Source organism: Ranitomeya variabilis, chromosome 4 (assembly GCF_051348905.1).
Source record: "Ranitomeya variabilis isolate aRanVar5 chromosome 4, aRanVar5.hap1, whole genome shotgun sequence".
NCBI lineage: Eukaryota > Metazoa > Chordata > Amphibia > Anura > Dendrobatidae > Ranitomeya > Ranitomeya variabilis.
Window position 1 is genome coordinate 667,963,386 of NC_135235.1, and position 144,179 is coordinate 668,107,564.

At 46.5% G+C, this 144,179-nt stretch overlaps 1 protein-coding gene across 1 annotated transcript; it reads right to left on the reverse strand.

Annotated features, from left to right (window-relative positions):
• Nucleotides 1-35,556: 35,556 nt before the first annotated feature.
• Nucleotides 35,557-100,901, reverse strand: LOC143768194 (formyl peptide receptor 2-like). The gene is made up of 2 exons (XM_077256885.1): nt 100,843-100,901; nt 35,557-36,553 (listed from the first exon to the last, which is right to left on the reverse strand). The coding sequence occupies exons 1-2, from the start codon at nt 100,899-100,901 to the stop codon at nt 35,557-35,559; spliced, it is 1,056 nt and encodes a 351-aa protein (XP_077113000.1).
• Nucleotides 100,902-144,179: the final 43,278 nt, after the last annotated feature.

Consider the following 144,179-nt stretch of genomic DNA (forward strand, 5'->3'; position numbering starts at 1 on the left):
GTGATAATCTATACAGGGTCTCAGAGAACCATCCTTCTTGGCCACAAAAAAAGAATCCCGCACCCAAAGGGGGCGAGGACAGGCGAATATGCCCTTTCTCCAAAGACTCCTTTATATAACTCCGCATAGCGGTATGTTCTGGTACAGACAAGTTAAAAAGTCGTCCCTTAGGGAACTTACTACCAGGAATTAAATTTATAGCACAATCACATTCCCTATGAGGGGGTAGGGCACTGGATTTGGGCTCATCAAATACATCCTGGTAGTCAGACAAAAACTCAGGGACTTCAGAAGGAGTAGAGGAAGCAATTGAAACCAAAGGAGCATCGCCATGAATTCCCTGGCAACCCCAACTTAACACAGACATTGCTTTCCAATCCAGGACTGGGTTATGAGCCTGCAGCCATGGCAGACCCAACACGACAATGTCATGCAAATTATGTAACACAAGGAAGCAAATCACCTCCTGATGTTCAGGAGTCATACACATAGTCACTTGAGTCCAGTACTGAGGTTTATTCTTGGCCAATGGCGTAGCATCAATTCCCCTCAATGGAATAGGGAACTGCAAAGGCTCCAAGACAAAACCACAACGCCTGGCAAACGACAAATCCATCAGATTCAGGACAGCACCCGAATCCACAAAAGCCACAACTGGGTAGGACGACAGAGAGCAAATCAAAGTAACAGACAAAATGAATTTAGGCTGTACAGTACCAATGGTGACAGATTTAGCAAACTTTTTTGTACGCTTAGAGCATGCTGAGATAACGAGCAGAATCACCACAGTAAAAGCACAACCCATTCTGACGTCTATGATTTTGTCGTTCAATTCTGGTCAGAATCCTGTCACATTGCATAGACTCAGGCTTCTGTTCAGAGAATACCGCCAGATGGTGCACAGGTTTGCGCTCCCGCAAACGCCGATCAATCTGAATGGCCAAGGCCATTGACTCATTCAGACTCGCAGGCGTGGGGAACCCCACCATAACATTCTTAAGGGCTTCAGAAAGACCCTTTCTGAAAATCGCTGCAAGGGCACACTCATTCCATTGAGTAAGCACAGACCATTTCCTAAACTTCTGACAATAAACCTCTGCTTCATCCTGACCCTGAGAGAGAGCCAGCAAAACCTTTTCTGCCTGGTCTACAAGATTAGGTTCTTCATAAAGCAATCCAAGCGCCAGAAAAAACGCATCCACATTAAGCAATGCAGGATCTCCTGGCGCCAAGGAGAAGGCCCAATCTTGAGGGTCACCACGTAACAATGAAATAATTATTTTAACTTGCTGAGCAGGATCACCAGAGGAACGAGGTCTCAAAGAAAGGAATAACTTGCAATTATTCTTAAAATTCAAAAACCTAGACCTATCTCCAGAAAACAACTCAGGAATAGGAATCTTAGGTTCTGACATAGGACTGTGAATGACATAATCCTGAATGCTTTGTACCCTTGCAGTAAGATGATCCATACTAGAAGTCAGACTCTGAATATCCATGTCAGCAGCTGAGTTCAGAGCCACCCAGAGATTAAGGGGAGGAGAGAAGCTGGACAAACTGCAGAGAAGAAAAAAAAATGCACTCAGGGCTTCTCTTATCCCGCTTCGGCGATGCATTAACACTTTGTTGGCCTGCTGTACTGTTATGATCCTTAGTGGCATAGGATCACAGAACTGACCAGCTAAGTAACAAAATACAAGACCAGCTCTGGGGATGTGGGAACTGGACTGACCGCAAACCTGATCCTAACCGCACACACTATAGGCAGCCGTGGAACGTTACCTAAAATCCTAGAAGTCTCTTCACAGCCTGAGAAACTGGCTACCCCTAGAGAGAAAGCAAAGCCTCACTTGCCTCAGAGAAATAAAACCCCAAAGCCATAGACAGCCCCCCCACAAATAATAACGGTGAGTTAAGGAGAAAATACAAACGCAGGGATGAAAACAGATTCAGCAAAGGAGGCCCGCTAATCACTAGATACACAGAGGATAGCAAGAGTCTGTGCGGTCAGTATAAAACCCTAACAAAATATCCACGCAGAGAATGCAAGAACCCCCGCACCAACTAACGATGCGAGGGGAGCAACTCTGCACCCCAGAGCTACCAGCAAGCAGAAAATCACATATTAGCAAGCTGGACAAAACTCATCATATACAGAGAAACATTATCAATTTAAGATGAGCAAAAATAAACTAGCAAAAATTTAGCTTCTCTAGAAGAGACTGGACACTAGTGAAGTCAGGAGAGTTCAGAACAGCACTGAATACAACGACAGCAGGCAAGGAGTAACGGTCCAGGTGAGTTAAATAGAAAACCTGAATAGCAGATGACGAGGCAGCTGATCCCAGCCACAGAGATGCAGTATAACAAAAGGGCCACCAGAGGGAGACCAAATACAGAACTCACACAGTACCACTCATGACCACAGGAGGGAGTTCGAAAACAGTGTTCTCAACAGGCTCCCTCCTGTGGTTGTGAATGGTACTTTGGTGAGTTCTGTCCTTGGACTCCCTCTGGTGGTTTTGAGTGGAATGGCTGGTTTTTGAGGTTGGTTTTCTCAGCTGCCCTCGTTTATTGCTATGCTGGCTTCCCTATTTAACTCCACTCAGATCGTTACTTCATGCCGGCTGTCAATGTCTCAGTACTGGTTCAGATCTCTCTTGGACTTCTCTTGTGACCTGTTACTCCAGCAGAAGCTAAGTCCCTGCTAAGTTCATTTGTTGTTCATTGCTTTCTGAATACATGTTAAGTTTTTTAGTCCAGCTTGCTATCATGTTATTTCCTTGCTAGCTGGAAGCTCTGGGGGTGCAGAGTTGCACCTCCACACCGTGAGTCGGTGTGGAGGTCTTTTTGCACACTCTGCGTGGTTTTTGTCATTTTTTGTACTGACCGCATAGTTCCCTTTGCTATCCTCTGACTATCTAGTAAGACTGGCCTCCTTTGCTAAAACCTGTTTCATTCCTGTGTTTGTGACTTTCCTCTTAACTCACAGTCAATATTTGTGGGGGGCTGCCTTTTCCTTTGGGGAATTTCTCTGAGGCAAGGTAAGGCTTTATTTTCTATCTCTAGGGGTAGTTAGCTCTTAGGCTGTGAAGAGGCGTCTAGGGAGAGTTAGGTATGCTCCACGGCTATCTCTAGTGTGTGTGATAGGATCAGGGTTGCGGTCAGTAAAGTTCCCACTTCCCCAGAGCTTGTCCGTGATTTCCAGTTTAACCATCAGGTCGGTCCGGGTGCTCCTAACCACCAGGTCCATAACAGGTATGTAAACTTTTGAGCAGAACTATATATATATATATATATATATATATATATATATATATATATATATATATATACACACCGCAGATATACACAATCATTCTATATACTGTATATATGCACACACATACTATATACACATACACACACTGTGCACACATGCACACAGATACACATTTATACAGTATGTATGCTTACCAGGTCCTGCTGATTCACTTGTGCATATCCCAGGACAGTGGTTTAAGAGCAGCCATGATGAGTAGGAGGGGACACAAACAGGGCTGCAGACATCTTCCTGACTCCCGCGCCATCTAAACTGTGCTGTGCGACGGCCCCTCCCCCTCACTCTCACATTCTAACCTGACACTGCCGGCTATTAAAGTGAAATGAATACTCACTGCTCTCTACGCCCATGAGTTCATTTATCTTTAGCAGTGTTAGCAGCGGGTTAATCAGCGTGATGTCCACAATGAGCAACAGAGAATGTTCATTTATTGAGAACTAAGAACATTCAGCATACAACATGAGAACAGGATCAATCTGGTTTCTGAGAGAGATATTCTGTGACTTTCAGTTTCAGTTGCACACACCAGAATGTGCTCACAGGGAGAGAGGGAGGAGCAACATCCTGTCTGCAAATGAGGACTTTTTTTTTTTTTAACTTTGTTGACATGTGAACAATATGCATGCAGACATAAAAATCACATCATATTAAACAAGCAATAGTTGTTGCAATACATACAGGTCAATATGCATTAGGCCAACACCCCCACTCAACAACTACTTATTCTGTCAGTCCCATAGTGATTCTCAATAGGGTTGAGCGACTTTCATTTTTTTAAGATCGAGTCGGGTTTTGTGAAACCCGACTTTGTCCAGAGTCGAGTCGAGTGCAGTCGGCCGATTATCGCTAAAAGTCGGGGATCGACCGAAACGCGAAACCCAATGCAAGTCAATGGGGAAGCATAGTCGGCAGTGAGTGGAGGCCAGGAAAACACCTACAGTGCCCATTTTAATGCCAAAAACATCCATTCTTGTTTCTGAAGCTTGTCAATCTTAATTAACTTTATAATAATAGTTGGGCATAGGAAATTGGGGGTCATTTGGCAAAAGTTGTGGGGGGAGTAGGGCTGGCTCAAGTTTTTCGTGGGCCCAGGAAATGCGGACTACGTTACGGCGGTGTTGCAGGGAGAGGTAAGTATTTCAACGTTGCAAGTGCTGTGATCCTGAGCAAGCAGGGGGGGCCCACTCGTTCGCATTGGCACTGGCACAGGGCCCCTCAAAGTACGGCGGTGTGTTTGCATGGTGGGGGCGCCTCCCACCAGCAGCGACACTTTTGCGTACTCTGAGGGGCCCTGTGCCAGTGACGTCGCCAACGAGTATGCCCCCCCACCTGATGAAGGAACCTGCACTTTCATCTGCACCTTCCTCTTTGTCCCTGTGTAAGGTGGTATAACATGCGGGAAGGGGAACCTTACTTTCAGCAGGGTCAGATTCTGGCTGTGTAGAGTACAAGGGGAATGTAGTGGTCTAGGTCAATGTACCAGCAGACTCATCTAGCAGTGGCTGGGCAATGGGTAGGATGAGGAGGAAACAGATATAGGGCCAAAGAATAAAGTAGGCTAAATGCAGTTCAAAATTGGTAACAGGACTAAACAGGCGGCATTGCTTTGTTCAGTGGAGTAGCAAACCCAAGAGCAGCAGACACTGTTTCAAGGGCCTAACCACACTAGTAGGCCAAATGCAGTTTAATATCTGATAGTATAGGCCGAAAGCCAGAATGTGGAAGCTCAGCTCTGTTCAGTTGAGGACAACACCAGGCAGGGGCAGACACCTTTAGTAGGCCGGAACAGCCAATTTTTTAAAATAACAGCAGTTAATAAGAGGCAGAAGGTAGAAGCTCAGCTTTATTCAGTTGAGGACAACACCAGGCAGGGGCAGACACCTTTAGTAGGCCGGAACAGCCAATTTCATTTTTAAAAATCGTAATTTGGAACAGAAGGTTGAAGCACAGCTTTATTCAGTTGAGGACAACACCAGGCAGGGGCAGACACCTTTAGTAGGCCGGAACAGCCAATTTCATTTTTAAAAATCGTAATTTGGAACAGAAGGTTGAAGCACAGCTTTATTCAGTTGAGGACAACACCAGGCAGGGGCAGACACCTTTAGTAGGCCGGAACAGCCAATTTCATTTTTAAAAATCGTAACTTGGAACAGAAGGTTGAAGCTCAGCTTTATTCAGTTGAGGACAACACCAGGCAGGGGCAGACACCTTTAGTAGGCCGGAACAGCCAATTTTTAAAAAAAACAGCAGTTAATAAGAGGCCGAAGGTAGAAGCTCAGCTTTATTCAGTTGAGGACAACACCAGGCAGGGGCAGACACCTTTAGTAGGCCGGAACAGCCAATTTCATTTTTAAAAATCGTAATTTGGAACAGAAGGTTGAAGCACAGCTTTATTCAGTTGAGGACAACACCAGGCAGGGGCTGACACCTTTAGTAGGCCGGAACAGCCAATTTCATTTTTAAAAATCGTAATTTGGAACAGAAGGTTGAAGCACAGCTTTATTCAGTTGAGGACAACACCAGGCAGGGGCAGACACCTTTAGTAGGCCGGAACAGCCAATTTCATTTTTTGAAAATCGTAATTTGGAACAGAAGGTTGAAGCACAGCTTTATTCAGTTGAGGACAACACCAGGCAGGGGCAGACACCTTTAGTAGGCCGGAACAGCCAATTTTTTAAAAAAACAGCAGTTAATAAGAGGCCGAAGGTAGAAGCTCAGCTTTATTCAGTTGCAGCTTCTTGGCAATAATATAAAGAAGACGCGACAGGACAACACTCGGTGGATGCCATATCTGTGTTTTCAATGGAAAAAAACCTTTCAGTTAACTACTTGCAGGAGAAAGTTTTTGTAGCTGGTGGCCATTTTTTTTTTAAAAAAGCAGTTAATAAGAGGCAGAAGGTAGAAGCTCAGCTTTATTCAGTTGCAGCTTCTTGGCAATAATATAAAGAAGACACAACAGGACAACACTCGGTGGATGCCATATCTGTGTTTTCAATGGAAAAAAACCTTTCAGTTAACTACTTGCAGGAGAAAGTTTTTGTAGCTGGTGGCCAATTTTTTTAAAAAAAAGCAGTTAATAAGAGGCAGAAGGTAGAAGCTCAGCTTTATTCAGTTGCAGCTTCTTGGCAATAATATAAAGAAGACGCGACAGGACAACACTCGGTGGATGCCATATCTGTGTTTTCAATGGAAAAAAAGCTTTCAGTTAACTACTTGCAGGAGAAAGTTTTTGTAGCTGGTGGCCAATTTTTTTTAAAAAAAAGCAGTTAATAAGAGGCAGAAGGTAGAAGCTCAGCTTTATTCAGTTGCAGCTTCTTGGCAATAATATAAAGAAGACGCGACAGGACAACACTCGGTGGATGCCATATCTGTGTTTTCAATGGAAAAAAACCTTTCAGTTAACTACTTGCAGGAGAAAGTTTTTGTAGCTGGTGGCCAATTTTTTTTTTTAAAAAGCAGTTAATAAGAGGCAGAAGGTAGAAGCTCAGCTTTATTCAGTTGCAGCTTCTTGGCAATAATATAAAGAAGACGCGACAGGACAACACTCGGTGGATGCCATATCTGTGTTTTCAATGGAAAAAAACCTTTCAGTTAACTACTTGCAGGAGAAAGTTTTTGTAGCTGGTGGCCAATTTTTTTTTAAAAAAAGCAGTTAATAAGAGGCAGAAGGTAGAATCTCAGCTTTATTCAGTTGCAGCTTCTTGGCAATAATATAAAGAAGACGCGACAGGACAACACTCGGTGGATGCCATATCTGTGTTTTCAATGGAAAAAAACCTTTCAGTTAACTATTTGCAGGAGAAAGTTTTTGTAGCTGGTGGCCAATTTTTTTTTAAAAAAGCAGTTAATAAGAGGCAGAAGGTAGAAGCTCAGCTTTATTCAGTTGCAGCTTCTTGGCAATAATATAAAGAAGACGCGACAGGACAACACTCGGTGGATGCCATATCTGTGTTTTCAATGGAAAAAAACCTTTCAGTTAACTACTTGCAGGAGAAAGTTTTTGTAGCTGGTGGCCAATTTTTTTTTAAAAAAAGCAGTTAATAAGAGGCAGAAGGTAGAAGCTCAGCTTTATTCAGTTGCAGCTTCTTGGCAATAATATAAAGAAGACGCGACAGGACAACACTCGGTGGATGCCATATCTGTGTTTTCAATGGAAAAAAACCTTTCAGTTAACTACTTGCAGGAGAAAGTTTTTGTAGCTGGTGGCCAATTTTTTTTTAAAAAAGCAGTTAATAAGAGGCAGAAGGTAGAAGCTCAGCTTTATTCAGTTGCAGCTTCTTGGCAATAATATAAAGAAGACGCGACAGGACAACACTCGGTGGATGCCATATCTGTGTTTTCAATGGAAAAAAACCTTTCAGTTAACTACTTGCAGGAGAAAGTTTTTGTAGCTGGTGGCCAATTTTTGTACTGTACCAGTTTTTTGTTGTATGTGTTTTTGTTTTTAATGTTAAAATGTCTGCATTTGATATCTCTCCAGTATTTTCTTTTTTATAAGCAAAATACTGCAGTTTTACATCGGTTACATGGATACACAGGCAGCTTGGTGGTCAGTGGAGGAGTATTTAAAGTAGGGACCGCAGACAGGCTATCAAAGGCCTAAAATAACAAACAATAGGCTCATGGCAGTTTTACATCGGTTACATGGATACACGGGCAGGCAGCTTGGTGGTCAGTGGAGGACTATTTAAAGTAGGGACCGCAGACAGGCTATCAAAGGCCTAAAATAACAAACAATAGGCTCATGGCAGTTTTACATCGGTTACATGGATACACAGGCAGCTTGGTGGTCAGTGGAGGAGTATTGCAAGGAGTGTCTGTCCCAGTACTCCCAAAATATAAATAGATGTTAATGTCTCGCAAAACAACCAAAAAAAAAAAAAGGTGGCATACTTAGGTACAGGGGTGGGCTCATCTGCTGAGTTTCTGACATAGTAATTTGGCAGTAACTATTTAATGGTGCCAATATAGGACACAGACAGACTACTTTAAGTTGCATCATAGATGTCTACAAATTTGTATTGTCAGTGCCAGACATTGAATGATGTAAGCGAATAAACTAAAGATTGGTGGAGCTGTGCGACATAATTTTGCACGTGGTAGAGCACAGTTTGAGCTGGGGGAGGGGGGAACTCTCTTGAGGCCGGCGGGACCGCCCCAGGGCCCCTCATGTTACAACGGTGTGTCTGACGTTGGGTGCGCACCACCACCGCCAGAGACACTACATTGTACTATGAGGGACCCAGTGGCAGTGCCGTCGACCAAAAGCGGCCACACCCACCTCTTCAGACAAACAGCAGTCTCACGGGTGCTTGCGCCAAGTCGCGATACCACGGCCCCGTGTGGGGAGTTTGGCCATTTAGGGAGGTGTAAACATGTCGTATGCTGGACAATCAGCTGCAGCAAATTATACATTAGAAAAGTAATTCACAGTAGTCCACAGGCAAGAGCTTTTCATAGGAAAGCTAGGTGTCGGCCGGGCAAGGTGGGGCAAAAGATTTCGAAATCCAGTTGTGGTTCATTTTAATGAATGTTAGATCGTCAACATTTTGGGTAGCCAGACGAGTCCTTTTTTCGGTTAATATTGAACCTGCAGCACTGAATACTCTTTCTGATAGGACACTTGCTGCCGGGCAAGCAAGCTCCTGCAATGCATATTCTGCCAATTCTGGCCAGGTGTCTAATTTTGATGCCCAGTAATCAAATGGGAATGACGGTTGAGGGATAACATCGATAAGGGATGAAAAATAGTTAGTAACCATACTGGACAAATGTTGTCGCCTGTCACTTTCAATTGATGCAGCAGTACCTGTCCTGTCTGCGGTCATAGCAAAATCACTCCACAACCTGGTCAGAAAACCCCTCTGTCCAACGCCACTTCTGATGTGTGCACCCCTAACACTCCTAGTCTGCTGCCCCCTGGAGCTCTTGTGAGAACGATCACGTGCGCTGTGTGCTGGGAATGCCTGAAGCAAACGGTCAACAAGAGTTGATTGTTTGGTTGCTAATATTAGTTCCAAGTTCTCATGTGGCATAATATTTTGCAATTTGCCTTTATAGCGTGGATCAAGGAGGCAGGCCAACCAGTAATCGTCATCGTTCATCATTTTTGTAATGCGTGTGTCCCTTTTTAGGATACGTAAGGCATAATCCGCCATGTGGGCCAAAGTTCCAGTTGTCAAATCTCCGGTTGTGATTGGTTGAGGGGCAGTTTCAGGCAAATCTACGTCACTTGTGTCCCTCAAAAAACCAGAACCCGGCCTTGCCACGCAACCAATTTCCAGTGCCCCCGGGAAAGCTTCCGCATTAAAAATATACTCATCCCCATCATCCTCCTCGTCCTCCACCTCCTCTTCGCCCGCTACCTCGTCCTGTACACTGCCCTGACCAGACAATGGCTGACTGTCATCAAGGCTTTCCTCTTCCTCTGGTGCAGACGCCTGATCCTTTATGTGCGTCAAACTTTGCATCAGCAGACGCATTAGGGGGATGCTCATGCTTATTATGGCGTTGTCTGCACTAACCAGCCGTGTGCATTCCTCAAAACACTGAAGGACTTGACACATGTCTTGTATCTTGGACCACTGCACACCTGACAACTCCATGTCTGCCATCCTACTGCCTGCCCGTGTATGTGTATCCTCCCACAAAAACATAACAGCCCGCCTCTGTTGGCACAGTCTCTGAAGCATGTGCAGTGTTGAGTTCCACCTTGTTGCAACGTCTATGATTAGGCGATGCTGGGGAAGGTTCAAAGACCGCTGATAGGTCTGCATATGGCTGGCGTGTACAGGCGAACGTCGGATATGTGAGCAAAGTCCACGCACTTTGAGGAGCAGGCCGGAGAACTCAGGATAAGTTTTCAATAAGCACTGCACCACCAGGTTTAAGGTGTGAGCCAGGCAAGGAATGTGTTTCAGTTGGGAAAGGGAGATGGCAGCCATGAAATTCCTTCCGTTATCACTCACTACCTTGCCTGCCTCAAGATCTACTGTGCCCAGCCACGACTGCGTTTCTTGTTGCAAAAACTCGGACAGAACTTCCGCGGTGTGTCTGTTGTCGCCCAAACACTTCATAGCCAATACAGCCTGCTGACGCTTGCCAGTAGCTGGCCCATAATGGGACAACTGGTGTGCAACAGTGTCACCTGCCAATGGAGTGGTTGGCCGACTGCGGTCTGTGGAAGAGCTGTAGCTTCTGCAGGAGGACGAGGAGGAGGAGGGGGTGCGAACGCCTACAGCCAACTGTTTCCTAGACCGTGGGCTAGGCACAACTGTCCCGAAATTGATGTCCCCTGTGGACCCTGCATCCACCACATTCACCCAGTGTGCCGTGATGGACACATAACGTCCCTGGCCATGCCTACTGGTCCATGCATCTGTAGTCAGGTGCACCTTTGTACTCACAGATTACCTGAGTGCATGGACGATGCGCTGTTTAACGTGCTGGTGCAGGGCTGGGATGGCTTTTCTTGAAAAAAAGTGTCGACTGGGTAGCTCGTATCGTGGTTCAGCGTACTCCATCAGGGCTTTGAAAGCTTCGCTTTCAACTAACCGGTAGGGCATCATCTCTAACGAGATTAGTCTAGCTATGTGGGCGTTAAAACCCTGTGTACGCGGATGCGAGGATAAGTACTTCCTTTTTCTAACCAGAGTCTCATGTAGTGTGAGCTGAACTGGAGAGATGGAGATAGTGGAACTTGCGGGTGTGCCGGTGGACCTGGCAGACTGAGAGACGGTTGGAGACGGTATTGTTTCCGCCGGTGCCCTAGATGCAATATTTCCTCCTACAAAACTGGTGATTCCCTGACCCTGACTGCTTTTGGCTGTCAAAGAAACCTGCACAGATACTGCCGGTGGTGCGGAAAATGGTGGCCTTACAGTGACGGAAGGGATGTTGCGTTGCTGACTAGCTTCATTGGCCGAGGGTGCTACAACCTTAAGGGACGTTTGGTAGTTAGTCCAGGCTTGAAAATGCATGGTGGTTAAGTGTCTATGCATGCAACTAGTATTTAGACTTTTCAGATTCTGACCTCTGCTTAAGCTAGTTGAACATTTTTGACAGATGACTTTGCGCTGATCAATTGGATGTTGTTTAAAAAAATGCCAGACTGCACTCTTCCTAGCATCGGATCCCTTTTCAGGGATTGCAGACTGAGCTTTAACCGGATGGCCACGCTGTCCTCCAACAGGTTTTGGCTTTGACATGCGTTTTGGGCCAGATACGGGCCCGGCAGATGGAACCTGTTGCGATGTTGATGCCTGCTGCGGCCCCTCCTCCACCTCCGCTTCTGAACTACTGCCGCCTGCACCCTGTTCCCCCAATGGCTGCCAATCGGGGTCAACAACTGGGTCATCTATTACCTCCTCTTCGAGCTCGTGTGCAACTTCGTCTGTGTCACTGTGACGGTCGGTGGTATAGCGTTCGTGGCGGGGCAACATAGTCTCATCAGGGTCTGATTGCGGATCAGTACCCTGAGAGGGCAATGTTGTGGTCTCAGTCAAAGGAGCAGCATAGTACTCTGGCTGTGGCTGTGCATCAGTGCACTCCATGTCAGAATCTACTTGTAATGGGCATGGCCTGTTAAATGTTTCACTTTCTAAGCCAGGGACGGTATGTGTAAAGAGCTCCATGGAGTAACCCGTTGTGTCGCCTGCTGCATCCTTCTCTCTTGTTGTTGTTTTTGCTGAGGAGGACAAGGAAGCGACTTGTCCCTGACCGTGAACATCCACAAGCGACGCGCTGCTTTTACATTTACCAGTTTCAGAAGAGGAGGCAAAAGAGCTAGAGGCTGAGTCTGCAATGTAAGCCAAAACTTGCTGTTGCTGCTCCGGCTTTAAAAGCGGTTTTCCTACTCCCAGAAAAGAAAGCTTTCGAGGCCTTGTGTAGCCAGACGACGAAACAGCCTCCACAGCTCCAGACTTAGGTGGAATATTTTTATCCCCACGACCACCTGATGCTCCACTACCACTACCATCATTACCAGCTGACAATGAACGCCCACGGCCACGACCTCTTGCACCAGACTTCCTCATTGTTTGAAAAACTTAATCAAATTAACTTTATTTGTTGCTGTCAAACAACTTACACGGTGAGCTATAACTTCAGTATGATTTCAATATCCCTTAACAGGTTGGTGAGACCACAAGGAAAATCAGGCACAATGTTACACACTCTGTTTTCTGTGGCACCAAATCACAGAGATGACACACACGCAGGACTGTCACTCAAGCACAAATGTCAATATTAATCTCCCACCTATTTTTTTTTTTTCTCAGGGAGACTTTAGAAACCAAATAAGATAAAATGTTTTTTTCAGGGACAATTTAGAAACCAAATAATAAAATAAAAAATAAAAAAAGGCTTTCTATTGCCCACTGAATGAGAGATGGCACACACAGGAGTGGCACACAAGCCCTGACTGAGGCCAATATTTTTCTCCCACTGATTGATGTGGTGTTTTTTTGTTAAGGTAGATTTTCGAACCCAAATCAAGGAAAAAAAATAAATAGGCTTTCTATGGCCCACTGAGTGAGAGATGGCACACACAGGAGTGGCACACAAGCCCTGACTGAGGCCAATATTTTTCTCCCACTGATTGATGTAGTGTTTATTTGTTAAGGTAGATTTTCAAACCCAAATCAAGCAAAAAAATAAATAGGCTTTCTATGGCCCACTGAGTGAGAGATGGCACACACAGGAGTGGCACACAAGCCCTGACTGAGGCCAATATTTTTCTCCCACTGATTGATGTAGTGTTTTTTTGTTAAGGTAGATTTTCGAACCCAAATCAAGGAAAAAAATAAATAGGCTTTCTATGGCCCACTGAGTGAGAGATGGCACACACAGGAGTGGCACACAAGCCCTGACTGAGGCCAATATTTTTCTCCCACTGATTGATGTAGTGTTTTTTTGTTAAGGTAGATTTTCGAACCCAAATCAAGCAAAAAAATAAATAGGCTTTCTATGGCCCACTGAGTGAGAGATGGCACACACAGGAGTGGCACACAAGCCCTAACTGAGGCCAATATTTTTCTCCCACTGATTGATGTAGTTTTTTTTTGTTAAGGTAGATTTTCGAACCCAAATCAAGGAAAAAAATAAATAGGCTTTCTATGGCCCACTGAGTGAGAGATGGCACACACAGGAGTGGCACACAAGCCCTGACTGAGGCCAATATTTTTCTCCCACTGATTGATGTAGTGTTTTTTTGTTAAGGTAGATTTTCGAACCCAAATCAAGGAAAAAAATAAATAGGCTTTCTATGGCCCACTGAGTGAGAGATGGCACACACAGGAGTGGCACACAAGCCCTGACTGAGGCCAATATTTTTCTCCCACTGATTGATGTAGTGTTTTTTTTTAAGGTAGATTTTCGAACCCAAATCAAGCAAAAAAATAAATAGGCTTTCTATGGCCCACTGAGTGAGAGATGGCACACACAGGAGTGGCACACAAGCCCTGACAGAGGCCAATATTTTTCTCCCACTGATTGATGTAGTGTTTTTTTGTTAAGGTAGATTTTCGAACCCAAATCAAGGAAAAAAATAAATAGGCTTTCTATGGCCCACAATTTGAGAGAGAGAGGTGGCACACCCAGGAGTCAAGACTGGCACACAAGCTGAAAGGGCAATATTAATCTCCCAGTTTTTTGTTTTTTTTTTCAGGGAGACTAGAAACCAAATAATAAAAAAAAAAAAAAAAAAAAAAGGCTTTCTATGGCCCACTGAATGAGAGATGGCACACACAGGAGTGGCACACAAGCCCTGACTGAGGCCAATATTTTTCTCCCACTGATTGATGTAGTGTTTTTTTGTTAAGGTTGATTTTCGAACCCAAATCAAGGAAAAAAATAAATAGGCTTTCTATGGCCCACTGAGTGAGAGATGGCACACACAGGAGTTGCACACAAGCCCTGACTGAGGCCAATATTTTTCTCCCACTGATTGATGTAGTGTTTTTTTTAAGGTAGATTTTCGAACCCAAATCAAGGAAAAAAATAAATAGGCTTTCTATGGCCCACAATTTGAGAGAGAGAGGTGGCACACCCAGGAGTCAAGACTGGCACACAAGCTGAAAGGGCAATATTAATCTCCCAGTTTTTTGTTTTTTTTTCAGGGAGACTTTAGAAACCAAATAATAATAATAATAAAAAAAAAGGCTTTCTATGGCCCACTGAATGAGAGATGACACACACAGGAGTGGCACACAAGCCCTGACTGAGGCCAATATTTTTCTCCCACTGATTGATGTAGTGTTTTTTTGTTAAGGTAGATTTTCGAACCCAAATCAAGGAAAAAAATAAATAGGCTTTCTATGGCCCACTGAGTGAGAGATGGCACACACAGGAGTGGCACACAAGCCCTGACTGAGGCCAATATTTTTCTCCCACTGATTGATGTAGTGTTTTTTTGTTAAGGTAGATTTTCGAACCCAAATCAAGGAAAAAAATAAATAGGCTTTCTATGGCCCACTGAGTGAGAGATGGCACACACAGGAGTGGCACACAAGCCCTGACTGAGGCCAATATTTTTCTCCCACTGATTGATGTAGTGTTTTTTTGTTAAGGTAGATTTTCGAACCCAAATCAAGGAAAAAATTAAATAGGCTTTCTATGGCCCACTGAGTGAGAGATGGCACACACAGGAGTGGCACACAAGCCCTGACTGAGGCCAATATTTTTCTCCCACTGATTGATGTAGTGTTTTTTTGTTAAGGTAGATTTTCGAACCCAAATCAAGGAAAAAAATAAATAGGCTTTCTATGGCCCACTGAGTGAGAGATGGCACACACAGGAGTGGCACACAAGCCCTGACTGAGGCCAATATTTTTCTCCCACTGATTGATGTAGTGTTTTTTTGTTAAGGTAGATTTTCGAACCCAAATCAAGGAAAAAAATAAATAGGCTTTCTATGGCCCACTGAGTGAGAGATGGCACACACAGGAGTGGCACACAAGCCCTGACTGAGGCCAATATTTTTCTCCCACTGATTGATGTAGTGTTTTTTTTTAAGGTAGATTTTCGAACCCAAATCAAGGAAAAAAATAAATAGGCTTTCTATGGCCCACAATTTGAGAGAGAGAGGTGGCACACCCAGGAGTCAAGACTGGCACACAAGCTGAAAGGGCAATATTAATCTCCCAGGTTTTTTTTTTTTGTTTTTTTTTCAGGGAGACTTTAGAAACCAAATACTAATAATAAAAAAAAAAAAAAAGGCTTTCTATGGCCCACTGAATGAGAGATGGCACACACAGGAGTGGCACACAAGCCCTGACTGAGGCCAATATTTTTCTCCCACTGATTGATGTAGTGTTTTTTTGTTAAGGTAGATTTTCGAACCCAAATCAAGGAAAAAAATAAATAGGCTTTCTATGGCCCACTGAGTGAGAGATGGCACACACAGGAGTGGCACACAAGCCCTGACTGAGGCCAATATTTTTCTCCCACTGATTGATGTAGTGTTTTTTTTTAAGGTAGATTTTAGAACCCAAATCAAGCAAAAAAATAAATAGGCTTTCTATGGCCCACTGAGTGAGAGATGGCACACACAGGAGTGACACACAAGCCCTGACTGAGGCCAATATTTTTCTCCCACTGATTGATGGAGTTTTTTTTTTTTAAGGTAGATTTTCGAACCCAAATCAAGGAAAAAAATAAATAGGCTTTCTATGGCCCACAATTTGAGAGAGAGAGGTGGCACACCCAGGAGTCAAGACTGGCACACAAGCTGAAAGGGCAATATTAATCTCCCACTGTTTTTTTTTTATTTTTATTTTTTTCAGGGAGACTTTAGAAACCAAATAATAAAATTAAAAAAAAAAAGGCTTTCTATGGCCCACTGAATGAGAGATGGCACACACAGGAGTGGCACACAAGCCCTGACTGAGGCCAATATTTTTCTCCCACTGATTGATGTAGTGTTTTTTTGTTAAGGTAGATTTTAAAACCCAAATCAAGGAAAAAAATAAATAGGCTTTCTATGGCCCACTCAGTGAGAGATGGCACACACAGGGATGGCACTCTAGCAGAAATGCCAATCTTAATCTCCCACAAAAAAAAAACAAAAAAAACAGGGACTGTCCTACAATTACTATCTCCCTGCAGTAATCTCAGCCAGGTATGGCAGGCAGCAATAGGAGTGGACTGATGCACAAATTAAATAAAAAGTGTGGACAAACAAAAAAGATAGCTGTGCAGAAAGGAAGGAACAAGAGGATATGTGCTTTGAAAAAAGCAGTTGGTTTCCACAGTGGCGTACACACAGCAATACAGCTATCAGGGAGCCTTCTAGGGCAGCCCAATGAGCTACAGCGCTGAGAGAAAAAAAAAAAAATTTAGCTTCCACTGTCCCTGCACACCGAAGGTGGTGTTGGACAGTGGAAATCGCTACAGCACAAGCGGTTTGGTGGTTTATGGACCCTGCCTAACGCTCTCCCTGCTTGTGACGAAGCGGCAGCAACCTCTCCCTAAGCTCAGATCAGCAGCAGTGAGATGGCGGTCGGCGGGAACGCCCCTTTATAGCCCCTGTGACGCCGCAGACAGCAAGCCAATCACTGCAATGCCCTTCTCTAAGATGGTGGGGACCAGGACCTATGTCATCACGCTGCCCACACTCTGCGTTCACCTTCATTGGCTGAGAAATGGCGCTTTTCGCGTCATTGAAACGCGACTTTGGCGCGAAAGTCGCGTACCGCATGGCCGATGCAACGCTGGGATCGGCTCGGTTTCATGAGACGTCGACTTTGCCAAAAGTCGGCGACTTTTGAAAATGAACGACCCGTTTCGCTCAACCCTAGTTCTCATTTCTTGGAACCTAGGTCGCGGCAATGGCTTGGTCAAAATATCAGCTAACATTTTATCAGTTTCACAACAAACAAACTGAATTACGCCACGATCTATTAAATCACGTAGATGATGACATCTGACATCGATGTGCTTAGTTCTAGCAGTGATCTTTTCACTGCATGCAAGTTTAATGCATCCTTGGTTGTCTGTTGTGGATTCTGTTTGTGGGCTCCCTCTGGTGGTTACTGCTGGTACTGGGTGACTTTGGTGGGTTGCGGCCTTTGGTTTCCACCTGTCCATCAGAGGCTGGGTGTTTCCTATTTTACCTGGCCTTTCTGTCATTCCCTTGCCGGCTATCAATGTATTCAGATGTGCTCTGTTTGGTTCCTGCCTACCTGCTCCCAGATCTTTCAGGATAAGCTAAGTGCTGATTTTCAGTTGTTTGTTTTTTTTGTCCAGCTTGCTTATTATGTCTCTATGCTAGCTGGTAGCTCTAGTGGACTGAGGTTCTCCCCATGTGCCATGAGTTGGCACATGGGTTCTTGTAATCTCAGGATGGTTTTTTGATTAGGGTTTTTTGCTGACCGCTCAGACCCCTTTTGTATCGTTCTGCTTTCTAGTTTACAGCGGGCCTCAATTTGCTAAACCTATATATATCATCTCTATGTGTGTGCCTTCCTCTCATTTCACCGTCAATACATGTGGGGGGCAACTATACCTTTTGGGGTTCATCCCTCTGGAGGCAAGTGAGGTCTTTATTTTCTCTGCAGTACTAGTTAGCTCTTAGGCTGGTGCGTGGCGTCTAGAACCAACGTAGGCACGCTCCCTGGCTATCTCTAGTTGCGTTTGTCAGGCGTAGGGCAGCGGTCAGCCCAGGTTCCATCACCCTAGAGCTCATCCGTTATTTATTTGTACCTTGCTTGTCCTGTGCTATCCCTAGCCATTGGGGATTCATGACAGTATAGCCGGCCCACAAAGTGTTAATTGTTTGGGCTGAAGCAGGAGAAAAAGAAGTGTTTAAGGGAAAAAAATTTTTTTTTTTTCCCTTCAGAGTTTTGCTGCCTAGCCCTTAATTGCTGTCTAGCTGCTTCTTACCTCCTCTTAACCCTTGAATGGCTCTGATCTTAGCTGTTTAACATGGATGTCCAGAGTTTGGCTTCCAGCCTGAGTAATCTCGCGGCAAAAGTTCAAAACATACAGGATTTTGTTGTTCACACTCCCATGTCTGAACCTAGAATTCCTATTCCAGAGTTCTTCTCTGGAGATAGATCTACCTTCCTGAATTTCAGGAACAATTGTAAATTGTTTCTTTCTTTAAAATCTCGCTCCTCTGGAGACCCTGCTCAACAGGTCAGGATTGTAATATCTTTCCTGCAGGGCGACCCTCAGAATTGGGCATTTGCATTGGCACCAGGGGATCCTGCATTGCTCAGTGTGGATGCGTTTTTTCTGGCATTGGGATTGCTCTATGAGGAACCCAACCTGGAGATTCAGGCTGAAAAGGCTTTGTTAGCCCTCTCTCAGGGGCATGATGAAGCGGAAATATATTGTCAAAAATTTCGGAAATGGTCGGTGCTTACTCAGTGGAATGAGTGCGCCCTGGCTGCAAACTTCAGAAATGGTCTTTCTGAGGCCATTAAGGATATTATGGTGGGGTTCCCTACGCCTACAGGTCTGAATGAGTCTATGGCTATGGCCATTCAGATTGATCGGCGTTTACGGGAGCGCAAACCCATGCACCAGTTGGCGGTGTCTTCTGAACAGGCACCTGAGACTATGCAATGTGATAGAATTCAGTCCAGAAGTGAACGGCAAAATTATAGGCGGAAAAATGGATTGTGTTTTTATTGTGGTGATTCAGCTCATGTTATATCAGCATGCTCTAAACGCACAAAAAAGCTTGATAAATCTTTTGCCATTGGTACTCTGCAGCCTAAGTTCATTTTGTCTGTGACTCTGATTTTTTCACTGTCTTCCATTTCCGTTGATGCCTATGTGGATTCGGGCGCTGCCCTGAGTCTTATGGATTGGTCATTTGCTAAACGCTGCGGTTTTAGTCTGGAGCCTCTGGAAGTTCCTATTCCTCTGAAGGGAATTGACTCTACACCATTGGCTATGAATAAACCGCAGTATTGGACACAAGTGACCATGCGCATGACTCCCGTTCATCAGGAGGTGATTCGCTTCCTTGTACTGTATAATTTACATGATGTACTAGTGCTGGGTCTGCCATGGTTACAAACTCATAATCCTGTCCTGGACTGGAAAACAATGTCTGTGTTAAGCTGGGGATGTCAGGGGGTTCATGATGATGCACCTCCGATTTCAATCGCTTCATCTACTCCTTCTGAGATCCCTGAGTTTTTGTCTGACTATAGGGATGTTTTTGAGGAGCCTAAGCTCAATTCGCTCCCTCCTCATAGAGATTGTGACTGTGCTATAGAATTGATTCCTGGCAGTAAGTTCCCTAAGGGTCGTTTATTTAATCTGTCACTGCCAGAGCATACTGCTATGCGGAATTATATTAAGGAGTCCTTGGAAAAGGGACATATTCGTCCATCTTCGTCCCCTCTGGGAGCAGGTTTTTTTTTCGTGGCAAAAAAAATGGTTCCCTGAGGCCTTGTATAGATTATCGCCTTCTGAATAAGATTACAGTCAAATATCAGTATCCATTGCCATTATTGACTGATTTGTTTGCTCGCATTAAGGGGGCTAGGTGGTTCACTAAGATAGATCTTCGCGGTGCGTATAATCTGGTGCGGATAAAACAGGGTGATGAGTGGAAAACCGCATTTAATACGCCTGAGGGCCATTTTGAGTATTTGGTAATGCCTTTTGGACTCTCCAATGCTCCGTCAGTCTTTCAGTCCTTTATGCACAATATTTTCCGTGAATATCTGGATAAGTTTATGATTGTGTATTTGGATGATATTTTGGTGTTTTCTGATGACTGGGAGTCTCATGTTCTACAGGTCAGGAAGGTGTTTCAGGTTCTGCGGGCCAATTCTCTGTTTGTGAAGGGCTCAAAGTGTCTCTTCGGAGTCCAGAAGATTTCTTTTTTGGGGTACATTTTTTCTCCTTCTACTATTGAGATGGATCCCGTCAAGGTTCAGGCAATTTGTGACTGGACACAACCTACATCTGTTAAGAGCCTACAGAAGTTCTTGGGGTTTGCTAATTTTTATCGTCGGTTCATTGCTAATTTTTCCAGTATTGTTAAACCTTTGACTGATTTGACTAAAAAGGGTGCCGATGTTGCTGATTGGTCTCCTGCGGCCGTGGGGGCCTTTCAGGAACTTAAGCGCCGGTTTTCTTCTGCTCCTGTGTTGTGTCAACCAGATGTTTCACTTCCTTTCCAGGTTGAGGTTGATGCTTCCGAGATTGGAGCGGGGGCGGTTTTGTCACAGAGAAGTTCTAATGGCTCGGTGATGAAGCCATGTGCATTCTTCTCTAGAAAATTCTCGCCCGCCGAGCGCAATTATGATGTGGGTAATCGGGAGCTTTTGGCCATGAAGTGGGCATTTGAGGAGTGGCGTCATTGGCTTGAGGGTGCTAAACATCGTGTGGTGGTCTTGACTGATCACAAGAATCTCATTTACCTTGAGTCTGCCAGGCGTTTGCATCCTAGACAGGCTCGTTGGTCGTTGTTTTTTTCTCGTTTCAATTTCGTGGTTTCATACCTGCCAGGTTCAAAGAATGTGAAGGCAGATGCTCTTTCCAGGAGTTTTGTGCCTGACTCTCCTGGAGACTCTGGGCCTACTGGTATCCTTAGGGATGGGGTAATATTGTCCGCCGTATCCCCAGACTTGCGACGTGCATTGCAGGAGTTTCAGGTGGATAAACCGGATCGTTGTCCACCAGAAAGACTGTTTGTTCCGGATGATTGGACCAGTAGAGTCATCTCCGAGGTCCATTCTTCTGTGTTGGCTGGTCATCCTGGAATATTTGGTACTAGAGACTTGGTGGCCAGGTCTTTTTGGTGGCCTTCCTTGTCTAGGGATGTGCGTACCTTTGTGCAGTCTTGTGAAGTATGTGCTCGAGCTAAGCCTTGCTGTTCTCGGGCCAGTGGGTTGTTGTTATCCTTGCCCATCCCGAAGAGGCCTTGGACGCACATTTCCATGGATTTTATTTCTGATCTCCCGGTTTCACAGAAAATGTCCGTTATCTGGGTTGTGTGTGACCGCTTTTCTAAGATGGTTCATTTGGTGCCCTTGCCTAAGTTGCCTTCCTCCTCTGAGTTGGTCCCTTTATTTTTTCAGAACGTGGTTCGTTTGCATGGGATTCCGGAGAATATCGTTTCTGACAGGGGATCCCAGTTTGTGTCTAGATTTTGGCGGACGTTTTGTGCCAAGATGGGCATTGATTTGTCTTTCTCGTCTGCATTCCATCCTCAGACGAATGGCCAGACAGAGCGAACTAATCAGACCTTGGAAACTTATTTGAGGTGTTTTGTTTCTGCTGATCAAGATGACTGTGTTGCTTTTTTGCCACTGGCCGAATTTGCTCTTAATAATCGGGCTAGTTCTGCCACGTTGGTCTCTCCTTTTTTTTGTAATTCGGGGTTTCATCCTCGTTTTTCCTCTGGTCAGGTGGAGTCTTCGGATTGTCCTGGAGTGGACGTGGTGGTGGACAGGCTACATCAGATTTGGAATCAGGTGGTGGACAATTTGAAGTTATCTCAGGAGAAGACTCAGCAGTTTGCTAATCGCCGTCGCCGCGTGGGTCCCCGACTTCTTGCTGGGGATTTGGTGTGGTTGTCTTCTCGTTTTGTCCCTATGAAGGTCTCTTCTCCTAAGTTCAAGCCTCGGTTCATCGGTCCTTATAGGATCTCGGAGATTCTTAACCCTGTATCTTTTCGTTTGGATCTCCCAGCATCGTTTGCTATTCATAATGTGTTCCATCGGTCGTTGTTGCGGAGGTATGAGGTGCCCGTTGTTCCTTCGGTTGAGCCTCCTGCTCCGGTGCTGGTGGAGGGAGAATTGGAGTATGTTGTTGAGAAGATCTTGGATTCTCGTGTTTCCAGACGCAAACTCCAGTATTTGGTTAAGTGGAAGGGTTATGGTCAGGAGGATAATTCCTGGGTGGTCGCCTCCGATGTTCATGCTACTGATTTGGTCCGCGCCTTCCATAGAGCTCACCCTGATCGCCCTGGGGGTTCTCGTGAGGGTTCGGTGACCCCTCCTCAAGGGGGGGGGTACTGTTGTGGATTCTGTTTGTGGGCTCCCTCTGGTGGTTACTGCTGGTACTGGGTGACTTTGGTGGGTTGCGGCCTTTGGTTTCCACCTGTCCATCAGAGGCTGGGTGTTTCCTATTTTACCTGGCCTTTCTGTCATTCCCTTGCCGGCTATCAATGTATTCAGATGTGCTCTGTTTGGTTCCTGCCTACCTGCTCCCAGATCTTTCAGGATAAGCTAAGTGCTGATTTTCAGTTGTTTGGTTTTTTGTCCAGCTTGCTTATTATGTCTCTATGCTAGCTGGTAGCTCTAGTGGACTGAGGTTCTCCCCATGTGCCATGAGTTGGCACATGGGTTCTTGTAATCTCAGGATGGTTTTTTGATTAGGGTTTTTTGCTGACCGCTCAGACCCCTTTTGTATCGTTCTGCTTTCTAGTTTACAGCGGGCCTCAATTTGCTAAACCTATATATATCATCTCTATGTGTGTGCCTTCCTCTCATTTCACCGTCAATACATGTGGGGGGCAACTATACCTTTTGGGGTTCATCCCTCTGGAGGCAAGTGAGGTCTTTATTTTCTCTGCAGTACTAGTTAGCTCTTAGGCTGGTGCGTGGCGTCTAGAACCAACGTAGGCACGCTCCCTGGCTATCTCTAGTTGCGTTTGTCAGGTGTAGGGCAGCGGTCAGCCCAGGTTCCATCACCCTAGAGCTCGTCCGTTATTTATTTGTACCTTGCTTGTCCTGTGCTATCCCTAGCCATTGGGGATTCATGACAGTTGTCCTCATATATCACCGTTGGCTGAGTTAACGGTTTACCAAGATCATCCATCAGTTGTCTTAGCCAAATGATCTCCTGACTTGCATAGGCTGCGGATACATACTCAGCTTCTGTAGATGACAAAGCAACAGACACTTGTTTTCTACTAGACCAGGAGATTGAGCTTTCTCCAAGTTTAAATACGTATCCGCTTGTGGATTTACGATCTTGTGAATCACCAGCCCAATCTGAGTCAACATAGCCGGTGAGTTTAAGATTTCCTGCTGCAGATATTTTTAAATTTACACCTTGTGTCCCTTTTAAATATTGGAGAACTCTTTTAACGGCATTCCAGTCTTTTTGGCGCGGTTTCTCCACATATCTGCACAATATTCCAACTGCTGTTGTAATATCCGGTCGAGTCATAGTTGATATATATAGAAGTGCCCCCACTGCCTGTCGATATTTCGCATTGTTAGGCAACAGGTCACCTTCTTCCAGTTTCAGGTAGGATGATTCCATTGGCGTTGATACACCTTTGGCCTCCGACATTCCGAACTGATCCAAAATTGAATTAATCTTTGCACTTTGATTTAAAAGAAAACTTCCATCTTCCTCTCTCTGGATGTGGATTCCTAGATAATATGTCACATTTCCTAGGTCTTTCGTTTCAAAATGCTGGTTCAAAATTTTAGTAATTTTCCCAATTTCAGCTTCTTCTTGATGAACTACAATTACATCGTCCACATATAAGAGAATATACATACATTTTCCATCTGTATATCTCGTGTACAGGCATGGATCCGCTTGACCTCTTTTAAATCCTTCTTCTAACAAAACTTTGTTCATTTTAGTATTCCATGCTCTCGCTGATTGCTTAAGACCATAAAGAGATTTTTGTAGTTTGCAAACAAGATTCTGTTCACCTTCCTTTATATAACCTTCAGGTTGAGTCATGTATAAGTCCTCCTCAATGTCACCATTTAAAAATGCGGTTTTGATATCCAAATGTCTGACAAACATCCTTTGTACTGCAGCTACCGCCAACAATGCTCTAAATGTTGTCTGCTTAGCGACCGGGGAAAAAGTAGCATCATAGTCTTCGCCATATTTTTGAGAATATCCTTTTGCGACCAATCTCGCTTTAAATCTGTGGACTTTACCTTCAGAATCATATTTGGTTTTAAATACCCACTTGCACTTAATTGCCTTTTTACCTTGTGGTAACTCAGTGAGTTTCCAAGTTTGAAGTTGATGAAGTGAGTTCATTTCTTCATTCGCGGCATTGATCCACTTTGTTCTTTCATGGGTGGGTAGTTTCTGCATTTCATCCCATGACTGTGGTTCTGACTCAGGTAGTGTCTTCACAACGTAGGATAAACGTTTAGCTGGTATTCCTTTGTTTAATCTTGACGACCTTCTGATTTCAGGTTCACTTAGGCCTTTTGTTGTTCCTTCAGTGGTTGAAGAGTCTAGCCAGACTTCTACATTCTTTTCTTTGTTGTCTTGTAATTGTGATTGAGATTGTTGTTGTTGCTTCATCTGGACTACTGGCATAATGTCATAAAACTTGGGTGACACAAAGTTTTCATCAAACACTACATCATTACTTGTTGTGACCTTGTTTGTCTCTGGGTGTAGAATTCTATAACCTTTCTGGGTTTCACTGTAGCCTACCAGGATGCCTTCCTTGGCATGAGATTCCCACTTGGTTCGTTTTTCTTTGGGAACATGTGCAAATGCTTTACTTCTGAAAATCCTTATGTGTTGAAGTTTTGGTTTTGTACCATTCCATTGCTCAAATGGAGTTTTCTCTGTCGCTTTACTTGGTAGTCTGTTCTGAAGATAACAAGCTGTCATAATAGCTTCGCCCCAATATACTGTAGGCAAATTTTCATCAAATAACATACTCCTTGCGCTTTCACAGAGAGTGCAGTTCCTTCTTTCTGCTATACCATTTTCCTCAGGGTTGTATGGTACAGTAGTTTGAAATATGATTCCATTTCTCTTTAAAATGCTCTGTGTTTCATTACTTGTATACTCAGTTCCATTATCTGCACATAAAGTTTTTGGCATTCTTCCAAACTTGTTATGTACTTCAGCTAGATATATTCCAAGTTTCTCCGGAACTTCATTTTTGCTGTGAAGTAAATGGACAACTGTATATCTTGAATTGTCATCAATAAATGTAAGAAAATATCTTTTCTTTCCAGGGGTCTGAGTACGCATTGGACCACAGATATCCATGTGTACTAAATCTAGTGGTTGTTCTGTTCTTGTAGTACTTTTCTTAGGAAAGGCCTTTCTGGACATTTTCCCTTTAACCCCTTCCCGACCTTTGACGCCACGTAGGCATCATGAAAGTCGGTGCCAATTCGACCCATGACGCCTATGTGGCATCATAGAATGATCGCGTCCCTGCAGATCGGGTGAAAGGGTTAACTCCAATTTCACCCGATCTGCAGGGACAGGGGGAGTGGTACTTCAGCCCAGGGGGGGTGGCTTCACCCCCCCATGGCTACGATCACTCTGATTGGCTGTTGAAAGTGAAACTGCCAATCAGAGCGATTCGTAATATTTCACCTAAAAAACTGGTGAAATATTACAATCCAGCCATGGCCGATGCTGCAATATCATCGGCCATGGCTGGAAACACTTATGTGAGCCCCCCCCACCCCACCGATCGCCCCCCCAAGCCACCGATCTGTCCCGTAGTCCCCTCCGTCCTGTGCTCTGCTCCCCCATCATCCTGTCCGCTCCCCCCGTGCTCCTATGTCACCCCCCCCGTGCTCCGACGCCCCCCGTGCCCCGATCTCCCCCCCTTATACTTACCGAGGCTCCCGGTGTCGGTTCGTTTTCTCCATGGGCGCCACCATCTTCCAAAATGGCGGGCGCATGCTCAGTGCGCCCGCCGAATCTGCCGGCCGGCAGATTCATTACAACTACATTTTGATCGCTGTGGTAGGTTCTATCACAGCGATCAAAATAAAAAAAATAATAAATAAACCCCCCCTTTATCACCCCCATAGGTAGGGACAATAATAAAATAAAGAAAATATTTTTTTTTCTTTTTCCACTAGGGTTAGGGTTTCAACTAGGGTTAGAACTAGGGGTAGGGTTAGGGTTAGGGTTACGGGTAGAGTTAGGGTTAGGGGTAGGGTTAGGGTTATGGCATGTGCACACAGTGCGGATTTGGCTGCAGATCCGCAGCGGATTGGCCGCGGATCCGCAGCGGATTGGCCGTGGATCCGCAGCGGATTGGCCGCGGATCTGCAGCGGATTGGCCGCTGCGAATTCGTAGCAGTTTTCCATCAGGTTTACAGTACCATGTACACCTATGGAAAACCAAATCCGCTGTGCCCATGGTGCGGAAAATTCCGTGCAGAAACGCTGCGTTGTATTTTCCGCAGCATGTCAATTCTTTGTGCGGATTCCGCAGCGTTTTACACCTGTTCCTCAATAGGAATCCGCAGGTGAAATCCGCACAAAAAAACACTGGAAATCTGCTGTAAATCCGCAGGTAAAACGCAGTGCCTTTTACCTGCAGATTTTTCAAAAATCGTGCGGAAAAATCTCACACGAATCCGCAACGTGGGCACATAGACTTAGGGTTAGGGTTGGAATTAGAGTTAGGGTTGGAATTAGGGCTAGGGTTGGAAATAGGGTTAAGATTAGGCTTGTGGTTAGGGTTACGGATAGGGTTAGGGGTGTGTTGGGGTTACAGTTGTGGTTAGGGTTGGGATTAGGATTAGGGTTAGGGTTGGAATTAGGGTTATGGGTGTGTTGGGGTTAGGGTTGTGGTTAGGGGTGTGTTGAGGTTAGGGTTGTGATTAGGGTTATGGCTACAGTTGGGATTAGGATTAGGGGTGTGTTGGGGTTAGTGTTGAAGTTAGAATTGAGGGGTTTCCACTGTTTAGGCACATCAGGGGTCTCCAAACGCAACATGGCGCCACCATTGATTCCAGCCAATCTTGCGTTCAAAAAGTCAAATGGTGCTCCCTCCCTTCCAAGCCCCGACGTGCGCCCAAACAGTGGTTTACCCCCACATTTGGGGTATCATCGTACTCAGGACAAACTGGGCAACAACTGTTGGTGTCCAATTTCTCCTGTTACCCTTGCAAAAATAAAAAATTACTTGCTAAAACATAATTTTTGAGGAAAGAACAATTATTTTTTATTTTCACGGCTCTGCGTTATAAACTTCTGTGAAGCACTTGGGGGTTGAAAGTGCTCACCACACATCTAGATAAGTTCCTTCGGGGGTCTAGTTTCCAAAATGGGGTCACTTGTGGGGTGTTTCTACTGTTTAGGCACATCAGGGGCTCTGCAAATGCGACGTGATGCCCACCGACCATTCCATCAAAGTCTGCATTTCAAATGTCACTACTTCCCTTCCGAGCCCTGACGTGCGCCCAAACAGTGGTTTACCCCAACATATGGGGTACCAGCACACTCACAACAAACTGGGCAACAAATATTGGGGCCCAATTTCTCCTGTTACCCTTGCAAAAATAAAAAATTGCTTGCTAAAACATCTTTTTTGAGGAAAGAAAAATGATTTTTTATTTTCACGGCTCTGCGTTGCAAACTTCTGTGAAGCACTTGGGGGTTGAACGTGCTCATCACACATCTAGATAAGTTCCTTCGGGGGTCTAGTTTCCAAAATGGGGTCACTTGTGGGGTGTTTCTACTGTTTAGGCACATCAGGGGCTCTGCAAATGCAATGTGACGCCCGCAGACCATTCCATCAAAGTCTGCATTTCAAATGTCACTACTTCCCTTCCGAGCCCTGACGTGTGCCCAAACAGTGGTTTACCCCCACATATGGGGTATCAGCGTACTCACAACAAACTGGGCAACAAATATTGGGGTCCAATTTCTCCTGTTACCCTTGTGAAAATAAAAAATTGCTTGCTAAAACATCTTTTTTGAGGAAAGAAAAATGATTTTTTATTTTCACGGCTCTGCGTTGTAAACTTCTGTGAAGCACTTGGGGGTTGAACGTGCTCACCACACATCTAGATAAGTTCTGTTATGACCCCAATGGCGAGGGTCTCAGAGGAACGTGGAAGTCTGCAGAATACAAAAATCCAGCTCATAGGGCAGTGGAAACTGGGTTGACCATATATCTACTCCTAACGCCAACACTAGAAGTAGCCGGGGATCATTCCTACGTTGATTCTAGATGACACGCGCCAGCCGGAGAATCTAGCTACCCCTAGTAGAGGAAAACAAAGACCTTTCTTGCCTCCAGAGAAGGGGACCCCAAAGCTGGATAGAAGCCCCCCACAAATAATGACGGTGAGGTAAGAGGAAATGACAAACACAGAAATGAACCAGGTTTAGCACAGAGAGGCCCGCTTACTGATAGCAGAATAAAGAAAGGTAACTTATATGGTCAACAAAAACCCTATCAAAATCCACACTGGAAATTCAAGAACCCCCGAACCGTCTAACGGTCCGGGGGGAGAACACCAGCCCCCTAGAGCTTCCAGCAAAGATCAGGATATAGATTTGGAACAAGCTGGACAAAAATACAAAACCAAAACAAATAGCAAAAAGCAAAAGGCAGACTTAGCTGATATAACTGGAACCAGGATCAGTAGACAAGAGCACAGCAGACTAGCTCTGATAACTAAGTTGCCAGGCATTGAACTGAAGGTCCAGGGAGCTTATATAGCAACACCCCTAACTAACGACCCAGGTGCGGATAAAAGGAATGACAGAAAAACCAGAGTCAAAAAACTAGTAACCACTAGAGGGAGCAAAAAGCAAATTCACAACAAAGTTCCTTGGGGGGTCTAGTTTCCAAAATGGGGTCACTTGTGGGGGGTTTCTACTGTTTAAGCATATCAGGGGCTCTGCAAACGTAACATGATGCCCGCAGACCATTCCATCAAAGTCTACATTCCAAAACGTCACTACTTCCCTTCCGAGCCCCGGCATGTGCCCAAACAGTGGTTTACCCCCACATATGGGGTATCAGCGTACTCAGGAGAAACTGGACAACAACTTTTGGGGTCCAATTTCTCCTTTTACCCTTGGGAAAATAAAAAATTGTGGGCTAAAAAATCATTTTTGAGAAAAGAAAAATTATTTTTTATTTTCATGGCTCTGCGTTATAAACTTCTGTGAAGCACTTGGGGGTTCAAAGTGCTCACCACACATCTAGATTAGTTCCTTGGGAGGTCTAGTTTCCAAAATGGGGTCACTTGTGGGGGAGCTCCAATGTTTAGGCACACAGGGGCTCTCCAAACGCGACATGGTGTCCGCTAACGATTGGAGCTAATTTTCCATTCAAAAAGTCAAATGGCACGCCTCCCCTTCCGAGCCTTGCCATGCACCCAAACAGTGGTTTACCCCCACATATGAGGTATCGGCGTACTCAGGAGAAATTGCCCAACAAATTTTAGGATCCATTTTATCCTGTTGCCCATGTGAAAATGAAAAAATTGAGGCTAAAATAAATTTTGTGTGAAAAAAAGTACTTTTTCATTTTTACGGATCAATTTGTGAAGCACCTGGGGGTTTAAAGTGCTCACTATGCTTCTAGATAAGTTCCTTGGGGGGTCTAGTTTCCAAAATGGGGTCACTTGTGGGGGAGCTCCAATGTTTAGGCACACGGGGGCTCTCCATACGCGACATGGTGTCCGCTAAAGATTGGAGCCAATTTTTCATTGAAAAAGTCAAATGGCGCTCCTTCCCTTCTGAGCCCTGTTGTTCGCCCAAACAGTAGTTTACCCCCACATATGAGGTATCAGCATACTCAGGACAAATTGGACAACAAAGTTCGTGGTCCAGTTTCTCCTTTTACCCTTAGAAAAATAAAAAAAATTGTTGCTAAAAGATAATTTTTGTGACTAAAAAGTTAAATGTTCATTTTTTACTTCCATGTTGCTTCTGCTGCTGTGAAACACCTGAAGGGTTAATAAACTTCTTGAATGTGGTTTTGAGCACCCTGAGGGGTGCAGTTTTTAGAATGGTGTCACTTTTGGGTATTTTCAGCCATATAGAACCCTCAAACTGACTTCAAATGTGAGGTGGTCCCTAAAAAAAATGGTTTTGTAAATTTTGTTGTAAAAATGAGAAATCACTGGTCAAATTTTAACCCTTATAACTTCCTAGCAAAAAAAAAATTTGTTTCCAAAATTGTGCTGATGTAAAGTAGACATGTGGGAAATGTTATTTATTAACTATTTTGTGTCACATAACTCTCTGGTTTAACAGAATAAAAATTCAAAATGTGAAAATTGGGAAATTTTCAAAATTTTTGCCAAATTTCCGTTTTTTTCACAAATAAACTCAGAAATTATCGACCTAAATTTACCACTAACATGAAGCCCAATATGTCACGAAAAAACAATCTCAGAATAGCTAGGATCCGTTGAAGCGTTCCTGAGTTATTACCTCATAAAAGGACACTGGTCAGAATTGCAAAAAACGGCAAGGTCATTAAGGCCAAAATAGGCTGGTCATGAAGGGGTTAATACAGCTGGAACACTTCATTGTCTGAGTACATGAATCAATTGTAATATTGTCAGCTAATTGTTCTTGAAATAACTTTCTTATTGCTTCTGGGTCTCTATGCGCAACCCGCCTGTGCCATACATGAATACAGTTCTTGTGCAGTTCTTGCTTAGCTGTGCATGCACACTCTGTACATTTCAACTGATACAGTTCATCTCTGATTTTTCCTTTTGCTAATGTGTGACCCTCTTTTGAGATGATGCAGCTATCTTCCTTAAATGTAACTTCATTACCTTGTTTTGTGAGCTTTTTCACAGATAATAGATTACTTTCAAGACTAGGCACATATAGTACATCTTTTACATGAATCCTTCTACTTTGTGTTGCAGAGATGTTACAATTAATATAACCGTCTCCTATGCCTTCTGAGTTCATATACTGACCGTTCGCCATTATCACTTTCTCTGACTTATTTAAGTCTGCAAACACAAAAACCAGCTCATAGGGCAGTGGTAACTGGGCTGACCATATATCTAATCCTAGCACCACAAATAACAGCAGCCGGGGAACGTGCCTACGTTGATTCTAGACGTCTCGCGCCAGCCGGAGAACTAACTAACCCTAGAAGGGAAAAGAAAGACCTTTCTTGCCTCCAGAGAAAAGACCCCAAAAGTTGGATACAAGCCCCCCACAAATAATAACGGTGAGGTAAGAGGAAAAGACAAACGTAAGAATGAGCTAGGTATTTAGCAAAGAGAGGCCCACTAGCTAATAGCAGAATATAGTAAGATAACTTATATGGTCAGCAAAAACCCTATCAAAAATATCCACGCTGGAAATTCAAGAACCCCCGAACCGTCTAACGGCCCGGGGGAGAACACCAGCCCCCTAGAGCTTCCAGCAAGGACAGGAATCACATTTAGTACAAGCTGGACAAAAATGAGAGCAAGCAAATAACTGAAAAAACAAAGAAGCAGGACTTAGCTTAATATTGCACGAACCAGGACCAGCAGATAGGAGCAAACAAAAAGGATCTGATTACAACTATGCCAGGCACTGGACTAAGGATCCAGGAGGTTTATATAGCAACACCCCTGGACTAACGACCCAGGTGGGTGCAAACTGAGGGAAGGAAATCCCAGAGTCATATCACTAGTAACCACAAGAGGGAGCCAAAAAGTCTAATTCACAACATAAGCTTAGTAAAGAAGTCTCTGTTATTGGTCATGTGGCTGGTTGCACCAGAATCTATACACCATGCATGCTTTGATTTAAATGCATTGACTGATGTGAATGCAGCTTCAGTATTTGCCGAATCATTGTTTTCAGATACAGCACTCTTAACTCTCTGTTGGCTGTTTTGCTTTTTCAGCTGATTCATTTTAGCTTTCCAGACTCTGCATTCAGCTTTTAAATGACCTGGCTTCTTGCATACAAAACATTCACGTGTCTCTTTAGGGTGGATTCTGCTGGTGGGCACATCATGTGTTTGTAAAGCAGTTTCCTTGTTACATATTTGGCTGCTCACATTTTCAGCCTTTCTCTTATATTCATCTACAAGCTTTCCTCTGACGTACTCCAATGTCAGCTCATCATCTGGGCGTGCATCTAATGCAGTTACAAGCGTATCATAGCTTTCTGGGAGACCACTAAGTAATAGTGCTGCTACATGGAAGTCCTTCATATCTTCCCCAATGCCCCGCAGGCACTCTACAGTCTCTAGAGTATTTCTAATGTAGTCCTGCATGTCCTGGTCATTGTGTAGCTTAAACTGATACAGCTTTCTCTTTAGATAGAGTTTATTACTTAAATTTATTCTCTCATGTACTTTCTGCAACTGCTCCCACATTTCCTTTGCAAATTCACACTTGCACACATGCACAATCTGATTATCCTCTATACTGAGTGATATGGTGCTGTGTGCTTTCTGATTCATTTCTAGCCATTCCTGTGGCACTGGGTCAGGCTTAGGGTCCTGAGTGTATTTCCACGTACCTTCTCTTATCAGCAGCATCTTCACCTTGAATTTCCAGGATTGGTAGTTCTGGTTATTCAGGCTTGGCACTGTAAACTTTGTTGAGTTGCTGCTGGCGGCCATTTTACTTCTTCTCAGTTTGCTGTTGTATTTCTATCTCTGTGCTCTGCAGGTTTGGAACTGCTTTGACTTCTGGGCCGATAACCTGTTAGCAGCAGGTTAATCAGCGTGATGTCCACAATGAGCAACAGAGAATGTTCATTTATTGAGAACTACGAACATTCAGCATACCGTATTTTTCGGACTATAAGACGCACTTTTTTTCCTCCAAATTTGGGAGGAAAGTGTGGGTGCATCTTATGGTCCGGATGTAGCATGTGGGGAGGGGGGCAGCAGTGAGTGGGACCGCACTGTTATCCCACTTCAGAATGTCCCCGCTGCCTGGAATCAGAGCTGGGAAACCACGTGGTCCCGATCATTAAGTGCAGTGAATATTTATGAGCGGCTCCCCGCCCACCGATCAGCTGAGCGGTGAGCCGGGAGCAGCAAACGAATACTGCACTTAAGCAGGAAAAAACATTGCTTCCTACAGCAGCTAGGGAGATTTGTGTGTCCTGGGGAGGAGGCAGCACCAGCAGCAAGGGCCAGAGCGGAGAGGAGATCGCTGGGTACCTGCCTGCCATGCTTGGACGCCGAGGGTTGTGCACAAACAGGACCTGTGATGATGTCAGAAGTGCGCGGGCTGGAGCATCACATGACAGAGCCCTCCCTCTTCCTGACATCATCACAGGTCCTTCAGACTCCCCACTAGAATCTGCAGCTTCCTCATAACCCGTGCTGTGGAAAGGCAACAAGAGGGAGGGCTCTGTGTGCAGTCATGGGATGCTTTTCCCTCACCACAGTGGCTGGCTGCCACAATTAAGAGGTTAGTCTACAACACACAATAAAGCACTCTGCCCCTCCTGTGGTGAACTATAACTCCCAGCATGTCATAGGATCTGCAGGACATGCTGGGAGTTATAGTTCTCCCATGGGATTTTAAAGCAGCACTCCAGTGCTATTTTGCAGTGCTGGAGTGGTGCTTTAAATATCAGCCCTGTGCCCCCATTCTTATACTCACCCTCCAGCGTCTTCATATAGTACTGTACAGACGCCACACTGGTCCCGCAGCTTCCAACATAATAACACACTATTATATATAATAACACCACATATAATAGTTAGTGTTGAGCATTCCGATACCGCAAGTATCGGGTATCGGCCGATACTTGCGGGTATCGGAATTTCGATACCGAGATCTGATACTTTTGTGGTATCGGGTATCGGTATCGAAACAACATTAATGTGTAAAAGAAAGAATTAAAATAAAAAATAGGGATATACTCACCTGTCCGGAGGCCCCTGGACTTTACCGCCGTAACCGGGAGCCTTCTTTGCTTAAAATGCGCGCGTTTAATGGCTTCCGTGACGTCACGGCTTCTGATTGGTCGCGTGCCGCCCATGTGACCGCGACGCGACCAATCACAGCAAGCCGTGACGTAATTTTCAGTTCCTGAATGCCTTATTCTAGGCATTCAGGATTTGAAAATTACGTCACGGCTTGTGATTGGTCGCGTCGCGGTCACATGGGCGACGCGACCAATCACAAGCCGTGGCGTCACGGGAGGCAGTAAACGCGCGCATTTTAAAATTACGTCCCGGCTTGTGATTGGTTGCGTGCCGAACATTTTACCGCGACGCGACCAATCACAGCAAGCCGTGACGTAATTTCAGGTCCTGAATGCCTAATCTAATACTTTCCGATACCGATACTTTCAAGTATCGGACGGTATCGCTCAACACTAATAATAGTATGTTATTTATGTTAATAAATATTTTACCACATTTTTTTGCTTTAAATATTTTTGTCCCCTATTTTCCACCTCTAAAACCTGGGTGCGCCTTATAGTCCGGTGCGTCTTATAGTCCGAAAAATACGGGTACATAATGAGAACAGGATCAATCTGGTTTCTGATAGAGATATTCTGTGACTTTCAGTTTCAGTTGCACACACCAGAATGTGCTCACAGGGAGAGAGGGAGGAGCAACATCCTGTCTGCAAATGAGGACTTTTTTTTTTTTTTCTTTTAACTTTGTTGACATGTGAACAATATGCATGCAGACATAAAAATCACATCATATTAAACAAACAATAGTTGTTGCAATACATATCAATATGCATTAGGCCAACAAGCAGAGGGCACAAGCTTTAGCCAGCAGCCGGCTCCTGCCTCCTGTCACCCGCTGCTCCTCCACTGCTGTTGGTGCTGAGCAGACCCCCTGACAGGCCCCATAGCAGCTGTGTGGTGTGCCGTTATTAGTGACACACCACTGTCTGTGGCCCCTGAGGCTGCGGGGGCCCTCAGCAGCTGCCGGCCCTGTATTCCAGCAGATGTCAGTGCCTGGGCCCACTGAAGAATCTTCTGGTGGGCCAGTCTGACCTTGTAAACATGTTTGGTATCGGCATGCTCATAATGACGGAGAATCATCATGGCAGGTCAGTGTTAGCATTTGGTGAACATAGCAAAACATAAAATAAAAAGCAATTGTGGAATTAATTTTTTTTTTGCAAATTCGCCACAGTTTCATTTTTTTCCCATTTTCAGTACATTATATGGCAAAACCAATGGCGTCATTTAAAAGTGCAACTCGTCCCGCAAAAAACAAGGCCTTACTGATGGAAAAATAACAAAGTTATGGCTCTGGGAATAACGGGAGCAAAAAACTGAAACTCCCAAGGTGGTGAAGGGGTTCACTGATGTGATTTACTGGGTCACTTTATTAATATGGCGGAATTACAATTTGTTTTTCACCATTTCACTTCACTTGAGATTATTTTTTCACCCATTTTTCAGCACATTATGTGGTAACATAAAGGGAGACTTTCAGAATTACATTTCATCCTGCAACAATCAGTCCTTCATGGGAAAATAACGTTTTATGAATTTTGGAAAGGAAAAAGGAAAGAAAATGGAAAAATGTCCTAGTCTCCAAGGGGTTAAGATGTGTCACATAGAGGAGATTCCAGGAATATCCATTACACAGCAGCAGGGCGAGTGTCTCCTGCGTCTCCTCGCTCTCTGCTCAGGTCATTAGGATGGTCACCGAAGGCTCTTTCTAGCCTGGAGGGGATGGAGCTGAGGAAACCGTGTTGGAAATCCGGTGTCAGGAACACATAAATGATCGGATTCAGGCAACTGTTCAAACAAGCCAGGCTGGTATTGATAGTGTCTACTATATGGTATGTTATGTAATCCCAAAAATTGGGTGTCATGTAATATCTAGGATACCAGGGTGTTAGTCGGCAGATGTAATATGGAAACCAGCAGATGAAAAAACACGATATAACAGCGGTGATGATCCTGGAGGATCTCTGAGATCTCTGGGATCTCTTACTTTTTCTAAGTTTGTAGAAAATGGTGACATACGAGATGACAATGATGAGAAACGGGATCACACACATTATAACCAATCTGATCCACTGAATGGTCTGATATAATTCTGGGTTATAATGATAAATGTAATATCTATATATACACCATTCATATAGAGAACCTACATGGTATCTATATATGTAATACACAGCACCGGCCACAATGAAGCTCAGCCCCCAGATGATCGCTGCACTGATTCTCGCCAGGTTACGAGATCTATGAACTTTGGCCCAGAATGGCCACATGACGGACACCCAGCGGTCAATACTCATGGCCGTCAGGAGGAGAACACTGGCGCTCATGTTCACATTAAACAGAACAAAGTTCACTATGCAATATGGAAAATCTAGGACGTATGAGAAATCTGCAGCCCACTCAAGAATTCTCAGGGGGAGAGATGAGCAGCACAGGAAGTCCGCGATGGCCAGGTGGAGAAACCACACGGCGCTGATTGTATTCTTCATCCTGAATCCAGCAATCCAGATGACTAAGCCATTACCGATAATCCCGAGAGCAAAAACAATGCTGTATAATGTAATGGACGTCTTCTGTAGAGTCTTAAGATAATAATAATATATCTCGTTGTATTCGCCAGGTGACCTGAGGAGACAGAATAGGGCAGACATTAAGGGAATAAAGAGTTTACAGTTTCACAAGGGCTGGATGGGCCAGGTGGCAGGGTGGCAAATGCCCCCCGGGCCGCTACCCCAGCAACTGTGCAGGGTCGGCTGCCTGATGGCCACGCACAGCAAACTGCGTGTGGCCGTGTCTGCTATGCTGTCGTGCGGTCAGCAGCAGACATGGCTCGCGCATCAGTCTTCTGTCTCATAAGCTGCAGACCGCGGCTTGTGAGACCTCAGTGTGTTCATGCAGGGGGTACAATGATGTCATTGTCTCGCAATTCTCTACAGGCCAGAAGAGAAGATGGAGCCTGCAGTGCCAGGAGTGTTATATGAACGGGCTGTTGGGCCATCCTACCATATATGGGGGCTGGGGCCATCATACTGTATATATGGGGGTTGGGGTCATCATACTTTATATATGGAGGAACTGGGGCCATCATACTGTATATATTGGGGCTGGGGCCATCATACTCTATATATGGGGGAACAGGGGCTATCATACTGTAATACTGTATATATGGGGGTCATCATACTGTATATATGGGGGCTGGGGCCATCATACTTTATATATGGGGTGAACAGGGGCTATCATACTGTAATACTGTATATATGGGGCCATCATACTGTATATATGGGGGCAGGGGCCATCATACTTTATATATAGGGAAACTGGGACCATCATACTATATATAATGGTGGAACTGGGGCCATCATACTGTATATGTGTGGGCTGGGGCCATCATACTTTAGATATGGAGGAACTGGGGTCATCATACTGTATATATGAGGGCTGGGGCCATCATACTTTATATATGGAGGAACTGGGGCCATCATACTGTATATATGGGGCAGGGGGCCATCATACTTTATATATAGGGGAACTGGGGCCATCATACTGTAATACTGTATATATGGGGACTGGGGCCATCATACTTTATGTATGGAGGAACTGGAGCCATCATTCTTTATATATGGGGACTGGGGCCATCGTACTATATACATGGGGGAATTGGGGCCATCATGCTATATATATGGGAGCTGGGGCCATCATGCTATATATATAGGAGCTGGGGCCATCAAACTATATATATGAGAGCTGAGGCAATCACACTGTATATATGGGGGCTGGGGCCATCATACTGTATATATGGGGGATGGGGCCATCATACTGTATATATAAGGGGGAACTGGGGCCATCATACTATACATGGGGGAATTGGAGCCATCATACTATATATATATTGGGGCTGGGGCCATCATACTATACATGGGGGAGCTGGAGCCATCATACTATAAAAATGGGGGGAACTGGGGCCATCATACTGTATATATATATGGGGAACTGGGGCCATCATGCTATATATATGGGAGCTGGGGCCATCATGCTATATACATGGGGGAATTGGGGCCATAATGCTTTATATATGGGAGCTGGGGCCATCATACTATATATATGGGAGCTGCGACCATCACACTATATATGGGGGCAGGGGGCCATCATACTTTATGTATGGGGGGAACTGGGGCCATCATACTGTAATACTGTATATATAGGGGCTGTGGCCATTATATGCAGCGCCCCAGAGTCCTGGTCATTGCAGTAATGTCGCTCTGCCACTAAGGGGAGTGATGTTACGTCTGATTGCACTAAAGGAGTTCACCTGACCAGGTATCACAGGCACACACTACACTTCACATTCCAGCCACCAGGGGGAGCAAAAGGTGCTATGTATTAGGTCACTCCTCACACTCTGGTAAAACTGGGGGTTGGATAGGAAGTTAGAGAGAAGTTGACTGGGTTTTGCCCAGGCAACATCCTGTGAGAGAGGTTGTTGCGGGGAAAGATTCAGGGGGTCCCTGTCAGGGGTGCGATCCTGACAGTGGCCTAGCAAGAGACAGATCGTTACGGAACCGCGCCTGCACTACCTTGCGGCGGTATCTTAAGAAAGGACAAGAAGCGGAGTATATTGTGGAGAAGTGAGAAAACGAGATCACAGACATAGCACAAAGGAGAAATACCGGGAGGAGTCGTGCCCCTAAGATCGTGGCAACATCCTTCTGAGGCACTTAGCCGCTGACCGGAATACCGAGGGAGTACTGGTTCTACGCACTACTCCAACCACGGCCGGGCAGGTAAATTTAGGTTGGCTGTCTCACCATTTTCACCTAAGCAGACAATGGAGGCAATTGTGGGAGAGGGGCGTCTCTAGGGTCCCTATAAAATAACTCCAGGCCTACCCCATCATACGGGTGCGTCCTATCCACACTGGGGGATGGAGAGAGAGAACATCAGAAACAGATAGAAAGAGTTGTGAGGACTATCCCGTGGTGCTCAGCAGGGAGGTACTACAACACACAGGCGCTAAGTAGGAAGGCTACTGATTTCCACCTGCAAAGGGAACTCTGGATGTGCCTTCGGACCGGCCAGTCTCAGCCAGCCCTGTTAGCAGTGCTCTGGATTGTGGATGCCGAAGCCTACAGTAAAAAGTAAAGAGACTGCAGCCCTGTGTCCTCGTTATTTACTGCGACCTACATCATTACCATCTACATCTCAAGGGAAGCCCTGGGGACATACTTCACCTGTGGGAAGGTATACCATCTAGCTGCCATTCCAACACCCCAGCGGACCCCTAGCAGCTTCGGTCATCCTGACTGAATACCACAGGTGGCGTCACGAACACTTGACAGACTTCTACCTACACCTTTAATTGGACGCCCCTTAGCAGGGCCACGGACCGGGTCGGGCCACCGTGACATCCCCAGAACCGAGACAGAGGGACCCGGTACCGAGTACCCCACTGCCCTGCGTCTGGGGGCGCTCCATATACATTTCTATATGGGGGAACTGGAGCCATCATACTGTATATATGGGGGGCTGGGGCAATCATACTGTATATTTGGAGGAACTGGGGCCATCATACTGTATATATATGGGGGCTGGGGCCATCATACTGTATATTTGGAGAAACTGGGGCTATCATGCTGTATATATGGGGGCTGGGGCCATCATACTGTATATTTCGAGGAACTGGGGCCATCATACTGTATATATGGGGCTGGGGCCATCATACAGTATATATATGGAGGAACTGAGGCCATCATACTGTATATATGGGGGCTGGGGCCATCATACTGTATATTTGGAGGAACTGGGGCCATCATACTGTATATATGGGGGCTGGGGCCATCATACTGTATATTTGGAGGAACTAGGTACATCAAACGATATATATGGGGAACTGGGGCCATCATACTGTATATATATGGGGGCTGGGGCCATCATACTGTATATTTGGAGGAACTGGGGCCATCATACAGGATATTTCGAGGAACTGGGGCCATCATACTGTATATATGGGGGCTGGGGCCATCATACTGTATATTTCGAGGAACTGGGGCCATCATACTGTATATATGGGGGCTGGGGCCATCATACTGTATATTTCGAGGAACTGGGACCATCATACTGTATATATATATGGGGGCTGGGGCCATCATACTGTATATTTCGAGGAACTGGGGCCATCATACTGTATATATATGGGGGCTGGGGCCATCATACTGTATAGTTGCAGGAATTGGGTTCATCAAACTGTATATATCGGGGAACTGGGGCCATCATACTATATATATGGGAGCAGCTGCCATCACACTGTATATACAGTGGGGCAAAAAAGTATTTAGTCATTCAGCAATAGTGCAAGTTCCACCACTTAAAAAGATGAGAGGCGTCTGTAATTTACATCATAGGTAGACCTCAACTATGGGAGACAAACTGAGAAAAAAAAATCCAGAAAATCACATTGTCTGTTTTTTTAACATTTTATTTGCATATTATGGTGGAAAATAAGTATTTGGTCAGAAACAAAATTTCATCTCAATACTTTGTAATATATCCTTTGTTGGCAATGACAGAGGTCAAACGTTTACTGTAAGTCTTCACAAGGTTGCCACACACTGTTGTTGGTATGTTGGCCCATTCCTCCATGCAGATCTCCTCTAGAGCAGTGATGTTTTTGGCTTTTCGCTTGGCAACACGGATTTTCAACTCCCTCCAAAGGTTTTCTATAGGGTTGAGATCTGGAGACTGGCTAGGCCACTCCAGGACCTTGAAATGCTTCTTACGAAGCCACTCCTTCGTTGCCCTGGCGGTGTGCTTTGGATCATTGTCATGTTGAAAGACCCAGCCACGTTTCATCTTCAATGCCCTTGCTGATGGAAGGAGGTTTGCACTCAAAATCTCACGATACATGGCCCCATTCATTCTTTCATGTACCCGGATCAGTCGTCCTGGCCCCTTTGCAGAGAAACAGCCCCAAAGCATGATGTTTCCACCACCATGCTTTACAGTAGGTATGGTGTTTGATGGATGCAACTCAGTATTCTTTTTCCTCCAAACACGACAAGTTGTGTTTCTACCAAACAGTTCCAGTTTGGTTTCATCAGACCATAGCACATTCTCCCAAAACTCCTCTGGATCATCCAAATGCTCTCTAGCAAACTTCAGATGGGCCCGGACATGTACTGGCTTAAGCAGTGGGACACGTCTGGCACTGCAGGATCTGAGTCTATGGTGGCGTAGTGTGTTACTTATGGTAGGCCTTGTTACATTGGTCCCAGCTCTCTGCAGTTCATTCACTAGGTCCCCCCGCGTGGTTCTGGGATTTTTGCTCACCGTTCTTGTGATCATTCTGACCCCACGGGGTGGGATTTTGCGTGGAGCCCCAGATCGAGGGAGATTATCAGTGGTCTTGAATGTCTTCCATTTTCTAATTATTGCTCCCACTGTTGATTTCTTCACTCCAAGCTGGTTGGCTATTGCAGATTCAGTCTTCCCAGCCTGGTGCAGGGCTACAATTTAGTTTCTGGTGTCCTTTGACAGCTCTTTGGTCTTCACCATAGTGGAGTTTGGAGTCAGACTGTTTGAGGGTGTGCACAGGTGTCTTTTTATACTGATAACAAGTTTAAACAGGTGCCATTACTACAGGTAATGAGTGGAGGAAAGAGGAGACTCAAAAAAGAAGAAGTTACAGGTCTGTGAGAGCCAGAAATCTTGATTGTTTGTTTCTGACCAAATACTTATTTTCCACCATAAAATGCAAATAAAATGTTAAAAAAACAGACAATGTGATTTTCTTGGTTTTTTTTTCTCAGTTTGTCTCCCATAGTTGAGGTCTACCTATGATGTAAATTACAGACGCCTCTCATCTTTTTAAGTGCTGGAACTTGCACTATTGCTGAATGACTAAATACTTTTTTGCCCCACTGTATATGGGGGCTGGGGCCATCATACTGTATATTTCGAGGAACTGGGGCCATCATACTGTATATATATGGGGGCTGGGGCCATCATACTGCATATTTGGAGGAACTGGGGCCATCATACTGTATATATGGGGGCTGGGGCCATCATACTGTATATTTGAAGGAACTGGGGCCATCATACTGTATATATGGGGACTGGGGCCATCATACTATATATTTCAAGGAACTGGGGCCATCATACTGTATATATATGGGGGCTGGGGCCATCATACTGTATATTTCGAGGAACTGGGACCATCATACTGTATATATATGGGGGCAGGGGCCATCATACTGTATATTTGGAGGAACTGGGGCCATCATACTGTACGTATGGAGGCTAGGGCCATCATACTGTATATTTTGAGGAACTGGGGCCATCATACTGTATATATATGGGGGCTGGGGCCATCATACTGCATATTTGGAGGAACTGGGGCCATCATACTGTATATATGGGGGCTGGGGCCATCATACTGTATATTTTGAGGAACTAGGGCCATCATACTGTATATATGGGGGCTGGGGCCATCATACTGTATATTTAGAGGAACTGGGGCCATCATACTGTATATATATATGGGGGCTGGGGCCATCATACTGTATATTTCGAGGAACTGGGGCCATCATACTGTATATATATATATATATATAGGGGCTGGGGCCATCATACTGTATAGTTGGAGGAACTGGGTACATCAAATTATATATATGGGGGAACTGGGGCCTTCATACTATATATATATGGGAGCTGGTGCCATCACACTGTATACAGTATATGGGGGCAGGGGCCATCCTACTGTATATTTTGAGGAACTGGGGCCATCATACTGTACATATGGAGGCTGGGGCCACCATACTGTATATTTGGAGGAACTGGGGCCTTCATACTGCACATATAGAGGCTGGGGCCATCATACTGTATATTTGGAGGAACTGGGGCCATCACAATGTATATATGGGGCTGGGGCCATCATACTCTATATATGTGGGCTGAGGCCATCATACGTTATATATGGAGGAACTGGGGCCATCATACTATATATGGGGAAACTGAGGCCATCATACTATACATATGTGGAAACTGGGGCCATCATACTATACATGGGGAAACTGGAGCCATCATACTATATATATGGGGCTGGGGCCATCATACTTTATATATGGAGGGACTGGGGCCATCATACAATATATATGGAGGAACTGGGGCCATCATACTTTATATATGGAGGAACTGGGGCCATCATACTTTATATATGGAAGAACTGGGGCCATCATACTATATATATGGGGGCTGGGGCTATCATACTATATATATGGGGGCTGGGGCCATCATACTTTATATATGGAGGAACTGGGGCCACCATACTTTATATATGGGGGCTGGGGCCATCATAATTTATATATGGAAGAACTGGGGCCATCATACTTATATACATGAGGGCTGGGGCCATCATACTATATGGGGGCTGGGGCCATCATACTATATATATGGGGGCTGGGGCCATAATTCTATACCTATTAGCCATAGGTAAGTGTAAGTGGGAGAACTAGGGCGATCATACCATATATGTGGTGAAAACTGGGGCCATATATAGGGGCAGTGGGGACAATGATACTATATACAGGGGGCAGTGGGGCCCATCATAAGATATATACAGGGCAGTGGGGGCATCACATTGTATATAGGGGCTTTGTAGCCATTTTACTATATGGGGAGCTATAAGGTCCTCAATGTATAATAAAGGGATTTGTGGACCACCATATTGTGTATTGGGGCTGCAAGACAATCATTCTGTATAGGAAGAGCTGTGTGGGCACTCAGGACATTATTTCATATGAATAGGGACAGATAGATGTAGTAATCTAGATTTTGGTACCATATGCATGCTATAATCTTGGTTCTGTTCCCGTATCTATGTAGTAGACTTAGTAAGCTTGGTTCTGGTCCCTTATTTCTGTAGTAAGCTCGGTTTTGCTCCCATATCTCTGTAGTAAGCTCGGTTCTGCTCCCATATCTCTGTAGTAAGCTCGGTTCTTCTGCCACAGCTCTGTAGTAAGCTCTGTTCTGCTCCCAAGTTTCTGTAGTAAGCTCAGTTCTGCTCCCATATCTCTGTAGTAGGTTCAGTTCTTCTCCCTTACATCTATAGTAAGCTCTATTCTGCTCCCTTATCACTGTAATAACCTCCGTTCTGTGTTGTTGTACCTGGACGATGTCATTGTCTTCTCCAAGACATATGAAGACCACCTGAAACACCTGGCCGAGGTGTTTGAAGCTCTGTCCACTTTGGCCTGAAGGTAAAACCATCCAAATGCCACCTGTTAAAGGCCAAAGTGCAGTACCTGGGCCATGTAGTAAGTGGCAAAGGAGTGGTACCAGACCCTGACAAGGTCACTGTGATCAGAGACTGGCCAAAGCCCAGTAACATCCATGAAGTCCGACAGTTCCTCGGGTTGGTAGGCTACTACAGAAGATTTATCAAAGACTTAACTAAGATAGCCACACCACTGCAAGACCTGTTAGTGGGCCAATCCAAGAAAACCAAGGGTAAGAATACCCCGTTTGACTGGAACGACAGGCTGGAGGGATCCTTCGCTCGGTTGAAGTTGGCTCTCATGGGAGATGAGGTACTGGCTTACCCTGAATATGACCAACCGTTCTTGCTGTACACGGATGCCAGCAACGTGGGACTGGAAGCAGTACTGTCCTAGGTACAGAAAGACAAAGAAAGGTTAATTGCCTACACCAGCAGGAAGCTTCATCCCATTGAGAGGAACCCCAAAAATTACAGTTCCTTTAAGCTGGAGTTCCTCACCATCAGCAGCAGTAACAGAGAGGTTCAAACACTACCTGGCCTCAGCAAGATTCACAGTTTACATGGACAACAACCTGCTGACACACCTGGAGATGGCAAAACTAGGTGCCTTGGAGAAACAATGGATGGCCCGGTTGTCCAATTATGAATTCACCATCAAGTACCGTGCAGGGCACAAGAATGCCAATGCCGATGTGCTGTCCAGGATGCCCAACCTACCAGAGATGGAAGAAGATCCAGAAGCACTCGAAGAGATAGTGTTACCAGCTTTCCATCGCCCCAGGGCGATTCAGTATTCCCATTATGTGAGGAACAGGCATAATGACAAGCAAGAAGCTACGCTGAACCCATTACCTCATCATGGATGGGCAGATACGCAGGACAGTGACAGTCTGGTCAAAGAGCTGCTGATGCAAGCTGATTCGCACCCTGGTCCAGATGCTCCACAAGAGACTCAACAGCTGTGGAAAGAGAAAGGCAAACTGTTTATGTATGGTGGTAAGCTGTGTCGAAGGAATATTGACCCACGCACTCACGAGCTGGTCTGGCAGATAGTGATCCCAAGACAAGATGCGCCCATGGTCCTGGAAGCGTACCAAGATGGAGCAGGACACTTCGGATGGAAGAATTTAGAGATCCTGCTACGTGGAAGGTTTTACTAGATTGGCATGAGAAAAGCCATCGAAAAGTGGTGCAGAGAGTGTGGCCCATGCAACCTGCACAGAAAGGACCGTGACAGCCAGAGGGCCCCCTACAGCCCATAGTCACCAAACAGCCACTTGAACTGGTGGCCTTAGACCACGTGAAGCTAACTCCAAGCTGCTCAGGCTATGTCTATGCTTTGACCATTGTGGACCATTACTCCAGATTCCTGGTAGTAGTACCTGTCAAGGACCAGACAGTGAAGACAGCAGCCAAAGCCTTCCAGCAACACTTTTGTCGACCACACGGAAACCCTGAGAAGGTGCTTACCGACCAAGGCCCAGCCTTTGAATCGGAAGTGTTTCAAGAGTTCTGCAACCTGTACAGATGCAAGAAAATCAGAACAACACCGTGCCACCCACAAACCAACGGTATGTGTGAAAAGATGAATCAAATAGTAATTGACTTACTAAAGACTTTGGCTTTGCACGAAAGAAACTTATGGCCAGAGAAGTTGCCAGACTTGGTAGATTTGCACAATCACATCCCAGTGAATTCCACCAACTGCACTCCAGCATACCTGATGAGAGGAAGATCTAGCAAATTACCTGCTGATCTAGACATGGGAGTCCTAACCCCAGAAACAACCTCACCAGATGTGGATTAGGATATCGAGTGACAGAACTACCGCCAAGTACAAGAGTGGTGTGTGGAGAGAAGCTTGTCTCAGGCAAGACAAAAACAAAGAGAGAAACTGTAATCAACGTGCCCCTGCAATTCCCTTGTCACCAGGTGAACAAGTGCTAAAGCGTAAGAGAAGAATGCATAAACTTGACGACCAGTGGGAGGCAGAACCATATACCATTTTACCATCAAACTTCGACAATACGAAAGTGTGCCTTATAAGCAAAGATGGAGGAGAAACTTCAACTGCGGTTGTAAGAGGGTGGTGCTGTTATGGACAGTAAGGAACACGCTGTCACTTTAAGAGGCTGCACCCCCTTGTCTGGTGTGATGGAATGTTCTGCTTCCCCCCTGCTTTAATCGTTGTTATGAACTGGTCGGTGCAGAGTGCAGGGGTGGAGCTGAAGCAGCGTGTGTGAGCTGGAGTTGCTAGAGAGAACTTTGTGCTGTTTTGCTGCAAGAAAGGTCCCACAGCTTGGGACGTAGTGCGTTTTGTGAAATTTGCAAGACTTTTCCGGGTACAGCAAAGGTGGCTGTCCTGTGCTAGTTTGTGAAGCCACGAAGATACTAAGAAGGGGACTTACAGTTTCCAGAAGCATCCCTAGGATGCAGAAGCAAGGAGAAGACCACGCTTCGCAGAGCTGACAGGAATCCGTGCACACCACCGTGTTGGACTTCTGGGGGCCCATCTGGGACTGTACCTGAGTCCCTAACATCACTGTTACTGTTACTGTTTGATGCACCTGTTAGGGCCTAGTGCAGGCTTCAGTAGTCAGTACACGGGAGCCGTGTGGCCTGTTTAGTAAAGGCCAGGGAGGTTATACATAGAGTAGCATCGTTATTTGTTTATTGTTTAAAGTTGCTTGTGAGACAAATTCTGAGTCTGTAATTTTTGGAGCACCGTGCTATTTACGGACAAGATAACTCATGTACATTGTCTTTTTCTATTGTAGACCCCTGTTTGCATCTTCCTCGTTCCTTTCATTCCTTGCCTCCCAATAAATCTACCCTTTGTTGTTTGCACCTCATCTTGTGTACAGTAGTCTTCCTGCACAGTGGTGGTCCCCCGGCCATCGCTTCAAGTGGCGCTGTGAGCAGGGTACTGTCACCAAGATGGACGCAGCAGACAGCAATGATGGGAATGCTAACATTAATGGGGATGCTGTGGGCATTGGTGGAACCCCTGCAAGGACAGTCCCTATGGGCACCATATTTAGTGTGCTACCAAAGTTTGACGGCAAGAATATGCCACTGTCCGACTGGGTGTCCCGGCTGCAAAGCACCCTGAAGATTTATAACATCAGCCCAGACCTTGAAGCGGACATTGCTTTAACTGCCCTAGAGGGAGAAGCCCGCAGAAACGTCTGCCTACAACCAGAACTCGCCCGCAGTACCCTGAAGGAGCTAGTGAAGTTCTTGGAAGAGATCTATGGCGAGACTGCTAGCGCGGGACACCTTCGTGCCAAATTTTTCTCTAGGCTGCAGCAGGAAGAAGAAGGAATTTCTCAGTATGCAACAGCACTGCAAGAAGTGTTAGCAGAGGTGCAGAGAAAGGAGGCAGATGGATTTGGCGGTATGGGCTCTAAAGACCGGATACTCCGGCAGCAATTCATTCTGGGACTACACAGCACATCCTTGAGGCGAGCACTGTCAGAACGGGTCCGAGCAGATCCGGCCCTTACGTTTCGTCAAATCCTGGCAAAAACAGTGGCCCGAAGTAAAGAAGAGAGCTATGCGTCTGGGTTGATGCATGTCCAGGGCGCCAATTCCAGAGAGGACCCAAACCACCAAGAGGTGCTGGTCCAGGTAGTGCAAGACTTGCAGCAGTCCCTTGTTAACGTGCAAGAGAAACTGACCCAGATGGAGCGAAGAGTGGGGGAACTACAAAAGCCTGACCCACCATACTCATGCAACCATTCTTCAGCCCGATCGACCAGGGATCAGTGGGAACAAGCCCCCTCCTGTCAGGCATCGGAGGCACAAGGACAGGCTCGAGGTGCCCCCCGGCGAGGAGGAGGCATCCAATGCTGGGAATGTGGAGGACGGGGGCACCTTACTAGAGACTGTCGGAACTAAAGTATACTCTAGGCCAGCGGAAGCTGCCATTAAACTACCAACCCCCGCAGTAGTGCGGCACTCTGCGGGGGAGGCGAGGAGAGAGGCTGCTCCATATCATAACGAACACTTGATTGCTGGGAGTCCCATCCTACGTGCTGAATTTGAGGGAATTCTAGTGGATTGCCTGGTAGATATCAGGTCACAAGTGGCGACGATGCCAGAAACATATTTCAAGCAGCATTTCCAGGCCCTGGCCAAGCCAGAAAAAGAGACATTGATCCGGTTGTTTGCTGCCAACCAACAACCGATCCCGGTCACAGGGGTTGTGTGGATGAATATTCGAATCTGTGGGCAAGAAGTGGGGAGAAAAGGGATCCTGCTAGTCCCTGAGCCTATCAAAGAAGATGTGCCTGTCGTACTGGGGATGAATATCCTACGTGAACTCGATCAGATTATGTTTACCAAACGGGGACCTGGATATTGGAAGAAGGCTACTACACATAAGCCTATTCAAGAAGCTCTTCAAGGACTGATCTGCATCTGTGGGATGCAGAAGAGTGTGCCATCCTATCAGGCAGTAGGGGTCATCAGGGCTCCTAGTAAAGAACCTGTAATCCTGCCTCCCGAGCGAGAAACTATAGTATATCTTCCAGTAGGGACGCATCGCAACCTTGACGGGTTGGAAGTGATTGTTCAGCCTGTGGTAGGCGGAGGAATGGACCAAAAAGTCATGATAGCTCGTACAATAGCTGTGGTCCAGCGAGGACACGTCCCCATAAGAGCTTTGAATGTGGGCCCCGGGGAGGTCACCTTGCCACGAGGGACAGATCTGGCCCTGGTGTACCTACATAAGGGCGAAGTGGTGAGTCAGAAGGAGATGTCTTTATCGCCTAAAGAAGGTGCGGGGTGGACCCTAGCAGTTGCTGTGGAGGCCGAAGAGACGCCATCCCTGGAGTGGAGTGGACGGGTCATCCTTAATCAAATGGAAGTGGATGTGAAGGCTCTGGGCCCTGAGCGTGTGCAAGCAATAGAAACTATGCTGTGGGTAAATCAGGCCGCATTCGCCCATCACGCCGAAGATTTCGGCTGTACTGAAGCCATCACGCATGAGATACCGACTGGGGAAGCTCGTCCAATTCGAGAACGATACCGGCAGATCCCGCCCAAGATGTATCAAGAGGTGAAAACATTACTGAGGCAGATGCTGGATTCAGGAGTGGTGCAGAGTAGTCAGAGCCCTTGGGCAGCCCCGGTGGTGCTAGTCAAGAAAAAGGATGGGACTATCCGGTTCTGTGTAGACTACAGGAAACTCAATGCCTGCACTGTTCGAGACTTGGATCCATTGCCCCGCATCGAGGAATCCTTGACAGCGTTGGGGAAAGCCAAGTACTTCTCCACCCTGGACCTAGCAAGCAGATATTGGCAAGTAGCCGTGGCAGAGAAAGACAGAGAAAAAACCGCCTTCATCCTCCCTATGGGGCTGTTCGAGTTTAACCGGATGCCCTTCGGGCTCTCCAATGCTCCAGGTACGTTTCAACGGCTGATGGAAAAGTGTTTGGGAGATTTAAATTTTGAGGCTACCCTGATCTATCTGGATGACATCATTGTGTTTTCAGCCCCATTTGAAGAACACCTTGCCCGGCTTGGACAGGTACTCGGAAGACTGCGGGCCCATAACCTGAAGGTTAAAGCCAAAAAAGTGCCACCTCTTCAAGAGAGAGATCGAGTACCTTGGCCACATAGTGTCACAAGATGGAGTTCTACCCTCGCCAGAAATAGTGGCTGCTATCCAGAAGTGGCCAGTCCCATCGAACAGTGAGAGAACTCCAGGCCTTCCTGGGACTCGCTGGGTACTACCGCTGGTTTGTTAAAGACTTCGCAAAGGTGGCAGGTCCTCTCAATGAGTTGCTGAGGGGGACTGCTGGAGTGCCGAAGACCCAGCGAATCCCCTGGGAACAGGGACAAGTTGAGGCCTTCCAGGCTATAAAGAATGCCCTTACTTCGGCCCCGATTTTGGCCTACGCAGACTTCAATCAACCATTCCTGTTGTACACAGATGGTAGCCTTCATGGACTCGGTGCAGTACTTTCTCAGATACAAGATGGACATGAGAGAGTCATCGGGTATGCCAGCAGGTCCCTGCGATACAGCGAAAGAAACCCTCACAATTACAGCTCCTTCCGGATAGAGCTCCTGGCCCTGGTGTGGGCCATGACAGAAAAGTTTGCAGGCTTCCTGACAGGTACCAAGATTCAAGTTCGAACAGACAATAATCCCCTGGCCCACCTTGAGAATGCTAAATTGGGGGCCTTAGAACAACGGTGGATGGCTGGCCTAGCCAAGTTCGACTTTACCATCCGTTATCACTCTGCTACCGAAAACGCAAATGCTGATGGGCTGTCAAGAGTGCCTTTGGAGACTCCAGTGGGGGATCTTGATGAGCAATTTGAAGAGAAGGAAACCCCAGACTTTAATAAGTTTAAGCCCCCAATGGTTGTGGCCCAGTCAAGAAGGGAGGCCTGCACATTACCCCGGTCCCTGGGGAGAACCAATGAGGAATAGGGACACGTTCAGGATGAAGACGAAGGGCTGAGACAGATGAAATGGTGGGTAACGCAAAAGCGGAAGCCTGGCAAACAAGAGAGAGATGATCTGGACTCTGAAATGAGGAGTGTGTTGCACCAGTGGGATAGACTGGAAGTGCGAGAGTCATTAATATATCGTAAGAGGCAACAGCCAAAAGATATGGAAGTAAGGTGGCAAGTGGTCATCCCAGGAAGAAAGGCTCAAGAAGTAGCTAAAGAAGCCCACGAATTCGGAGCGCACTTCGGCCCAACAAAGACCTACCAATGAATACAGCGGTATGTGTATTGCCCCCGGTTGGAGCTTGTGGTGGAAGAGGTTTGCCGGCAATGTCGAGTATGTGACCTCATTAAGAGTACTGAACAGAGGGCACCCATCCAGACCATTCAAACTAAGAAACCGCTAGAAGTCTTGATGATCGACTATCTCTCGTGGGACACTCGGCCCGGGGGCTGCAATACTGTTTGGTGTCACTCCAACTAGAGACCAGACTGCGTAATCGGCGGCACGAGCCATCTGTCAAGACTTCATCCGGATGTATGGGTGCCCAAAGCGCATCCACTCCGACCAAGGCGCATGTTTCCAAGGCAAGGTGATGGAAGAATTGTATCGCATGTATGGCATCGAGCGGTCCCGGACCACCCCTTACCACCCTCAAGGCAATGGAGCTTGTGAACGCTTCAACAGAACCTTTTTTCAAATGCTGAGAACGTTGGAGGAGGATAAGAAGGCGTGTTGGCCAGACTATCTGCCAGAATTGGTCTGGATCTACAACAATCGGGTCCACTCCACCACGGGTTATACCCCCTATCTACCGTTTTTTGGAAGAGCTGGACGAGAGATCATTGAGCTGAATTTGGAACAGCCAGAGGAGCTGATGGAGCGAACTGTCACCTCATGGGTGAAAGAGCATCAGCAACGATTGCAAACGATACGGCGGTTGGCGGGTCAGCAACTGCAAGAAAAAGAATATACAGGCCGCAAACCGACTCAAGAGTTACCGCTCCAACCTGGAGACCGAGTATTAGTCAGAGAGAAAGCTGTACAGCCGTACAAGGTTATCGAGTGAGTGTATGCTAATGGCCCTGTCTACAAGGTACAGATTGAGAATGGGGCATCCGCCCCTAGAGTACTTCACAGAAATATGCTGCGGCCTTGCCGGTCTGAGGTCTGTTCTCCGCCATTGTCGCCTGAAGGCGCCACTCCACTTCCTGAATCTGTCATGCCTGATGGCCAAATCGATGATGAGTGGTGGACCATCCCTGACACAGTAGGGGGTCCTCAGCCGCCCAGAGACGGTAATCCCATGGATGTACCAGTACCGCCATGTGAGGACGAGACCAGAAAAGAGCTCACAATGTCTCCTGCAACAAGTGTCCCTCCGGAAGATAGTCAAGCCTTGCCTGACAGACAAAAGCTTCGGAGATCCCAGAGGTCTAATGCAGGGGTTCCACCAGTCCGATATGTAGAACAGTGTGCTCTGTTGTGAAATTGGATTCTGGGCTCCCCCGGTGGCCACTGGTGGAATTGAACTTGTGTGCATCATCCTCTCTGTTCACCTGTTCCCATCAGGATGTGGGAGTCTCTATATAACCTTGCTCCTCTGTCAGTTTCATGCCGGTCAACAATGTAATCAGAAGCCTTTCTTTGCATGTTCCTGCTACTAGACAACCCCCAGCTAAGTTGGACTTTCGTCCTTGTTTGTTTTTGCATTTTGTTCCAGTTCACAGCTGCTGTTTCGTTACTGTGTCTGGAAAGCTCTTGTGATCTGAAATTGCCACTCTGGTGTTATGAGTTAATACTAGAGTCTTAAAGTAATTTCTGGATGGTGTTTTGATAGGGTTTTCAGCTGACCATGAAAGTGCCCTTTCTGTCTTCCTGCTATCTAGTAAGCGGACCTCGATTTTGCTAAACCTATTTTCATACTACGTTTGTCATTTCATCTAAAATCACCGCCAATATATGTGGGGGCCTCTGTCTGCCTTTTGGGGAAATTTCTCTAGAGGTGAGCCAGGACTGTATTTTCCTCTGCTAGGATTAGTTAGTCCTCCGGCTGGCGCTGGGCGTCTAGGGATAAAACGTAGGCACGCTACCCGGCCACTGTTAATTGTGCGGCAGGTTTAGTTCATGGTCAGTTTAGATTCCATCTTCCAAGAGCTAGTTCTTATATATGCTGGGCTATGTTCTCTCGCCATTGAGAATCATGACAGTTTGACCGGCCAAAAAGGGTTAAATTATTGGCTGAGAAAGGAGAGAAAAAAGAAGTCTGCTGAAAATTTTTTTTTTTTTTTCTCTAGTTCTGAGTGTGCTCATAATTGAATCACTTGCTAGTCTGCCTATACTGCAGCCTTCCTCTCTTTCTCTCCTTCTAATCCTTGAATGGCTCTGTGTTCACCTGTTTGAAATGGATCTTCAGAGTGTAGCTACAGGTTTGAATAATCTCGCCACGAAGGTACAAAATTTGCAAGATTTTGTTGTTCATGCACCTATGTCTGAACCTAGAATTCCTTTGCCTGAATTTTTTTCAGGGAATAGATCTTGCTTTCAAAATTTTAAAAATAATTGCAAATTGTTTTTGTCCCTGAAGTCTCGCTCTGCCGGAGATCCTGCACAGCAGGTCAGGATTGTAATTTCCTTGCTCCGGGGCGACCCTCAAGATTGGGCTTTTGCATTGACACCAGGGGATCCTGCGTTGCTCAATGTGGATGCGTTTTTTCTGGCCTTGGGGTTGCTTTATGAGGAACCTCATTTAGAGCTTCAGGCGGAAAAAGCTTTGATGTCCCTATCTCAGGGGCAAGATGAAGCTGAAATATACTGCCAAAAATTCCGTAAATGGTCTGTGCTTACTCAGTGGAATGAGTGCGCCCTGGCGGCGATTTTCAGAGAAGGTCTCTCTGATGCCATTAAGGATGTTATGGTGGGGTTCCCTGTGCCTGCGGGTCTGAATGAGTCCATGACAATGGCTATTCAGATCGATAGGCGTCTGCGGGAGCGCAAACCTGTGCACCATTTGGCGGTGTCTACTGAGAAGACGCCAGAAAATATGCAATGTGATAGAATTCTGTCCAGAAGCGAGCGGCAGAATTTTAGACGAAAAAATGGGTTGTGCTTCTATTGTGGTGATTCAACTCATGTTATATCAGCATGCTCTAAGCGTACTAAGAAGCTTGACAAGTCTGTTTCAATTAGCACTTTACAGTCTAAGTTTATTCTATCTGTGACCCTGATTTGTTCTTTATCATCTATTACCGCGGACGCCTATGTCGACTCTGGCGCCGCTTTGAGTCTTATGGATTGGTCCTTTGCCAAACGCTGTGGGTATGATTTGGAGCCTTTGGAAGCTCCTATACCTCTGAAGGGGATTGACTCCACCCCATTGGCTAGTAATAAACCACAATACTGGACACAAGTAACTATGCGTATTAATCCGGATCACCAGGAGATTATTCGCTTTCTGGTGCTGTATAATCTACATGATGTTTTGGTGCTAGGATTGCCATGGCTGCAATCTCATAACCCAGTCCTCGACTGGAAAGCTATGTCTGTGTTAAGCTGGGGATGTAAAGGGACTCATGGGGACGTACCTTTGGTTTCCATTTCATCATCTATTCCCTCTGAGATTCCTGAATTCTTGTCTGACTATCGTGACGTTTTTGAAGAACCCAAGCTTGGTTCACTACCTCCGCACCGGGAGTGCGATTGTGCCATAGATTTGATCCCGGGTAGTAAATACCCTAAGGGTCGTTTATTTAATCTGTCTGTGCCTGAACACGCTGCTATGCGAGAATATACAAAGGAGTCCTTGGAAAAGGGACATATTCGTCCTTCGTCATCTCCCTTAGGAGCCGGTTTTTTCTTTGTGTCTAAGAAAGATGGCTCTTTGAGGCCGTGTATTGATTATCGGCTTTTGAATAAAATCACGGTTAAATATCAATATCCGTTACCACTGCTGACTGATTTGTTTGCTCGTATAAAGGGGGCCAAGTGGTTCTCTAAGATTGATCTCCGTGGGGCGTATAATTTGGTGCGAATCAAGCAGGGGGATGAGTGGAAAACCGCATTTAATACGCCCGAGGGCCACTTTGAGTATTTGGTGATGCCTTTTGGTCTTTCAAATGCCCCTTCAGTCTTCCAGTCCTTTATGCATGACATTTTCCGCGATTATTTGGATAAATTTATGATTGTGTATCTGGATGATATTCTGATTTTTTCGGATGACTGGGACTCTCATGTCCAGCAGGTCAGGAGGGTTTTTCAGGTTTTGCGGTCTAATTCCTTGTGTGTGAAGGGTTCTAAGTGCGTTTTTGGGGTTCAAAAGATTTCCTTCTTGGGATACATTTTTTCCCCCTCTTCCATCGAGATGGATCCTGTCAAGGTTCAGGCTATTTGTGATTGGACGCAACCCTCTTCTCTTAAGAGTCTTCAGAAATTTTTGGGCTTTGCTAACTTTTATCGTCGATTTATTGCTGGTTTTTCTGATGTTGTTAAACCATTGAGTGATTTGACTAAGAAGGGTGCTGATGTTGCTGATTGGTCCCCTGATGCTGTGGAGGCCTTTCGGGAGCTTAAGCGCCGCTTTTCTTCCGCCCCTGTGTTGCGTCAGCCTGATGTTGCTCTTCCTTTTCAGGTTGAGGTCGACGCTTCTGAAATCGGAGCTGGGGCGGTGTTGTCGCAGAGAAGTTAAGACTGCCCCGTGATGAGACCTTGTGCTTTTTTTTCCCGTAAATTTTCGCCCGCCGAGCGGAATTATGATATTGGGAATCGGGAGCTTTTGGCCATGAAGTGGGCTTTTGAGGAGTGGCGTCACTGGCTTGAGGGGGCCAGATATCAGGTGGTGGTATTGACTGACCACAAAAATTTAATTTACCTTGAGTCTGCCAGGCGCCTGAATCCTAGACAGGCGCGCTGGTCGTTGTTTTTCTCTCGGTTTAATTTTGTGGTGTCATACCTACCGGGTTCTAAGAATGTTAAGGCGGATGCCCTTTCTAGGAGTTTTGAGCCTGACTCCCCTGGTAATTCTGAGCCCACAGGTATCCTTAAGGATGGAGTGATATTGTCTGCCGTTTCTCCAGACCTGCGGCGGGCCTTGCAGGAGTTTCAGGCGGATAGACCGGATCGTTGCCCACCTGGTAGACTGTTTGTTCCTGATGATTGGACCAGTAGAGTCATCTCTGAGGTTCATTCTTCTGCGTTGGCAGGTCATCCTGGAATCTTTGGTACCAGGGATTTGGTGGCAAGGTCCTTCTGGTGGCCTTCCCTGTCACGAGATGTGCGAGGCTTTGTGCAGTCTTGTGACGTTTGTGCTCGGGCCAAGCCTTGTTGTTCTCGGGCTAGTGGATTGTTGTTGCCCTTGCCTATTCCGAAGAGGCCTTGGACGCACATCTCGATGGATTTTATTTCGGATCTGCCTGTTTCTCAGAAGATGTCTGTCATCTGGGTGGTGTGTGACCGTTTCTCTAAGATGGTCCATTTGGTTCCCTTGCCTAAGTTGCCTTCTTCTTCCGAGTTGGTTCCTCTGTTTTTTCAAAATGTTGTTCGTTTGCATGGTATTCCGGAGAATATCGTTTCTGACAGGGGGACCCAATTCGTGTCTAGATTTTGGCGGGCATTCTGTGCTAGGATGGGCATAGATTTGTATTTTTCGTCTGCTTTCCATCCTCAGACTAATGGCCAGACCGAGCGGACTAATCAGACCTTGGAGACATATTTGAGGTGTTTTGTGTCTGCGGATCAGGATGATTGGGTTGCTTTTTTGCCATTGGCGGAGTTCGCCCTCAATAATCGGGCCAGCTCTGCCACCTTGGTGTCCCCGTTTTTCTGTAATTCGGGGTTTCATCCTCGATTTTCCTCCGGTCAGGTGGAATCTTCGGATTGTCCTGGAGTGGATGCTGTGGTGGAGAGGTTGCATCAGATTTGGGGGCAGGTAGTGGACAATTTGAAGTTGTCCCAGGAGAAGACTCAGCTTTTTGCCAACCGCCGTCGTCGTGTTGGTCCTCGGCTTTGTGTTGGGGACTTGGTGTGGTTGTCTTCTCGTTTTGTCCCTATGAGGGTTTCTTCTCCTAAGTTTAAGCCTCGGTTCATCGGCCCGTACAAGATATTGGAGATTCTTAACCCTGTGTCCTTCCGTTTGGACCTCCCTGCATCTTTTTCTATTCATAATGTTTTTCATCGGTCATTATTGCGCAGGTATGAGGTACCGGTTGTGCCTTCCGTTGAGCCTCCTGCTCCGGTGTTGGTTGAGGGTGAGTTGGAGTACGTTGTGGAAAAGATCTTAGACTCCCGTGTTTCCAGACGGAAACTCCAGTATCTGGTCAAATGGAAGGGATACGGTCAGGAGGATAATTCTTGGGTGACTGCCTCTGATGTTCATGCCTCCGATCTTGTCCGTGCCTTTCATAGGGCTCATCCTGATCGCCCTGGTGGTTCTGGTGAGGGTTCGTTGCCCCCTCCTTGAGGGGGGGGGTACTGTTGTGAAATTGGATTCTGGGCTCCCCCGGTGGCCACTGGTGGAATTGAACTTGTGTGCATCATCCTCTCTGTTCACCTGTTCCCATCAGGATGTGGGAGTCTCTATATAACCTTGCTCCTCTGTCAGTTTCATGCCGGTCAACAATGTAATCAGAAGCCTTTCTTTGCATGTTCCTGCTACTAGACAACCCCCAGCTAAGTTGGACTTTCGTCCTTGTTTGTTTTTGCATTTTGTTCCAGTTCACAGCTGCTGTTTCGTTACTGTGTCTGGAAAGCTCTTGTGATCTGAAATTGCCACTCTGGTGTTATGAGTTAATACTAGAGTCTTAAAGTAATTTCTGGATGGTGTTTTGATAGGGTTTTCAGCTGACCATGAAAGTGCCCTTTCTGTCTTCCTGCTATCTAGTAAGCGGACCTCGATTTTGCTAAACCTATTTTCATACTACGTTTGTCATTTCATCTAAAATCACCGCCAATATATGTGGGGGCCTCTGTCTGCCTTTTGGGGAAATTTCTCTAGAGGTGAGCCAGGACTGTATTTTCCTCTGCTAGGATTAGTTAGTCCTCCGGCTGGCGCTGGGCGTCTAGGGATAAAACGTAGGCACGCTACCCGGCCACTGTTAATTGTGCGGCAGGTTTAGTTCATGGTCAGTTTAGATTCCATCTTCCAAGAGCTAGTTCTTATATATGCTGGGCTATGTTCTCTCGCCATTGAGAATCATGACAGTGCTCTGTCTGTTTTTACACCTTTGTTGCCTCCTCTATAGCTGCTGTTTCTGCATTTCACGTTCCTCCATTACACATTGACCCTGATGCTGTGATGGCCAAGGATGACCATCATTAAGAAGGGAGGCATGTAAGAGGGTGGTGCTGTTATGGACAGTAAGGAACACGCTGTCACTTTAAGAGGCTGCACCCCCTTGTCTGGTGTGATGGAATGTTCTGCTTCCCCCCTGCTCTAATCGTTGTTATGAACTGGTCGGTGCAGAGTGCAGGGGTGGAGCTGAAGCAGCGTGTGTGAGCTGGAGCTGCTAGAGAGAACTGTGTGCTGATTTGCTGCAAGAAAGGTCCCACAGCTTGGGACGTAGGGCATTTTGTGAAATTTGCAAGACTTTTCCGGGTACAGCAAAGGTGGCTGTCCTGTGCTAGTTTGTGAAGCCACGAAGATACTGAGAAGGAACTTACAGTTTCCAGAAGCATCCCTAGGATCCAGAAGCAAGGAGAAGACCACGCTTTGCAGAGCTGACAGGAATCCATGCGCACCACCGTGTTGGACTTCTGGGGCCCCTTGGGACTGTACCGTCACCGTGAGTCTGTTCCTGTTTGGTGCACCTGTTAGGGCCTAGTGCAGGCTTCGGTAGTCAGTACACGGGAGCCGTGTGGCCTGTTTAGTAAAGGCCAGGGAGGTTATACATAGAGTAGCATCGTTATTTGTTTATTGTTTAAAGTTGCTTGTAAGACAAATTCTGAGTCTGTTATTTTTGGAGCACCGTGCTATTTACGGACAATATAACTCAGGTACATTGTCTTTTTCTATTGTAAACCCCTGTTTGCATCTTCCTCGTTCCTTTCATTCCTTGCCTCCCAATAAATTTACCCTTTGTTGTTTGCACCTCATCCTGTGTACAGTAGTCTTCCTGCACAGTGGTGGTCCCCCGGCCATCGCTTCACGGTATCTAGAGATCACCTTACAGTATGCCCTAGCAAACTGAGAGAAAATGAAAAGGACCCAGGAACTTCTCAACCAATGGAGGAAGAAAAGAAAATCCACACTGTTCTTGGAGATTTTCCCCAGTCTTGTACTCAAATACATCAGGCCATAGTGATACCTGTCCTGACTTTTCCCCAGTTAGAAATACCAGAAGAAGTGACTCAGAACCATCCTGAACCAGAAGAGACTTTACACCAGCGAGCTCAAGCAGCAAACGTCACCCCAGCAGTGGAACCAGAGAATCCACTCTCTGCTATTGGTGAATCTGTCAGACCCATGGTGAATCTAAGAAGTCACAGACAATTACCCAGTTTACCTACACAATGCAGGCCCACAGGTAGCGCACACACTAGTGGGTACACAACAGCTACAACAAACATATTAGACCAGGAACTACGTAGGTCTACTCGTAGCACCAAGGGTCAAATCCCAGCCCGTTACAGGGACTAAAAATGTCAATAATTGGTGTTACCAGTTTGAAGTGTTTGCGTATATTTGTTACAGGTTTAAAATGAGGTAGTGGACAGTCGATTACCCAAAAACTGTCTTTGTACATAGTTGGCACCCTCAAGGGTCACTCTGGTTCTACCCACTTTGCCAGCGTGGGTAAGGCCTTGTTTCTTCAGACCTGAAGCAGAAAACCGGCTGGCGCGGCCGAACCTCGGGTCTGGATACGCCTTGTAGCCCGCCCAAGTCCTACATTGGGGGTTTATGATGGGTCCCTTGCTTTGGTACTGTTGTATATAAACAAGGACACCCTGGTATAAGACCAGGTGTATATTTATAAATTTGTTTGCAACATTCAAGCCAAAAGTGCCTCCAGTAAGGGAAGAATAAGTTTAAACCTGTTTTATGTATTTCAAAATGTTTTACATCTTATCTAACCTGTTGTTTATGTTTCCTTTTCCAAGTCCAGGAGAACAAAATTTAACAGGGGGGGAGGGAATGTGGCACGCCAGGAGTGCGGGTACCACAGTAGTGCTGCCTTCCTCTCGGGGAGGGTAGTGCTATGCCTGGAAACAAGAGGGATCTCTTTGGCAGGTAACCTCACACACACTTCACCTTCTGAATCCAGGCCAGGAGGGGGAGCTCAAAACCTGTTTTAGGGCAGCTTCCCTGAATAAAGATCTGGTCTGAAGGTGGAGCTGGTTTAGTCTGGAGCAGACAGTGAAGGGAAAGGAGCACAGAGGAGAGAATAGGGCTCAAGGAGGCTGCGAGTGGGCCTCCGAGGAGCCAGAGCGAAGAGACCGGGTACTGGGAGCCCGAGGCTGTGGGGAGCTGCAAGCCCCATAACAGAACCGGAGGGCACAGAACTACACGTATATTTCCCAAATTAAGCCTGTGGTACAGCAGCATTCTGGAGCCTGGAGTCACCGTTCAGAGTCCCCAGAAGGAACGGCTCAAGCTGCCAACCAAACAGGTACCTGTCCCAGGACAGGGGACAGAACTAGGACCTTGTTAAGACACCTCAGGCAGCAAGGGACTTATAGCGAGCGCAAAGTGGAAGGCTCCCAACCTGACTTGCCAAGGGCATTTTTTCTTGTTTCTGGGCTGCCTGGACACCTAATGTACCCGTTGCCCGTACCCTGGACTGAGGCCTGTTATGTCTTCAGTAAACCAGGTAAAGACTGTGTCCTTTACTCATTGACTGGCCAACACCATCATTGCCATACACATTGGGAGCCCTGGGGCCCCCGCTTCACCAGTGGGAAGCGTCACCATCATTGCTGCAACAACATCCCCCAGATGACCCCTTTAAAGCAGCGTCGGTCCCCCTATTGACAACTCCATAGGTGGTGTCATGACAGACTTTATTACAATTCCCTTTAAAGACTGTTGCCTTTTTACAGTGAGTCCCAGGGCCACGGACCGGGTCGCAGCCACCGTGACATCCCCTTTAATAGCGACCGGACCCTGTGCCGAGTACCCTGCTGCCCTGGTGGGTGACTCACAAGAATATACCCGGAGTTACAGTGGACTAGGCCAGATTATACCCCCGCACAGAATATACCGAGGGTTAGAGTGGCCTAGGCCAGATTATACTCCTCCCGGCCAGAATGTACCTGGGTTTACAGTGGCCTAGGCCAGATTAAACCCCCCCGCCCAGAATGAACCCAGGGTTACAGTGGCCTAGACCAGATTACCCCCCCGCCCAGAATATACCCACTGTAACAGGCCAGATTAACCTACCACCCACAATATACCCGGGGTTAAAGTGGCCTAGGCCACATTATACCCTGGGTATATTCTGACCTGGGCCAAACTATACCCCAGGGTATTAATTGGACTAGGCCAGTTTATACCCGTCTGGGCCAGAATATACCCCAGCTGCTGTAGATCAGATATTTCTTTCTTTTGAGAACCATTGAGTGATATACTTAATAACAGGGCCCAAGTCAATGCACAGGGGTCCCAGGCAGCACACAGGGGCCCCAGGCAGCGCACAGTGGGCCGAGACAGTGCATGGAGCCCCAGAAAGCGCAAGGGGCCCCAGACATGGCACAAGGGCCCCAGACATCACACAGGATTGAGTGATATACTCAAGAACGGGGCCACAGGCAGCACAAGGGGGGGGCAGAGACAGCGAATGGGGTCCCAGGCAGCACACAGGGCCCCAGACAGCTCACGGGGGGCAAATACAGCGAACAAGGGCCCAGGCAGCACACGGGGAGGCAGAGACACCGAATGGGGCCCCATGCAGCACACGGGGGCAGAGACAGCAAACGGGGTCCCAGGCAGTGTACATGGCCCCAGGCAGCACATGGGGCACAAACAGCACATGGGGCCCCAGGCAGCCACAGGGGCCCCAGGCAGCACACGGGCCCCATGCAGCACACAGGGCCCCAGGCAGCACACAGGGCCCCAGGCAGCACACAGGGGCCAAAGGCAGCATGCAGAGGCCCCTAGCAAGCACAGGGCCCCTGGCAAGCACAGGATCCCCAGGCAGTGCACAGGGCCCCAGGCAGCACACAGGGGCCCCAGGCAACACATGGGGGGCAGAGACAGCAATGGGGCCCCAGGCAGCACACGGGGAGGCAGAGGCACTGAACGGGGCCCCAGGCAGCACACAGTGGGCAGAGACAGCAAGTGGGGTCCCAGGCAGTACACCGGGGTCCCAGGCAGCACATGGGGCCCAGGTAGCCACGGGGCCCCAGGAAGCACATGGGCCCCAGGCAGCATACAGGGGCCCTAGGCAGTGCACAGGGCTCCAGGCAGCACACAGGGGCCCTAGGCAGTGCACAGGGCTCCAGGCAGCACACAGGGGCCCCAGGCAACACACAGGGGGCAAAGACAGCGAAGAGGGTCCCAGGCCACGCACGGGCCCTAAGCAGCACATGGGGTCCTGTTATGGACCTGGTGGTTAGGAGCACCCAGAATGACCTGATGGGTAAACCTGAAATATAGGACAAGCTCTGGGGAAGTGGGAACTTTACTGACCGCAATCCTGATCCTATCACAACACTAGCAGCAGCCGTGGAACGTACCTAACTCTCCCTAGACGTCTCTTCACAGCCGGAGAGCTAGCTACCCCTAGAGAGAAATAAAGCCTCACCTTGCCTCAGAGAAATTTCCCAAAGTAAAAGCAGCCCCCCACAAATAATTACGGTGAGATAAGAGGAAAATACACACATAGAAATGAAACAGGTTTTAGCAAAGGAGGCCCGCTAATACCAGATAGTCAGAGGATAGCAAGGGAACTGTGCGGTCAGTACAAAACACTTCCAAAAATACCACGCAGAGTATGCAAAAAGACCCTCACACCGACTCACGGTGTGAGGGTGCAACTCTGCACCCCAGAGCTTCCAGCTAGCAAGAAAATAGCATATAAGCAAGCTGGACTGAACTAATCACTGATAAACATTTTCCAAAAGCTATGAGCAACAAATGAACTAGTAAGGACTTAGCTTCTGCTGGAATAGACAGGTCATCAGAGAAGTCCAAAAGAGATCTGAACCAATACTAAATACATTGACAGCTGGCAACAAGCTAGGTGGAGTTAAATAGGAAAGCCAGCATAGCAATAACGAGGCAGCTGAGAGCCCAGCTCCAGACCAGCAGTTCCTCTCAAAGCCACCGGAGGGAGTCCACGGACAGAACTCACCAAGATACCATTCATGACCACAGGAGGGAGCCTGAGAACGGAATTCACAACAGCCTCCCTTCTTAATGATGGTCGTCCTCGGCCATCACAGCATCAGGGTCAAAGTGTAATGGAGGAACATGCAATGCGGAAACAGCACCTATAGAGGAGGCGACAAAGTTGTAAAAACAGACAGAGCACACTGTTCTACATCTCGGACTGTGGGAACCCCTGCATTAGACCTCTGGGATCTCTGAAGCTCTTGGCTGTCAGTCAAGGCTTGACTATCTTCCAGAGGAACAATTGTTGCAGGAGACATTGTGAGCTCTTGTCTGGTCTCGTCCTCGCATGGCAGTACTGGTACATCCATGGGATTACCATCTCTGTGCGGCTGAGGACCCCCTACTGTGTCAAGGACGGTCCACCACTCGTCATCGATTTCACCATCAGGCATCACAGATTCAGGTAGTGGAGTAGCGCCTTCAGGCGACAATGGCATAGAACAGACCTCAGACCAGGCTGCAGCATATTTCTGTGAAGTACTCTAGGGGCAGATGCCCCAGTCTCAATCTGCACCTTGTAGACAGGGCCGTTAGCATACACTCGCACGATAACTTTGTACGGCTGTACTGCCCATCTCTCACTTAGTTTTCCCTTGGGGCGTTTCTCTCTAATACTCGGTCTCCAGGTTGGAGCGGTAACTCTTGAGTCGGTTTGCGGCCCGTATGTTCTTTTTCTTGCAGCTGCTGACCCGCCAACCGCCGTATTATTTGCAATCTTTGCCGATGCTCTTTCACCCATGAGGTGACAGTTCACTCCATCAGCTCCTCCGGCTGTTCCACATTCAGCTCAATGATCTCTCGTCCAGCTCTTAAAAACAATAGTAGATAGGGGGTATTACCCGTGGTGGAGTGGACCCGATTGTTGTAGGTCCAAACCAATTCCGGCAGATAGTCTGGCCAACACGCCTTCTTATCCTTCTCCAACGTTCTCAGCATTTGAAGTAAGGTTCGGTTGAAGCGTTCACAAGCTCCGTTGCCTTGAGGGTGGTAAGGGGTGGTCCGAGACCGCTCGATGCCATACATACGATACAATTCTTCCATCACCTTGCCTTGGAAACATGCGCCTTGGTCGAAGTGGATGCGCTTTGGGCACCCATACAACCGGATGAAGTCTTGACAGATGGCTAGCGCCGCCGATTCCGCAGTATGATCTCTAGTCGGAGTGACTACTGTGAAATTAGAGAAATGATCGGTCATCACCAAACAGTATTGCGGCCCCCAGGCCGAGTGTTCCACGAGGAGATAGTCGATCATCAAGACTTCTAGCGGTTCCTTAGTTTGTATGGTCTGGATGGGTGCCCTCTGTTCGGTATGCGGGCCCCAGTGTGCTGGTCGTCGCTGTGATGTCATTATCCTTTCAGGGGAGAAGTGATTTCATGTCTGAAGGCAATGAAAGACAACCACATTCAGGTATAACACGTTCACACTCCAGACCAGAAGGGGGAGCTCTAAGCCTGTTTAGGGTGAGCTCCCCTTACATCCTGATCTGGAGGGAAAGGAGTTCAGTTTCTGTCAGGCAGACAGAAGAAGTGGAGCTCTGCTGGCCTGAAGTGCTCTGGAAAAAGACACAAAAAGGTGAACATACTGCAGAGAGTGTGCAGGAAAGCAGAGCACAGGAGAGGAATATCAGAGGGAGATCAGCCAGGAACAAGCTGCTCCTTTCTGAGGCGCAGAAGCCGGTAGCCAGGAACACCGAGGGAGCAACTGTCTCTAAGCCATGCTCCAGAGACCGGCAGGACAGTCAATTCCAAGTTGGTTGCCCGACCTTAATACCTAAGAAGACACGGAGGCAAATTGTGGGAGAAGGGCATCACTAGGGTCCCTATAAATAAGCTCCAGGCCTACCCCGTCATATGGGTTGCCCTATCCATACCATCTGGGGACAGAGAGAGAGATCAGAAACATCCACAAAAGTTGTGAGGACTATCCCGTGGTGCTCTGCAGGGGGGTACTACACACACAGGCGCTAGTAGGAAGGCTACTGATTTCCACCTGGAAAGGGAACTCTGGATGTGCCTTCGGACTGGCCGGACTCTGCATGCCCTGTGAACGGTACTCTGGACTGTGGACGCTGAAGTCTTCAGTAAAAGGTAAAGAGACTGCAACCTTGTGTCCTCCTTACTCACTGCACCTTACAATGTCCACCATCACCACCTACACATCTGGGAAGCCCTGGGGACATACTTCACCTGTGGGAAGGTATAACATCTAGCTGCCATTCCAACACCCCAGCGGACCCCTAGCAGCGTCGGTCACTCTGACCGAATACCACAGGTGGCGTCACGAACACCGTACAAACTACACCTTTAATTGGATGCCCCTCAGAAGGGCCACGGACCGGGTCGGGCCACCGTGACATCCCCAGAATTGAGGGAGACAGACCTGGTACTGAGTACCCCATTGCCCTACATGTGGGGGCGCTCCAGGTACTATTAATGAGGTCACATACTCGACATTGGCGGCAAACCTCTTCCACCAAACTCCAGCCGGGGGCAATACACATACCGCTGTAACCATTGGTAGGTCTTTGTTGGGCCGAAGTGCGCTCCAAATTCGTGGGCTTCTTTAGCTACTTCTTGAGCCATTCTTCCTGGGATGACCACTTGCCACCTTACTTCCATATCTTTTGGCTTTTGCCTCTTACGATATAGCACTGACTCTCGCACTTCCAGTCTATCCCACTGGTGTAACACACTCCTCATTTCAGAGTCCAGATCATCTCTCTCTTGTTTGCCAGGCTTCCGCTTGTGAGTTACCCACCATTTCATCTATCTCAGCCCTTAGTCTTCATCCTGAATTTGTCCCCATTCCTCATTGGTTCTCCCCAGGGACCGGGCTAATGCGCAGGCCTCCCTTCTTGACTGGGCCGCAATCATTGGGCGCTTAAGCTTACGAAAGTCTGGGGTTTCCTCCTCTTTGAGTTGCTCATCAAGATCCCCCACTGGAGTCTCCACAGTCACTCGACAGCCCATCAGCTTTTATGTTTTCGGTAGCAGAGCGATAACGGATGGTAAAATCGAATTTGGCTAGGCGAGCCACCCACCGTTGTTCTAAGGCCCCCAATTTAGCATTCTCGAGGTGGGCCAGGGGATTATTGTCTGTTCGAACTTGAATCTTGGTACCTGTCAGGAAGCCTGCAAACTTTTCTGTCATGGCCCACACCAGGGCCAGGAGCTCTAACCGGAAGGAGCTGTAACTGTGCGGGTTTCTTTCGCTGTCTCGCAGGTACCTGCTGGCACACCCGATGACTCTCTCATGTCCATCCTGTATCTGAGAAAGTACTGCACCGAGTCCATGAAGGCTACCGTCTGTGTACAACAGGAACAGTTGATCAAAGTCTGCGTAGGCCAAAATCGGGGGGCTGAGGTAAGGGCATTCTTTATAGCCTGGAAGGCCTCGTCTTGTCCCTGTGCCCAGGGGATGTGTTGGGTCTTCGGCACTCCAGCAGTCCCCCTCAGCAACTCATTGAGAGGACCCGCCACCTTAGCGAAGTCTTTAATATACCGTCGGTAGTACCTAGTGAGTCCCAGGGAGGCCTGGAGTTCTCTCACTGTACGAGGGACTGGCCACTTCTGGATAGCAGCCACATTTTCTGGCGAGGGTAGAACTCCATCTTGTGACACTATGTGGCACAGGTACTCGCTCTCTCTCTTGAAGAGGTGGCACTTCTTTGGCTTCACCTTCAGGTTATGAGCCAGCAGTCTTCCGAGTACCTGTCCAAGCCGGGCAAGGTGTTCTTCGAATGAGGCATAAAAGACAATGATGTCATCCAGATAGATCAGGGTAGCCTCAAAATGTAAGTCTCCCAAACACTTTTCCATCAGCCGTTGGAATGTGCCTGGAGCATTGGAGAGCCCGAAGGGCATCCGGTTAAACTCGAACAGCCCCATAGGGAGGATGAAGGCGGTTTTCTCTCTGTCTTTCTCTGCCACGGCTACTTGCCAGTATCCGCTTGCTAGGTCCAGGGTGGAGAAGTACTTGGCTTTCCCCAATGCTGTCACGGATTCCTCGATGCGGGGCAACGGATACGAGTCTCGAACAGTGCAGGCATTGAGTTTCCTGTAATCTACACAGAACCGGATGGTCCCATCCTTTTTCTTGACGAGCACCACCGGGGCCGCCCAAGGGCTCTGACTACTCTGCACCACTCCTGAATCCAGCATCTGCCTCAGTAATGTTTTCACCTCTTGATACATCTTGGGCGGGATCTGCTGGTATCGTTCTCGAATTGGACGAGCTTCCCCAGTCGGTATCTCATGTGTGATAGCTTCAGTACAGCCGAAATCTTCGGCGTGATGGGTGAATGCTGCCTGATTTTCCCACAGCATAGTTTCTATTGCTTGCACATGCTCAGGGCCCAGAGCCTTCACATCCACTTCCATTTGATCAAGGATGACCCGTCCACTTAACTCCGGGGATGGCGTCTCTTCGGCCTCCACAGCAACTGCTAGGGTCCACCCCGAGCCTTCTTTCAGTGATAAAGACATCTCCTTCTGACTCACCACTTCACCCTTATGTAGGTACACCAGGGCCAGATCTGTCCCTCGTGGCAAGGTGACCTGCCCAGGGCCCACATTCAAAGCTCTTATGGGGACATGTGTCATGTCGGACGCTGTTCACACTAGGGCGTCCGACAGACAGCGGTAATTCCTCATTTGTCCACTATATGCTCAGTGGCGCCAGCTATATTGATCCAGATTGTCCGGAGTTAATCTGGCTGGTACTCGGGTTGGAGGCTTAGTCACGCCCATTGCCTTTAAATAGTTTTGCTGGGCTTTGGGCGTCGCCGATTATAGCTTGTGTCTTGTGCCTGGTGATCTCGGTCTGGAGTGGTGGTCTAGGAGAGGAAATATCGTATCTGGTGGTGTATTATCCTTCGTTATATTTCTCCTTTCTATATTTGTATTGTTTTGCCCTGTGCACATTATAGTGTTTTCCTGTGTGTCTGCGGCGGTGTGCGTTTTTTAGTTTTCCCTGTCTGTGCTTTCTATAGGGGTTGGTGAGAGGTCTTATCACTGGGTGGCGGGTTGAGGTTTCAGCTTAGTACTGAAACAGGACTCAGGGTCAGGCCTGGCGGCCCAGACATGCACACCTTCAGTGTAAACTCTGGGAGACAGACAGACAGGGTTTCCCTAGTTTGAGGGATATTGCAGGGGCCCAGGTAATCAGCTGTAGTCTACCCAGTACCCCCGTGACATTATAATCGGCCTTATTTTTTGTATTCCATGGATCCCATGACTTCCATAACCCGCCAGTTGGAGGCGCTGTCCCTGCAGGTCACTGAGCTGAAGGGGGCAGTTCAGCAACAGGGTCTAGTAGTATCTAATGTGCAAGCTGAATCTGCAGGCAGAGTTGCTGAGCCAAAGTTTCCTATACCTGAAAGGTTTGCTGGGGAACGCAGTAAATTTGTTACTTTTCGTGAATCTTGTAAACTATATTTTCGTATGTGCCCGATCTCCTCAGGTAATGAGGCTCAGCGTGTGGGCCTGGTGTTGTCATTACTTAACGGGGATCCTTAAGCATGGGTGTTTTCTTTACCATCTGATTCTGCTGCATATAACTTAGTGGAGAGTTTTTTTTCTGCTCTTGGACTCATTTATGAGGATCCTGACAGAATGGGTCTAGCAGAATCTAAAATTCGCGCTATCCGCCAGGGGGAGCGTATGGCGGAGGATTACTGTTCTGAATTTCCCCGCTGGGCGGTAGATACACAGTGGAATGATCCCGCGCTGCTGAGTCAGTTTGTTCATGGGGTTTCAGGAAGGGTTAAAAAAGCCCTTCTGATGTACGAGACTCCTGCTTCTCTAGAATCCACTATGAGTCTTGTTATCCGCATTAATCGCCATCTGCGTCAGGGGGTGCAAGAGACGCCGCCTATGGGAGAGAGCGTAGGTACGTGTGAGGTTGCTGCAGGTGAGCCCATGGAGCCAATGCAAATCGCTGGGGTTTCACATGTGAAGCATCGTGCCCCTTTGCTCAGGAAGCAGAGAGCCTGTTTTTGCTGTGGTAAAACTGGTCATTATATTAATAATTGACCTCTGCTATCTAAGAAAAGTGCAACGGCAGAAAAACTATTAAGCTCAGAGAGTGTGCAGGAGGCCAATCTGAACTTATGCATATCCTCCATTGTGGTTTCTCAATGCATGCTCCCTGCCAAAGTTATGGTTGCTGGCAGAGAGCTGCCAATCACTGTGTTTGTGGATAGTGGTTCTGCCACTAATCTTATTGATGAGGAGTTTGCGTGCACAGCCAGTTTCAGGATCGAAAAAATGCCTCATCCTATCCGGGTGGTCACCATCAATGCCGCTCCTCTCCCACAGGGGGAGATTACTGAGTTTGTGGCTGAGGTTAAACTCTACATTGGGGTCCTACATTCGGAGCAAGTTACATGTAGGGTGCTCAGTAATCTGCCTGCACAAATGGTTCTGGGTTTTCCATGGTTGGCTATGCACAACCCGGTGATTGACTGGAAAACCCAGGACATCATCCAGTGAAGCGGATTCTGCCAGGAGAATTGCCTGGCCACGTGTGTGTCCTCTGTGACTCCTAGTATTCCTGAGTCTCTGCTGGATTTCGCAGATGTGTTTTCTGAGAAGGGTTGTTCAGAATTGCCACCACATCATCCCTATGACTGCACTATTAGGTTAAAACCAGGGGCCAAATTGCCGAAAGCTAGGATGTTTAACATCTCTGGTCCTGAGAGGCAAGCCTTAAAAGACTACATTGCTGAGAGTCTGAGCAAAGGGCACATCAGGCCTTCGTCCTCGCCTGTGGCAGCAGGGTTCTTCTTCGTTAAGAAGAAAGAAGGCGGTTTACGCCCATGTCTGGATTTCAGGCAGTTAAACCAGATTACGGTTCGTGACCCATACCCTATGCCGCTGATACCCGATCTGTTCAATCAGGTGGCTGGTGCTAGGAGGTTCTCTAAGCTTGACCTCAGGGGGGCGTATGTTGTGAATTCTGCTCTTGGGCTCCCTCCGGTGGTTATGAGTGGTAGCGCTGCTGTTTTTGGATCACAGCATTTATCAGGTGTGTCCACTTTTTGCAATTTGGACTAGGCTATTTAATCTTGCCTGACCCTTTGGTCAGTGCCAGTTGTCCATTGTTCCTGGAGGATTCACATTCCTGCCTGGTCTCTCCTGCTTTGTTGTGCATATCAACCAAGATAAGTTCTGGCTTGTTTTTGTAGTCCACATGCGGTGGGCTTTATTGTTCAATGCATTTTACATGTTTTTTTTTGTCCCTGGAATCTGGGAATCAGGCCTTGCTTAATGTAGACGCCTTTTTTCAGGCGTTAGGGTTATTGTATGATGAACCTAATTCTGTGGATCGTGCAGAGAAGACCTTGTTGGCCCTGTGTCAGGGTCAAGAAGCGGCAGAATCGTATTGCCAGAAATTTAGAAAATGGTCTGTGCTGACTAAATGGAATGAGGATGCCTTGGCGGCTATTTTCAGAAAGGGTCTTTCTGAATCCGTTAAAGATGTTATGGTGGGGTTCCCCACGCCTGCTGGTCTGAGTGATTCTATGTCTCTGGCCATTCAGATTGATCGGCGCTTGCGCGAGTGCAGAGCTGTGCACACTATGGCGTTGCCCTCCGAGCGGAGTCCTGAGCCTATGCAGTGTGATAGGATTTTGTCTAGAGCTGAACGACAAGGATTCAGACATCAGAATAGGTTGTGTTTTTACTACGGCGATTCTGCTCATGTTATTTCTGATTGCCCTAAGCGTACAAAGAGAATCGATAGTTCCGTTACCATCAGTACTGTACAACCTAAATTTCTGTTATCTGTTACCCTGATCTGCTCATTATCGTCATTTTCTGTCATGGCATTTGTGGATTCAGGTGCCGCTTTGAACTTAATGGACTTAGAATTTGCCAGACGTTGTGGTTTCCCCTTGCAGCCTTTGCAGAACCCTATTCCTTTGAGGGGCATTGATGCTACACCGTTGGCTAAAAATTAACCTCAGTTTTGGACACAGCTGACCATGTGTATGGCGCCAGCCCATCAGGAAGATTGTCGCATTCTGGTGTTGCATAATTTGCATGATGCTATTGTGCTGGGTTTTCCATGGTTACGGGCACATAATCCGGTGTTGGATTGGAAATCTATGTCTGTGACTAGTTGGGGTTGTCAGGGGGTTCATGGGAACGTTCCTTTGATGTCAATTTCCTCTTCCCCCTCTTCTGAAATTCCTGAGTTTTTGTCAGATTTCCAGGATGTATTCGATGAGCCCAAGTCCAGTTCCCTTCCACCTCATAGGGACTGTGATTGTGCTATTGACTTGATTCCTGGCTGTAAGTTCCCTAAGGGCCGACTTTTCAATCTGTCTGTGCCAGAACATGCCGCCATGCGGAGTTATGTTAAGGAGTCTTTGGAGAAGGGGCATATTCGGCCATCTTCTTCACCATTGGGAGCAGGTTTTTTTTTTGTTGCCAAGAAGGATGGCTCCTTGAGACCCTGTATTGATTATCGCCTCTTGAATAAAATCACGGTCAAATTTCAATACCCTTGGCCTTTGCTTTCTGATTTGTTTGCTAGGATTAAGGGGGCTAGTTGGTTTACTAAGATTGACCTTCGAGGGGCATATAATCTTGTTCGTATTAAGTAGGGTGACGAATGGAAAACTGCGTTTAATACACCCAAAGGCCATTTTGAGTACCTTGTGATGCCTTTTGGGCTCTCTAATGCTCCATCTGTGTTTCAGTCCTTCATGCATGATATCTTTCGGAATTAACTTGATAAATTCATGATTGTATATTTGGATGATATTTTGATTTTTTCCGATGATTGGGAGTCTCATGTGAAACAGGTCAGGATGGTATTTCAGATCCTTCGCGATAATGCTTTATTTGTGAAGGGGTCTAAGTGCCTCTTTGGAGTGCAGAAGGTTTCTTTTTTGGGCTTCATTTTTTCTCCCTCATCTATAGAAATGGATCCGGTTAAGGTTCAGGCCTTTCATGACTGGATTCAGCCCACATCCATGAAGAGCCTTCAGAAATTTTTGGGCTTTGCTAATTTTTATCGCCGTTTCATTGCCAACTTCTCCAGTGTGGTTAAACCCCTGACCGATTTGACGAAGAAGGGCGCTGATGTGGAGAATTGGTCCTCTGCGGCTGTTTCCGCCTTTCAGGAGCTTAAACGCCGATTGACTTCTGCCCCTGTGTTGTGTCAGCCGGATGTTTCTCTTCCATTTCAGGTTGAGGTTGACGCTTCTGAGATTGGGGCAGGGGCCGTTTTGTCTCAAAGGAATTCTGATGGTTCCTTGATGAAACCGTGTGCCTTCTTTTCTCGAAAGTTTTCGCCTGCGGAACGCAATTATGATGTCGGCAATCGGGAGTTGTTGGCTATGAAGTGGGCATTTAAGGAGTGGCGACATTGGCTTGAGGGGGCCAAGCACCGTATTGTGGTCTTGACCGATCATAAGAATCTGATTTATCTCGAGTCTGCCAAGTGGCTGAATCCTAGACAGGCTCGATGGTCCCTGTTTTTCTCCCATTTTGATTTTGTGGTCTCGTATCTTCCGGGTTCTAAGAATGTTAAGGCTGATGCCCTCTCTAGAAGCTTTTTGCCTGATTCTCCTGGGGTCCTTGAGCCGGTCGGCATTCTGAAGGAAGGGGTGATTCTTTCTGCCATCTCCCCTGATTTGCGACGGGTTCTTCAGGAATTTCAGGCTGATAAACCTGACCGCTGTCCAATGGGGAAACTGTTTGTTCCTGATAGATGGACTAGTAAAGTGATCTCTGAGGTTCATTGTTCTGTGTTGGCTGGCCATCCTGGGATTTTTGGTACCAGAGATTTGGTTGGTAGGTCCTTTTGGTGGCCTTCTTTGTCACGGGATGTGCGTTCTTTTGTGCAGTCCTGTGGGACTTGTGCGCGGGCTAAGCCTTGCTGTTCCCGCGCTAGTGGGTTGCTTTTGCCTTTGCCAGTCCCTGAGAGGCCTTGGACGCATATTTCCATGGATTTTATTTCGGATCTTCCAGTTTCCCAGAGGATGTCTGTTATCTGGGTGGTTTGTGACCGGTTTTCTAAGATTTGGCTCCGTTGTTTTTTCAGCATGTGGTTCGTTTGCATGGCATTCCGGAGAATATTGTGTCCGATAGAGGTTCCCAGTTTGTTTCTAGGTTTTGGCGGGCCTTTTGTGCTAGGCTGGGCATTGATTTGTCTTTTTCTTCCGCATTTCATCCTCAGACAAATGGCCAAACCGAGCGAACTAATCAGACCTTGGAAACTTATTGGAGATGCTTTGTGTCTGCGGATCAGGATGATTGGGTGGCTTTCTTGCCATTGGCTGAGTTTGCCCTTAATAATCGGGCTAGTTCTGCTACTTTGGTTTCGCCTTTTTTTTGTAATTTTGGTTTTCATCCTCGTTTTTCTTCTGGGCAGGTTGAGCCTTCTGACTGTCCTGGTGTGGATTCTGTGGTTGACAGGTTGCAGCAGATTTGGGCTCATTTGGTGGACAATTTGGTGTTGTCTCAGGAGGAGGCTCAGCGTTTTGCTAACCGTCGTCGGTGTGTTGGTTCCCGGCTTCGGGTTGGGGATTTGGTTTGGTTGTCTTCCCGTCATGTTCCTATGAAGGTTTCTTCCCCTAAGTTCAAGCCTCGGTTTATTGGTCTTTATATGATTTCTGAGATTATTAATCCAGTGTCTTTTTGTTTGGCCCTTCCAGCCTCTTTTTCCATCCATAATGTTTTCCATAGATCTTTGTTGCGGAAATATGTGGTGCCCGTGGTTCCCTCTGTTGATCCTCCTGCCCCGGCGTTGGTTGATGGGGAGTTGGAGTATGTGGTTGAGAAGATTTTGGATTCTCGTTTTTCGAGGCGGAAGCTTCAGTATCTTGTCAAATGGAAGGGTTATGGCCAGGAGGATAATTCTTGGGTTGTTGCCTCTGATGTGCATGCTGACGATTTGGTTCATGCCTTTCATTTGGCTCGTCCTGATCGGCCTGGGGGCTCTGGTGAGGGTTCGGTGACCCCTCCTCAAGGGGGGGGTACTGTTGTGAATTCTGCTCTTGGGCTCCCTCCGGTGGTTATGAGTGGTAGCGCTGCTGTTTTTGGATCACAGCATTTATGAGGTGTGTCCACTTTTTGCAATTTGGACTAGGCTATTTAATCTTGCCTGACCCTTTGGTCAGTGCCAGTTGTCCATTGTTCCTGGAGGATTCACATTCCTGCCTGGTCTCTCCTGCTTTGTTGTGCATATCAACCAAGATAAGTTCTGGCTTGTTTTTGTAGTCCACATGCGGTGGGCTTTATTGTTCAGTGCATTTTACATGTTTTGTTTTGTCCAGCTTTGACTGTGAAAGGATTTGTTCAGCCAAGCTGGTATCTCTGGAGATGCAGATATACCTTCCATGACTTTAGTTAGTTGTGGAGATTGTGTATTTTCTGTGGTGGATATTTTCCAGTGTTTTTTAATACTGACCGCATAGTGCTCTGTCCTATCCTTTCTATTTTAGCTAGACTGGCCTCCTTTGCTAAATCCTGATTTCAGTCTGCGTATGTCATTTCCCTCTCCTCTCACAATCAATATTCGTGGGGGGCTGTCTATCCTTTGGGGATTTTCTCTGAGGCAAGATAGTTTTCCCGTTTCTATCTTTAGGGGTATTTAGTCCTCCGGCTGTGACGAGATGTCTAGGCAGTGTTAGGTACATTCCACGGCTACTTCTAGTTGCGGTGTTAGGTTCAGGGTCTGCGGTCAGTACAGGTACCACCTTCTGCAGAGTACGTCTCATGCTGCTCCTAGGCCACCAGATCATAACAGGCGTACAACCTCATAAGAGTCCGTCAAGGGGATGATTTGAAAACGGCTTTTAATTCTCCTGAGGGTCATTTTGAAAATCTGGTGATGCCATTTGGTTTGATAAACGCGCCTTCTGTATTTCATCATTTCATAAACGATGTGTTCTCTCATGTCCTGGGAAAATTCGTTATTGTGTACCTTGATGACATTCTCATCTATTCATGTGACTGTGATACTCATTTAGAGCATGTTAGGCAGGTTTTACAGCTACTCAGAGAGAATAAGCTCTATGCTAAATTGGAGAAATGTGTATTTTCGGTTCAGGAGTTGCCTTTCTTGGGTTATATTTTGTCCGCTTCAGGGTTTAAAATGGACGCCGCTAAGGTGCAAGCGGTGCTGCGTTGGAAACGGCCTGATAACCTAAAAGCGCTCCAGCGGTTCCTTGGGTTTTCTAACTATAATAGAAAGTTTATCAAAAACATTTCTACCGTTGCTAAACCGCTCACTGACATGACAAAAAAAGGTACCGATTTCTCCGCCTGGTCTGAGCCTGCTGTGCGTGCATTCGAGTTTCTGAAGTACAGTTTTGCTTCAGCTCCCATTCTGGTGCAACCGGATGTATCGAAACCATTTACCATGGAAGTCGATGTGTCTGAGGTTGAAGTGGGGGCGGTGCTGTCTCAAGGCTCATCCTTGAGCGAGTTGCGTCCATGCGCCTATTTCTCCAAGAAACTGTCGCCCACCGAACGTAACTACGATATCGGCAACAGGGAGTTGTTGGCTATCAAGTTGGCTTTTAAGGAATGGTGACACTTTTGGAGGGGGTGGTTCACCAGGTTACTGTTATTACCGACTATAAGAATTTGCTTTATTTGGAGTCAGCCAAGCGTCTGTCGCCCAGGCAGGCTCGCTGGGCATTGTTTTTCACGCGGTTCAACTTTTTTGTTACTTACCGACCTGGGTCTAAGAACACTAAGGCGGATGCTTTGTCCAGGTGTTTTCCGGGGGGAGAACCTCGGGAAGAACCGGTACCCATCCTCCAAATAGGTGTAGTGGTCTCGGCTCTCACGACAGAGGTTGAGGCTGAGATTGCCGGGGCTCAGGAGGAAGTACCACCAGAACTTCCCGTTAACAAATCGTTTGTACCGCTCCATCTTCACCTAAAGATATTGGCAGAGCATCATGATGCTGTCCTGGCTGGTCACCCAGGGGTTAGGGGTACTTTGGAGTTGGTGTCGCCTCGGTTTTGGTGGCCCAAAATCTGAAAGGACGTGGTCTCATACGTGTCAGCATGCACCACGTGCGCTAGGGCTAAGGGCCGTCCTGCTGGCACACTACTTCCTCTCGAGGTACCCAGTAGGCCATGGATGGAGATCTCCATGGATTTTATCATGGACTCGCCCTCCTCAGCTGGGAACACGGTCATCTTGGTGATTGTTGATCGGTTCTCAAAAATGTCGCACTTTATGTCTTTGCCTTCGTTGCCTAACGCTAAGACTCTGGCTCAGGTGTTTGTGCAGGAGGTGGTCAGACTTCACGGGGTCCCGTCTGACATCGTGTCTGATAGGGGTACTCAGTTTGTGGCAAAATTTTGGAAAGCATTTTGCTCACGGCTGGGGATCAAGTTGTCACATTCTTCGGCATTTCATCCTCAGTCAAATGGTCAGACCGAGCGTATGAACCAAAACTTGGAGCAGTACTTACGCTGTTTTGTTTCTGACAACCAGGAGGAGTGGTCGACGTTCATTCCTTTGGCTGAGTTTGGCATAAATAATCACCACCAGGAATCTTCTGGGGAGTCTCCGTTCTTTTGTGTTTATGGGCACCTGTTGTGAATTCCGTTCTCGGGCTCCCTCCTGTGGTCATGAGTGGTACTGTGTGAGTTCTGTTCTTGGGCTCCCTCTGGTGGCTTTTAGCATTTTGACTGGTCTGTAGCTGGGCTCAGCTGCCTCGTCATCTGCTATTCTGGCCTCCTATTTAACTCCACCTGGACCTTTACTTGTTGCCTGCTGTCATTGTATACAGTACTGGTTCTGATCTCTCTTGGACTTCCCTTGTGACCTGTCTCCTTCTGGAGAAGCTAAGTCTTGCTAGTTCATGTTTGCTCATTGTTTCCTTGAAAATGTTTCTCAGTATATGATGAGTTCAGTCCAGCTTGCTTATATGTGATTTTCTCGCTTGCTGGTAGCTCTGGGGTGCAGAGTTGCGCCCCTCACATCGTGAGTCGGTGTGGGGGTTCTTGTATTCTCTGCGTGGATATTTTTGATAGTATTTTATACTGACCACACAGATCCCTTGCTATCTTCTGACTATTTAGTGATTAGCGGGCCTCATTTGCTAAAACCTGTTTTCATTTCTACGTTTGTATTTTCCCCTTAACTCACCGTTATTATTTGTGGGGGGCTGTCTAAACTTTGGGGTTATTTCTCTGAGGCAAGTGAGGCTTTGCTTTCTCTCTAGGGGTAGCTAGTTTCTCAGGCTGTGAAGAGGCGTCTAGGATTTTAGGAACGCTCCATGGCTGCCTATAGTGTGTTTGGATAGGATCACGGTTGCGGTCAGTAAAGTTTCCACATCCCCAGAGCTTGTCCTAATATTCTGGTTTACCTATCAGGTCAGTTTTTGTGATCCTAACCACCAGGATCATAACAGTACAGCAGGCCAGTAAAGTGTTAATGCATCGCAAAAGCTGGATAAGAGAAGTCCTGAGTTCATTTTTTTTTTCCTCTGCAGTGTGTCTAGCCTCTATCCTCCCCTTAATCTCTGGGTGGTTCAGAATTCAGCTGCAGACATGGACATTCAGAGTCTGTCCTCTAGTGTGGATCATCTCACTGCAAGGGTACAAAGCATTCAGGATTATGTAGTTCACAGTCCTATTTCAGAGCCTAAAATACCTATTCCTGAGTTGTTCTCCGGAGATAGATCTAGGTTTTTGAATTTCAAAAATAATTGCAAATTATTCCTTTCTTTGAGACCTCGTTCCTCTGGTGACCCTGTTCAGCAAGTTAAAATTATTATTTCCTTGTTACGTGGTGACCCTCAAGATTGGGCATTCTCCCTGGCGCCAGGAGATCCTGCAATACGAAATGTGGATGCGTTTTTTCTGGCGCTTGGATTGCTTTATGAGGAACCTAATCTAGTAGACCAGGCAGAAAAGGTTTTGCTGGCTCTCTCTCAGGGTCAGGATGAAGCAGAGGTTTACTGTCAGAAGTTTAGGAAATGGTCTGTGCTCACTCAATGGAATGAGTGTGCCCTGGCAGCGATTTTCAGAAAGGGTCTTTCTGAAGCCCTTAAGGATGTTATGGTGGGGTTCCCCACGCCTGCGGGTCTGAATGAGTCAATGGCTTTGGCCATTCAGATTGATCGACGTTTGCGGGAGGGCAAACCTGTGCACCATCTGGCGGTATTGTCTGAGCAGAAGCCTGAGTCTATGCAATGTGACAGGATTCTGACCAGAATTGAACGGCAAAATCATAGACGTCAGAATGGATTGTGCTTTTACTGTGGTGATTCTGCTCATGTTATCTCAGATTGTTCTAAGCGCACAAAAAGGTTCGCTAAGTCTGTCACCATTGGTACTGTACAGCCTAAATTCATTTTGTCTGTTACTTTGATTTGCTCTCTGTCATCCTACTCAGTTATGGCTTTTGAGGATTCAGGTGCTGCCCTGAATCTGATGGATTTGTCATTTGCCAGACGCTGTGGTTTTATCTTGGAGCCTTTGCAGTTCCCTATTCCATTAAAGGGAATTGATGCTATGCCATTGGCCAAGAATAAACCTCAGTACTGGACTCAAGTGACCATGTGTATGACTCCTGCACATCAGGAGGTGATTCGTTTTCTTGTGTTACATAATTTGCATGACGTTGTTGTGTTGGGTCTGCCATGGCTGCAGGCTCATAATCCAGTCCTGGATTGGAAAGCAATGTCTGTGGCAAGTTGGGGTTGCCAGGGGATTCATGGCGATGCTCCTTTGGTGTCAATTGCTTCCTCTACTCCTTCTGAAGTCCCTGAATTTTTGTCGGACTACCAGGATGTATTTGATGAGCCCAAATCCAGTGCCCTACCTCCTCATAGGGATTGTGATTGTGCTATAAATTTGATTCCTGGTAGTAAGTTCCCCAAGGGACGACTTTTTAATTTATCTGTACCAGAACATGCCGCTATGCGGAGTTATATAAAGGAGTCTTTGGAGAAAGGGCATATTCGCCCGTCCTCGTCCCCTTTGGGTGCAGGGTTCTTTTTTGTGGCCAAGAAGGATGGTTCTCTGAGACCCTGTATAGATTATCGCCTTCTAAATAAAATCACAGTCAAATTTCAGTATCCTTTGCCACTGCTGTCCGATCTGTTTGCTCGGATTAGGTGGGCTAGTTGGTTCACCAAGATAGATCTTCGAGGAGCTTATAATCTTGTGCGTATAAAGCAGGGCGATGAATGGAAAACAGCATTTAATATGCCCGAAGGCCATTTTGAGTACTTGGTGATGCCTTTTGGGCTTTCTAATGCCCCTTCCGTGTTTCAGTCCTTCATGCACGACATCTTCCGAGAGTATCTGGATAGATTTATGATTGTGTACCTGGATGATATTTTGGTCTTTTCTGATGATTGGGAATCTCATGTGAAGCAGGTCAGGATGGTATTTCAGGTCCTGCGTGCCAATGCCTTGTTTGTGAAGGGCTCTAAATGTCTCTTCGGAGTCCAGAAGGTTTCCTTTTTGGGCTTTATTTTTTCGACTTCTACTATTGAGATGGATCCAGTCAAGGTCCAGGCTATTTATGACTGGACTCAACCTACATCGGTAAAGAGTCTTCAGAAGTTCTTGGGTTTTGCTAATTTTTACCGTTGCTTTATCACTAATTTTTCTAGTGTGGTTAAGCCTTTGACGGATTTGACCAAGAAGGGTTCTGATGTGACGAACTGGTCTCCTGCGGCCGTGGAGGCCTTTCAGGAGCTGAAACGTCGGTTTCCTTCGGCTCCTGTTTTGCGTCAGCCGGATGTTTCTCTTCCCTTCCAGGTCGAGGTTGATGCTTCTGAGATTGGAGCAGGGGCTGTCTTGTCGCAGAAAAGCTCTGATGGCTCTGTAATGAGGCCATGTGCTTTCTTTTCAAGAAAGTTTTTGCCTGCCGAGCGGAATTATGATGTTGGTAATCGGGAGTTGTTGGCAATGAAGTGGGCATTTGAGGAGTGGCGACATTGGCTCGAGGGAGCCAAACATTGTGTGGTGGTCTTGACTGATCACAAGAATTTGACTTATCTCGAGTCTGCTAAACGGTTAAATCCTAGACAGGCTCAATGGTCGCTGTTTTTCTCCCGTTTTGATTTCGTGTTTTCATACCTTCCGGGTTCGAAGAGCGTGAAGGCTGATGCCCTTTCTAGGAATTTTGTGCCTGACTCTCCGGGAGTTTCTGAGCCGGCTGGTATCCTTAGAGAGGGGGTGATTTTGTCTGCCATCTCCCCTGATTTGCGATGAGTGCTGCAGGAATTTCAGGCCAATAGACCTGACCGTTGTCCACCGGAGAGACTGTTTGTCCCGGATAGATGGACCAGTAGAGTTATTTCCGAGGTTCATTCTTCGGTGTCGGCGGGTCATCCTGGGATTTTTGGTACCAGCTACCAGGGATTTGGTGGCTAGGTCCTTTTGGTGGCCTTCCTTGTCGCGGGATGTGCGTTCCTTTGTGCAGTCCTGTGGGATTTGCGCTCGGGCCAAGCCTTGCTGTTCTCGTGCCAGTGGATTGCTTTTGCCTTTGCCTGTCCCGAAGAGGCCCTGGACGCATATTTCCATGGATTTTATTTCGGATCTTCCAGTCTCTCAGAGGATGTCTGTCATCTGGGTGGTTTGTGATCGTTTTTCTAAAATGGTCCATTTGGTGCCCTTGCCTAAGTTGCCTTCCTCCTCCGATTTGGTTCCACTGTTTTTTCAGAATGTGGTTCGTTTGCATGGTATTCCGGAGAACATTGTGTCTGACAGAGGATCCCAGTTTGTGTCCAGATTTTGGCGGTCCTTTTGTGCTAAGATGGGCATTGATTTGTCTTTTTCGTCGGCCTTCCATCCTCAGACGAATGGCCAAACCGAACGAACTAATCAGACCTTGGAAACTTATCTGAGATGTTTTGTTTCTGCTGATCAGGATGATTGGGTGACTTTTTTGCCATTGGCTGAGTTTGCCCTCAACAATCGGGCTAGTTCCGCTACTTTGGTTTCGCCTTTTTTTTGTAATTCTGGTTTTCATCCTCGTTTTTCCTCAGGTCAGGTTGAGCCTTCTGACTGTCCTGGGGTGGATTCTGTGGTGGATAAGTTGCAGCAGATTTGGAACCACGTAGTGGTCAATTTGACGTTGGCACAAGAGAAGGCTCAGCGCTTTGCTAACCGCCGTCGCTGTGTGGGTCCCCAACTTCGTGTGGGGGATTTGGTATGGTTGTCTTCTCGTTATGTTCCTATGAAGGTTTCCTCTCCTAAGATCAAGCCTCGTTTCATCGGTCCTTATAAGATTTTAGAAATCTTCAACCCTGTGTCATTTCGTTTGGACCTCCCAGCATCGTTTGCCATTCATAATGTGTTCCATAGGTCATTGTTGCGGAGGTATGTGGTGCCTGTGGTTCCTTCTGTGGATCCTCCGGCTCTGGTGTTGGTTGAGGGAGAATTGGAGTATGTGGTGGAGAAGATCTTGGATTCTCATATTTCGAGACGGAGGCTTCAGTACTTGGTTAAATGGAAGGGCTATGGTCAGGAGGATAATTCCTGGGTTGTCGCCTCTGATGTCCATGCGGCCGATTTGGTGCGTGCCTTTCATTTGGCTCGTCCTGATCGGCCTGGGGGCTCTGGTGAGGGTTCGGTGACCCCTCCTCAAGGGGGGGGTACTGTTGTGAATTCCGTTCTCGGGCTCCCTCCTGTGGTCATGAGTGGTACTGTGTGAGTTCTGTTCTTGGGCTCCCTATGGTGGCTTTTAGCATTTCGACTGGTCTGTAGCTGGGCTCAGCTGCCTCGTCATCTGCTATTCTGGCCTCCTATTTAACTCCACCTGGACCTTTACTTGTTGCCTGCTGTCGTTGTATTCAGTACTGGTTCTGATCTCTCTTGGACTTCCCTTGTGACCTGTCTCCTTCTGGAGAAGCTAAGTCTTGCTAGTTCATGTTTGCTCATTGTTTCCTTGAAAATGTTTCTCAGTATATGATGAGTTCAGTCCAGCTTGCTTATATGTGATTTTCTCGCTTGCTGGTAGCTCTGGGGTGCAGAGTTGCACCCCTCACATCGTGAGTCGGTGTGGGGGTTCTTGTATTCTCTGCGTGGATATTTTTGATAGTGTTTTATACTGACCGCACAGATCCCTTGCTATCTTCTGACTATTTAGTGATTAGCGGGCCTCATTTGCTAAAACCTGTTTTCATTTCTACGTTTGTATTTTCCCCTTAACTCACCGTTATTATTTGTGGGGGGCTGTCTAAACTTTGGGGTTATTTCTCTGAGGCAAGTGAGGCTTTGCTTTCTCTCTTGGGGTAGCTAGTTTCTCAGGCTGTGAAGAGGCGTCTAGGATTTTAGGAACGCTCCACGGCTGCCTATAGTGTGTTTGGATAGGATCAGGGTTGCGGTCAGTAAAGTTTCCACATCCCCAGAGCTTGTCCTAATATTCTGGTTTACCTATCAGGTCAGTTTTTGTGATCCTAACCACCAGGATCATAACAGGCACCGTCCTCAATTTTGTACTTTGAGTCAGGGGGGCTCTTCCGGCGTCCCGGAGGAGGACCTGTTAGGAGCACAACTGCCTTCTGTCTGGAGGAAAGTGAAACAGCGCCTGTTGAGCGTGGGTGCAAGGTACAAATGTGTGGCTGACAGTAGACGTGTGCCAGGTCCGGACCTGGGTGTGGGTGACTGGGTGTGGTTGTCCACAAAAAACATAAAACTCAAAATACCATTCCTTAAATTGGGTCCTAGGTTTATTGGTCCATTTAAGGTCGCCGCCATCATTAACCCGGTTGCCTACCGATTGGAGCTCCCTAAGGTATATAAGATTCACAACGTGTTCCACAGATCGTTATTAAAAAAGGTGGTGGGTTCTGTGGACGCGGCGCCGATGCCTCCACCAGTCTTGGTGGATGGCAGTTTAGAGTTTGAAGTCTCCAAGGTGGTTGACTCTCGAGTGGTGCGCCGCACGTTACAGTACCTGGTACACTGGCGTGGTTATGGGCCGGAGGAGAGGTCTTGGGTACCAGCCTCGGATATACATGCGGACTGTTGTGAATTTGGATTCTGGGCTCCCCCGGTGGCCGCTTGTGGAATTGGACTTGTCATCCTCTTTCCTGTTTCACCTGGTTCCATCAGTAGTGGGTGTCGCTATTTAAGCTCATTTCTCTGGTGGTTTCTTGCCGGTCAACAATGTTATCTGATGCCTCTCAGTGCTTGTTCCTGCTTCTAGACAACTACTAGATAAGTTGGACTTTTGTCCATGTTTTGTTTTGCCTATTTGTTCCAGTTCACAGCTGAAGTTTTGTTACTGTGTCTGGAAAGCTCTCGTTGATCAGGGATTGCTACTCTGGCGTTATGAGTTAATGCCAGAGTTTAAGGTAATCTCTGGATGGTGTTTTGTTAGTGTTTTTCTGCTGACCATGAAAGTATACTATCTGTCTTCTGCTATCTAGTAAGCGGACCTCAAATTTGCTAAGACTATTTTCCTGCTGCGTTTGTTGTTTCATCTGAACTCACCGTCATTATATGTGGGGGGCTACTGTCTTCTTTGGAATATTTCTCTAGAGGTGAGCCAGGTCTTATATTTCCCTCTGCTAGCTATTTAGGTCTTAGGCCAGAGCTGGGCATCTAGCGATAAATAGGAAATGCTACCTGGCTATTTCTAGTTGCGCGGCAGGCTTAGTTCATGGTCAGTATAGTTCCATCTTCCGAGAGCTTGTCCCTCTATAGGCTTGCTATGATCTCTGCTTGCAGAGATCATGACAGTTTGACCGGCCCATAAAGTGTTAAAGACCCAGGTTGAGAAAGGAGAGTTATAAGAAGTCTGCTGGAATTTTTTTTTTTTTTTTCCTCCAGTCTGCCTTGCTGCAGTCTTTTTTCTCTCTCTCCTCCTAATCTCTGTATGCTCTGTGTGCACCTGACAATAATGGATCTCCAGAGTGTAACTGCGGGTTTGAATAATCTCATCACGAAAGTACAAAATTTACAAGATTTTGTGGTACATGCTCCGGTATCTGAGCCGAGAATTCCTTTGCCGGAGTTCTTCACAGGGAATAGAGCTAGCTTCCAGAATTTCCGAAATAATTGTAAGCTTTATTTGTCCCTGAAGTCTCGTTCAGCTGGAGACCCTGCTCAGCAGGTTAGGATTGTGATTTCCTTGCTCAGGGGTGACCCTCAAGATTGGGCCTTCTCATTGCCAGCAGGGGATCCTGCGTTACGCGATGTGGATGCGTTTTTTCTGGCCTTGGGCTTGCTTTATGAGGAACCTCATTTGGAACTTCAGGCAGAAAAAACTTTGATGGCACTATCTCAGGGGCAAGACGAAGCTGAAGTTTTCTGCCAAAAATTCCGTAAATGGTCTGTGCTTACTCAGTGGAATGAGTGCGCCTTGGCGGCAACTTTCAGAGAAGGTCTCTCTGATGCCGTTAAGGATGTTATGGTGGGGTTCCCTTTGCCTGCAGGTCTGAATGAGTCCATGACAATGGCTATTCAGATTGATAGGCGTCTGCGGGAGCGCAAACCGGTGCACCATCTGGCGGTGTCTATGGAAAAGACGCCAGAAAGTATGCAGTGTGATAGAATTCTGTCCAGGAGCGAGCGACAGAATTTTAGACGGAAGAATGGATTGTGTTTCTATTGTGGGGATTCTACTCATGTTATATCAGCATGCTCTAGGCGTACAAAGAAGCTTGATAAGTCTGTTTCCATTGGCACCATTCAGTCTAAGTTTATTTTGTCTGTAACCCTGATTTGCTCTTTGTCATCCATTGCCACGGACGCCTATGTTGACTCTGGCGCCGCTCTGAGTCTTATGGATTGGTCCTTTGCCAATCGTTGTGGTTTTGATTTAGAGCCTTTGGAGACTCTTATTCCTCTGAAGGGGATTGACTCCACCCCATTGGCTAATAATAAACCACAATACTGGACACAAGTAACCATGCGTATCAATCCGGATCACCAGGAGATTATTCGTTTCCTGGTGCTGTATAATTTACATGACGATTTGGTACTGGGATTGCCATGGTTGCAGTCTCACAACCCAGTCTTGGACTGGAGAGCAATGTCTGTGTTGAGCTGGGGATGTAAGGGTATTCATGGGGACGTACCTTTGGTTTCTATTTCGTCGTCCATTCCCTCTGAAGTCCCTGAGTTCCTCTCTGATTATCAAGACGTCTTTGACGAACCCAAGCTTGGGTCGTTACCTCCGCACCGTGAGTGCGATTGTGCCATAGATTTGATACCGGGTTGTAAATATCCAAAGGGTCGTTTGTTTAATTTGTCTGTGCCGGAACATGCTGCTATGCGGGAATATATAAAGGAGTCTTTGGAAAAGGGACATATTCGTCCATCTTCTTCTCCCTTGGGAGCTGGGTTTTTCTTTGTCTCAAAAAAAGACGGCTCTTTGAGACCATGTATTGATTATCGGCTTCTGAATAAGATCACTGTTAAGTATCAATACCCATTGCCATTGCTTACTGATTTGTTTGCTCGTATAGAGGGTGCTAAGTGGTTCTCTAAAATTGATCTTCGTGGGGCGTATAATTTGGTGCGGATCAGGCAGGGGGATGAGTGGAAGACCGCATTTAATACGCCCGAGGGCCACTTTGAGTATTTGGTCATGCCTTTTGGTCTTTCTAATGCCCCTTCAGTTTTCCAGTCTTTTATGCATGATATTTTCCGCGATTTTCTGGATAAATTTATGATAATATATCTGGATGATATTCTGATTTTTTCTGATGACTGGGACTCTCATGTCCAGCAGGTCAGGAGAGTTTTTCAGGTTCTGCGGTCTAATTCTTTATGTGTGAAGGGGTCTAAGTGCGTTTTTGGGGTCCAGAAAATTTCCTTTTTGGGGTATATTTTTTCTCCCTCTTCCATTGAGATGGATCCCGTCAAGGTGCAAGCTATTTGTGACTGGACTCAGCCCTCCTCTCTTAAGGGTCTTCAGAGATTTTTGGGCTTTGCCAACTTTTACCGCCGATTTATTGCTGGTTTTTCGGATGTCGTTAAACCACTGACTGATTTGACCAGACAAGGCGCTGATGTTGCTAATTGGTCCCCTCATGCTGTAGAGGCCTTTCAGGAGCTTAAGCGCCGTTTTGCCTCTGCCCCTGTGTTGCGTCAGCCTGATGTGAATCTGCCTTTTCAGGTTGAGGTTGACGCTTCGGAGATCGGAGCTGGGGCAGTGTTGTCGCAGAAAGGTTCCGACTGCTCCGTCATTAGGCCTTGTGCCTTCTTTTCTCGCAAATTTTCGCCCGCAGAGCGGAATTATGATGTTGGGAATCGGGAGCTTTTGGCCATGAAGTGGGCGTTTGAGGAGTGGCGCCATTGGCTCGAGGGGGCTAGGCATCAGGTGGTGGTATTGACTGACCACAAAAATTTGATTTATCTTGAGACTGCCAGACGCCTGAATCCTAGACAGGCGCGCTGGTCTTTATTTTTTTCTCGCTTTAATTTTGTGGTGTCATACCTACCGGGTTCTAAGAATGTTAAGGCAGATGCCCTTTCTAGGAGTTTTGACCCGGACTCTCCTGGTAATTCTGAACCCACAGGTATCCTTAGGGAGGGAGTAATTTTGTCGGCCGTTTCTCCTGATCTGCGGCGGTCCTTGCAAGAGTTTCAGGCGGATAGACCGGATCGTTGTCCGCCTGATAGACTGTTTGTTCCGGATGATTGGACCAGCAGAGTCATCTCTGAGGTACATTCTTCTGCATTGGCGGGTCATCCCGGAATTTTTGGTACCAGGGATTTGGTGGCGAGATCCTTCTGGTGGCCTTCCCTGTCACGAGATGTGCGAGTCTTTGTGCAGTCATGTGACGTTTGTGCTCGGGCCAAGTCTTGTAGTTCTCGGGCTAGCGGACTGCTGTTGCCCTTGCCTATTCCTAAGAGGCCTTGGACACACATCTCGATGGATTTTATTTCAGATCTGCCTGTTTCCCAGAAGATGTCTGTCATCTGGGTGATCTGTGACCGTTTCTCTAAAATGGTCCATTTGGTTCCTCTGCCCAAGTTGCCTTCTTCTTCTGAGTTGGTTCCTCTGTTTTTTCAGAATGTTGTCCGATTGCACGGTATTCCTGAGAATATTGTTTCTGACAGAGGTACCCAGTTTGTGTCTAGATTTTGGCGGGCATTCTGTGCTAGGATGGGCATAGATTTGTCTTTTTCATCTGCTTTTCACCCTCAGACTAATGGCCAGACCGAGCGGACTAATCAGACCCTTGAGACATATCTGAGGTGTTTTGTCTCTGCTGACCAGGATGATTGGGTTGCTTTTTTGCCATTGGCAGAGTTCGCCCTCAATAATCGGGCCAGTTCTTCCACCTTGGTGTCCCCGTTTTTCTGTAATTCGGGGTTTCACCCTCGATTTTCCTCCGGTCAGGTGGAATCCTCGGATTGTCCTGGAGTGGATGCGGTGGTGGAGAGATTGCATCACATCTGGGGGCAGGTTATGGACAATTTGAAGTTGTCCCAGGAGAAGACTCAGCGTTTTGCCAACCGTCATCGTCGTGTTGGTTCTCGGCTTTGTGTTGGAGATTTAGTGTGGTTGTCTTCTCGTTTTGTCCCTATGAGGGTCTCTTCTCTTAAGTTTAAACCTCGGTTCATCGGCCCTTATAGAATATTGGAGATTCTTAATCCTGTTTCTTTCCGTTTGGACCTCCCTGCGTCCTTTTCCATTCATAACGTTTTTCATCGGTCGTTATTGCGCAGGTATGAGGTACCTGTTGTACCTTCAGTTGAGCCTCCTGCTCCGGTGTTGGTTGAGGGTGAGTTGGAGTACGTTGTGGAGAAAATTTTGGACTCTCGTGTTTCCAGACGGAGACTCCAGTATCTGGTCAACTGGAAGGGTTACGGCCAGGAGGATAATTCTTGGGTCAATGCATCTGATGTTCATGCTTCTGATCTTGTTCGTGCCTTCCATAGGGCTCATCCTGGTCGCCCTGGTGGATCTGGTGAGGGTTCGGTGCCCCCTCCTTGAGGGGGGGGTACTGTTGTGAATTTGGATTCTGGGCTCCCCCGGTGGCCGCTTGTGGAATTGGACTTGTCATCCTCTTTCCTGTTTCACCTGGTTCCATCAGTAGTGGGTGTCGCTATTTAAGCTCATTTCTCTGGTGGTTTCTTGCCGGTCAACAATGTTATCTGATGCCTCTCAGTGCTTGTTCCTGCTTCTAGACAACTACTAGATAAGTTGGACTTTTGTCCATGTTTTGTTTTGCCTATTTGTTCCAGTTCACAGCTGAAGTTTTGTTACTGTGTCTGGAAAGCTCTCGTTGATCAGGGATTGCTACTCTGGCGTTATGAGTTAATGCCAGAGTTTAAGGTAATCTCTGGATGGTGTTTTGTTAGTGTTTTTCTGCTGACCATGAAAGTATACTATCTGTCTTCTGCTATCTAGTAAGCGGACCTCAAATTTGCTAAGACTATTTTCCTGCTGCGTTTGTTGTTTCATCTGAACTCACCGTCATTATATGTGGGGGGCTACTGTCTTCTTTGGAATATTTCTCTAGAGGTGAGCCAGGTCTTATATTTCCCTCTGCTAGCTATTTAGGTCTTAGGCCAGAGCTGGGCATCTAGCGATAAATAGGAAATGCTACCTGGCTATTTCTAGTTGCGCGGCAGGCTTAGTTCATGGTCAGTATAGTTCCATCTTCCGAGAGCTTGTCCCTCTATAGGCTTGCTATGATCTCTGCTTGCAGAGATCATGACAGCGGACCGGCTGGTCAGTATGTTTCACCGCCGCCATCTGGACAAGCCGGGTGCTATAAGTCGTGAGGGCCCTGGGGTCCCTCGTAGAAGGCGGGGTACTGTCATGTCGGACGCTGTTCACACTAGGGCGTCCGACAGACAGCGGTAATTCCTCATTCGTCCACTATATGCTCAGTGGCGCCGGCTAGATTGATCCAGATTGTCCGGGGTTAATCTGGCTGGTACTCGGGTTGGAGGCTTAGTCACGCCCATTGCCTTTAAATAGTTTTGCTGGACTTTGGGCATCGCCGATTATAGCTTGTGTCTTGTGCCTGGTGATCTCGGTCTGGAGTGGTGGTCTAGTAGAGGAAATATCGTATCTGGTGGTGTATTATCCTTCGTTATATTTCTCCTTCCTATATTTGTATTGTTTTGCCCTGTGCACATTATAGTGTTTTCCTGTGTGTCTGCGGCGGTGTGCGTTTTTTAGTTTTCCCTGTCTGTGCTTTCTGTAGGGGTTGGTGAGAGGTCTTATCACTGGGTGGCGGGTGGAGGTTACAGCTTAGTACTGAAACAGGACTCAGGGTCAGGCCTGGCAGCCCAGACATGCACACCTTCAGTGTAAACTCTGGGAGAGGGACAGACAGGGTTTCCCTAATTTGAGGGATATTGCAGGGGCCCAGGTAATCAGCTGTAGTCTACCCAGTACCCCCGTGACAACATGTCCTAGCTGGACCACAGCTATCGTACAAGCTATCATGACTTCTTGGTCCACTCCTCCGCCTACCACAGGCTGAACAACCACTTCCAACCCGTCAAGGTTGCGGTGAGTCCCCACTGGAAGGTACACTATAGTTTCTCGCTCGGGAGGTAGGATTACAGGTTCTTTTCCAGGAGCCCTGATGACCCCTTCCATCTGATAAGATGGCACATTCTTCTGCGTCCCACAGACGCGGATCAGTCGTTGAAGGGCTTCTGGAGTAGGCTTATGTGTAGTAGCCTTCTTCCAGTATCCAGGTCATCGTCACGTCACTGTCATGTCGGACGCTGTTCAGACCAGGTCGTTCGACAGACAGCGGTAATTCCTGTTTTGACCACTATTTGCTCATTGGAGTCGGCTAGATTCTATCTAGCTGTTCCGGAGTTAATTTACCTGATCCTCGGATTGGAAGCTGGGCCATGCCCATTGCCTTTAAATAGCTCTCCTGATCATTGGGCGTCACCGATTAGAGCTTCTTTCTTTTGCGTCGTTATCTCGGTCTGGAGTGGAGAGCTGGTTGTTGGAGTATCGTTGCTGGTGGTGTATTTTCCTCTGTCTTATTTACTCCTTCCTATATTTGTAATTATTTTTCCCTGCACATTTATAGTGTATTCCTGAGTGACTGCGGCATGGTGTATATTTTCCTTTATCTCTGTCTGTGCTAACTGTGGGTATTGGTGTATTGCATTCACTGGGTGGAGGGTGGAGGTTTTCAGCTTAGGGTTGAAACAGGAGGCAGGGTGAGGTTCGAGGCCTGGACATGCACACCATTAGTGTAAACTTCAGGTAGAGGGTCAGTCAGTATTTCCTGTTATGATCCTTAGTGGCATAGGATCACTGAACTGACCAGCTAAGTAAAATACAGGACCAGCTCTGGGGATGTGGGAACTGGACTGACCGCAAACCTGATCCTAACCGCACACACTATAGGCAGCCGTGGAACGTTACCTGAAATCCTAGACGTCTCGTCACGGCCTGAGAAACTGACTACCCCTAAAGAGAGAGCAAAAGCCTCACTTGCCTCAGAGAAATTAAACCCCAAAGATATAGAAGCCCCCCACAAATAATAACGGTGAGTTAAGGAGAAAATACAAAATGCAGGGATGAAATTAGATTCAGCAAAGGAGGCCCGCTAATCACTAGATACACAGAGGATAGCAAGAGTCTGTGCGGTCAGTAAAAAACCCTAACAAAATATCCACGCAGAGAATGCAAGAACCCCCGCACCAACTAACGATGCGAGGGGAGCAACTCTGCACCCCAGAGCTACCAGCAAGCAGAAAATCACATATTAGCAAGCTGGACAAAACTCATCATATACAGAGGAACATTTTCAATCTAAGATGAGCAACGATAACTAGCAAAAAACTTAGCTTTCTCTAGAAGAGACTGGAAAATAGTGAAGTCAGGAGAGTTCAGAGCAGCACTGAATATAATGACAGCAGGCAAGGAATAATGGTCCAGGTGAGTTAAATAGCAAACCTGAATAGCAAGTGACGAAACAGGTGATCCCAGCCACAGAGCCGCAGTACAACAAAAAGGCCACTAGAGGGAGACAAAAAACAGAACTCACACAGTGTTCACAACAATTTCCCTAGTGTGAGGGAAATTGCAGCGGCCCGGGTTATTAGCTCTCGCCCACCTAGTTTCCCCATTACAGTCACGTAGGATGTTCACATCTTCCTTGATAGGCTCAGGGACTAGCAGGATCCCTTTTCTCCCAACTTCTTGCCCACAGATTTGAATATTCATCCACACGACCCCTGTGACCGGGATCGGTTGTTGGTTGGCAGCAAACAACCGCATCAATGTCTCTTTTTCTGGCTTGGCCAGGTCCTGGAAATGCTGCTTGAAATACACTTCTGGCATCGTTGTCACTTGTGACCAGGTATCTATCAGGCAATCCACTAGAACTCCTTCGAATTCAGCACGTATCATGGGGCTCCCAGCAACTAAGTGTTCGTTATGATATGGAGTGGCCTCTCTCCTCGCCTCTAGTGCGGCACTCTGCGGGGGTTGGTAGTTTAACGGCAGCTTCCGCTGGCCTTGGGTATAGTTCCGACAGTCTCTGGCAAGGTACCCCCGTCCTCCACATTTCCAGCATTAGATGCCTCCTCCTCGCCGGGGGGTTCCTCGAGCCTGTCCTCGTGCCTCCGATGCCTGACGGGAGGAGGCTTGCTCCCACTGATCCCTTATCGGTCGAGCTGAAGAATGGTTGCATGAGTACGGTGGGTCAGACTGTTGTAGTTCCCCCACTCTTCGCTCCATCTGGGTCAGTTTCTCTTGCACATTGACAAGGGACCGCTGCAAGTCTTGCACCACCTGGACCAGCACCTCCTGATAGTTTGGGTCCCCTCTGGTATTGGTGCCCTGGACACGCATCACCCCAGATGCATAGCTCTCTTCTTTACTTCGGGCCACTGTTTCCGCCAGGATTTGACAAAACGTAAGAGCCAAATCTGCCCAGACCCGTTCTGACAGTGCTCGCCTTAAGGATGTGCTGTGCAGTCCCAGAATGAATTGCTCCCGGAGTATCCGGTCTTTAGAGCCCATGCCGCCAAATCCATCCGCCTCCTTTCTCTGCACCTCTGCTAACACTTCTTGCAGTGCTGTTGCATACTGAGAAATTCCTTCTTCCCGCGGCAGCTTAGAAAAAAATTTGGCGCAAAGGTGTCCGGCGCTAGCAGTCTCACCGTAGATCTCTTCCAGGAACTTTACTAGCTCCTTCAAGGTACTGCGGGTGAGTTCTGGTTGTAGGCAGATGTTTCTACGGGCTTCTCCCTCTAGGGCAGTTAACGCAATGTCCTCTTCAAGGTCTGGGCTGATGTTCTAAATCTTCAGGGTGCTTTGCAGTCGGGACACCCAGTCGGACAGTGGCATATTCTTGCAGTCAAACTTTGGTAGCACACTAAATATGGTGCCCATAGGGAGTGTCCTTGCAGGGGTTCCACCAATGCCCACAGCATCTCCATTAATATTAGCATTCCGCCATTGCTGTCTGCTGCCTCCATCTTGGTGACAGTACGCTGCTCGGAGTGCCACTTGAATTGATGGCCGGGGGACCACCACGGTGCGCGAAGACTACTGTACACAAGATGAGGTGCAAACTGTTATGACCCCAATGGCGAGGGTCTCAGAGATATCAGCAAGTCTGCAAAGTACAAAAATCCAGCTCATAGGGCAGTGGTAACTGGGTTGACCATATATCTACTCCTAACGCCAACCCTAGAAGTAGCCGGGGAACATGCCTACGTTGGTCGCTAGATGTCTGGCACCAGCCGGAGAGCTAACTACCCCTAGAAGAGGAAAACAAAGACCTCTCTTGCCTCCAGAGAAAGGACCCCAAAAGTAGGATACAAGCCCCCCACAAATAATAACGGTGAGGTAAGAGGAAATGACAAACACAGAGATGAACTAGGTTTAGCACAGAGAGGCCCACTTACTAATAGCAGAATATAGTAAGATAACTTATATGGTCAACAAAAACCCTATCAAAAATCCACGCTGGAGATTCAAGAACCCCCAAACCGTCTAACGGCCCGGGGGGAGAACACCAGCCGCCCTAGAGCTTCCAGCAAGGTCAGGATACAGATAATATACAAGCTGGACAAAAATGCAAACAATAACGAATTGCAAAAAGCAAAAAAAAAGACTTAGCTTAATCAAACAGGAAACAGGATCAGTAGACAAGAGCACTACAGATTAGCTTTGATATCAACGTTGCCAGGCATTGAACTGAAGGTCCAGGGAGCTTATATAGCAACACCCCTGACCTAACGACCCAGGTGAGCATAAAAGGAATGACAGACAAACCCAGAGTCAAATCACTAGTAGCCACTAGAGGGAGCCAAAAAGTAAATTCACAACAGTACCCCCCCCTTAGTGAGGGGTCACCGAACCCTCACCAAGACCACCAGGGCGATCAGGATGAGCGGCGTGAAAGGCACGAACTAAATCGGCCGCATGCACATCAGAGGCGACCACCCAGGAATTATCCTCCTGACCATAGCCCTTCCACTTGACCAGGTACTGAAGCCTCCGCCTGGAGAGACGAGAATCTAAGATCTTCTCCACCACGTACTCCAACTCGCCCTCAACCAACACCGGAGCAGGAGGCTCAGCAGAAGGAACCACAGGCACAACGTACCACCGCAACAAGGACCTATGAAATACGTTGTGAATGGCAAACGACACCGGAAGATCCAGGCGAAAGGATACAGGATTAAGGATCTCCAATATCTTGTAAGGACCAATGAATCGAGGCTTAAATTTGGGAGAGGAGACCTTCATAGGAACAAATCGAGAAGACAGCCATACCAAATCCCCAACACGAAGTCGGGGACCCACACCGCGGCGGCGGTTGGCAAAACGCTGAGCCTTCTCCTGTGACAACTTCAAGTTGTCCACCACATGATTCCAGATCCGCTGCAACCTATCCACCACAGAATCCACCCCAGGACAGTCAGAAGGCTCCACATGTCCCGAGGAAAAACGAGGGTGGAAACCAGAGTTGCAGAAAAATGGCGAAACCAAGGTGGCAGAACTAGCCCGATTATTAAGGGCAAATTCAGCCAACGGCAAGAAGGTCACCCAATCATCCTGATCAGAAGAGACAAAACACCTCAAATACGCCTCCAGAGTCTGATTAGTTCGTTCCGTTTGTCCGTTAGTCTGTGGATGAAAAGCGGATGAAAACGACAAATCTATGCCCATCCTACCACAAAAGGATCGCCAGAACCTGGAAACAAACTGGGATCCTCTGTCCGACACAATATTCTCAGGAATGCCGTGCAAACGAACCACGTTCTGGAAAAACACAGGAACCAGATCAGAAGAGGAAGGCAGTTTGGGCAAAGGAACCAGATGGACCATCTTGGAGAAACGATCACATATCACCCAGATGACAGACATGCCCTGAGACACCGGAAGATCCGAAATGAAATCCATAGAGATGTGTGTCCAAGGTCTCTTCGGGACAGGCAAGGGCAAGAGCAACCCGCTGGCACGAGAACAGCAAGGCTTAGCTCGAGCACAAGTACCACAGGACTGCACAAATGACCGCACATCTCTTGACAAGGAAGGCCACCAAAAGGACCTGGCCACCAGATCTCTGGTGCCAAAAATTCCCGGGTGCCCTGCCAACACTGAGGAATGAACCTCGGAAATGACTCTGCTGGTCCATTTAGCAGGCACAAACAATCTGTCAGGTGGACAAGAGTCAGGCCTACCAGCCTGAAATCTCTGCAACACACGTCGCAGATCTGGAGAAATAGCTGACAGGATAACTCCTTCCTTAAGAATACCCACAGGTTCAGCGACTCCAGGAGCATCAGGCACAAAGCTCCTAGACAGAGCATCAGCCTTCACATTCTTAGAACCTGGTAAATACGAAACCACAAAGTCAAAACGGGAGAAAAACAATGACCAGCGGGCCTGTCTAGGATTCAGGCGTTTAGCAGACTCGAGGTACATCAGATTTTTGTGATCAGTCAAGACCACCACACGATGCTTAGCACCCTCGAGCCAATGACGCCACTCCTCAAATGCCCACTTCATGGCCAACAACTCCCGATTGCCCACATCATAATTTCGCTCTGCCGGCGAAAACTTCCTAGAGAAAAAGGCACAAGGTCTCATAGTAGAGCAACCAGGGCCTCTCTGCGACAAAACGGCCCCTGCCCCAATCTCCGAAGCATCCACTTCAACCTGAAAGGGAAGTGAGACATCAGGCTGGCACAAAACAGGCGCTGAAGTAAACCGGCGCTTCAACTCCTGGAAAGCCTCCACGGCAGCAGGAGCCCAGTTAGCCACATCAGAGCCTTTCTTGGTCATATCCGTCAACGGTTTAACAACGCTAGAAAAATTAGCGATAAAACGACGGTAGAAGTTAGCAAAACCCAAGAACTTCTGAAGACTCTTAACTGACGAGGGTTGAGTCCAATCATGAATAGCTCGAACCTTGACTGGGTCCATCTCCACAGCAGAAGGGGAAAAAATGAACCCTAAAAAGGGAACCTTCTGTACACCAAAGAGACACTTTGAGCCTTTAACAAACAAAGAATTTTCACGCAAAATCTTGAAAACCATCCTGACCTGTTCCACATGCGAGTCCCAATCATCAGAAAAAACCAGAATGTCATCCAGATAAACGATCAAAAATTTATCCAGATACTTCCGGAAAATGTCATGCATAAAGGACTGAAAAACTGAAGGTGCATTAGAGAGCCCAAATGGCATCACCAAGTACTCAAAATGACCCTCGGGCGTATTGAATGCGGTCTTCCATTCATCTCCTTGCTTAATGCGCACAAGGTTGTACGCACCACGAAGGTCTATCTTGGTGAACCACTTGGCACCTTTAATCCGGGCAAACAAGTCTGACAACAACGGCAAAGGATACTGAAATTTGACAGTGATCTTATTCAAAAGCCGATAGTCAATACAAGGCCTCAAAGATCCGTCCTTCTTAGCCACAAAAAAGAATCCCGCACCAAGAGGGGAAGAAGAAGGACGGATATGCCCCTTCTCCAGAGACTCCTTGATATATGAACGCATCGCGGTATGTTCAGGTACCGACAGATTAAACAGTCTTCCCTTAGGAAACTTACTGCCTGGAATCAAATCTATTGCACAGTCACATTCCCTATGAGGAGGCAATGCACTTGACCTAGACTCGCTGAAGACATCCTGATAATCAGACAAATACGCCGGAACTTCCGAAGGCGTAGAAGTAGCAATAGACACAGGCAGGGAATCTTCATGAATTCCATGACAGCCCCAACTTGACACTGACATTGCCTTCCAGTCCAAGACTGGATTATGGGTCTGTAACCATGGCAACCCCAAAACAACCAAATCATGCATCTTATGCAGAACAAGAAAACGTATCACCTCCCGATGTTCAGGAGTCATGCACATGGTAACCTGTGTCCAAAACTGCGGCTTATTTTCTGCCAATGGCGTAGCGTCAATACCCCTAAGAGGGATAGGATTTTCTAATGGCTCAAGAACAAAACCGCAACGCTTGGCAAATGACAGATCCATAAGACTCAGGGCAGCACCTGAATCTACAAACGCCACGACAGGATACGATGACAGTGAGCAAATCAAAGTTACAGATAGAATGAACTTAGGTTGCAAATTACCAATGGCGACAGGACTAACAACCTTAGTAAGACGCTTAGAGCATGCTGAGATAACATGTGCAGAATCACCACAGTAGTAACACAAGCCATTCTGGCGTCTATGAATTTTCCGCTCATTTCTAGTCAGGATTCTATCACATTGCATTAAATCAGGTGCCTGTTCAGATAACACCATGAGGGAATTTGCGGTTTTGCGCTCCCACAACCGCCGGTCAATTTGAATCGCCAGGGCCATGGAATCATTCAGACCTGTGGGAATGGGAAAACCCACCATCACATTCTTAATGGCTTCAGAAAGGCCATTTCTAAAATTTGCAGCCAATGCACACTCGTTCCACTGGGTCAGCACGGACCATTTCCGAAATTTTTGGCAATACACCTCAGCCTCGTCCTGGCCCTGAGACATAGCCAGCAAGGCTTTTTCTGCCTGAATCTCAAGATTGGGTTCCTCATAAAGCAAACCGAGCGCCAGAAAAAACGCATCAATATCAGCCAATGCCGGATCTCCTGGCGCCAGCGAGAAAGCCCAATCCTGAGGGTCGCCCCGTAAAAAAGAAATAACAATTTTCACTTGCTGAGCGGAGTCTCCAGAGGAACAGGGTCTCAGGGACAAAAACAATTTACAATTATTCCTGAAATTTCTAAACTTAAATCGGTCTCCGGAAAACAGTTCAGGAATCGGTATCTTAGGTTCTGACATAGGATTTCTGGTAACATAATCTTGTATGCCCTGCACACGAGCAGCAAGCTGGTCCACACTTGTAATCAAGGTCTGGACATTCATGTCTGCAGCAATCACAAGCCACTCAAAGGTAAAGGGGAAAAGAAAAAAAAAAAAAAAAAAAAATGAGAGAGAGAAAAAAAACTCAGAACTTTCTTTCTTATAATCCCACTTCTGCAATGCATTTAACATTTAGTACTGGCCTGGCAAACTGTTATGACCCCAATGGCGAGGGTCTCAGAGATATCAGCAAGTCTGCAAAGTACAAAAATCCAGCTCATAGGGCAGTGGTAACTGGGTTGACCATATATCTACTCCTAACGCCAACCCTAGAAGTAGCCGGGGAACATGCCTACGTTGGTCGCTAGATGTCTGGCGCCAGCCGGAGAGCTAACTACCCCTAGAAGAGGAAAACAAAGACCTCTCTTGCCTCCAGAGAAAGGACCCCAAAAGTAGGATACAAGCCCCCCACAAATAATAACGGTGAGGTAAGAGGAAATGACAAACACAGAGATGAACTAGGTTTAGCACAGAGAGGCCCACTTACTAATAGCAGAATATAGTAAGATAACTTATATGGTCAACAAAAACCCTATCAAAAATCCACGCTGGAGATTCAAGAACCCCCGAACTGTCTAACGGCCCGGGGGGAGAACACCAGCCGCCCTAGAGCTTCCAGCAAGGTCAGGATACAGATAATATACAAGCTGGACAAAAATGCAAACAATAACGAATTGCAAAAAGCAAAAAAAAAGACTTAGCTTAATCAAACAGGAAACAGGATCAGTAGACAAGAGCACTACAGATTAGCTTTGATATCAACGTTGCCAGGCATTGAACTGAAGGTCCAGGGAGCTTATATAGCAACACCCCTGACCTAACGACCCAGGTGAGCATAAAAGGAATGACAGACAAACCCAGAGTCAAATCACTAGTAGCCACTAGAGGGAGCCAAAAAGTAAATTCACAACAGCAAACAACAAGGGGTAGATTTATTGGAAGGCAAGGAATAAAGTGAATGAGGAAGATGCAAACAGGGGTATACAATGGCAAAAGACAATTTACAAGAGTTATAAACTTTATCTTTTCCGTAAAATAGCACGGTGCTCCAACTATTGCAGACTCAAAATATGTCTAACAAGCAAAACTAAACAATAAACAAGTGATGATGCTACTCTACATATAACCTCCCTGGCCTTTACTAAGCAGGCCACACGGCTCCTGTGTACTGACTATTGAAGCCTACCCTAGGCCCTAACAGGTGCACCAAACAGGAACAAACTCACGGTGATCTTGGAGAATCAGGTCCAGTCCCAGGGGGGCCCCCAGCAGTCTAATATGGTGGTGCGCATGGCTTTCTGTCAGCTCTGTGAAACGTGGTCTTCTCCTTGCTTCTGGATCCTAGGGATGCTCCTGGAAACAGTAAGTCCCTTTCTCTGTATCTTCGTGGCTTTCTTGCAGCTACATCAGGACACAGTTCTCTCTTTCAGCTATCAGCACAAAAAGTCCTCTCTGCCGCAGCCTCAGCTCACACACGCTGCTCCAGCCCCACACCTGCACTCTGCACAGACTAGTTCATTCAACCGACTACTGCAGGGGAGAAGCAGAACATTCCATCACGCCAGACAAGGGGGTGCAGCCTCTTAAAGTGACAGCGTGTTCCTTACTGTCCATAACCACCCTCTTACATATACAGCACTCAGCCTCCTATCATGTATATATAGCACTCGGCCTCCTATCATGTATATACAGCACTCGGCCTCCTATCATGTATATACAGCACTCGGCCTCCTATCATGTATATACAGCACTTGGCCTCCTATCATGTATATACAGCACTCGGCCTCCTATCATGTATATGGAGCGCCCCCAGACGCAGGGCCGCGGGGCACTCGGTACCGGGCCTCTCTGTCTCAGTTCTGGGGTTGTCATGGTGGCTAGACCCGGTCCGTGACCCTGCTAAGGGGCGTCCAATGAAAGGTGGGAATGGTGGTGTTCGGTGAAAGGTAGCAATAAATGACGAGGACACAGGGTTGCAGTCTCTTTACCTATTTACTGAAGGCTTCAAGATCCTCAATCCAGAGTACGGTTAACAGGGCTGTCTGAGACCGGCTGGTCCGATGGCACCTCCAGAGTTCCCTTTGCAGGTGGAAATCTGTGCCTTTCTTCTAGCGCCTGTGTGTTGTAGTACTTCCCTGCTGAGCACCACAGGATAGTCCTCACAACTGTTGTGTCTGTTTCTGATGTTCTTTCTCACAACTTATGTCTATTCTGATGTTCTTCTCCGTCCCCCAGATGATATGGCTAGGACGCACCCATATGACGGGTAGGCCTGGAGTTCTTCCAGGACCCTAGTGACGCCCCTCTCCCACAGTTGCCCCCTATGTCTGCTTTGGTGATTTAGGTGAGACAGCCAACCTATAATTAACTGTCCTGCCGTTGGTTTGAAGTAATGCTTGGAGCCCAATACTTCCTCGGCGTTCCCAGCCACCGGCTACACGCCTCAGTAGGATGTTGCCTCGATCTTACAGCACGACTCCTACTGGCTTTTATCTCCTTTTTGCTTTGATCTCGTTTCTCACTCTTCACAATAAACCTCGCTTCTTGTCCTTTCTTGAGATACCGCCGCGATGTAGTGCAGGCGCGGTTCCTTAACGTTCTTTCCTGTTCGCTAGGCCTCTGTCAGGATCACACCCCTGACAGGGACCCCCCTGAATCTTCCCCCGCAACACCCTCTGCCACAGGATGTTGCCTGGTTCCAACCCAGTCAGCTTCTTACTAACTTTCTATCTAACCCCCAGTTTTACCAGATTGTGAGGAGTGGCCTAATACATAGCACACTTAGCTCCCCCTGGAGGCCAGACTATGAAGTGTATTGGTGTCTGTGATACCTGGTCAGGTGAACTCCTTCAGTGCCATCAGACGTACCATCACTCCCTTAGCGGCGGAGCCTCAGTACTGCAACAACCAGGACTCTGGGGCGCTGCATATATACAGCACTCGGCCTCCTATCTTGTATATACAGCACTCGGCCTCCTATCATGTATATACAGCACTCTGCCTCCTATCATGTGTATACAGCACTCGGCCTCCTATCGTGTGTATACAGCACTCGGCCTCCTATCGTGTGTATACAGCACTCGGCCTCCTATCGTGTGTATACAGCACTCGGCCTCCTATCGTGTACATACAGCACTCAGCCTCCTATCATGTATATACAGCACTCAGCCTCCTATCATGTATATACAGCGCACGGCCTCCTATCATGTATATACAGCACTTTCATCCGGTGCTGCGGTTTGGGGAATTAATGCTGTCACTAATAAATGATCGCAGTGCGGTTCTCTATGTCCGGCTCTGGTCACATCTGTTATTATGCAGGAGCCACAGCTCAGAGCAGAATCCTCTGCCCCACAGACACCACTGACCCTGATGGTCGACACTGAGGGCAGAGGGGCTTGATGGGTTCTCCAGAATTTCCATCATTATGGGAGGAATAATTGCTGCAAGTAGAGCTGATTTATCCCTATGAATAAGGATGTAATTGGGGTGGAGGCTCGGATATAGATGAGAATGGAGTCTGCACTGATGTCTCATGAGAAATACAGAATTAGGAATATAAACTTACCAGTAGTTGTAGTCCAGAGTTGTATTAGATGTGGTCAGATTATCAGCAGCATCGTCCATTCTGAGAATTTACCTACAGTAATAATAATACAACAGACCATGTAATCACCGTATCAGTAGGATTCCTGTGGTAAAGGAGCTCTCCAGCCATTGTTTCCTCATTGTCCCCCTGTTAGTAATCAGTAATGTGTGTAGCGAGTGTATTACATTACTGACCAGTCACCGTGTTTTGCCGTTTCCAGCTTTCTTTGCCTCGTTCTGCGTCTCATAGACTAACACTGAAAAGTGACCTCCGGCCACAGAGAAGTGGTGGAGCCGCAGTAGACTGGAGCAGCGCTAGAAACGGCAGATGACGGCAGCTGGTAAGTAATGGAATACACTCTCTACACACATTACTGATCGCTAACAGGGGACAATACATCGGAGGCTCCTGTAATCACACGGGTCTCCAGCTTACACTATGGGGGATTTATATAAAGCCGGCTGGAGTAAGATGAGCTGCACGCTGTATAGTTATAGTCCATGGGACCAGGATCCAAAAATATTGGTGCTGGGGAAAGCTTAGATAGGAACCAGTTATTACAAAAGTTGGATCCCACCACTGATAAAGACACCATTATCTACTGTGGAATGACGTCTTATAGATTTATCATTATCACTCATCACAAGAGACATAACACCCAAATCAGGGCAATGTCTTCTGGAGATGCCTCATGGGAATCTGTCAGCACAATCTTCTCCCTAACTGTTTATATGGTCGTGTTCCTCTGTGACCATACTGAAAACACGACTATATACACAGATTGGAGTTGGGAGAATTGTGCCGACAGATTCCCTATAAGAAGGAAAATTCCATAAGGCACACATTACTATTGTAATAAACTATTGCTCTGCAAGAAAATTATAATAACAGATAGATAATAGATAGATAGATATCATTACCTTCCTTTCTTCTCCACCAGGATCCCTTCTCTTTGGTCAGTGAGTGCAGCGGATCTTCTGCCCATAACCAGCATTGCTGCTGTATATACTGTATATATATATATATATATATATATATATACACTTCTCCGCCCCAATCCATCACACACTTCTGGTAAGTGCAATTTATTCTAAACTACAGAATAATTGTTTTTTAGATCATTTATTTAGTTGTTGTTGAAACATCCGGATATATTAGTTTATACATATTTTATACATATAATTATTAATGCTTTTTCCTGACTCTTATACAATCATCTGCACTTTGACTCCATTATGAGAAAAGTGTAATACAAATATTTTTATTGTTGTATTTAAAGTGGACTTTCTACCAAATTTTTCTCCTAGGGCTGGACACACGATGTATTAGCAGCGGCATAGCGGAATAAAATATATATATTTTTTATTTTGCCTTTCAATTGTGGAGATATTAGCAATCAAAGTATTTGGTACCTAATGAGTGAATATTTGTTAAGTCCAATTGGGTATTATCAATAACTTGCTTTTCTTCTCCCTGTATGATGCTGATCAATCATAAGCAGGCAGCAATAGAGCAAATCATCAAGACCCTCTGCTGGCAGCTCCCTTTGCAATTGCCGTCATTGACGTCCCAGATGTGCCTGATGAGAAACAAGATGAAAGAGCAAACCTGCAAGATAAAAACTGGACTCACTGTAAAAAACCTTAAACCCCATTCCAGACCCCATTGCTCTATTCCAGCCTCTGGTCTCTATTTGGAGAACATGTGGGCAATGCATTAAAGGGGCTAACATTAGTGAATGGCACACAGATCCTATTGCTGTGATTATGTTGTGGGGTGGCATAATCTATGATAGACACTCTGCGCTATGTGGGATTTATATTTATAAAAAGCAATTGGAATAAACTCCTCTATATGCTCGTTAATAAGTTTGGGCCATCTCTGGACAACTTTCTATGATTTAGAGGGGGGTGGTTAAGCTTTCTTACGCTAGTGAAAAAAAATAGAGAATTCTTATCTATTAATCTATCGCCCTGTCTGTCTATTTATCTTTATTTATCTATCTATTGTGAAGAAGTGACCAGGGTCATATGCGAAGGTCGCTATGTGTCCCCCAGGATGCACAAAGAAGCATATTGAGGCCGCGGGAGTGCATTGCAGTCACAGGCGTAGCTGTGATTGCAATGCAGAATAAAAGTGAGTGTTAGTCTTGGACAAGCTATTTGTCCAAGGCAGATTAAAGACCTGCCATGGGCTTTTATTTTTGAAACAGACTACAGGAAGGTAGCGGGGCAGTCCGTTTCCTCCCCTGGCCCAGGTTTTCCATGTGGCCTACGGCCACAGATTCTTTGTAAAGTCCCCTGCAGCAGATGGTTGGGTGTGTCAGTGTAGAGTTTGCAAGGGTACAGGGCACACAGCTCTTCAAAAGCTCTGCCTGTGTGAGGGAACACAGCACCAAGCAGAGTGAACTCCTGGCACCCTACAGCATTATTTAGTCAGGCTGTCGCCCTCGCCAACTGGCCACATTTACGGACTGTCTTGTTTTCCGGCTGCGAAATTGGAGGATACCGTTTGTTTTGTTTGCAAAGTTTGAACATTAAATCTGTGTTTACTTTGAACTCTCATGGGTCACTGCCTCTTCACTGCACAGTGAGGACACCGCTGTACTACACTACATATCTATCCATCTGTTAGGCGTTAGTGATGAGTGACCACAAAAATGCTCAGGTGCTCGATGCTTAGCTCGAGCAAATTGGAATGCTCGGGTGCTCGACCCTAGCAATGAGCCCAATGTAAGTCAATGGGAAACTCAACCATTTTTGTCATTGCCCCCCGGAGGTCTTTTGAGCGTCTATAAACAGTGGAAATCATTGGGAACATTGCTCAAATCACATGGGAACATCATGGGGAAGACCCCTGGAAGCATTTCTGACTCCCCGGTCATGGCTTTGAACAATGTTGTCAGAGTCTTACGCCACTTTTACACACTCACCAAAAAACATACAAAAATGAAACCAAAATGGGTTTTCCTGGGAAATATGTTAAGGAACATCCTTTCCAGGGTAATAGCTTGCATAAAAGGCAAAATAAATAACCAAAAACAAAAATGCTCCTCAACACCTTGGGGTATGTTCACATGTAGCGTTTTTGATGCGTTGTTTTACTCTAGCATTGCTTTCAACCAAGACAAATGCATTCACTGGGAAATGTCATTTTAACATTTTACAACCTTAGCTGGCCATGTGGTGTGTGACATATCCTGTTTCATTTATAAAGGAGGGACTCAAAGTCACAAAGCCTATTTTTATTTGTCATCAGGCGGCCTTTACTATTCTTAAAGGGCCAGCAGTCAGTCCTCGCTATTCTTAGAGAGCCATCAGCCGGCAATGCTTTGTTGTTCCCATTATTAAACAGTGGGTCTCCTATCATGTTATTGTGTATGCAGTGAGCGGCAGGGCTGCCCAAAATTTGGATGCACCCCAATACCCCTTTGACGAGACTTACAGGAGGGCCACCTGAAAGCAATGTTCCCATTATTATGAAGTTGGTACTCCCATACTGTTAGCCTATGCAGTGAATGCAAGGTCTACCCCAAAATTAGACGCACCACAATACCACTTAGAACAGCCACCCCAATACCCCTTAGAACAGCCACCTCAATACCTCTTTGAAGAGCCGTACAGGATGGCCACCTGAAAGCAATTTTACCATTATTAGGAAGTTGATACTCCAATACTGTTTGCTTATGCATTGTATGCAAGGCTTGCCTTACATCAAATTTAGACGAACCCCAATATCTCTTTGAAGAGACGTCCTGGATAGCCACCTGAAAGCATTGTTCTCATTATTAGAAATTTGGTAGTCCCATACTGTTTGGCTATGCAGTGAATTGTTGAGCCAAAAGAAACTGCATTGGAGAATGTCAGTGTTGATAGTGAAGACCCGGCATTGGAGCATTGCAGTTACATAGTTACATAGTTAGTAAGGCCGAAAAAAGACATTTGTCCATCCAGTTCAGCCTATATTCCATCATAATAAATCCCCAGATCTACGTCCTTCTACAGAACCTAATAATTGTATGATACAATATTGTTCTGCTCCAGGAAGACATCCAGGCCTCTCTTGAACCCCTCGACTGAGTTCGCCATCACCACCTCCTCAGGCAAGCAATTCCAGATTCTCACTGCCCTAACAGTAAAGAATCTTCTTCTATTTTGGTGGAAAAACCTTCTCTCCTCCAGACGCAAAGAATGCCCCCTTGTGCCCGTCACCTTCCTTGGTATAAACAGATCCTCAGCGAGATATTTGTATTGTCCCCTTATATACTTATACATGGTTATTAGATCGCCCCTCAGTCATCTTTTTTCTAGACTAAATAATCCTAATTTCGCTAATCTATCTGGGTATTGTAGTTCTCCCATCCCCTTTATTAATTTGGTTGCCCTCCTTTGTACTCTCTCTAGTTCCATTATATCCTTCTTGAGCACCGGTGCCCAAAACTGGACACAGTACTCCATGTGCGGTCTAACTAGGGATTTGTACAGAGGCAGTATAATGCTCTCATCATGTGTATCCAGACCTCTTTTAATGCACCCCATGATCCTGTTTGCCTTGGCAGCTGCTGCCTGGCACTGGCTGCTCCAGGTAAGTTTATCATTAACTAGGATCCCCAAGTCCTTCTCCATGTCAGATTTACCCAGTGGTTTCCCGTTCAGTGTGTAATGGTGATATTGATTCCTTCTTCCCATGTGTATAACCTTACATTTATCATTGTTAAACCTCATCTGCCACCTTTCAGCCCAAGTTTCCAACTTATCCAGATCCATCTGCAGCAGAATACTATCTTCTCTTGTATTAACTGCTTTACATAGTTTTGTATCATCTGCAAATATCAATATTTTACTGTGTAAACCTTCTACCAGATCATTAATGAATATGTTGAAGAGAACAGGTCCCAATACCGACCCCTGCGGTACCCCACTGGTCACAGCGACCCAGTTAGAGACTATACCATTTATAACCACCCTCTGCTTTCTATCACTAAGCCAGTTACTAACCCATTTACACACATTTTCCCCCAGACCAAGCATTCTCATTTTGTGTACCAACCTCTTGTGTGGCACGGTATCAAATGCTTTGGAAAAATCGAGATATACCACGTCCAATGACTCACCGTGGTCCAGCCTATAGCTTACCTCTTCATAAAAACTGATTAGATTGGTTTGACAGGAGCGATTTCTCATAAACCCATGCTGATATGGAGTTAAACAGTTATTCTCATTGAGATAATCCAGAATAACATCCTTCAGAAACCCTTAAAATATTTTACCAACAGTAGAGGTTAGACTTACTGGCCTATAATTTCCAGGTTCACTTTTAGAGCCCTTTTTGAATATTGGCTTTTTTTATGCGCCAGTCCTGCGGAACGGACCCCGTCGCTATAGAGTCCCTAAAAATAAGAAATAATGGTTTATCTATTACATTACTTAGTTCTCTTAGTACTCGTGGGTGTATGCCATCCGGACCCGGAGATTTATCTATTTTAATCTTATTTAGCCGGTTTCGCACCTCTTCTTGGGTTAGATTGGTGACCCTTAATATAGGGTTTTCATTGTTTCTTGGGATTTCACCTAGCATTTCATTTTCCACCGTGAATACCGTGGAGAAGAAGGTGTTTAATATGTTAGCTTTTTCCTCGTCATCTACAACCATTCTTTCCTCACGATTTTTTAAGGGGCCTACATTTTCAGTTTTTATTCTTTTACTATTGATATAGTTGAAGAACAGTTTGGGATTAGTTTTACTCTCCTTAGCAATGTGCTTCTCTGTTTCCTTTTTGGCAGCTTTAGTTAGTTTTTTAGATAAAGTATTTTTCTCCCTATAGTTTTTTAGAGCTTCAATGGTGCCATCCTGCTTTAGTAGTGCAAATGCTTTCTTTTTACTGTTAATTGCCTGTCTTACTTCTTTGTTTAGCCACATTGGGTTTTTCCTATTTCTAGTCCTTTTATTCCCACAAGGTATAAACCGCTTACAGTGCCTATTTAGGATGTTCTTAAACATTTTCCATTTTTTATCTGTATTCTTATTTCTGAGGATATTGTCCCAGTCTACCAGATTAAGGGCATCTCTAAGCTGGTCAAACTTTGCCTTCCTAAAGTTCAGTGTTTTTGTGACTCCCTGACAAGTCCCCCTAGTGAAAGACAGGTGAAACTGTACAATATTGTGGTCGCTATTTCCTAGATGCCCGACCACCTGCAGATTTGTTATTCTGTCAGGTCTATTAGATAGTATTAGGTCTAAAAGTGCTGCTCCTCTGGTTGGATTCTGCACCAATTGTGAAAGGTAATTTTTCTTGGTTATTAGCAGAAACCTGTTGCCTTTATGGGTTTCACAGGTTTCTGTTTCCCAGTTAATATCCGGGTAGTTAAAATCCCCCATAACCAGGACCTCATTATGGGTTGCAGCTTCATCTATCTGCTTTAGAAGTAGACTTTCCATGATTTCTGTTATATTTGGGGGTTTGTAACAGACCCCAATGAGAATTTTGTTACCATTTTTCCCTCCATGAATTTCGACCCATATGGACTCGACATCCTCATTCCCTTCGCTAATATCCTCCCTTAAAGTGGACTTTAGACAAGACTTTACATAGAGACAAACCCCTCCTCCTCTCCGATTTTTACGATCCTTTCTAAACAGACTGTAACCCTGTAAGTTAACTGCCCAGTCATAGCTTTCATCTAACCATGTCTCGGTTATTCCCACTATGTCAAAGTTACCTGTAGATATTTCTGCTTCTAGTTCTTCCATCTTGTTTGTCAGGCTTCTGGCGTTTGCGAGCATGCAGTTTAGAGGATTTTGTTTTGTTCCAATCTCCTCGCTGTGGATTGTTTTAGAAATGTTCTTACCTCCCTTCTGAGTATGTTTTCCTGGGTCTTCTTTGTTCGAGTCTAATGTTTTTCTTCCCGTCCCCTCTACTTCTAGTTTAACGCCCTCCTGATGAGTGTAGCGAGTCTTCTGGCGAATGTGTGTTTCCCAGGTTTGTTGAGGTGTAGTCCGTCTCTGGCAAGGAGTCCATCGTACAAGTAATTTACACCGTGGTCCAGGAATCCGAATCCTTGTTGTCTGCACCATCGTCTTAGCCAGTTGTTCGCATCAAGGATCCTGTTCCATCTCCTGGTGCCATACCCGTCTACTGGAAGGATAGAAGAAAAAACTACCTGTGCATCCAGTTCCTTTACTTTCTTCCCCAACTCTTCAAAGTCCTTGCAGATTGTCGGTAGGTCCTTCCTTGCCGTGTCATTGGTGCCAACATGTATCAGCAGAAATGGGTGGACGTCCTTGGAGCTGAAGAGCTTTGGTATCCTATCGGTCACATCCTTGATCATCGCACCTGGAAGGCAGCATACTTCTCTTGCGGTTATGTCCGGTCTGCAGATGGCTGCTTCTGTGCCTCTCAGTAGTGAGTCTCCCACCACCACCACTCTTCGTTGCTTCTTGGCTGTACTTTTTGCTGTCACTTGTTGCTGTGTGCCCTTTTCTTTTTTGCTTGCTGGTATTGCTTCATCCTTAGGTGTGCCATCTTCATCCTCTACAAAGATTTGATATCGGTTCTTCAGTTGTGTGGTTGGTGATTTTTCCATGGTCTTCTTGCTTCTTTTGGTCACATGCTTCCACTCATCTGCTTTTGGAGGTTCTCTGACACTTTTTTCACCTTCTGTGACCAGTAGAGATGCTTCTGTTCTGTCTAGGAAGTCTTCATTCAAGTTTCAAAGTTGCTATTCTTTCTTCCAGGCCTCGCACCTTTTCTTCTAAAAGGGCCACTAGTCTACACTTCTGACAGGTGAAATTGGATTCTTCTTCTGGTCGATCTGTGAACATGTAGCACATGCTGCAGCTCACCATATAGGTTGTCACATCTGCCATGTTGCTCCTAGATCCTGCTGACTTGCTGTGTGTTTTCCTTCTTGTGTAATCTACTCAGCCAAGCTTTCTTGCAATAATGTCCTACAGGCAAAAATTCGCGCGCCGTAAGGCGAGCGGTTTGGTGATGCTTTCCAAGCAGCTGGTCCCGGCTGTACCCAACGATCTTCTTGCTGAGGGAGACTCTTTGCTTTTCCCAGAAGGCACCTGGAATATGCAAATTATCCTCCTCAAGCTTGAATCCCTGGTTTGGTGATGCTTTCCAAGCAGCTGGTCCCGGCTGTACCCAACGATCTTCTTGCTGAGGGAGACTCTTTGCTTTTCCCAGAAGGCACCTGGAATATGCAAATTATCCTCCTCAAGCTTGAATCCCTGGTTTGGTGATGCTTTCCAAGCAGCTGGTCCCGGCTGTACCCAACGATCTTCTTGCTGAGGGAGACTCTTTGCTTTTCCCAGAAGGCACCTGGAATATGCAAATTATCCTCCTCAAGCTTGAATCCCTGGTTTGGTGATGCTTTCCAAGCAGCTGGTCCCGGCTGTACCCAACGATCTTCTTGCTGAGGGAGACTCTTTGCTTTTCCCAGAAGGCACCTGGAATATGCAAATTATCCTCCTCAAGCTTGAATCCCTGGTTTGGTGATGCTTTCCAAGCAGCTGGTCCCGGCTGTACCCAACGATCTTCTTGCTGAGGGAGACTCTTTGCTTTTCCCAGAAGGCACCTGGAATATGCAAATTATCCTCCTCAAGCTTGAATCCCTGGTTTGGTGATGCTTTCCAAGCAGCTGGTCCCGGCTGTACCCAACGATCTTCTTGCTGAGGGAGACTCTTTGCTTTTCCCAGAAGGCACCTGGAATATGCAAATTATCCTCCTCAAGCTTGAATCCCTGGTTTGGTGATGCTTTCCAAGCAGCTGGTCCCGGCTGTACCCAACGATCTTCTTGCTGAGGGAGACTCTTTGCTTTTCCCTGAAGGCACCTGGAATATGCAAATTATCCTCCTCAAGCTTGAATCCCTGGTTTGGTGATGCTTTCCAAGCAGCTGGTCCCGGCTGTACCCAACGATCTTCTTGCTGAGGGAGACTCTTTGCTTTTCCCAGAAGGCACCTGGAATATGCAAATTATCCTCCTCAAGCTTGAATCCCTGGTTTGGTGATGCTTTCCAAGCAGCTGGTCCCGGCTGTACCCAACGATCTTCTTGCTGAGGGAGACTCTTTGCTTTTCCCAGAAGGCACCTGGAATATGCAAATTATCCTCCTCAAGCTTGAATCCCTGGTTTGGTGATGCTTTCCAAGCAGCTGGTCCCGGCTGTACCCAACGATCTTCTTGCTGAGGGAGACTCTTTGCTTTTCCCAGAAGGCACCTGGAATATGCAAATTATCCTCCTCAAGCTTGAATCCCTGGTTTGGTGATGCTTTCCAAGCAGCTGGTCCCGGCTGTACCCAACGATCTTCTTGCTGAGGGAGACTCTTTGCTTTTCCCAGAAGGCACCTGGAATATGCAAATTATCCTCCTCAAGCTTGAATCCCTGGTTTGGTGATGCTTTCCAAGCAGCTGGTCCCGGCTGTACCCAATGTTGAGGTTAAACACCCGGCAGTGTAGTATTTCAGTGGTGAGCATGAAGAACATGCATTGGAGAATTGCAGTTTTGAGGATGAAGACCCAGCAGTGGAGAATGTCAGTGTTGAGGCTGGAAAACCTGCAGTGGAGAATTTCAGTGTTGAGGCTGAAGAACCTGCATTGTTGAATTGCAGTGGTGAGCCTGAAATAGCTGCAGTGGACAACTGCAGTGTTGAGGCCGAAGAAACTGCAGTGGAGAATTGCAGCGTTGAAGCTGAACAACCGGCAGTGGAGCATTGCAGTGTTGAGGCCGAAGAACCAGCAGTGGAGAATTTCAGTGTTGAGGCTGAACACTCGGCAGTGGAGCATTTAAGTGTTGAGCATGAAGAACCAGCAGTGGAGAATTCCAGTGTTGAGGCAGAAGAAACTGCAGTGGAGAATTGCAGTGTTGAGGCTGAACATCCGGCAGTGGAGCATTGCGTGTTGAGGTCGAAGGACCAGCAGTGGAGAATTGCAGTGTTGAGGCTGAACACTCGTCAGTGGAGCATTTAAGTGTTGAGCCTGAAGAACCAGCAGTGGAGAATTACAGTGTTGAGGCTGAACACCCGGCAGTGGAGCATTTAAGTGTTGAGCCTGAAGAACCAGCAGTGGAGAATTGCAGTGTTGAGGATAAAGAACTGGCTGAGGAGAATTCCATCGTCGAAGCTGACCAACCAACAAAGTTCACATTATTAGGAAGTGGGTCTCCCATACTGTTTGACTATGCAGTGAATGCAATGCCTGCACCAAATTTGGAAGCACTCCAATACCCCTTGGAAGAGACGTGGAGGAGAGTCTACTAAAAATCTCTTCCCATTACAAAGGAGCTGGTCTCCTATACTTGTAATGTCCATACAGTAAGTGTATGGGCTGACAAAAATTTCCCTCTGGAGGGTATACAGCAACATACTGTCAGAAAATGTGGTTTACGGGCATCATAAACACCCTTAAAAACAATAACGTGGGTGTTGCATCATGAACCACGGTCATCCTGGTGATCTAGTGGTGATGGATGAAGAGACTTGTAGGAATGGCATCACGGTCCACGGTCACCTTGGTGATCTAGTGGTGATGGATGAAGAGATGTTGAGGATGGCCTATTAAAAATCTCTTCCCATTACAAAGGAGTGGGTCTCCTATACTTGTAATGCCCATGCAGTAAGTGTATGGATGTGTGGGTGTGAAGAGGTGCATGAGAATAGAGTTCCCAAACATAGTTTATATTTTGCTGCTATCATTCGGTGGTGTACAGAAGTCTTGCCCAATCCAGCAATTGTTCATTTTTATAAGAGTCAGCCTGTCAGCATTTTCAGTTGACAGGTGGATGCGCTTATCTGTTGTAATTCCACCAGCGGCACTAAATACCCTCTCTGACAGAACGCTAGTAGCAGGGCAGGCCAGGACCTCCAAGGCATAGAGAGCCAGTTCAGGCCACGTGTCCAGCTTGGATACCCAATAATTATAAGGCACAGAGGAATCACGGAGGATGTTGGTACGGTCAGCAAGGCACTCCCTCAGCATCTTTCCAAACTTTGAACTAGTCATGGTTTTTCTATGTACGGACATCGGATCGCACAATTGCAAACTAATTCTTCTTTGTCTGAATTTCTTCAGCTTTGCATCTTTACAATTTTTTTTTCTCTCCACATGAATATTCAATACTGCTTGTCTCAATATTTTACCTAGCCTTTTACATTTTAGTAAATATTGCTCAGTAGGTGCCATTGAATTATAAATGCATTGCAAATAACTTTTATATATGGTATTAATGTAATTTAATATTGCATGCCTCTATTTCCCTATAATGGTTTCTGCTAAGGCTGCCGTCACACTAGCAGTATTTGGTCAGTATTTTACCTCAGTATTTGTAAGCCAAAACCAGGAGTGGAACAATTAGAGGAAAAGTATAATAGAAACATATGCACCACTTCTGCATTTATCACCCACTCCTGGTTTTGGCTTACAAATACTGAGGTAAAATACTGACCAAATACTGCTAGTGTGACGGCAGCCTAATGCATACTTTAGTTGTAAAGCATATATTAATAGTGCCATGTAGTGCATTCAGGATGTGACTTTTTGTGACCCGACTACAAGAGACTTTGTATCCTTTGGAATTTTGTAGTAGTAAGTAATGGTTTATATATATAATATTTTTGTATTAAAACTGCATGTTTTTTCAAGGAAGAAACACATCTTGGAGGTGGACTGATCTGCTTCAGCTTAGTGACTTGCACATGTGTGGAGTGAATTGTTTCCCTTGCAGCATGGAATGGACATTGTATTTATTCTGAGACTGCAAGATGCCAGATAACAACTTGATATAGGCATCCGCCGAAACACGTAGTTTTAGGGGGGTGAAGGGTGAATTTTTTTGACTCTATATGTAACGTTTTGATCCATTAAATATCAAGAGTTTCTTGCAAAAAGTCTACTACTGTTCCTCCAACGCTCGCTGGAGAAACTCTTCTTGCTTGGATACAGCTGTGCTTAGTTTGGACTGAACTACATCCATGCTGGAGCGTCTTAAATGGCCGTCACAGTGGTGAGCTGAAATGTAATAATCTGTTTCCCAGTGATGACTTACAGCCACAAGTGGGTGAGGTGGTGGCTGGTGACACCTCTACTCCAGGCAGCACTTAAGGTACCGTCACATTAAGCGACGCTGCAGCGATAGCGACAGCGATGCCGATCGCTGCAGCGTCGCTGTTTGGTCGCTGGAGAGCTGTCACACAGACCGCTCTCCAGCGACCAACGATGCCGAGGTCCCCAGGTAACCAGGGTAAGCATCGGGTTGCTAAGCGCAGGGCCGCGCTTAGTAACCTGATGTTTACCCTGGTTACCAGCGTAAAAGTTAAAAAAACAAACAGCACATACTCACCAGCGCGTCCCCCAGCCTCTGCTTCCTGACACTGACTGAGCTCCGGCCCTAACAGCACAGCGGTGACGTCACCGCTGTGCTTTCACTTTCAGTTTAGGGCCGGCGCTCAGTCAGTGTCAGGAAGCAGAGGCTGGGGGACGCGCTGGTGAGTATGTGCTGTTTGTTTTTTTAACTTTTACGCTGGTAACCAGGGTAAACATCGGGTTACTAAGCGCGGCCCTGCGCTTAGTAACCCGATGTTTACCCTGGTTACCAGTGTAAAATATCGCTGGTATCCTTGCTTTTGCTGTCAAACACGGCGATACACGGCGACCTAGCGACCAAATAAAGTGCAGACCTTCTAGCAGCGACCAGCAATTTCACAGCGGGATCCAGATCGCTGCTGCGTGTCAAATACAGCGATATCGCTATCCAGGTCGCTGCAACGTCACGGATCGCTGGCGATATCGCCTAGTGTGAAGGTACCTTTATGCTTCTCCTCCACATCCTCCTCAATGGACAACTCCCCATCCCCAGCAGCAACAGAGCAGATAGTTGTATCACGTGTCACACCGGATGCCTCCATGTCACCTACATGTGATGCCAGATATATTGTGGCGGCCATGTGCAGGGCACATATCCTCAATGGGATCAGGCTACATATTGTAATTAAATATTTCCAGAAGAGAAACTGAAAACGTTTGTTACCCAGAGATCCGCCATTATTTATTTCTTTGGAACGCATCGCTTACTGAGGCCCTTCAAAATGGCAATAAAATGTGTTATTGGGGAAAACTTTGATACCAGCGATGTCACTGACTCTTAGTTATGGTGGAAAGAATGTTCACAAATATGCAACATGGGACGGAAGAATAATAGCAACTTCTAAACTTCTCCTGCCGCCCTTGGTCTGTTGGCGCCTTTGTGCTTCTGTGAGGTGATGGGGAATATGCCGCTGATCGTCACCTGACTAATTGACAATATTATTGCCTGCAGTACTAATCACCGGCCACAGGAGGCCACTGTTTCTCCTGTAACTACTGGATGGCTCTGGCTTAAACTGGTTTGTGCAGGATTTTGATTCTGAGTCGGTGACCCCAGTTCTGTGAGGAGAAATAAAAACAGCGATTCTGTTGGCAGAGACTGGTGTTATGTTACATGGACTCTGTTCTGCTGGTGTGAACTGCAGTTTGGGCACAACCAGACAGAGCCCCAGGCCAGGGGGCAGTACAAGCAATTGGGAAGAACGTGCCTGACAGGAACGGGTTGGTTCGATGGCCATCTTGAGAAAGTTTGGTGCAATCTGGAGGGAGGAGGACGTGTGATGTCTCCATCGAGCACCGTCCTGCGGATGCACACACAAATCTGTGCCAAATAAATTCACCTCTAATTGAATTTCCTGAGAAAAATCCATCTGACAGATCAATTAGTATTTTGCGTGATCCGCTCATCTCTATTTATTATTGGAGCACACAGTAACAATGTAGAATGGATACTGTATAAGAAAAAAATCACCGTATGGTCACAGCACTTTAACCCCTTAATGACATTTGACGTACAGTTACATCATATGCCGGCTCCTTGATAATGATACAGGCTAGCATCTTTCCCCCCGATGATGGCTATGATATTTAGCCATAATCTGTCTCTGACAGCCATGGGTGAGTTCGTGTTTGTTAACCTCTTAAATGCCACTGTCGATCTGTGATAGCAGCATTTACAGCTCTTGGGACGTGATCGCAGGGCTCAGATGGGTTGTCATGATGGTCGGGGGTCTGCTGAAGACCTCTGTGTCTGTCATGATGGTACTCCTTTGAAAGCCAGTTGATAACAGTTGTTCACAGGGGACCATGACTTACATACAAATCTGCAGTATTGCTGTATACAAACAAATCACAAAATGTACTTATAAGATATAGTGTATAAATATAACACAATCAAAAAGTAGCCAACGACTGAATGAATATCAATCATTCCACCTAGGGGGAGGAAATTGGTATCGGAAAATCCTGCAAACAGAAAGTAAATGGATTTATGGGTTGAAAGCCAATAATCCAACGAGCCTAAACTAGCAGCTTCAATTTGGATGTTTGGATTATTCTTATAATAAATTATATAATATATAATTATATAATACTGATTTGTCCTCCTTGACCTTTCATCCTTCCTCACTTCCTCTCTCCTTCCAAAACCATTCCCCATCTTGTGTTGTTCTTGACACGAATATTCTGTGAATCTGGACAACATTGCTTACGCTGATATTTACTACCGAGCACTTTCATTTGGATTGTTTTGGGGTTCTCATAGCAAAATAAAGCTGCTTCAGAGGTGTTATATTACTGCATATTATAACATCTTGTGGAGGGTTACCATCGTGCGCAGTCTAGCAGGAGCGCACATGTGTTCCATTGCCACATGTCCTGTGGAGGGTGCGCGTGCGCTGTCTCATTGGTGCACACCGCCTCTATCTCTAGGGCCTACATGTACATGCTCATACTAGCTAGAACGCACGCCATCATCATTTCACATGCGTTCCATTGCCACATGTCCTGTGGACGGTGCGCGTGCGCTGACTCATTGGAGCACACACCGCCTCTATCTCTAGGGCCTACATGCACATGCTCATACTAGCTAGAACTCACACCATCATCATCTCACATGCGTTCCAGTGCTTCATCATTTCCAAAATGAGGGGTATTTCTGGGGCCGTGCGGCTAATTGGAAGCACGCTATCTACAGGGACATCACTCTCACACGTGCACTGGAGCGCGTTATTACACTTTACTCATTAGACGAACACTTGATTATTCTTTAATATTATCTCTGAGTATCTACTTCTGATGAACCTGTTTGGGGGAAAATCATTGAGTATGACATGCTGCATACTTGTGGCTAATTGAATATGATATGCTGTATTCCTATGGCAAACTGGAGACTGTGGTGTTTCATTCCTACTGAACTATGTGGGTACTTCTTATCTATGGACGGTTATTGCTTTCTGTTCTTGTGATATATTCAATATATTTGGCAGATTTATCTGGATTATCCAAATAGAATAATGTGCAGTAATTAGACTGTATAAAAAAAAATCAAATTTTGCATTGTTAGTAGTGTGATAGATGTCATTGTAAAATCTAGAAAGCCGTCGCTGGAGAGGCGACTTTTCACCTTCATATTGAAGATATTGGATTAATTGTAACCTGGGAGCTGAAAAAAAGCTCACACTTCTTTCCAGTCCCTATTGAACTAGCATCTCCTGCAGTGAACCAGTAATTTAAAGTTTGATGTCGGCTGAGGTGGAGAAACCAAGTCAGGGGGCTCAGTATATTCAAGAGGCTGATAATATATCATCTCTAAAGATGATGATTTTTTTCCCCCAAGTACCACTGGATAATTACATCCAGACACCCTGCTTCCAGTGTTCTGTATTGAATATTGTGTTTTTTTGTGTGTTGCATGCACATGTCCTATTTAGTGTTGTAAAGAAGTGGCAAAAAAACACATTTACGTACATCACTGTGAGGCCTTCAGATTATGCCCAAAGTAATATCAATTAGATGGGTATGTATGCCATGTTTCCTATCTATGAAAAAGTAAAGTCATGATAGGAAATAGAACATTAATATCTACCGCATGGGATGTCCAGGCAGCAGGGCTGCCAACAGGAATTTTGGGGCCCCATACTGGCAACATTTTTGGGCCCCGTTAAGACTCCGCCCAGGCTCCACCCCAGCTACTCCTCCACCCTTCAAACCTTTCACAGTCCCACCGCCCACTCTTCGAAAAACTCAACATCTTCACCATTTCCTTACCAATCAGATATTAACAGTTCCCATCAAACACTAGATCACATTCATAACCAGCAGTTTTTGTTCTGGCCAAAAGAATTTTTAAGCAGCCACCATTACACGGGCCCTACTCTACTCTAACCTTTAAAATATAAATATATTTCTTTGTATTTTTCTTCAAGGGAATGAGTCACATCCTATTTTTTTAAATGACCATTAATACCACATACAAGGGACAAATACCATTACACTATGACCAGACCAAATAATTCCAATCATATAGTGGCCAAATATTACCCCATACAAGGAACAAATACTACCACACTATGACCAGATCACATATTACCACCACATAGTGTCTGAATACTACAATACTGATCATTAATTTAAAAAAAAAAAAAAAAACAACACTAATTGACATTATATACAGGAACTCTGTATTTACTGTCAGTGTACAGGTAATACAGTGATCACCGGTGACATTATGCACAGGAGCTCTGTATATAGTGTCAGTGTACAGGTAATACAATGTTCACCGGTGACATTATACACAGTAGCTCTGTAAGCTGCAGAAGGAGAACAGAGTGGCACAGGTGCCCAATCAGACATAGTAAAACATTATGACGTACCAAATCCAGAGTGTCAAATATTGGATACATACTATCGGTATACAGTATCAAGAAAGCATTCTACTCCATGTAAAAAACATTATAAGCCGACCAATATCAACAGAGCATACATTAGTATATCCAGTAATATACCCAATGATAATGAGCAGTGTGCCGAGCTGTCTCGGAGACAGCGCGGCACACTGCTCATTATCATTGGGTATGTTACTGGCTGGAGAGGAGGTGTATACAAGGTTCACACAGTCTGCCTATTTTGCACTTTGCACTACACAAATTATGAATCAAGGGAGAAATAATGGTCTAACAGAAGAAAAAACACCCCCATAAAATTGAAATACTTTATTAAGATAATCAGAAAAAAACCCAAAAACAAAAATAAGCCCTATCTAATGAGTCAGCTCGAGAGAAAACACTAAGTGTCCCCTCAAAAAATTATTGATAACTACTAGGCGGCATACACAATTTTAAGGATATCAGAAATTGAAAGTGATTTACCATACGTGATGTACAGTTGCAGCGCCCCCACTGCCGCAGGGCCGAGGGACACCCGGTACCGGGCCTCTGAGTCTCTGCTCTGGGGTTGTCACGGTGGCTAGGCCCGGTCCGTGACCCTGCTGAGGGGCGTACAGTAAATGATATGATGGATGTGGATGGTGGTGGTGGTGCGGTGCAGTAAATAACGAGGACACCAGGTTGCAGTCTCTTTACCTCTTTACTGAAGGTCTCTGGGTCCTCAGTCCGGAATACGGTTCACCAGGCTGCGCAAGTCCGGCCGGTCCAATGGCACCTCCGGAGTTCTCTTTGCAGGTGGAAATCTGTGCCTTCCTGCTAGCGCTATGTGTTGTGGTCCTCCCCTGCTGTGCTTACGGGATAGTCCCCACAACTGTTGTGTCTGTTTCTCGTGTTCCCTCACAACAACTCGATTAGATGATGTTCTGCTAATCCTCCGTCCCTCCCGGTGTTATGGTTGGGACGCACCCGTATGACGGGTAGGCTCGGAGCTCTTCCGGGACCCTAGAGTCGCCCCTCTCCACAGGTTGCCCCCCATGTCTGCATAGGTGATTTAGGTGAGACAGCCCGCCTGTGACTGACTGCCCTGCCGTTGGTTTGAAGTATTGCCTGGAGCTAGATATATGAATACTTCCTCGGCGTTCCGGCCGCCGGTTGTGCGCCTCAGTAGGATGTTGCCTCGGTCTTACAGCACGACTCCTACTGGTATTCTCCTTCTTGCTTTGATCTCGTTTCTCACTCAGCACAATATATCTCGCTTCTGATCCTTTCTTAGGGCACCGCCGCTATGCTGAGCAGGCACGGTCCCGTGACGTTCTTTCTTGTAGCCAGGCCTCTGTCAGGGTCCCAAACCTGACAGGGACCCTACCGAATCTTCCCCACAACACCCCCTGCCACAAGGTGTTGCCTGGTTCCAACCCAGTCAGCTTTCTGTCTAACTTCCTGCCTGACCCCCAGTTTACCCACACGGTGAGGAGTGGCCTAATAAATAGCACCCTTAGCTCCCCCTGGAGGCCCGACTGTGAAATGTATTGGTGTATGTGATACCTGGTCAGATGAACTCCTTCAGTGCCATCAGACGTACCATAGCCCCCCTTAGCGGCGGAGCCACAGTACTGCAACGACCAGGACTCTGGGGCGCTGCACTATCACTAGCTATAAGGGTGTGCATCTATTGACAAATCTATACTGCCATATTATTATCCAGTCTCTCCTGATGAACCCAGTTATGTGGGGGAAACGCGTCGAGAGTGTTGGTGGGGTGTTCCTCGCCTTTAAGCTATCTTCTTGAGCCACAGTATCTGGACTAACTATCATTTGCACACTACGGATATAGCAGATGAGTATAATACCATGTTAAATTGATATATGCATTCTACTATGTTTGCTAATATCTGTAATTATCGGTTCCAAATACATGTGGTGATGTCCTGTTGTCTATATGGTAAATGTATCTTCTAGGTTAAAGATTATCGGTCAGCCTTGACTAGGCTTGGTTGCATAGTGGTACCTTTTGCTCTGCAAATTTTCTCATATTGTTGTTACCCCCCCATTGGATGTACCATATTTATTTCTATCCTTTGGTCTTACATCACATTGGAGGGGAGGGCCTGAGACGCTGTGTTAAGTGCATCATATATCATCACACGTTATTACCAGCCACCTGGCCTTCTGTTTCTTACCCTATCCCTTATAGGGGGGAGTTAGGAGACTAGAGAGAGCCATCGCACGAGCGGGGGCGCCAATCTCGATCTCTACCAGGGTGCCAACCTCCGCATCTAGGTAGGTTGATCTTTAGGGTTTTTTGTAGCTTATAGGGATATTCCACATATATCTGCACACCCTTATAGCTAGTGATTGTACATCACGTATGGTAAATCACTTTCAATTTCTGATATCCTTAAAATTGTGTATGCCGCCTAGTAGTTATCAATAATTTTTTGAGGGGACACTTAGTGTTTTCTCTCGAGCTGACTCATTAGATAGGGCTTATTTTTGTTTTTGTTTTTTTTTCTGATTATCTTAATAAAGTATTTCAATTTTATGGGGGTGTTTTTTCTTCTGTTAGACCTATTTTGCACTTTGGAATTAACACAACTTATAAAAAAAACTGCATCAGTGTCCACTGACAGTCTGAGAGCACTTAAGGCCAACAACAAAAATCACGGCCCTATACAAAATAACAACACTGCACAGTCTATCCCAGCTCTGTACTACACAACCAGTTAGTATATTGACAGAAAATACACATAACAATTATCATCTTATTACTCTATTATTCAACTCTCATACGGACATAAACAGACAAAACACAAAACTCACTGGTAGGGTTGAGCGAAACGGATCGGACAAATTCAAAAATCGCCGACTTTCGGCAAAGTCGGGTTTCATGAAACCCGACCCGATCCCAGTGTGGGATCGGCCATGAGGTCGGCGATCTTCGCGCCAAAGTCGTGTTTCGTATGACGCGTTCAGCGCCATTTTTCAGCCAATGAAGGTGGACGCAGAGTGTGGCCAGCGTGATGACATAGGTCTCGGTCCCCACCATCTTAGAGAAGGGCATGACAGTGATTGGCTTGCTTTCTGCGGCGTCACAGGGGCTATAAAGGGGCGTGCACGCCGACCGCCATCTTACTTCTGCCGATCTCAGCATAGGGAGAGGTTGCTGCAGCTAAGTGCATCTGCGTCAGTTCTGTTTGTCGTATATCTGCCAGCCACATTCTGCCACTTACATTGTGTAGTTTAATACAGTGGCCCTGATTTTTGCAGCAGTCTCCCACACATAAAAAGGGAGATTTAAATTGCTACTAAGTGGATCTACGTCAGTTCTGTTTGTTGTATATCTGCCAGTCACGTTCTGCCACTTACATTGTGTAGTGTAATACACTGGGCCACTAGGCCTGAGTTTTGCTGCAGTCTCCCCCCAAAAAAGGGAGATTTAAATTCTCAACAAGTTTAGATACACCTTCTACCTTGTTTTACAGTACCATATAACGGTTGTTATTTTGGTTACATTTTCCAAAAATGAGGAAGTCTGGTGGGAGAGGCCGTGGGCAGGCGTTGCCAGCTGGTAATGATGGTGGTGGTGGTGGAGCATCTGGTGGTAGTGGGAAAAGCAAAATAGCACCTAAGGCTCGAGTTGTTGAGCCAGCGTCATCGTCTGGCTACACAAGGCCTCGAAGGCTCCCTTATCTCGGAGTAGGAAAACCGCTTTTAAAGCCGGAGCAGCAGGAAAAAGTTTTGGCTTTCCTTGCTGACTCAGCCTCTAGCTCTTTCGCCTCCTCTTCAGAAAGTTCCAAATATAAAAGCAACGAGTCGTCAGTGGACGCTCCCGGTCAGGAACAAGTCGCTTCTTTGTGTCCTTCACCCAAACCAAAAGTAAAGGATGCGTCAGGCAACACTACAGGTTACTCCATGGAGCTCTTTACACATACCATGCCTGGGTTAGAAAGGGAAATTGTTAACAGCCCATTACAAGATGAATCGGACATGGAGTGCACTGATGCCCAGCCACAGCTAGATTATTATGCTGTTCCATTGACTCACATCACTACATTGCCCTTGCAGTGTACTGAGCCAGAAACTGACCCTGATGAGACTATGGTGCCCCGTCCCGAACGCTATAGCACCTTACACGGTGACACAGAGAAAGGTGCACATGACATTGAAGAGGAGGTGATAGATGACCCAGTTGTTGACCCAGATTGGCAGCCATTGGGGGAAGAGGGTGCCACTGACAGTAGCTCAGAAGCGGAGGAGGATGATCCGCAGCAGCCATCAACATCACAACAGCTTTCATCTGGCAATCCCGTCTCAGGCCAAAAACGTTTGTCAACCAAAAAAAACAGTTTTAGGACAGCGTGGCCATACGGTGAAAGTAGCACAGCGTGCAATGCCTTAAAAGGTATTGCATAGTAGGAAGAATGGAGTGTGGCAATTTTTTAACCAAGATCCGAATGATCAGTGCAAAGTTATCTATAAGAAATGCTTAAAGACCTTTAGCAGAGGGAAGAATCCCCAAAATTTAAATACAACGTCCATGCGTAGACATTTAACCAGCATGCACTTGCAAGCCTGGACTAACTACCAAACGTAGGGGGTCTCCAGAGTCCCAGGCACCGGTCACCTCACCATGGGTAAGAAATCTTGCATCTGATATATATCATATGGTTCCTCGCTTATTTTTGCATGGTGGACACTTGTCCATATGAGAACCAGCACTATTTGATACTATTATGTGCCAATACGGATGCTTATTTGTATGTTCATACCATGGTGATATACATAGTTGTGTGCCTGTGACGAGGATGTTCTTGTACTAGGGTCTCCTTTTCTATTTATACGTACTTTTTGTATAATATTGGTTTTTATATTTTTCTATAATAAAATATTGATTTTATGACAAAATTCGTATAGAACTCTTTTTTCTTTCTAATTAATAACTACCAAACGTCCAGTACCGTTCGTGCACCTGCTCAGAACGAAGGTAGTCAGAAACGCTACATTGCTTCCCTCACTGTAAGCCCACCAGTTAGGACACCACCAGCAGCAAATGTGGAGGTATCGTCGCAAGGCCAAAGCAGTCAGGGAATCACAAGGTTTTTGGTAGGAAACACTGTATGTAGGTCAATATCAAGAATAGCATCACCAACCCTCTCTCAATCCGCCATGTCCACCACCACCACCGCTAGTTCCACCATATGCAGCTCTCCAGTCCAGCTCACCCTACAAGAGACTCTCATTAAGAAAAGGAAGTACTCATCCTCTCATCCGCGTACACAGGGTTTGAACGCCCACATTGCTAGACTAATCTCGTTAGAGATGATGCCTTACCGGTTGGTTGAAAGCGGAGCTTTCAATACCCTGTTGGCCTACGCAGTACCACGCTATGACCTACCCAGTCGACACTTCTTTGCGAGAAAAGCCATCCCAGCCCTCCACCAGCATGTCAAAGACCGCATTGTCCATGCACTGAGGGAATCAGTCAGTAGAAAGGTGCACCTCACAACAGATGCATGGACCAGTAGGCATGGCCAGGGATGTTACGTGTCCATCACGGCACACTGGGTTAATGTGGTGGATGCAGGGTCCACAGGGGACAGCCATAGTGGGACAGTTCTGCCTAGCCCACGGTCTAGGAAGCAGTTGGCTGTAGGCGTTCGCCCCTCCTCCTCCTCCTCCAGAAGCGAAAGCTCGTCTACAGAGCGCAGTCGCACGACCACTCCATCTGCAGCTGCCAGTGTTGCACATGAGGTATCCCATTATGGAACAGCTAGTGGTAAGTGTCAGCAGGCTGTGTTGGAAATGAAGTGTTTGGATGACAACAGACACACCGCGGAAGTTCTGGCCGAGTACTTGCAGCAAGAAACTCAGTCATGGCTGGGCAGTGTACATCTTGAGGCAAGCAAGGTAGTTTGTGATAACGGAATGAATTTTATGGCTGCCATAGCCCTTTCAGAACTGAAACACATACCTTGCCTGGCTCACACCTTGAACCTGGTGGTGCAGTGCTTCCTGAAAAATTATCCAGGGTTGCCAGCCCTGCTCCTGAAGGTGCGAAGACTTTGCTCGCACATCCGCCGGACACCCGTACACTCCAGCCGTGTGCTGAACCATCAGCGATCGCTGAAGCTTCCCCATCACCGCTTAATAATCGACATTGCAACAAGGTGGAACTCCACACTGCACATGCTTCAGAGGCTGTGCGAACAGAGGCGTGCTGTAATGTATTTGTGGGAGGATACACATACACGGGCAGGCAGTTGGATGGCAGACATGGAGTTGTCAGGTGTGCAGTGGTCGAAGCTACAAGACCTCTGTCAAGTTCTTCAGTGTTTTGAGGAATGCACACGGCTGTAAGTGCAGATGACACCATCATAAGCATGAGCATCCCACTAATGCGTCTGCTGATACAAAGTTTGACGCACATTAAGGAGCAGGCGTCTGCAGCCGAGGAGGAGGGAAGCCTTGATGACAGTCAGCCATTGTCTGCTCAGGGAACTCTCCTGGACGAGGTGGTGGACGAAAAGGAGGAGGAGGAGGATGATGGGGATGAATATTTATGGGAGGAGGATGCTTCTCAGGGGGCAATAGAAACTGGTGGCGTTGCAAGGTCAGGTACAGGGTTTTTGCGGGAGACAAGTGATGTTGATTTGCAAGACAGTGCTCCTCAACCCAGCACAAGCAGTGAATTGACACCTGGAACATTGGCCACATGGCTGAGTATGCCTTGCGTATCCTAAAAAGGGACCCCCGCATTATCAAAATGATGACCGATGACGATTACTGGTTGGCCTGCCTCCTGGATCCACGATATAAAGGATAATTACAAAATATCATGCCACATGAGAACCTTGAGCAAATATTGGCTACCAAACAAGCAACTCTTGTAGACCGTTTGGTTCAGGCAACATGGCAGGGGTGTTAGAGGTGCACAAATCAGAAGTGGCGTTGGACAGAGGGGTTTTATGACCAGGTTGTGGAGTGATTTCGCAATGACCACAGACACGACAGGTACTGCTGCATCGATTCAAAGTGACAGGAGACTGCATTTGTCCAATATGGTTACAAACTATTTTTCCTCCCTTATCGATGTTCTCCCTCACACGTCATTCCCCTTTGATTACTGGGCATCTAAAATAGACACCTTGTCTGAATTGGCAGAATATGCATTACAGGAGCTCGCTTGCCCAGCTGCTAGTGTGCTATCAGAAAGAGTCTTCAGTGCTGCTGGTTCAATACTGACTGAAAAAAGGACTCGTCTGGCTACCCAAAATGTTGATAATCTAACCTTCATTAAAATGAACCAATCATGGATTTCTAATTATTTTGCCCCACCTTCCCCTGCTGACACGTAGCTTGCCTGAAAAATGTCTTGCTTTTGGCCTCCTCTTACTGACTGCTCCAATTCCTCCATTTGCAGCTGCTGAATGTCCACCATAGGCCATTTTTTTACCTCCATAAATGGGCTGACTCCCCCCACAGGGCCGTGGTCACCACCTAGCGCAAGCACACATGTGAGTGCCGTTTGCCTGGACAGGTGGGTGTGCCCACTCTTGGGCGACGGCACGGGCGTTTGCCTGTGCCAGTACCGCCGCCCACGAGAGAGTGTTCCTCCCAGGTCGAACAGCGCTCTACCACTTGCAAAACTTACCTCTCCCTGCTCCACCACTGTGTAGTCTGTGCTGTTAAATCCTTCAATGGCACTGCCAATACAAATTTGTTGAAATGATAGATGATAGTTAAAATATACAGGGGCCCTGGCCTCCATTTAGACCAGATAATACTTTGTGCCTACTACCACTGTCTGCTACTCAGCAGAGGAGCCCACCCCTGTATCTAGCTATGCCACCATTTTACTTATGAACAATTTTTTGGCAGACATTTAGCCCATTTTATTATTTACGCCTACTAACTTACTCTGCTACTCATTACAATTTTCCGACACTGAACAAAGCAATGCCGCCAGTTTACTCCTGTTACCAATTTTGAACTGCATTTAGCCTACTTTTTTATTTTAGGCCTACTAAGTCTGTCTGCGCTACTCAATACAGCTGTCCTCCACTGAACAAAGCTATGGCGCCTGTGTACTCCAGTTACCAATTTTGAACTGCATTTAGCCTACTTTTTTAATGTGGGCCTACTACGTGTGTCTGTCTGCGCCACTCAATACAGCTGTCCTCCACTGAACAAAGCTATGCCGCCTGTGTACTCCAGTGTTATGATCTGGTGGCCTAGGAGCAGCATGGACGAGCTCTGGAGAAGGTGGCACCTATACTGACCGCAGACCCTGAGCTTAACACCACAAATACAAGTAGCCGTGGGATGTTCCTGTCACACCCTAGACACCTCGTCACAGCCGGAGGACTAATTACCCCTAAAGAAGGAAACGGGAAAACTATCTCGCCTCAGAGAAAATCCCCAAAGGATAGACAGCCCCCCACAAATATTGACTGTGAGAGGAGAGGGAAATTACATACGCAGACTGAAAACAGAATTTAGCAAAGGAGGCCACGGTAGCTAAAAAGAAAGGACAGGACAGAGTACTGTGCGGTCAGTATTAAAATACTACAAAATATCCACCACAGAGAATACAAAAATCTCCACACCTAACTAAAGGCATGGAGGGTAACTCTGCATCTCCAGAGCTTCCAGCTTGGCTGAATAAATCCTTCCACAGACAAAGCTGGACAAGAAAAAACATAGAAATGCACTGAGCAATAAGGTCCACAGCATGTGGACTGCAAAAACAAAGCCAGGACTTATCTTTGATGATTTGGACAGTATAGCAGGAGAAACCAAGCAGAGATGTGAATCCTCCAAAAACAATGGACAACTGGCACTGACTAAAGGATCTAGCCAGATTAAATAGCCCAGTCAGAATTGGTAGTAAGTGAAAGCCCTGATGACTGCGGAGATCCAAAGGAGCAGCAGTACCACTTACAACCACCGGAGGGAGCCCAAGAGCAGAATTCACAACAGTACCCCCCCTTGAGGAGGGGTCACCGAACCCTCACCAGAGCCCCCAGGCCGATCAGGACGAGCCAAATGAAAAGCACAAACCAAATCGTCAGCATCAACATCGGAGGCAGCAACCCAAGAATTATCCTCCTGGCCATAACCCTTCCACTTGACAAGATACTGAAGCCTCCGCCTCGAAAAACGAGAATCCAAAATCTTCTCAACCACATATTCCAACTCCCCATCAACCAACACAGGAACAGGAGGATCAACAGAGGGAACAACGGGCACCACATATTTCCGCAACAAAGATCTATGGAAAACATTATGGATGGAAAAGGAGGCTGGAAGGGCCAAACGAAAAGACACTGGATTAATAATCTCAGAAATCTTATAGGGACCAATAAAGCGAGGTTTGAACTTAGGGGAAGAGACCTTCATAGGAACATGACGGGAAGACAACTAGACCAAATCCCCAACCTGAAGCCGGGAACCAGCACCCCGACGACGGTTAGCAAAACGCTGAGCCTTCTCCTGAGACAACACCAAATTGTCCACCACATGGGTCCAAATCTGCTGCAACCTGTCAACCACAGAATCCACACCAGGGCAGTCAGAAGGCTCAACCTGCCCAGAAGAAAAACGAGGATGAAATCCAGAATTGCAAAAAAAAGGCGAAACCAAAGTAGCCGAACTAGCCCGATTATTAAGGGCAAACTCAGCCAATGGCAAAAAGGTCACCCAATCATCCTGATCAGCAGACACAAAACATCTCAAATAAGTCTCCAAGGTCTGATTAGTTCGCTCGGTCTGGCCATTTTTCTGAGGATGAAATGCGGAAGAAAAAGACAAATCAATGCCCAGCCTAGCACAAAAGGCCTGCCAAAACCTAGAAACAAACTGGGAACCTCTGTCAGACACAATATTCTCCGGAATACCATGCAAACGAACCACATGCTGAAAAAACAGCAGAACCAAATCAGAAGAGGAAGGCAACTTAGGCAAGGGTACCAAATGAACCATCTTAGAAAACCGATCACAAACCACCCAGATAACAGACATCTTCTGGGAAACCGGAAGATCAGAAATAAAATCCATAGAAATATGCGTCCAAGGCCTCTCAGGGACCGGCAAAGGCAAAAGCAACCCACTAGCGCGGGAACAGCAGGGCTTGGCCCCCGCACAAGTCCCACAGGACTGCACAAAAGAACGCACCTCCCGTGACAAAGAAGGCCACCAAAAGGACCTACCAACCAAGTCTCTGGTACCAAAAATACAAGGATGGCCAGCCAACACAGAACAATGAACCTCAGAAATCACCTTACTAGTCCATCTATCAGGAACAAACAGTTTCCCCGCTGCACAGCGGTCAGGTTTATCAGCCTGAAATTCCTGAAGAACCCATCGCAAATCAGGGGAGATGGCAGAAAGAATCACCCCTTCTTTCAGAATGCCGACCGGCTCAAGGACCCCAGGAGAATCAGGCAAAAAGCTCCTAGAGAGGGCATCAGCCTTAACATTCTTAGATCCCGGAAGATACGAGACCACAAAATCAAAACGGGAGAAAAACAGGGACCAACGAGCCTGTCTAGGATTCAGCCGCTTGGCAGACTCGAGGTAAATCAGATTCTTATGATCGGTCAAGACCACAACACAGTGCTTGGCCCCCTCAAGCCAATGTCGTTACTCCTCAAATGCCCACTTCATAGCCAACAACTCCCGATTGCCGACATCATAATTGCGTTCCGCAGGCGAAAACTTTCGGGAAAAGAAGGCACATGGTTTCATCAAGGAACCATCAGAATTCCTCTGAGACAAAACGGCCCCTGCCCCAATCTCAGAAGCGTCAACCTCAACCTGAAAAGGAAGAGAAACGTCCAGCTGACGCAACACAGGGGCAGAAGTAAATCGGCGTTTAAGTTCCTGAAAGGCAGAAACAGCCGCAGAGGACCAATTGGTCACATCAGCGCCTTTCTTCGTCAAATCGGTCAGGGGTTTAACCACACTGGAGAAGTTGGCAATGAAATGGCGATAAAAATTAGCAAAACCCAAAAATTTCTGAAGACTCTTCACAGATGTGGGTTGAATCCAATCATGAATGGCCTGAACCTTAACCGGATCCATTTCTATAGACGAGGGAGAAAAAATGAAACCCAAAAAAGAAACCTTCTGCACTCCAAAGAGGCACTTAGACCCCTTCACAAATAAAGCATTATCACGAAGGATCTGAAATACCATCCTGACCTGTTTCACATGAGACTCCCAATCATCGGAAAAAATCTAAATATCATCTAAATATACAATCATGAATTTATCAAGATAATTGCGGAAGATATCATGCATGAAGGACTGAAACACTGATGGAGCATTAGAGAGCCCGAATGGCATCACAAGGTATTCAAAATGGCCTTTGGGCGTATTAAACGCAGTTTTCCATTCATCACCCTGTTTAATACGATCAAGATTATACGCCCCTCGAAGGTCAATCTTAGTAAACCAACTAGCCCCCTTAATCCTAGCAAACAAATCAGAAAGCAAAGGCAAAATGGTATTGAAATTTGACTGTGATCTTATTCAAGAGGTGATAATCAATACAGGGTCTCAAGGAGCCATCCTTCTTGGCAACAAAAAAAAACCCGCTCCCAAAGGTGAAGAAGATGGCCGAATATGCCCTTTCTCCAAGGACTCCTTAACATAACTCCGCATGGCGGTATGTTCTGGCACAGACAGGTTGAAGAGTCGGCCCTTAGGCAACTTACAGCCTGGAATCAAGTCAATAGCACAATCACAGTCCCTATGCGGCGGAAGGGAGCTGGATTTGGGCTCATCAAATACATATTGGAAATCTGACAAAAACTCAGGAATTTCAGAAGAGGGGGAAGAGGAAATTGACATCAAAGGAACATCATTATGAACCCCCTGACAACCCCAACTAGTCACAGACATAGATTTCCAATCCAGCACCGGGTTATGTACCTGTAACCATGGAAAACCTAGTACAATAGAATCATGCAAATTATGCAACACCAGAAAACGACAATCTTCCTGATGTGGTGGCGCCATGCACATGGTCAGCTGTGTCCAGAACTGAGGTTTATTTTTAGCCAAAGGTGTAGCATCAATCCCCCTTAAAGGAATAGGATTCTGCAAAGGCTGCAAGGGGAAACCACAACGCTTGGCAAATTCTAAATCCATCAAGTTCAAAGCGGCACCTGAATCCACAAATGCCATGACAGAAAATGACGACAATGAGCAGATCAAGGTCACAGATAACAGAAATTTAGGCTGTACAGTACTGATGGTAACAGAGCTAGCGAGTCTCTTTGTATGCTTAGGACAATCAGAAATAACATGAGCAGAATCGCCGCAGTAAAAACACAACCTATTCTGACGTCTAAATCCTTGTCGTTCAGCTCTAGACAAAATCCTATCACACTGCATAGGCTCAGGACTCCGCTCAGAGGACAATGCCCTCGTGTGCACAACTCTGCGCTCGCACAAGCGCCGATCAATCTGAATGGCCAGAGACATAGAATCACTCAGACCAGCAGGCGTGGGGAATCCCACCATAACATCTTTAACGGATTCAGAAAGACCCTTTCTGAAAATTGCCACCAAAGCATCCTCATTCCATTTCATGAGCACAGACCATTTTCTAAATTTCTGGCAGTATAATTCTGCCGCTTCTTGACCCTGACACAGGGTCAACAAGGTCTTTTCTGCATGATCCACTGAATTAGGTTCATCATACAATAACCCTAGCGCCTGAAAAAAGGTGTCTACATTAAGCAAGGCCGGATTCCCAGATTCCAGGGAAAATGCCCAATCCTGAGGATCACCACGCAGCAAAGAGATGACAATTTTAACTTGCTGAATGGGATCACCAGAGGAACGAGGTTTCAGAGCAAAAAACAGTTTGCAGTTATTTTTAAAGCTCCAAAACTTGGACCTGTCCCCAAAAAACAAATCAGGAATTGGAATTCTAGGCTCCAAAACTGGAGTCTTGACAATATAATCGGAAATACCCTGTACTCTTGCAGCAAGTTGATCCACACGAGAAGTCAATCCCTGAATATCCATGCCAGCGCCAAACTCCTGAACCACCCAGAGATTAAGAGGGAAGAGAAGACAAAACAGACTACAGAAAAAAAAATGGCTGAGCACTTCTCTTCCCTTCTTTTGAGATGCATTTAACTCTTTGTGGACCAGTTGTACTGTTATGATCTGGTGGCCTTGGAGCAGCATGGACGAGCTCTGGAGAAGGTGACACCTATACTGACCGCAGACCCTGAGCTTAACACTGCAACTAGAAGTAGCCGTGGGATGTTCCTGTCACTCCCTAGACACCTCGTCACAGCCGGAGGACTAATTACCCCTAAAGAAGGAAACGGGAAAACTATCTTGCCTCAGAGAAAATCCCCAAAGGATAGACAGCCCCCCACAAATATTGACTGTGAGAGGAGAGGGAAATTACATACGCAGACTGAAAACAGAATTTAGCAAAGGAGGCCACGCTAGCTAAAAAGAAAGGACAGGACAGAGTACTGTGCAGTCAGTATTAAAATACTACAAAATATCCACCACAGAGAATACAAAAATCTCCACATCTAACTAAAGGCATGGAGGGTAACTCTGCATCTCCAGAGCTTCCAGCTTGGCTGAATAAATCCTTCCACAGACAAAGCTGGACAAGAAAAAACATAGAAATGCACTGAGCAATAAGGTCCACAACATGTGGACTGCAAAAACAAAGCCAGGACTTATCTTTGATGATTTGGACAGTATAGCGGGAGAAACCAAGCAGAGATGTGAATCCTCCAAAAACAATGGACAACTGGCACTGACTAAAGGATCTAGCCAGATTAAATAGCCCAGTCAGAATTGGTAGTAAGTGAAAGCACCTGATGACTGCTGAGATCCAAAGGAGCAGCAGTACCACTTACAACCACCGGAGGGAGCCCAAGAGCAGAATTCACAACACTCCAGTTACCAATTTTGAACTGCATTTAGCCTACTTTTTTAATGTGGGCCTACTACCTGTGTCTGTCTGCGCCACTCAATAAAGCTGTCCTCCACTGAACAAAGCTATGCCACCTGTGTACTCCAGTTACCAATTTTGAACTGCATTTAGCCTACTTTTTTAATGTGGGCCTACTACCTGTGTCTGTCTGCGCCACTCAATACAGCTGTCCTCCACTGAACAAAGCTATGCCGCCTGTCTACTCCAGTTACCAATTTTGAACTGCATTTAGCCTACTTTTTAATGTGGGCCTACAAGCTGTGTTTGCGCCACTCATTACAGCTGTCCTCCACTGAACGAAACTATGCCGCCTGTGTACTCCAGTTACCAATTTTGAACTGCATTTAGCCTACTTTTTTATTTTAGGCCTACTAAGTCTGTCTGCGCCACTCATTACAGCTGTCCTCCATTGAACAAAGCTATGCCGCCTGTTTACTCCTGTTACCATTTTTGAACTGCTTGGAGCCTACTTTTTAAAATGTGGGGCTACAAACTGTGTCTGCACCACTCATTACAGCTGTCCTCCATTGAACAAAGCAATGCCGCCTGTTTAGTCCTGTTACCAATTTTGAACTGCATTTAGCCTGCTTACTTTTTGGGGCCTATACCTGTGTTTCCTCCTCATCCTGCCCATTGCCCAGCCACTGCTAGATGAGTCTGCTGGTACATTGACCCAGACCACTACATTCTCCTTGCACACTACACAGCCAGAATCTGACCCTGCTGAAAGTCAGGTTCCCCTTCCCGCATACTATACCACCTTACAAAGAGGAAGGTGCAGATGAAATTGCAGGTTCCTTCATCAGGTGGGGGGCATACTCATTGGCACTGGCACAGGGCCCCTCATAGTACGCAAAAGTGTCTCTGGCAGTGGGAGGCGCTGCCCGCCATCAAATACACCGCCGTACTATGAGGTGCCCTGTGCCAGTGCCAACTAGTGGGCCACCCCTGCTTGCTCAGGATCACAGCACTTGCAAAGTTGAAATACTTACCTCTCCCTGCTCCACCGCCGTGGCGTATTCCGCATTTCCTGGGCCCATGAAATTCTTGAGCCAGCCCTACCCCCCCACAACTTTTGCCAAATGACCCCCAGTTTTCAATGCCTAACTATTATTATAAAGGAAATTAAGATTGACAAGCTTCAGTAATAAGAATTTATGTTTTTGGCATTAAAATGGGCACTGTAGGTGTTTTCCTGTCCTCCACTCACTGCCGACTTTGCTTCCCCATTGACTTGCATTGGGTTTCGTGTTTTGGTCGGCCCCCGACTTTTTGCAATAATCGGCCGATTTCACCCGACCCGACTTTTGAGAAAGTCGGGTTTCGCGAAACCCGACTCGATCCTAAAAAAGTAAAAGTCGCTCAACTCTACTCACTGGTGATGTAGGTTCTTTGAACCGTGTTCGCAGCCTTTACCCAGAGATATGGAGAGATCCAAAAGAGATTGCAAGTGCAAAACAGAGTGTAAGAATAAAATGTCTCACCTTGCTGCAGCTGTGTTTTGCATGTCCAATCTCCCAGGAAGCTCCAACATACGGATTCCGAATAGGCTGGTTACCACGGTAACTGCTGGGACTAAGTCCTGCTTTCCTCATTCTGAGCATGCCCAGAGTATGATCTCTCAGTGGAGATCGAGGGTCACATGTTCAGATACTGCTGTCAATTCTATTGGTCCTTCTAGGAAGGTCCTGTAGGTGCGCAGGCTCTGTAGCAGCCTCTCATTGGTCCTTCTAGGAAGGTCCTGTACGTGCTGCATCTATTTAAGGCTCGCATGGCCGCACGGCCATGCGCTAGTGTCTTTTCAAGTTATGTGCTTTGCGCCAGTGTGCTCATGTGGTTGTATGTGTTCAGGGACCCGGCTGAAATAAGCCCCTAGAATGCTGGCACCTCTGGCGAGGAGATTGTGTTTGAATGTATTCAGGGACCCGGCTGAAATAAGCCCCTAGAATGCTGGCACCTCCGGCGAGGAGATTTGTGTGCATGCATGACCTCTGACTGCTCTAATTTGGGTAGTTAGCCTGTGCCTCTGTGAAAGGTAACAGGGCACAGAGCTTTGCTTTCTCGGCTGCTCTGTGAAGCTAACAGAGCTGGTTCATACTGCCATATAGTGCCGCCGTTTCCTAGCAGCAGGTTCTCCTGCACGGTGGACCCCGGGCTGCGAACGCATCTGTTTCAATAAAACAGTTATATTTACTTGGTGCGTTCCGCTAGCCCAGGGGTCAGGAACCTTTTTGGCTAAGAGAGCCGTAAACGCCACATATTTTGAAATATAATTCCGCGAGAGCCGTACAATATGTTTAAAGGGCCATTGACAGATCAATCGCTCCAATGTTCACTTAGTACAGCAAGGAATGCTCCTCCCTGCTGTATAAAGCCACAACTGGACTGAAACAATGGTAATTAGCAGTAAAAAAATTAAATAAATAACTTACATTGTGAGCTTGCGATGCATGACATCAGTCCAGCAGTCTGGCTTATTCTTTTTCCTGCGCATGACTGGAAGCTGGCATTCTTCCCACCTGATGTTGAGAGAATGCCAGCTTTGAGGCATTCGCAGAAGAAAGAAGCTGGAATGTTGGACATGTCACACAACGCATTGTCAGTTATGTCAATTATCTATTTTATTATTTTACAGCGAATTATTGTTTAGGTCCAGCGGTGGCTTAGTGCAGCAGAGAGGAACACTCCTTTGTGTACTAAGTGACCGCTGGAGCAATTGTATCTGTCAGTGGCCCTTTTAAAAGTGTTGGTCTTACAGAAAATGAACAAAAAAGAGAGGCTCAGACCCATAGGGAACTAAAGCATTTACTACTTAAAGTGGTACATACAAGCAGGCACACCCAGCGTAAGTTCTGGCGTCGGCACATTGGAGCGGAGCTGTGCAGCTCCATGTGTTCCTATGCGGCCGCACACTCCGCTCTGGAGTGCCGACGCCAGAACTTGGTTCCCACATGCGAGACACGGACGTGTTTCTCGCATGTGGAAACAAGCCCTAAGTGCCATTATACACAGGAGATCTGTACTTAGTATGCAGCGTCTGTGTATAGGTAATACAGTGATCACCGGTGACATACACAGGACCTCAGTATATAGTATACAGTGTATAGGTAACACACTGACTCACCAGTGACGTCTCTAAGTGAAGTCCTTCATCTTTCATCCCGCACAGACCGCCATCACTTCATCCAGCCAGGACTCGTCTCTGCAGGAAATAACACAGTTATCACGAGTTCCACTTGCAGAACACATTACTTAATTTTCCCAACTTCTACATTACACCACATGAAGAAGGCGACATAGTGTCAATCTACACAGTAATAGGACCGCCCCGCCATTTAAAACAGTATACTCAAAAAATAAAATAAATACATCCCTGCAGTAATAATATCCCTTAATTAGCCCGTGGTAATAATATTCGCCATCCTGGCCCCCGTGTGTCTCATTCCTGGCTCCAGCCATATGTTCTCCCATCCTGCCCTCATGAGTATCCATCCTGCCCCATATGATCTTCCCATCCTGCCCCATCTGTCTCCATCGTATCCATCCTGCCCCATGATCCTGCCCCATCTGTCTCCAATCCTGCCTCCAGTGTCTCCAGTCATGACGCCATGTCTGTCATCCTGCCCCGTGTCTCCAATCATGCCCCGTTTCTCCATTCTGCCCCTGTGTCAAGCATTCTGCCCCTGTGTCCAGCTTTCTGCCCCTGTGTCCAGCTTTCTGCCCGTGTCCAGTTTTCTGCTCCTGTGTCCAGCGTTCTGCTCCAAAGTCCAGCGTTCTGCCCCAATGTCCAGCTTTCTGCATCAGTGTCCAGCGTTCTGCCCCAATGTCCAGCGTTCTGCCCCAGTGTCCAGCGTTCTGCCCCTGTGTCCAGCGTTCTGCCCCCGTGTCCAGCTTTCTGCCCGTGTCCAGCTTTCTGCCCCTGTGTCCAGCTTTCTGCCCCTGTATCCAGCTTTCTGCCCCTGTGTCCAGTTTTCTGCTCCTGTGTCCAGCTTTCTGCCCCAGTGTCCAGCGTTCTGCCCCCGTGTCCAGCGTTCTGCCCCCGTGTCCAGCGTTCTGCCCCCGTGTCCAGCATTCTGCCCCCGTGTCCAGCGTTCTGCCCCAATGTCCAGCGTTCTGCCCCAGTGTCCAGCGTTCTGCCCCAGTGTCCAGCTTTCTGCCTCAGTGTCCAGCGTTCTGCCCCAGTGTCCAGCGTTCTGCCCCAGTGTCCAGCGTTCTGCCCCAGTGTCCAGCTTTCTGCCCCAGTGTCCAGCGTTCTGCCCCCGTGTCCAGCGTTCTGCCCCCGTGTCCAGCGTTCTGCCCCAGTGTCCAGCGTTCTGCCCCCGTGTCCAGCATTCTGCCCCCGTGTCCAGCGTTCTGCCCTCGTGTCCAGCGTTCTGCCCCAATGTCCCTTCTGCCCCCCTGTGTCCAGCTTTCTGCCCCCTGTGTCCAGCTTTCTGCCCCCCTGTGTCCAGCTTTCTGCCCCCCTGTGTCCAGCTTTCTGCCCCCCTGTGTCCAGCTTTCTGCCCTGGGCCCCCCCCCCCCCCCCCCCCCGATCGCCGCTCTCAATAAAAAAAAAAACAAAACAAGTTTTACCTGACCGCGATCCTGCTCTGTCTGGTTATCGGTGGGGGCGGCCATCTTCCTGAGGCCGCGCGTGCGCAGGTGGAGCGCTCTGCTGCCTGGGGCTTCAGGAAAATGGCCGCAGGATGCCGCGCATGCGCAGATGGAGATCGCGGCGGCCATTTTTCTGAAGCCGAGATGCGAACAGGTAAATTCTGCGCCGCCGGCAACCCGCCCCCCGCATTGTGCCGCCCCCCGCATTGTGCCGCCCGGGGCGGCCCGCCCCCCCCTTCCTACGCCACAGGCTGTCTGCGAGCCAGATACGGCCATCAAAAGAGCCATATCTGGCTCGCGAGCCATAGGTTCCCGACCCCTGCGCTAGCCCTAACACAAAGTAATTCCCGTCAGATTCTTGTGTGTCACCTTGTGTGTCAGTATGACCAATGTCTTGTGTGATAGTACATGCTTTATATGTTTGTGTTTCAGTTTTTTCAAAGACTAAATTATTGTATACTCGGACTATGTGCATTACATTTTGAAGCTTCCTTTGTAACTTTTTTACTGAAAAAAACTTATCAATTTTAAGATTCTCTGCTTCACATTGGCTATACAAACTAGACCATAATTGTGAATCTGTATGACTATGAACAAACTTAAACTCTATACTACTTTTCTTTTTTTTCTTTTCTTGGATAAGATCCATTTTCTCACCTATGGAATATCTTTTCCTCTCCTGGATTGATCCAACCATCAATGGATGGTCCTCTGTGTCTTTACTGATTCCTCAGACCTCCGTCTGGATGTGACACATGCAGCTCTTTATGATTGGAGACACAAATCCTCACCCGTCTGTAGATTCTGTCTGATCCTTGTGACGTAATATAGTGGAATTCCTGCACCATGAACAACAGGTGTTTAGCAGAACTCTCCCCCCCCCCATGTGCAAGTGAAAGGATTTCACTAAAATAGCTGAAAAATCAGATTTGGCTGAAACTCGCCATAATGTTAAAAAAAATACCACTTCCTTACTTTTTCAAGTAAGAGCACGGTGAGGATAGAAAGGAAAGCAATATTAAATTGTGTGGATAAAACAAATCTTGTTTAATGTCCATTCAAAAAGTGATTACAAAAATGAAGAAAAGTAAGTTCATAGCACAAAAAATTTAGCATTAGATAGAAGAGAAATCAAGCATTCATTGATCTTACATATGATGTGGTCCATGTGGAGATTCCCAAAGTAATGAGAGATCTACCTGTACAGGAGTCGGGTCTGCTTTATATACTATTTTGACCCATAGACTAAGGGTATGTGTCCACGGTCAGTAAACGCTGCGTGTTTGACGCTGCAGCGTCAAACACGCAGCGTCCAGATGTTCCAGCATAGTGGAGGGGATTTTTTTGAAATCCCGTGTCCACTATGCGTGGAAACGCGCACGCGGCGGGCCTGCGACTCCGGACATGCTGCGCGTCTTTTCAGATCGCAGCATGTCTGTACACCTTGCGGGGACGCAGCGTCCCCGCAAGGCATAACACAGGGCCCTATGGGAGGGGGGTGATGATCCCGGATGTGTACAGTTAACACATCCGGCTTCATCGCGTCCCAGAAGGGGGCGGGGCTTAGCGCCGAGCGGCTTCACCGCCGGCCATTCTGAACGTGGACACGCAGCCTTAGGGTATGTTTCCACGTTCAGGATTGCATCAGGATTTGGTCAGGATTTTCCATCAGTATTTGTAAGCCAAAACCAGGAGTGGAACAATTAGAGGAAAAGTATAAAAGAAACATATGCTCCACTTCTGTATTTATCACCCACTCCTGGTTTTGGCTTACAAATACTGATGGAAAATCCTGACCAAATCCTGATGCAATCCTGAACGTGGACACATACCCTTAGGGTATGTCTCCACGTTCAGGATTGCATCAGTCTTTGGTCAGGATTTTATGCAAGTAAAATCCTGACCAAAACTGCACCTGAGGTCACTGGCAGGTCACCTGTGGTGTACCTGCGTGTTTTGCTCATAGTAGCAACATGCAGCGTTTTGAAAAAACGCACAACGCATGCGTTTTCGCGGCAAAAACGCATGCGTTTTTAAACGCATAGTGGAGTCTGGATTTCATAAAATCCCATCCACTATGCTGTAACATCTGGACGCTGCGTTTTTGACGCAGCAGAAAAACGCAGCGTCAAAAACGCAGCGTTTCCTGAACGTGGAAACATACCCTTAGGGTATGTGTCCACGTTCAGGATTGCTTCAGGCTTTGGTCAGGATTTTATGCAGGTAAAATCCTGACCAAAACTGCACCTGAGGTCACTGGCAGGTCACCTGCGGTGTACCTGCGTGTTTTGCTCATTGTAGCAACATGCTGCGTTTTGAAAAAACGCACCGCGCATGCGCTTTCGCGGCAAAAACGCATGCATTTTTTAACGCATAGTGGAGTCGGGATTTCATGAAATCCCCTCCACTATGCTGTAACATCTGGACGCTGCATTTTTGACGCTGTGGAAAAACGCAGCGTCAAAAACGCAGCGTTTCCTGAACGTGGAAACATACCCTTACATTGGTTTCTATCTCTTATCCACATATGGTGATCTACCGCTATGTTCATAACTTCTACCATATTAGAAGAAAACTATTAACTTGCAGAATATGCATATTAGTTCTGTATATTACCTCATTTAGAAATGCTTAAGCATATACATATGCAAATTGCCTCTTCAGAGATAAAAAGAGGACTTAAACTCTATAGCGCCATCTGTTGGAAGTAGCGATCCTACAAGTCACAATCAACTCTTTAACGAGTCGTGCAAAATGACTTAGGATAAAAGCCAAATCAGTATCTCAATTCGCAGACACGGTGTTTCGGGCTGTTGGCCCTCGTCAGTGCGAAGCATGAGAACTAATTTGGCTAGATGAGAGGCTCTGGACTGGAGTCTAAGGGGTAACATTTCTCCTCATGGAGAGTGACATACCAGCGCTGGCTTGTCAAGGTAAGGAGGCTTATTCGCCGTGCAATGCTCCTCTGGGAAATTTAGTGTGCAAATTGCCTCTTCAGCAATAAAAAGAGGACTTGAACTCTATAGCGCCACCTGTTGAAAGTAGCCCGAAAATAGCCCCCCGAAACACCGTGTCTGCGAATTGAGATACTGATTTGGCTTTTATCCTAAGTCATATTGCACGACTTGTTAAAGAGTTGATTGTGACTTGTAGGATCGCTACTTCTAACAGGTGGCGCTATAGAGTTAAGTTAAGTCCTCTTTTTATCTCTGAAGAGGCAATTTGCATATTAAATTTCCCAGATGAGCATTGTACGACGAATAAGTCTCCTTACCTTGTCAAGCCAGAGCTGGTATGTCACTCTCCATAAGGAGAAATGTTACCCCTTAGACCCTAAGCATATACAGTAACCTTTACATGAACCATTTATTATCTTCAAATAGCCACATTTCGAACATTCTGACAAGAGTCCTATAGCTATGACATACAGAGAACAGATGAATCTAGCAAGGTCCTCAAAATAACTCAGTCACAAACTAACCAGAGTCTCTGCTTGCTAGTTGGACTCTGTATACGCTAAGTAATCTTCTATATTTTTTATTATCGATATATTAATATTTTACACACACTGCACTGGTATTTTGACCCACAGACACTATAAGTGGAAAAAGAAAGAGCTATTTCATTGAGTACAAGAAATGAATTACAGTGGACTCCCAGGGCAAAAATCTCAGCCAACAGATGTACGAGGGAAATGCTAAGGCTAGGTTCACATTGCGTTAGGGCAATCCGTTTAGCGCTAGCGCTAGCGGATTGCGCTAATGCAATGTTTATTTAGGGGCCGGGTTCAGGGGTCGCGTTAACGTCCCCGCTCTCGCAGATCCCCGATCTGCGAGAGCGGGGAACGGACCTTGGGCGCGCCGCGGACGCTGCAAGCAGCGTCCGAGGCGCGTCACAGAAGAACGGCACATCACTAGCGCGAGCCGAAAAAGGCACGCGCTAGTGATGCGCTGCAGGCAAAATTTACATTGCTGTCAATGGGTGCGCTAACGGACCCGTTGCACGGCGTTAATTGCGACATTTTCGCCGTGCAACGCTGTCCGTTAGCGATCACCCACTAACGCAATGTGAACCTAGCCTTAGAAGCGCACGTGTGGATCAGGTCAGTAACCATTAATTCCTGAGCTGGAAGGCCCGGTCTGTGAATGAGTTGCTGACAGGAGAGCAAAGGCTTTGGTTTGGCTTCAGACATATTTGTATATTTGAGTAAATGTTGATTTTTTTTTGTTCAACAATAATTTAGACTGTTGCTCATGAAAAAATAGGAAAATAAGCCCTAACACATCTTTTGAAGCAAAAAATAGTAAAAGACCCTGTCCTATATATGGGGAAACGCGGTAGTTACTATAGTAACTGACACCTCTATCATCGTGGACACTAAAGAAACGTTAATAAAATAGCGTCACATAGGGGGATTATGTGTTTTACTTTCCAAAAGGCAAATAGAAAATTATAGAAAGTCCCCATAGGCGGTGGGTAATATGCGGTGTTGGTGGGGTGTAAATACCACCAGTGTCGGGGGATGGGGGGCAGCCAATGCCTCTTCCATCCCCAGCGTACTGGTAGCCGACCATATCGGAGATAGGAGGTGCCAGCGTTTGTAGAGAGGCAAAATCTGAAGGATTCATATGTAAAATATGAGGGACGATCTCAAGGGCCGAATATTATGGGAAAATGTGTTTATTTGTAAAGAAACATATGAGACACAGAACAATGTAATCTCATATAATATAACAATGAGGCTTCAGATGAGCAGCGAGTTTGGGGGGACAGGGGTCTCCCATTTCACGCTACTTCTGTTAGGAATTGTAATGGATAACGGGATAATTATGTTATAAAGATACAACACAGAAAATAAAAACTTTACCCCTCTGGTTACAAAGCACAACACTAACACAACGTGATCACAGATTTATTTTATTTTTTGTCTCTTGATTCTTGTGTTATAACATTTTATTATTGGAGCAGAGTGAAATCCGTCACATATTACTCATGTCACTGTTATATCACAAATACTTCTCAGGTTACAGACATAGAAGATTATCAGTAATTAGTAATAAGCTGTAATATCAGTGCTATAAAGATACAACAAATCCATGTCCAGTAATATTCTCAGGGCACAGGACACATCCCACCAATTGCACACATCTCAGTGTTGGAGCTGGGGGGCACCATCCTGTGATTGATGGATAAATGTCTGACATTTTATTACCTCTGTAAGAAACACGACTTTATTGGGAATGTGAAATACCTATAAAGATGGCGCTTATCAGCCTGCAGATCCCTGCGGGTATGTAGGTGTAAGGGAACCTGCCATGTAATATAAGGCTAATAACAGGCAGATGTGGGGTTACTGTATAGGCTAATAGCGCTGACACTGTGAGTGAGAGGGTGAGAGATGCTCTCTCTGATGCACCAGCAGTGCGAGAAATGGTATCAGACACGTTTCTGAGGGATTTTTATTGTGAACCACTAATCACATTTAAAAGAGTATGAATTCACGTGAAATCATGTATTTCAGGAAATTGGACTCAAACTCGTTCCTCTGCGTATACCCCTTTCCCACATTAGACGTATCGGTACGTCCAAGGTCGTCTCCTCTACTTGTATGCTTCTGGCTCCGGCGATGAGCCTGCAGCCTTTCTGGCACATGTCAGCTGATTTCATTAGCTGACATGTGCCCCTAACAGCCTCGGGAGGAATCATGATCCACCCGCAGCTGTTAACATGTTAAATGCCGCTTTTAATACATCACAGTGGCATTTAACATGATCGCGACGGAAGTGTGTCAAAAACCCCACCCATCGGCTCTCGTGTCACATGACTTTGGGTCACCGATGGGTTGGTATGACAACCCGGTGTCTGCAGGAGACTCCTGTGTTTGTTATTGTCTGATAGCTATGAAGGGCCGCCCAGCGGTCGGCGCTCACATCTGATGAGCATTTTAGCTACACATACTGTAGCAGGGCTAAAGGCCTGCTATGTGCAGCACAAGCGATCAGAAGATCGCAGCTTCAAGTCTCCTTAGGGGACTATTGAGGCAAGTAAAAAGTAAAAAAAATGTTTTTAAAAAAATTAATAAAAAGTTTAAATCACCCCCCATTCTTCCCATTCAAAATAAAACAATTAAAAAAAATAATAATAATACGTGTTTGGTATCACCGAGTTCAGAATCGCCTGATCTAGTAATATATAAAAATAATTAATCCAATCAGTAAACGACGTAACAGGAAAAAAATCAAGACTCCAGAATTACGTTTTTTTGGTCGCTGCAACATTGCATTAAAATACAATAATTGGCGATCAAAAGATTGTATCTACACCAAAATGGTATCAATAAAAACGTCTGCTCAGCTCACAAAAAATAAGCCCTCACCCAGCCCCAGATCACGAAAAATGGCGACTTTTTTCTTTACAAACTTTGGATTTTTTTTCACTACTTAAATAGAAAAGAAATATCAATAGAAAAAAATCTTGGACCCGCAGAAGCTCTGGAATAAGCGCAAAACGGCTGTTGTCCTCCTTCACTTCTCCACTCCCCCTGCTGTTCTAAGGATTGTCCCACCACATGAAATAAATTACATTAGTTTTTTTATAAAGCTATGGAGAGTGCTGTTTTAAATAGAAAAAAATCATATACATGCAGCATTGGACAGGAGCACTTTGGGCCCATCAGAGAAAATCATTCTTGGGGCCCACTATGTAGCTACATAGAAATAAATACAAGACCACCAATTGTGCGGTAACACGCTAATATCAGGGTATAAAAAGGTACACGTCTTAATGATATAGCAGGGGTTGGGGTAGCCCCCCCTTATAGAAAATAATGCAGCCCTCATATAACAAAATGTAGCCCCCCACATAGAATATAATATAGCCCCCTCATAGAGTATAATGCAGACCCCCCATAGAATACAATGCAGCCCTATAGTATTATGGCCGCTATGTACTCCCTCAATCACTGATACAGTATATACCGTATTTTTCGGACCATAAGATACACCTAGGTTTTAGAGGCGGAAATTAGAGAAAAAATTGAAGTAAAAAATGTGGTAAATTCTGTATGCATAGCCCCCTCATTCTTATCCTGGTATGACCCCCTCATCAACATCCTGCTATGCATGGCCCCCATCCTGGTATATATTGTCCCCTCATCCCTATCCAGGTATACATGGTTCCCTCATCCCTATCCTGGTATGCATGGCCCCCTAATCCCCATCCTGGTATACATTGTCCCCTCATCCCCATCATGGTATGCATGACCCCCTCATCTCTATCCTGGTATACATGGCACCCTGATCCCTATCCTGGTATGCATGGCCCCCTCATCCCTATCCTGGTATGCATGGCCCCCTCATCCCTTTCCTGGTATGCATGGCCCCCTCAACCCTTTCCTGGTATGCATGGCCCCCTTATCTCGAGCCTGGTATGTATGGCCCCCTCATCCCTTTCCTGGTATGCATGTCCCCCTCATCCCTTTCCTGGTATGCATGTCCCCCTCATCCCCAGCCTGGTATGCATGGCCCCATCATCCCTATCCTGGTATGCATGGCCCCCTCATCCCTATCCTGGTATACATGGGATTGTCATCACTATCCTGGTATGTATGGCCCTCTCATCCATATCCTGGTATACATGGCACTCTGATCCTCATCCTGGTTTGCACGGCTCCCTCATCCCATTCCTGGTATGCATGGCCCTCTCATCGATTTCCTGGTATACATGGCCCCCTCATCGCTATCCTGGTATGCATGGCCCCATCATCCCTATTCTGGTATACATGGCCCCCTCATGCCTATCCTGGTATGCATGGCCCCCATCCCTATCCTGGTATACATGGCACCCTCATCCCTATCCTGGTATGCATGGCCCCCATCCCTATCTTGGTATATATTGTCCCCTCATCCCTATCCTGGTATGCATGGCACCCTGATCCTTGTCCTGGTATACATGGCCCCCTTATCCCTAAATCGGCATGCATGGTCCGCCCATCCTGGT

Bases quoted from the DNA above. Each gene is read 5' to 3' on its own strand.
- LOC143768194 (XM_077256885.1), bottom strand. From the start codon at position 100,901: ATGGACGATGCTGCTGATAATCTGACCACATCTAATACAACTCTGGAC. The intron at 36,554-100,842 runs GTAAGTTTATAT...CTGTCTCCTCAG, and splicing joins ACTCTGGACTACAACTACTG to GTCACCTGGCGAATACAACG.